Raw genomic sequence first — 144,179 nt, 5'->3', positions numbered from 1 at the left:
GTAAAAGAGGAATTAACCCTATACAAGGTAAAGAGGGATTTTATGCTACCCTTAGCTCTATATTTATGACAGGGCCCTAACTCAAATACGCATTTCTGAAATGTCCATCCCTGGACAGTATTACAGTCAATTGTCTGAGAAGGTATGTGTGAGAAGGGGTGGACTAAATAACTTGGTAGGTCTCTCAAATCTCTCATTTGTATGGATGCCCTTGGACATACACACACAACTTCAGATCCTGTTAAGGGCATCTAACATATTTATTTCCAACCGATAGCAAAGAACATTTCTTTGTACTTTTGAAGTCATGAAGTCACTCTGACATGTCACGTAATAGAGACATCATACAGTACTTAAGCAGAGGCAGAGGAAGTTAAGGCCATTACAGTTTTAGTGAGTATTGTATGAAATGACAAAACTGTACTGATTGAAAGACGGGTGAGTCTATTTTTTAGTTTGGAGAGCTCTGACCTTTCCTTTGGTCAAGGATATATCATTGCTTAAATGTATGCATCATCTTTTATGCCATAATTATCGTTTTTTACTTCCACATTTGCATGATTTTCTTTCAACAGATTTCATAATTAATTACTACCTAGCCACAGAAATTCAAACCCAGCCTATGTAAAAAAATCATGTTGATTGTGAGCTGTAAAATATTACTCTGTCCAGTGTAGTTTCCATTTCTTTTACCATTTGACTCAGAATTTACCTTTTTTTCTTTTTGCAGAGATTTGAACTTTACAGTCTGATGTTTTTTTGTCTTCTTACTCACCTATTTTATAGTTTTAACTTAAAATCTGTTTTTGAAAAACAAAAGGGTTATATGCACTTTAGGAAATAATAGCAAACAATGCAGTAGCTTTATCATATGCATGCAATGTAACTCCTAATAAGACCAAATTACATGACTTGGTGCTTCAAAGATTGTTTGCATTAATATTATACTCATGGGTTTATTATATGCACATAGTATTACTTATAGCACAGGATTTCTTAAAGGGTAAAAGAAATGTCTGTTTTATAATATCTGCACTGTCAACCATACAGATGAATTGTTCATTAATAAAAGAGCAGAACATTTTAATAGTTGAAATTTAAAACACACACACACATACTCTTATGTGCACTCACTCACTAACCCCCCTTCAATTTTCAAATGTTCAACACTGCTTCTTCCCCTATTATGAGTTTCTGCTTTCTATTAGACAAATTCTACTTAATTTAAGTCAATAGGTATTTTAGCTTCGACTTAATTAATGGCAGGATTTGGTCCTTTGATTTGGCATTTTACTGATTTTTTTCCCACAGGCTGTAATCTATTTTGTTTACAATCAATTTAGATCCAAATTATTGTAAATCATTCACTTGTGTACATTTCTAAAATAGTCTAATAAGCTTGGTTTAGTTTTTCAAAACTACACGGGTGTGCAAAAGTGCACACTTAATTTGCACATGCACTCACACCAAATGAGCATCTGAATGGCCATTAATTCATCAGTCTAGCTGGACCTTTGTGTGGTCATTTACAGAAATCGCAGGTGCAATCGTGGTAACAATTTGAGCCATTGCACTTACAGTTTTGTGTATGGATTTTTGAATATGTACATCTTAATTTTTAACTTTGAAATTACAGGGAGAAATCATCCCATTTGGCCTACCAGAGCACAGAAGGGGGAAGAGCTGTCAAATGATATTCAGAAAATTGGATGAGCTATTTATGCTTGACCATCCTAATGAGCAGTGTGAAAGTTGCCCTGGGCACAAGGAAGAATGGCTCTTAGCTGAAAGACCACACCTTGTGCATATAAAAGGATGCATCCGATCCATACATATAAACGCCTTAACTCAAGTGTGGTGGTGTTTTTAACTCAAGTTGGCTGGCCTGAGAGGGGGCATAGGCTAAAACTCAAGTGAGCACAACTCGGCAGGTGCTAACATGACCACTCTGACATGTGGACTCAGGCCGGTGTCACCTGAGTGTGTCACAATAAAAAGCTTCCCCTTTCCCACTTAGGGTCCCCGGGGTAAGCACCAGCTTTGTATATTGCTGACACCTTTATATGCATTGGAAAGTATCTGGGGAAGGGTTGAAGATGTGAGTGTGAAATGAAAGATTCCTTTGCAGGTTACAAGAGGCTGAAGAGGGAGGAAGGGAGAAAGGAACGGGTTAACTTGACAATCCAGCTAGGCCCAAAGATAAGGAACAAAACTGCAGCCCAAGGCCAGCACACACAAACAAGCTCTCTGCTGCCCAACAGCCAGAAGCCTATGTCTCAAGCCCGGCCAGCCGTGAAAAAGAAAAACTAAGCCAGACAGAACTGAAGGGGTGCAAAACTTGTAAGACTGCAAAGGCCAGTAAGTTAAAAAACAACAGTCTTGCGACCTTGAGACCGGTGTGTTTTGGGAAAACAAAGGGAGCCGCGAAAAGCCGGTTCAAACTGGTACTGAGAGCATGGGGGACAAGGGTACCTGGACAAAAACATCCCCGGAAAAACCCACAGCTTAAAACCCTCCCAAAAGCTAAAGCAAGTCAAAAATTTACAGCAAACCCTAAACAACCTGTGCACAAGGCAAAACTCTCGTCTACCCTTCCCCCTCTTCTTCTTATGTTACACCCAAGCTTGGCCAGCCTTGGGTTGTGCATGTGTAATTATTAAAGTGGGTTAGGGCTCGGGCACTAACGCTTTCTTCCTTCCTCTAAGTAATGTGGGGCGCACCCAGCACTCACCGCTGTTATTTGGTTAATAAAGCTTTAAACTTAGTCACTTGGTGTGCTCCTTCATCTCCGCCCCTAAAAATCCTGCAGCCTCAGCCTAATTACCTGAAACCCCAGGCAAATTGGTAACATAAATCTGTCACAAGTGCCTCTAGTCCTCCTACACCTTCCCACATTTCTCCCTGTGCGCCCAGGAAGGATGGACAAATTCTCCCACAATACAGTGCAAAAGAATTTGTAGAGCAGCTCAGCTTACTGCAGCGCCAAGAATCATGGTACGTGCCGCCAGAAGTCTTAGTGCCTCACATGAGTGAATACAGCCCCAGTGTGGACAAAGCAACTTGAGCTAGGCTAACTCGAGAGGAAAAGCTCAAGTTAACTCTGCAGAGAGACTAGTTTGGTATCTGCTTGTGAAAGCTCTGCTCCCATTGAGGTCTCCTCTTCTTCTTCCTCTAATAGGTAACACCCTTACCTCCTTTTGCACCTAGTACCACCGTGATACCCAGCTTCTTCCAGTAACTCTAAGGATATTAACCCTTCAACACAGGGCAAAATGCATATGTTTGAGCTCTTACGCACAGCAAAACAATGCCAGGCTATCTCATACGAGTTGGAGGGAAGGATGTGTCATAAGTTTTTTCTTTTGTCCATTGTCTGTTGTCATGTGGCAAACCCTTGTGTTAGTTATGGGCTTTACTTGTGAGCATCACTCTTGTTTTCTTTATCTGTATGCTCCTGTGCACCTCAAATTGCTCTTCTTTATCATTCACATTGCAACTTTGGCAACTGGAACTGGAGTGAAACCACTAAGCTTATTTCACATGACCCTCTGAAGAGTTGTCACATGCTAGCAGCTTTCAGTCATTACTGAACTAGCAACCTAGATGAAAGGATCCCTACCCCGTTACAACTCTCCTGAATCATCTAATCCCCACCCCATAAGAAACCAAATTGGATCTTTAAACCAGTCTTTCTTCCCTCAGCAGAACAGATGTAACCCACACACCTCCTGGTTTTGGTGCTCTGTTCCCTCTAGTGGCACCAAGACCCATAGGCACTGACTCTGTGGATGCTCCAGGGCTGGAGCACCCACGGGGAAAAAATGGTTGGTGCTGAGCACCCACCGGCAGCCCCCCATCAGCTCCCCCCCCCCCTGCCAGTGCCTCTTACCTGCTGGAGGGTCCCGCGGATCAGCACCTCCCTCTTCCTCCCTGCACCTCCCGACTGCCACGATCAGCTGTTTCATGGCATGCAGGCTTGGGGGATGGGTGGGAGAGAAGCGAGGATGTGGTGTGCTTGGGGCAGGGGGCAGAACTGGGTGGGAAGAGGCGGGGTGAGGTTGAAGCAGGGGCAGGAAGGGAAAGGGTGGAGTGGGGGCGGGGCCTGGAGCAGAGCTGGGGGTTGAGCACCCCCCAGCATATTGGAAAGTCAGTGCCAGTTTCAAGACCACTTAGAGATTGCTGAGTCTGCTACAGCCTTAGCTAGGAGCCATGTAGCTTTTAGCTATGCAACAGGGGCTCATACACTAAGCTCCAGAGGTCCCAGGTTCAATCCCACCCTCCGACGACTGAGGTCTGTTGGTGTTACAGACACAATTTTTTGTCTACAAATCAAAGAGATAATGCAGATTATTCTCCAATTGTCAAAAAAATGCCTATTTTTTGAGCATTTCTAAACGTTTGTTCCAGACAAACCCACACACATTTCCTTTTTCTCAGTTTCCTGCCACTCTGAGGGCTAATTAACATAAATTAAACCATGTGTTGTCTCAGTTTCTCTCATGGTCCCATAGCAAAGCTAGAAGAAAAAACTAAATTGTAAAAACCCTTTGCAGGAAGTTTAAAGACTAGAGTTTCACAGTTGTACTGTAATTTTTGTGTTCATTTGCCATGATTATATTGAAAGTGATGGTAGTTGGCCATTCAAATGACGAGTTAGATGTCAGACTGGTTACTTGTATATGTGATTATCATAATTTCATGCATGATCACTGGAATTGCATGCACAGCGTGTGTACACAAATGTGTACTTGTGCAATCACAATTGAGAAACTCTGGCTCATAGAATTTTGTGATTCAGCTATGTCAAATTGCCAACCTGAAAATACAAGAGCAGGGAGTAAATGTGGAAATACATTTCCTAAATTTAAGAGCATAGTTTGCATCCTCTTGCTGTGCTGAATGACACACTTTATCTGTTTAAATATTTGACCACATCACATTATAAAAATGTACTGTAATGATCTAATGCAGGGGTGGGTAAACTTTTTGGCCTGAGGGCCACATCTGGGTATGGAAATTGTATGGCAGGCCATGAATGCTCATGTAATTGGGGGTTCGTACCAACCGCCGAATTGCCGCCGAATCTGCGGGACTGGCGGACCTCCCACAGGCATGCTGCCGAAGGCAGCCTGACTGCCACCCTCTCAGGGACCGGCAGGGCGCCCCCGGCGGCTTGCCGCCCCAGGCACACGCTTGGAGCGCTGGTGCCTGGAGCTGCCGCTGCTAACGTAGGTACACAATAGGTTTTGAATTCCCAAGGCTTGCCTTTCAGTAGACATTATGCATAAAGAATTGTAGAAAAGTTGATCAGAAATATGCTTGTTTAGTGCCTCTATGCTGATGCATAGCCTTCAATTATAAACTATTTGTTTGAAGTGTTTTGCTAGGCACATGCTGCACAATGTGAAAACCAAGGCTTTACTAGCTAATAATTGGCAGCTAATGGTTGAATAACAGTTTACAGGGATTGTTCTGGTCCTCTGCCAGTACAATGATCATTACCAGTCTCTATCTGAAAGAAGAGCTATTTACATATCATTGCTCTTGTTCTCAGAAATGTGCAAGAAAATTACACTAGTAGTTGACAGGGATTGTGAAGAAATGGATACACTTATTTTAAACGGCTTCAGACTTACCCCGTGTCAATTGGATTCTGACTTTTTGTTGTCAGCATTCAAGAGTTTCATTTATTGTGGCTGGGTACCACATAGTATGCTCTCTGCACCTCATCCACCTTCCTGGCCAATTAAACATTCTTGAGTAGCTTTTATGAAAGGTTGTTTGAACTCTTTCTCTCTTCCGTTCAATAACATATCATGCCATACAATGTGTAACAGGGTTCACACCCCTCCCCTCTTCCTGGGGCCCTCTTGCTGCCTCCAATAAGGCTCAGAGAGGCTTTAGGGTTGTGAAACACCCGTTTCTTTATTTATATAAGGTTCTCTCACCACCAGTGTCTAGCTATATACAAAATTTGCAGGACTAGTCATCTCCTTTACAGGCAGAGTCAGCCTTCAGCTAGGAGGCCTCCCTGAGTGACTTCTCCCTGACTGCCCCCAGCCTTCTGGCTACCTCCCAGCCTTTATAGCCCTTGACTTGTCAGGCCAGCAGGTGTTGTCAATCCTCAGGCCAGCATCAGGCCTTTTCCATCAGCCCCAATCTGTTTCCCCTGATTGGAGCTGACTGGGCAGGGGCTAATTAGGTGCTTTTGCACCAGCACCCTGCTACAAATGACATTCACTTGACATGATACAACATGCCATATGATGTGCTACTACACTGACATGTAAAGAAATAATGTAAAAATGATAAAAACAATATAAAATAGGGGGAAAGCACAATAAAATATATTTCAAAACATAAATTTTATTTTGAAATGAAATTTTTCTGAAATGAAATTTTCCAAAATGAATTTTTGCACTTAAATATTTGTTTCCTCAGGAAATTTTATTGAAATCATTATTTAAAAAAAGAGTTTAATCCAAACAGTACTTTCTGACAGCGAACTGTTTCAACATTTTTTTCTTGACCAGCTCTAATATCTCCATTTTACAGATGTGGAGCAGAGGCACAGAGAAAGATTAAAGTAAAAAATATCCACTAATCATGGGTGCTGAATGTAAGACACCAAAGACCAGATTTTTTCAGAGTAGTTAGCACAATATAGTACAGGGGTCGGCAACGTTCGGCACGCGGCTCACCAGGGTAAGCACCCTGGCGGGCCAGGCCAGTTTTATTTACCTGCTGATGCGGCAGGTTCGGCCGATCGCGGCCCCCACTCGCCGCGGTTCGCCATCCCGGGCCAATGGGGGCGGCGGGAAGTGGCATGGGCGAACGATGTGCTGGCCGCGGCTTCTCGCCGACCCCATTGGCCCGGGATGGTGAACCGCGGCCAGTGGGGGCCGCGATTGGCCGAACCTGCCGCGTCAGCAGGTAAATAAAACTGGCCCGGCCCGCCAGGGTGCTTACCCTGGTGAGCCGCGTGCCGAACGTTGCCGACCCCTGATATAGTACTGTATATATTCAAGCAAGCTCCCATTGACTTTAGTTGCAGTGTCAGTGCTCAGCAAATCAGGCGTCAAAGTCGCAAACTGGGCCCCCGTAAAATGAGAACCACAGAAGTAGTGACCGCGTTTGAAAAGTTTGTTTTAAGTGACTTGATAAGCATCACAGCAGAACCCCATGGAAGAGGCAGGGATAGAATCCAATTCTCCAAGGCAGCATTCAACTGCCTTAACCATGCGAACCTCCTTTCTCTTCCTGCGATCACCTGTCTTTCACTATACACCTTCCAGCTTCTGCAACAACTCTGTGGATGCTTTCTTTTCAACAGTAAAAAACAGTTCGAGCTCTTGAGCACAGCAAAACATTGTCTTGCTATGTCACATGAGAGGAAGGGGAGGATGTGTTGTAGGTTCCTTTTCCTTTGGCTGTAATACCATTTTAATGTGTCAAACCGTGCTTCCTTTACAACTGCTTCCTAGACTAGACAACCCTAATTTATCCCAAAGCAGGTGCATTCTCTGCACTGAATGAGGCAGCGAGTCCTCTGGAAAAAGTAGCATGTGATCATGTAATTAAACATTCTCAATGCATATCCATAACAGGACCAAATTAAGGTTGCCTGGGCAACCTTGATGCTGGCCTTTCCTAACTTTTGAGTGCTGAAATTTTCAACCTTAATGTTCTTTTTAATGTTGTGTTTTGGATGTAATGTGACATTTATCAAGCTTGTACAACTCTAGTATTCATCATAGATACACTTTATTAGTTAGAACAGGACCAGATTTTTTTTTAGCAACTTTCCCATAGCCTTCAGTAAAAAGCCAGAAAATTCAGTTCTTCTCAGCATGACATATTTCATAGTCCACCTTCATTCTGGCATTTCCAATTTTTTTGCTGCTAAAATTTCAAACAGAAATATTTTTCATGTATTTTGTTGTGTACAATTTCCTATATTTTTTTTAAAAAGCAAACCGAAAAAACAGAAATTCCATCACATGGCATCATATTGACACCCACAGGGTTAATCAGGGTTGGAGCCTTTGGATCCACTGTATAGACAGCATCTGCCATTAGAGCTGATGGAGTAACTGACAGCAGGAGTTGTTTTTCCTCCTCTCTGTGGAAGTGGGGATGGGACATACACTTTGCCATTGGGTTTTGCAGATATTTGCTGACAACAGAGGAATGATGAGGAGACACAGGAATCTTGGGTTCCATTCCAGGTTCTGGAGGGGAGTGTGCCTACTTGCCACAGACTCTTCTGCTTGTTCCTCCCAAGCTTGATTCTTTCTGTCCCGTGCCTTCTAACCAGTCCCTGTCCCAGTCCTATCTCATCCTCACCTCTGGTTTCTTGTCCCAGGCCCATTCTCCTCAACTCGCCAGTCTAGATTCTACTCCTCAGGCTTCTCATCCCAGTCTCCCAATTCTTATCTGATCTGTCTCTCCTCTTCCCCTTAACTGGCTCTCAGTCCTAGTCTCTCTCTCCAGGCTCTTCATCCAATCTCATTCTTCCCCACCTCCTCCCTAGCTCCTTGTCCCAGTCTCTTCCCCAAGCCAGTCCTAGTTCTCCCCCTAGTACCCCAGCACTGTCAGATCTGTCTCTCCTTCTCCCTGTCCCTCCCACTCATTCATAGTTCCACTCTCCTTGTTCAGTCAGTACTAGTCCCCACCCAGCTCCTTGTCCAATTTCAGTGTTCCCTACTACCAGCCAAATGGCTCCCAATCCATCCTGCTTCCCTCACTGGCTCCTAATCCCAGTCTTTCCCCCACGTGGCTCTCAGTCTCTTTACACCACCAGTCCCAGAATCCCTGCCCAACTAGTCTCAGGCTTCCAATCCTAGTTTTCTTGCCAGCCCAGTCCCAGCTCATTAGCATTCATCTCATCTAGGCTGGTTAGGATTCTGCATGAGTATCAGCATGCCTGGAAAAAAGCTGCATACTGCATACCAAGAAAAGCATCTAATTCAGGATTCCCCCTGGCTCCCAGTCTCCTGGCCCTCTCAGTATAGGTTCTACACCCCAGGCTCAGTTTCACCAGACTCCTGGTCCCAATCTGTTTCTCCCCCTGCCCCCGTTCCTGCTTTTGTGCCCACTGTATTTGAATCAGACAGCTTTCTTCTCCATGATACCTGAGTGCCAGTGAGATCACAAGCAAGACAGGCTCTTTGCTCTCAGTTTGACTCATGCATCTGGCCTTACCCCAACCTGGAGCATCAGTTACAGAGAAAGTCCTCAGAGCCCACCACTGCAGCCCTGGGCGGGAGCATACTCAGTTGTTCTGTGGGGATTGCACATCTGCAGTCTGGGCACCTGCTAGAAGCTGTGAGGGGATGGAGCGTACTCCGTTGTGGGGATGGTTCATGTGCAGTCTAGTGAGCAATAGGAGCTATGAGAGGCCTGAACATGCTTAGTGAGGATGCTTGGGAGATTTTAGCTGTTAAGATCTAGTAAGGCTCTACTGAGCATGTGCACACTGCAGTATGTCGAAGGCTTATAACTTGATCAAATTTGGACAGATTTTCATGGGGACAGGTAAACTGCTAAAAGCAAATCCCTACGCAAAGCATGCCCCCTTCCCCAGCCAAATTTCAAGTTTCTGTTCAAAGCATGGAAGCACTAGAGCAATTCAAAGAAAAGATCTCAAGAATTTTCTTTGAACATGGCTAAACAATGTATTTTACCCTGTCTTGGTAATGGCGGAATCATTTTGACTTAAAAAAAGAAGAATAAAATAAAATTCAGCCTGAGGGAGACACCCAATACGGAAAATTTCAGCCCACATAGTTATAGCTTGGCAAAGTAATACAAAACTGGAAACAAGGTCTCATAACATGAAGTGTCAGGCAACCTTAATGATAGACCAGCCCTGCCTGTAATATTAAAGGTTTCAGAGTAGCAGCCGTGTTAGTCTGTATCCATAAAAAGAACCTTTGTTAGTCTCTAAGGTGCCACAAGTTCTCCTGTAACATTAAACTATTCAAGTTACAAATTACAGTCCCCCTACAAATACTTTTATGTGCTATTGTAGCAGATGACAGTGAAAATTGTGATCCAAGCATGCATGATCTCCTTTGTCACTTTTTATTAGTTATAAAATGTGTGTATGGTGATCACATACAGCAACATTGTTCTATGGAAATATGCTAGGGAACATGGCATTTTCCCATATAATTTTGTCTTATCTTAGTGAGTTTGCCCAGGGAAATGTGTAGTTGCAGATTGCCAACCGAAGTTGCTGTAAATGACTCATGAAATGGTATGCCATAAAGAATATTATTTATTTGTATTCAGGGCTTTGAATTTGAATTTGTATTCAGGGCTTTGACCAGGAGGTAGGGACCCACTGTGCTAGGCACTGTACAAACATAGGAAGCTGGAACAGAAGTAGACAGACGACAAATTAATAAAGATGTTTAGGAAGTAGGGTATAATGGTGAGAGCAAGGGATATGGAGCCAGGACTGTGGGGTTCCATTCCTGGTTTTGACCATTCAGTCAGTGGTTGGTCTTCAGCAAGTCATGTGACCTTACTGTGCCTCAGTTTATTTATCTATAAAACTGAGATGATAATTAATTTAAATAGTTTAATTAGGGTGACCAGATGTCCCGATTTTATAGGGACAGTCCCGATTTTGGGGTCTTTTTCTTATATAGGCTCCTATTACCCCCCACTCCCGTCCTGATTTTTCACACTTGTTGTCTGGTCACCCTAAGTTTAATTAATTATGTTGTAAAAGCATATTGAGCTCCTTGAATGAAAGTTGCTATGGAAGGGCAAAATGTTATTACATATACCTGCTATCCTTTTCAAAAGCCAAATGGAAGGTACTTGTTTCATCTGTTTTTCTCATATTATTATGGAGAAAACAGTGCTGTGCTTGAATCTGTATTGAGAAAGTGTTGAAAGTGTTAAGTATGTTTGCAGTTAGAACAGCCCTACAGGGTCGTCCACAGCTGTTTAATAGCTGAGGAAGCACTTTATTTCCTAATCAGCTAATTCTGAATCCTGATTGGATGCTTTTCTTGGTCTGCAGCTTTATTCCATACACGCTGACATTCATGCAGAATCCTAACCAGGCATAATATGGAGCCTGGATGAGATGCATGCTAATTAGCCATTTTTCCTTCTCATAACCACAATAACTTATGCAGAGTCAGCTGGACTGACTTCTTCCGAGGCGCCTTTTCACTGTCTCAGTTATCAGCTCATTTTTTGTGATGGCTTCTTTGGGTTCTGTTGCTCCAATATGGCAGCTTCTAAAGATGGACAAGCACTTAAATACCCAGGCTGTCTGATCCTAAGATGGATGTGTTCAGTAAGCAAACTCACACAAGAAATCATGTGATAGCAGGGGCAGGTGAGCAACAGAACAGCTGTCATTCTGCATAGCTCCAGGTAGGTGTTTCTTTACTTCTTTGTTACTGGGCACCCTAAAAAAAATTGGTCCTCGAGGAGGGCTCAAACTAGAGTAGCATAGTAGGAGTCCTTTTTTAGGCAGAGGATTACAGACACAAAGGATTTCTCTGGTTCCCTGCGCGTTATTGGAATTAAAAGCACATACTTGTAACACAGCCTGATAGATGGATCTTACGCAAAAAGCCTTGCTGGTCAGCAAAGCAGCAGAGGCCCTGTGGTGCTTATAAATCATGAATCAGCAAGATATTTAAGCACATGCTGAAGTGAATGTGTGACCAGTTGTCCTATTGGAGTCATTGGGGGTATTCCTGTCAATAAAGGTAGGCCACTTTGAACAGTGACAACTAGCACAGATCTAGAACACCCTTGAAATCAATGGGACTGGCCACATACTTACAGTTAGGCATATGCCAAAGTATCGTGTCAAAATAAGTCTGTTGCCACACATGTTAAAGCCAGACTGATGGACAAAGCCCCCAGACCCCACCTAAAACATATGAGTTTAGATTGTGGCACTTATGCCTCATCCTGGTATGGATCTGCAAAATTCCTAATCTGATCCAATACAGCAGTTCCTGCGTTCCTCGATTCCACAATCCTCACTGTCTGTGATTTCTAACCTACTTCCATTGGTACGGGGCGGCTTGTTAGCAGTATTCAATGCTCAGATACCAGTGGGAGGCCTTTTAAGTATCTGGGTAGACAAATAGATAAGGTTCAAATCTTGTTGTGATAGTTTCAGAGCTAGCTGCACTTCTCTCCCCTCTTGGTCTCTCTGGTGCATCCCTGCAGGTGCCAGCTTTGTACCTTTCCCTATTCTGAAGTGGAATTCCACAATTCTCCCACTCTTAGGGTATGTCTACACTAGAAAGGTAAGTCAACCTATATTGACATGCAGTAATTACTGAGGTGGTGTATGTCCACACTACCCTCCTTGGGTCAGTGGTGCATGTCCTCACCAGGAGCGCTGCCACTGACCTGAGAGGGTCAGTGTGGGGAGCTGAGAGCCCAGTCTCTAAGCTCCACTGGCAGCTCCCTGCTGGGAGCCCGACTACCCCACAGGCTCCTGGGCTTGCGGTGGGCTGCCCCTCCCCCTCCGGTCAACGGTCCCTGACTGGAGTGGGGAGGAAGCCACCTGGGGCTTTTCACCTTCCCGTTCCCTGCCAGGAGTGGGGTGTGGGGGGAAGTTGCCTAGGGCTTCTTTCCCCCCGACTCCCTTCCAGGAGCCAGGCAGCCTTGTCAAGGGGGGGGGGGGCGGCACCGCCTGGTCTTGTTGCCCCGGCTCCCAGTTGGGAGTGGGGTCCAGTCGTCCAGCTCTGCAAGGGAGCAGGGGGGCAGCTGGGCTCCTGCCATGAAATTGACAAGACAGCCAACAGCAGATGTAAGTCATACAGTGTCTACACAGACACTGCCTTGCCCTAACTCTACCAACATAAGCTTTATGCCTCTCGTGGAGGTGGATTTGTTATGTCGGTGTAGTAGGGCACTTAGGCTACGTCTTCACTACCCGCCTGAATCGGCGTGTAGAAATCGATCTCTCGGGGATCGAATTATCGCGTCTCGTCGGGACGCGACAATCGATCCCCGAATCGACGCTTGTACTCCACGATTTGCTGCCGTCCTCACAGCGGGGTAAGTTGGCTCGGATATGTCGAATTCAGCTACGCTATTCGCGTAGCTGAATTTGCGTATCTTAAATCGACCCCCCCCCCGTAGTGAGGACGTAGCCTCAGGCAGGAGGAAGGCTGTAGTGTAGACACCGATATAAATAGGTTGAAATAAGCTGCCTTATGTTGATCTAACTGTGTAATGTAGACCAGCCCTTAGGCCCTGGGCTACAATGCCCTGTGTATCAACCATACTAATCCAGCAGGTCCATGAGTTTGATCCCTGTGGTTCTTCCCTTCGGGAGTCTGTGACCAGTGGCATTCAGTGATCAGACAGCCTTCTGAAAGCCAACATACTGTTTGTTGTATAGAAAGCATTTATAGACAAAGGATTTGAAAACAACATACACACATTGTTCTTACCTAAAGTCTTACCACCTCTGATGGCAACACAGGCCCAACTTCTTCAGATCCCGCCAAGTGGTGGTATCTCAGTGGTATCTATGCATGAGCCTGGTTCCCTCAAACAACCAACCCCCTCTCTTGAGCGAGCGACCTTTTTTTATCTTGCCATAGTTCCTTTGTCCTTCTGTCTTCCTGGGTCTTTTTCCTGTCCTATCCAAAACTAGTTTTGTGAGTTAGTTGGAGAGGAGGCAAATTATCACACCTAATAGTTCTCCCATTGTCCCTTAACAACTCTTAAGTGTTTGCTGAGAGGAGGCTTATCTTGAGCTATTCTTTTCCTTCCTGTCTTTTCTTCCAGACAGACTCCTGTAAAATTAAACCAATGTAGTCCAATAATCAGGTCAATATGCATTATCCATAAATTATTACAAAATAGCTCCAAATCTGCCACATTTGTCTTCTGTCTCTGTAGTTCAATTATGATTTACTCCCAGTGCACATTCTTGCAGGTAAGATTATTACATTTGTAGTGTGTTGAAAGAGTGCCATGATGATTCCCATTATATCTGTTGTAATCACAGAGAAATGGCTGTGCCGCTCTTGGACTTCTGAGTGTTTGATTTCTCAACCAGAATAGTGCACTAATGGTAGGATATATAATACAGTAAAGAGGTACCAGCAATAATTATGCTCATATATGGATACTGAGAGTATACTTGACATTTGTGGGGGAATCTGAAGTTTCTTCATAGCATGCTACACTATGCCTAATACATTTGATGAATATTTTAAAGGTAGCAGGGAGCTTTGGGATTTTCTGGACTTGTGGGTGGTTGGGCTTATTCATTTTGACTCACTGCATTTCTTAAATAAAATTGTTTAAAAGAAACAATGCATAAATTCTGGCAGGAGACTTGGGGGTCCCTGATGTGATTCATGAGTATCTTTGGCTGTTTAATGCCGATGTACATTTTGAAAAAACACAGGCAGTAAGTTGGTCAGAAGCTGTTCTCTTTCATCAGCTATATAAACCTAACTTTCAATATTGCATACTTTCTATGTAATTACAAGAAAGACTGGAATAGATTCCTATACGACATGCACCCCTTTTTATAAAAGAAACAAAATAAAGTATATTCAATTTAAATTAAATTAAAATTGCAAAAGCCCAAACTTGAAAATTCAAAATTATCTGGAGCAGTGCCTGAGCTGGTGGAGCTATGACAGTTTATATCAACTGAGGATCTGCCTCTCTGCCATTAACTCATGGCTTAGATCAGTGGTTCTCAAACTTGTTCCGCCGCTTGTGTAGGGAAAGCCCCTGGCGGGCCGGGGCGGTTTGTTTACCTGCCACATCCACAGGTTCGGCCGATTGTGGCTCCCACTGGCCGTGGTTCGTTGCTCCAGGCCAATGAGAGCTGCTGGAAGCGGCGCGGGCCGAGGGATGTACTGGCTGCCGCTTCCCGCAGCTCCCATTGGCCTGGAGCAGTGAACCACGGCCACTGGGCGCCGCGATCGGCCAAACCTGTGGATGCGGCAGGTATACAGGGGCTTTCCCTGCACAAGCAGCGGAACAAGTTTGGGAACCACTGGCTTAGATGATCCATTACCATACCAGAACATGCCAATGAATCATCTAATCTACTCATTTTGCTCCAACTGGGGTTAATACCAGGGATTTCAGATGAAGATGGAAAATCCAAATGATGTATCTATTTGTGCAATGCCACTTATTATTTATTATTTTATTGCTGTAGCGCCTAGGAGGGCCCAGTCATGGCCTCACTGTGCTAGGTGCTGTACAAACACAGAGCAGAAAAATGGTCCCCGCCCCAAACATCTTACAATCCATGCATGAGACAAGAGACAGCAGGTGAATACAGACAGTCGAGCACAAGGAAACAATGAGACTATGCTGGTCAGCATGATGGGTTGTGGTCTCAGCTCTCTAACTGCCTATGCGTGGTCACGCTTTTTAAAATACTGTACATTTGTCACTGTTTTTCTGGGCACTGCATAGACACACAGTGAATTGTAGTCTCTGCCCCAGTGGAGATTAGGTTCTCACTGGGCCAGGTGCTGCAGAGACCCAGTAAGAGACAGTCCCTGCCCCAACAGAGATCAGATTCTCATTGTGCGAGGTGCAGCACAGACACATAGAGGGAAATGGGGGCAAATGTTTCTTCCTGACACAAGGTGGTGATCAGTTCATGCCCATTGAATTCTAGTTCTCAGCATGAATACATGTGTGGAGATAAAATAAATTATCAAATGCTTTTTCATTAATCCATTCAAAATGTTGTGACAGTTCTGATGGTCAAGGATGTATTTTTCTGGATTGTCTCTGCCTCCCTGAAAATCCTGCTTTCTGAACGCTTCTACATTTCTGGCCTTGCACTCACGGCCTCGACCGTCAGACATATCACATAGCTCACACAAATGTAACCCTTCTGCCCCTCTGAGTTGGCAGCAACAAGGGCCGGGTTCAGTATCTAGGGGTTCCGTTTCAATAACGCAATGCAAAACCGGCTCGAGCCCCCACCCAGTGACCTGGGACAATTACCCCATGCCCCTGTAGGAGGCAATACTTCCCCTCTCGCAAACACGGAGTCTGAGTGTAGCAAAAGCTTTTTAATAAAGGAGGGAAACAATGCGGCATTATGTTGGGGAAACACCACAAACAGGATTCATAACACAAACCATGAGCAAAAGACCCACCTCCAAGTAAGTTTGGCAGTGTCCTTTTCCCCTCAGGGTCTTAAGTCCAATTACCCCAAAGTCTCTGTCCCTTGTCAGTGCCATCCAGAGTTCAAAAGTTTATCTGCAAAGTTTTACCCCCCCAGCCTGGGTGGAAATGGGGTGGGGGGGCACACAGGATGTTAAGGGGCACCTTACGTGGTCCAAGGCCGACTGCCCCACCTCTCCGTGGAGTTCTGCTGCAGCATTTACCACGAATGGCTCCACTCTACCAGCCGCGCCGCTCCTCCAGCCATCCCCACAAACTGCTCCGCTCTGCTCCCTGTTCCGCTCCAACCATCCCACAAACTGCTCAGCTCTGCCAGCCACTCCACTCCACCAGCCGTCCCATGAACCGCTCGAGCTGCCCCCGCAAATGGCTCAGCTCCGCTCTGCGCTGCTCGCTGTTCCATGGGCTGCTCCAACCGTCCCACAAACTGCTCGGCTCTGCCAGCTGCTTAGCAATATATCTTCAGGCTCCCCCACTGGTTAACACAGCACTCAGTGATCTCAGCTCAGCAACTTTAGCTCTTTTAGTGATTTCAGCTTGTAGTAGGAGAGCCACAGTGCTGGTGCACCATTGGCCCAAAGTGAATTCTGTTCAGCAACTTCTAGCTAGACTCCTAATGGAAGCAAACTTAACTCTGCTATTTAACAGTGGAGAGAGGGGGTAGTGCAATTGGTGTTCCAGGCCCTCAAAAGGAGCCCATACCACCAGGTACACCTATCCCCAATCTCTCTCAATTCACTGGGTTTTGTAACCCATGACCCTTGTCTAGCGAGTGCTACTTAGTTACTGGTGAGTCCCTCTGTCATACAACAGTTCCACTGGCCTTGATTCACAGAATCAGGGTAACAACACTTCATTGTTCCTGCCCCAATAACAGAGAAACTGGGGATCCCACACCAGCAAAATGAACTACTTTCAGTTGTTGTTGTCCCAGGCTAGGCGGGTGGGTGTGCCTATGAAAACAAGATCAGCCCCTGAAGTTCTTTTCCACCCTCGCCATAATTCACCACCAGATGTCAGGGTAGAGCTTATCCTGACTCTGCTTACACAAACACCAAAAAAAGGGTATGTCTTCACTACCTGCCGTATCGGTGGGTAGCAATAGATTTATCCGGGATCGATATATTGCGTCTCGTTAAGACGTGATATATCGATCCCCGAACGCACTCACCGTCGACTCCAGAACTCCACCAGCGCGAGCGGCGGTAGCGCAGTCGACGGGGGAGCCACGGCCGTCGATCCCCCGCCGTCTGGACCCCAGGTAATTCAATCCAAGATACTTCAACTTCAGCTACGCTATTCGCGTAGCTGAAGTTGCGTATCTTGGCTCGATTCCCGCCCAGTGTAGACCAGCCCAAAGAATATTTTGTTTTACCAGATCTTGCTTTAAAACCAGACCTCTCCAGCTGCTTGTGACAGACAAAGCTGCCCACACAAATTGTGTTGAAGAGTCTTTATTCTGTAATACTGTTGCCATTCAGGTTACTGGAGTGCCTTGATCCACCAATCACTCCAGCCCAAAAAGAAAAGAGAAAACAGGAGTGATGATAAAGGGTTTACAACATAGAGAGATTGAGCATCAGTAAATTTCAGCATATGACTGATCTAATAATATTCTTCAGCTAAGAACACAAAGGAACTTTCATAACGTTATCATAACAAGCTGTACTAAACGTGTTTTTGTTCCCTTCAAGGTATGAATTATGTGACCCATACTCTTTTTAAAAATTGCTTTTCATTATATAAGTTTGATAGGTTTCTTCCAAGTTAAAATTAAATACATTAACTAACTCCTCTGCAGGTATTTATTCAGAAGATCCAAGACCATAGAGATCTGGTCTTTGGAGAGAATAAATTATCTATGTTCTTACCCTGTGCCTAATACTTCAGATTAGAAAAACTCTAGGACAGAAAGATTCTGTGCTGTGCCTCATAAGAAGTGTCACACAGAAAGGGTAGCCTAGGGGAAGATAGGCAAAGCCACCTTTATGCCTGGCTGGGGACTGATGTGGATACCAACATAAATTAGAGCAGCTTTGGGGGCTGCTCTATTTCATGTCAGCCTTACCAAAGTTACCTGTGGGCTGTATTGCAATCCAGAGTGGTATGGGCACACCCTTCATGCCCTGGGACACCTCTAGATATCCCCACATGGTTATCACCCTGTGACGGGGTGTACCTACTCTGCACCACATCAGCAGGGGTTAACCACACACTGTAGGCTGAGTAAATCACACACCCACCGCTGCTGGGCATGTTCCAACTGAGACCAGAGTATAAAAGCCTCAATCTGGGCTGGCCACTGCTGAGAACAGATGTGGGTTGCAGGCACCTGCTGGGAAACTGCCAGAGCGCCAGGACACAGAAGCCAACCGGGTTAAGACTCCAGCGGACCCCCAGCCAACACTGACGGAGGAAAGACAGTAGAGGCCGTGACACTACCATTGCTGAAAGGAAGGGTAGGAAGTGACCAGGGCTGGCTCCAGGCACCAGCTTACCAAGCAGGTGCTTGGAGCGGCCAGGCCGGAGAGGGGCGGCACGTCCAGCTGTTCGGTGGCAATTCGGCGGACAGTCCCTCACTCCTGCTCGGAGCGAAGGACCTCCCGCCGAATTGCCGCCGCAGATCGCGATCGCGGCTTTTTTTTTTTTTTTTGGCTGCTTGGGGCGGCCAAAACCCTGGAGCCGGCCATGGAAGTGACCCAGGGAATGGGACTGTAGTATCGGGTGTCCGAAGCTGATTATAGAAGCACCAGTTCCCTAGGGCCCTCGGCTGGGACCCCTACCCTGGCTGCCCCACCACCGGAGTAGCTGAAGCCCAGAGGAGCGAACTTAACTGCAGGACTACCTCACTGACTCTGGCCACGGGGCCATACTGCCCTGAACTGCAAAGCTCCTACATAGACTTGGGCTGCTCTGTCCAGAGGGCCAGCCCCACAGACTTTGGCCATTGGACCATACTATCCTGAGCCACATGACCCCTGAAGAGACTTGGGCCCTAGGCTGTGCTGCCCTGAGTGGAAGGAACGCCTTACTGACTCTGGCCATTGGGCCATACTGCCCTGAGCTGTAGGCCGCCATCTAGATCTAGGCTATTGAGCTACCATTTTGATAACCCCCACAATCCGACACCCCGTGATGGGGTGTACCTACTCTGTGACAGACCCACTATGTTTCACCAGAGTGGAGGACAGGACAGCAGTCCTTCACTTTAATTTAAATTATAAGTAAAATACCTACTGGATATTAAGGGCCAGTGATGCTAGTAATGCTTGGTTACTTATAGTGGATTTGGAACAAGCTTTGCTGCTGCTTGGTACTTTTGAGAAAGTAAATTTTAAATAAGGAAAAAGGATAAAATCCTCCTCCTCATGCAGGTTTAGGGTATTTGAGACTTTGTTTTATGCTGTGGCGCTAATGCAGTAAAGCTTATTTTCATCCTTCAGTGCAAACTCTGAACTTAATGGTAAACTCACCAATGCAGCCATGAATAACTACGCGAAAGGGACCAAGTAACCTTCTCCATTGGATCATATGAACTGGAACCATAAACTCCCTGAACATTAAATCTCACCAAATGAGGGTCAATCCATCCTCATCATCATATCCACTCATTATACTCCACACCCGAACATAGCCACTCTATGAACTTCATACCCTCATATCTCAATGCCTGTACTTTGACCCATCAACCTTTTACCCCCAATCGGGGATATTGCAGATTATGTATTCCTCATGCCACCTGATCTTAAATCAAACTTTGCACCCTCGATAATCTGTATGTTATTCCCTGATAACCAGAAACGTCTATGCTCAAACTCTGTTCACTATTTTTTTTAACATCATCTTAATAAAATTATTAAACGAGCAGTACCTGTAATACTGTACTATTATCTGATTAGTGATCTCTCCTTCTACATGTCAGTTAAAACTATGAACTTGGCACCAAGACACCTCTGTCATCTTCCTAGCTCCATGTATATACCGACTTGCTGTGTAATTTTGAAACACGGGTTAAAATTTGTGACCTTGAAAATGAGCAGACCAGTATGTTCCTCACAGGAATGTGTGCCGGTGGCTTTACTAACTAACATTTGTGAAATGCTTTGAGAACTTTGTATATCCCCTGTGCCTTTCATCTAAAGTCTTTCTGAACATGACATTTGTATTACACTCAAGATAATGGGGTATATTCTCTCCTGTGCTAGCACAGGAGGTGTGTCAGAGAGCCAGTTATGGCTTGCTGAGAGTAAGGGCCAACCCTGGTCCCAACACAACTTAGATTGGTTGATGAGGCACTAAAGCTTCATGGTCCAGGGGATTAGGCACTGGACTGGGGATCTGGGTTCTAGCCATGGTTCTAGGGCTGGCCAATAACCTTGGGTGAGTCACTTCAGTACTCTGTGCGTTAGTTTCCCCATTTGTAAAGTGAGGATACTGATACCTTCCTTTGTAAAATGTCTTGAGATCTATGAACGGAAAGTGGAATATAAAAGCTAAATACTATTATATGAGTGGCAGGTCCAGAGGTATGTTACATAATATGCTTTATTGAGTCATTTTGCTGGAATAACTTGTGATCCCAAGTATTTAAAGATCCATCTATTTGACTACATGAGTGTTTATACCTCTTTCAACTAAGAGATCCAAATGAAAGATGCAAGGCTCAGAGAAGGCTTGCACATTTGTGATTCTTCCTGCAGAACTCTGGATCAGTAAATCAATAAGTTAGAAACAGAGTTTTTATATGTAATGGATATAATCTTGCTCCGGTGTTTCTCATGCTATTGCTCAGTCCAGCATTCATCGACTTTACTAGGTAAACAGCATTTCTCCATATGAACACACCTTGCCGTCTGCTTAAGGACTAAGGCTCTGAGAGTGTTCACCTTCTACTGTGACTATAAAAGCACTTCTATAAACAAAGAGGGCAGATGCTCAGCTGGTATAAATTGTCCTACCTTCATTGACTTCAGTGGAGCTCTGATGATTTACACCAGCTGGGGATCTGCCCCGGAGTAGCTAAAAGTGATATTAGAATTTAGCAACAGATTTTCTTTTCTCCCCATCTCACAAATGTTGCTCCTTCATTTACTCTGATAACTTTTCACCATGATGAAAAATATTCTTGTGGGATTGGGTGGACAAGTAACAGTACTCGGTGCTTTAGAACAGTGGTTCTCAACCAGCAGTCTGGGGCCCCCTGGGAGGCTGCAAGCAACTTTCACTGGGTCCGCCAAGCAGGGCTGGCATTAGACTTGCTGGGGCACAGGGCAGAAAGCCCAAACCCCACTGTATGGGGTTGAAGCCCAGGGTCCAAGCCCCACCATCCAGTGCTGTAGCCGAAGCCTGAGCAACTTAGCTTCATGAGGCCCCCTGTGGCGTGGGGCCTTGGGCAATACCCTGCTTGCTACCCCCTAATGCTGTTTCTGGCTTTTATATGCACAAAAACAGTTGTTATGGCACAGGTGGGCCGTAGAGATTTTATAGCATGTTGGGGGGGGGGGGGGGGGGGAGGCTCAGAAAGAAAAAGGTTGAGACCCCCTGCTTTAGAATAAAATGGTGTGAAACGTTACCTCCTCACTGAAAAAGCTTCATACTAAGTATGTTGCATAAGGGCCTAGAATAGGGTTACCATTCGTCCGGATTCCCCCGGACATGTCCGGATTTTTGAACTAAAAATAGCGTCCGGGGGGAATTTGTTAATGTCCGGACTTCCCTCCCTCCCCTCCCCCCCATGCAGAGCACGCTTGGCTAACAGGGCAGCCGGATGGTGCTACTTACATGGGGCTCCGACAGCGAGAGAGAGACCCCTCCTCCACTTCCCCCTCCCCCCCCTGCAGCAGAGCTCCCTCCCTCCCTGCATTCGCCTCCGGCAGGCTGGAGCTCCTCCCCCGCTGCTGGCCAGCCTGCCGGGAGAACGGCTCAGACTCAGCAAGCTCCCAGAGAGACCTTAGGCGAACCGAAGGCCAACGACAAGGGGGGCAGGGAAGGGGCAGGGAGTTCGGGGGGGGCTTTCTGGGAGGTGTGGGTAAGGTTTTGGGCAATCAGGGTACAGGTAGGGGGTAGGGTCCTGGGGGGCAGTTTGGGGGGGGTCTTAGGAGGGGGCAGTTAGGGGACAATGCACAGGGAGGCTTAGGTAGGGGGTGGGGTTCTGGAGGGCAGTTAGGAGCAGGGGTCCCAGGAGGGGGCAGTCAGGGGACAAGGAGCGGGGGGTGGGTGTTTGGGAGTTTTGGGGGGGCTGTCAGGGGGCAGGGGTGGGGAGAGGGATCGGAGCAGTCAGGGGACAGGGAGCAGAGGGGTTTAGATGGGTCGGGAGTTCTGGGGGGGGGCTGTCAGGGGGTGGGGAGTGGTTGGATGGGGTGTGGGAGTCCCAGGGGTCTGTCTGGGGGTGTGGATAAGGGTTGGGGCAATCAGGGCACAGGTAGGGGGTAGGGTCCTAGGTGGCCAGTTAGGACTGGGGAGAGGGTCTCAGGAGGGGGCAGTCAGGGGACAAGGAGCAGGGAGGCTTAGGTAGGGGGTGAAGTCTTGGGGGGCCAGTTAGGGGCAGGGGTCCCAGGAGGGGGCAGTCAGGGGACAAAGAGCGGGGGGAGGAGGGTTGGGGGTTCTGAGGGGGCGGGAAGTGGGTGGGGCAGGGGCGGGGCTAGGGCAGGACAGGGGTGGGGCTAGGGCAGGGCTCCTCCCGTCCTCTTTTTTGCTTGCTGAAATATGGTAACCCTAGCCTAGAAGAATGGCACTTTAAAAAATATACGAAGGACCGTATTCAGCCCTGGGATGAGCAGGCCCAACTCAGTTCATTTAAACAGAGTTGCACCCATTTAGACAAGGCCAGAACTAGGGACAGAGGTGGCATAATGCTATTTTTGCCCTGGCCTTCTCTCCTGGGCTGTGACTTCTGTGCTGCATGATCTTTATTTTTTAAATTAAGCTAAAGGGCCACACCCTGCTCCATTCACTTATGGGAGCAGTTCTGTTGAGGGCAGTGGGCCTAGTTGTGTTACTGCTCGAGACAATGGGAAGGAAATGAGCAGGATTCACCCAACGTTTTATTTGTACCACATTCTATCGAAAGATCTAGATCATCTGAGCTCTTGCTTCAGCCACTTTTCACATCTGCTAGCCTGGAGCAGCCACTTAACGCTGGCTTAACTGCGGATTGCCCTCGGGCCAGTGACTTCTATGCCATTTCCCCTGCTTGACCCTGATATAGGGCACATTGCTGGAGAGCCTTTCATTCCTGATTCCTTGGCTGCTGTCATGGTCCCTTGGTGTTAGATGGTGTTAGTCCTAGGTGGGGCCTTGGGGAAGGGATGGAGTGGGGGCGGGGCCTGGGGCACAGCCAGGGGTTGAGCACTCCCCAGTACTTTGGAAAGTCGGCGCCTATGGTTCTATGAGTGAAATAGTCTACTTCCCTCAATGGATCTTTGAGCTATGGTTGTTAGCTCACATTCTATCCCTTACCCTACTCCTAGTCTATGTAACTGGCAGGATTTGGAGGAGCCAGAAGAGAAGGCAAGTGGAAGTGTGGTGGCCACCATTTCAGCTGGCACTCCGGGGATCGAACTCTGGACTTCCAGAACTAAAAGTATAAGCGGCTGCGGTTTGAACTAAAGATTCCTAGTTGTGACACAGCCCCATATCACCTGTGTGTTGGCATATGAGTGGCATGAAGACCTGTACCACACAGTCACCAGTGGTTTACAGAAGCAATGGGGGGTAAATCTGTCTCTTTTCCATTCTTTATGAGCCCTCTGTGGCTCTTCCCTTTATGTTTTTGCAACTTGGATGCACAAGCCTAATAGATTTTCTTTCTTATTTGCACACAGCTCAGTGGAGGCAGTATAGGAGCCAGAGTTGCTTGCCAAACAGTGAGCTTATCATCCAGTAACATATAAAGTGCAGAATTCTCAGCAGGGTTTTCTTCAGATTATTTTATTCAACAGGTAAGTTTTTTGGTCAGCAAATTCAAAAAGGCCTTTATTCAGACTGTCAGAGGCAAAGCATAGTACAAATTAAATGAGTGTCACCAACAATCAGTTTAAAACGAAAAGGTACATCAGGTACAATAAGAGCTTAACCCACACTAACCTGAGGCAGAATATCATAACGAATCAAGCTATAGAACATAAAGTTTCACAGAATAGGCTAGTGTTAGGAATATTAACAACAATGTTCCCATTTTCTGAGAAAGTTTAGTTTGAGTCGTGCCAGCTGGTCTCAGTATGACGCAGCAGCCATTGCAAAGATAAGACAAAGTTAAACTAAGAAAACACTTACAAAGATCGTAATATTTCAGAGGTCATTGGATGCTGAGTGCCTATAGTGATCAAATAAATAACCTAGACAAGAGCACTATAAATGACAGCAAAATGTTCCAGGAAACAACAAACAAACTAATGAAGTGTTTTGAGACTAAAGCAAATTGGTTCCTAAGAGGCAAATCAATAGATTTTGAAATGTCTGAAGAGAATATATAACAGAGTTTATTTGCATATGCCTTGTATACAGTTTCTATTTGCCTATAGTTCTTGATTTTTATAGTAAGAAAGTATTTGAAAGGAACCAAAAGGTAATATAAAATTTCAGCATGATTCAGTGTTTTCACATCTAGAATTGTCTGTCCATATTGCCTGTCCATCATAGTATATAGAAAACACTTACAATGTACGTTCAATGACATACACTATTTGAAGGTCACTTATACGTTTTGCTTCTATGAAAAACACAGGCCACTTTTAAATATTGTAGTTTAAAGCATGCTACACATTTTTAAAGGCTGCCAGCTTGCACATAGAGTGTTTGAAAAAGTTATGCAAACAGTGGATTTGATTTTTCCTTCCATATCAGCAGGAGTCATTCCACTGAAGTCAATGCATTTACACCAATGTACAGCCAGTCTAAGCACAAAGCAAAGCAGGCCCACTGTCCATATCCGTCACCCCAAGAAGATTGTATTTTACCTACACATTTTATTTCTGACAAATGTTTTTCCCAGTCAAATTGCTGTCTGTAAAAAGTCTGTTTCCATTTACTTCTCAGCATAAGACAAAAGCTAAGTCAAAGTGCAATGTATTTTAGCTGTTTTCTAGGTTTCATTCCAAGTTTTCTTTGAAACCCTCTAGTAATAGATCTAATTGGTACCTTCTCATCAAAAGGTGACTTTCTGTGATTTTCTTTATTGATCTAACAATACATTTCTCAACATATTATAATTACAAAGTTACTTCAGTGATATGATGTCCATACACCACAGATAAGAGTATAAATGCCTAATTAGATCACACCACTTTAACTTAGCAGTGAGCTGATTAGTTCACACTGTTGCTTAAACAATATGTAATTGCGTTGGTTTTCTTAAAGGAATATTTCAGCATCTCAGGTGAAATGTTTGCTTTCATTAGTTAAAGATTCTCTTAAGTTGCTTTACAAGCAGCAGCACAAGTGTCAATATAGTCCTTTCTTTGGATTTTTTAGATGTTTGTGAAGGTACCTACAACATGTTGTTACTTGTCAGTGTTCTGATCCCTCTTAGAAATGAACAGCTTTCAGTAGCTATCACTCAAGATAGCCCCTTTAGATTATACGGACTTGGTTGACAATGGCATAAAAATAAAACACTAGGGTAAAGAGAATATTACATTAGTCTGTCTAATATAGCATTTACTTAATAGATTCATTTTTTTAGAGTGATTGAACTCTGAGCTATTTTGCAGAACGCTCTGGCTTCACTTCTGTTATCACCGTGTAAGCAACAGCAAATGATAAATCGCCTCCCCTTTTTCCTTTTGAAAAACTTTCTAAAGACATCAAGTAAAATCTCTCTTTTTATTGTTTTTATTTTTTCTGTACCCTTCCTTCCTTCACAGACTGTAATGTGGAGCTGCTGATTCAGTTTAGATACATACACCCAGTGTGTGTATACCCTTTCCATACCAAATACAAAACTGGACATTTACAGAATGCACCGTCCCACACTCATGCCATAACAACAACATACTAACTCTTTGAACGTCTTTCTCATTTCCAGACTCCGGAAAGCATAAATTAGGGGGTCGATGACTGAATTGCACATAATCAGGACCAAATATGTGTTGAAGTGTGAGGTGTAGCAAACACAGTGTGGGTTTGTGGGGCAAGAAATGATGAGGATGAGATGAAGGAAGAAAGGTGCCCAACAAACAATGAAGACCCCAAGTAATATAGTGATTGTCACAGCACCCTTCATACAGGTCCGCTGATGAGGAACCCCATCCACTGGGAGGGCAGCAATCCGTTTAACATGCAGACGTGCAAACAAGAACATGTGAACATAAAGGGAGGCCATGAGAAGAAGCATGGTAAAGAACATGGTGATGAGACAGACAATGACAGTTTTGCTTTCCGAGTAGACAATGAACATGATGCCGCAGATTATGCAAGCAATCCAAATAACCACAATCAGAGCTAAGGCTTTCTTTACAGTCATGATGCTGTGATAACGAAGAGCGTAGAAAATAGTAATGTACCTGTCAATAGCTATAACCAAGAGGTTGCAAATTGAGGCTACCAAAGAGATACAGATCATTGAGTCAAAGACATTGTCCATATGCTGAATAAAGTGGTCATCAATGATCAAGTAGCCATTGCTCAGGATTGCAATCATGATAGTCTCCAGGGCATTTGACATGCTCACTAGCATGTCTGCCGCTGCCAAGCTGCACAGGAAAAAGTACATGGGGGAATGTAGGTTTCCATTCTTCAGCACCGCAAGGATTACGAGGATGTTTTCCAGCAGGCTGATGATCCCTAATGTCAAGAAGACCTCGGCTTTAATGAAGACTTGCTCACAAAATCCATTGCTGCTCCTGTTGCTGAGGAGGATTGAGTCATTGAAGTCCTCAGTGGTATTAACCTGCACAGGCTGAAATGTAAGCGCACAGGGTGTAGTATTCATTATCAACACGGGACTTGATTTCACACACGATTACGGAACTGGCATCAGTTCAGTTTGAAAAAAAAAAATCCTTCCAAACTGTCTCTGGGTTTATCAAATGGGATCAGATAGGGCTTTGTTTTTGTTGTTAAAAATATAAATGTATAAAGTCTTTTTGTTTTAAAGTGAGTTTTTTGTCAAACATTCAAAGACTATTTTTCTCCCTGAAATCAAAGTGAACAGCAAATTTCGCAGTCATCCGTCTGGGGAGAAAAAAAAAAATCAGCAGCACTTTTACTCTCTTTCTAGTTCTCCTGCTGATTAAAAGTGAATAGCTTTCTTATCTGTTACCATGAGCTGGGACCACTGCAGGGCATCCTGGTTGGAAATCATGTTGCAGCTCAGTGAAATACCTCTTGCTGTTCAAGTGCAAGAAGGGGAAAAAAAAAAAGAAAATCAAGGAATTTATACATTCATGAAAGGAAAAACAACTCCTACTTTGTCTCCTGTACAGCACAATGGCCATTAGAGAGCAAGCTCCTTCCTGATTGACAGCTACAAACACCAGGTACAGCATCCCCATTGAAAAGTCCTCTTTAGTCAGATGTGAAACTATTTGGTGCCCTCTGCAGATCAGAGATATAATCTGTTTTCATTTTAAAATATAGAACTGGCTGCAAAACAGAGGCTCAGTGGGCGTGAGAGGATGGGGCGGGGGAGCCATTTGCTGCTCCCAGAGGTGTTGCTCCAGGATAGGGGAGCAACTTGCAATAGTGGTAGGACAGCCAAATATGGCTACCTGCCCCTACTGTGAAGGAGACCCCCAACCAGTGCCTTCTGGTTCCATCTGAGAAAAAGGCACCCAGAGGTGCTGAGGGTGTATTAAGGAACCCATCCCAGAGACACCAATCCCATACCAGCTGCCTCTATCCAACCCAATATTGCGAGGCTCCTGAGCCCCCCAGGCCCTTATGTCCTCAGGTGTGGCCCCCAGACCTCGCCGGGGCCCAGTTCTGGAGGAGTGGGACTGGATGTTGCTGTGCCTGCAAGCCATGAGGGAGCAGGGTTCTAACTTAGCTGTTTTCTGATGGCGGGAGGGGGAAGGAGGAGCTGTAGGCTGTGCTGGGTGCTTTGGGTGTCATGTTCTTCTGTATCATCTGTAGACTGGTCACTGAACTTGCTTAGCCACATCAGATGTGTTCCTCATAAGATCTTTTAATGCTCTGCCAGGTATAGCAGAGGTTCATTTAAATAGGGTATTTTACACACCGTCCCAGCTAGTGGCTGAACAGTATAATACAGCATTCCACGAAGTGGGAGTGGGTGGTCCTGGCCTGGCAATGGGGGCCTAACAGTGCCCCCATACCCAGTATCGGTGTGATGATTTGGGGAATCTATGCACAGCTTAGGAATTCTGGTTGATCTTATGATATTGCTGTATCATTGATATCATTGAATATAATTGAATATCTCGGGGCTAGTCTACTCTTAAAACACTACAGTGGCATAGCTGCACCGGTGTAGCTGCACCACTGTAGTGCTAATCAGTGTAGCCCAGTGTTTCTCAAACTGGGGCCACCGCTTGTGTAGGGAAAGCCCCTGGCGGGCCGGGCTGGTTTGTTTACCTGCCCCGTCCACAGGTTCGGCCGATCGTGGCTCCCACTGGCTGCGGTTCGCTGCTCCAGGCCAATGGGAGCTGCTGGAAGTGGCATGGGCCGAGGGACGTACTGGCCGCTGCTTCCAGCAGCTCCCATTGGCCTGCAGCGGTGAACCGCGGCCAGTGGGAGCCACGATCGGCTGGACCTGCGGACAGGGCAGGTAAACAAACCGGCCCAGCCCGCCAGGGGCTTTCCCTGAACAAGTGGCGGCCCCAGTTTGAGAAACACTGGTGTAGCCACTCACGACAACGGCAGGAGGGATTCTCCAGTCAGTGTAGTTAATTCACCTCCCTAGCTGATTACAATGATCCCTTTTGGCCTTAGAATCTATGAATCTAGGAACCTGGATTTACACTGGGAGAAAACAGCATAAACCGGTCTGAAACTGGCCTGATGTATTCAGATTGACTGAACACAACATTTTTCAGATGCGTTCACCTAAAATCATTTCACTCCTCCTGAGCCAAAGAAGAGTCTGGGGCAGATACTTATGACTCAGGTTATACTTGAATAAAACTAATGAGAAAGAACTGAAGTCTATTTCTTTCATTTTCTTGTATGCTATAATACTATGTGGTGATATTTCATATTCTTTGCCACTGAAGTGCAACACAAACCATTTGTATTCATCTAGCTTTCCTGTCCAGCTGGCCCAAAGGGTTTTTAAGCCCTCGAAATTCTGATTTACCATTGAAACGCTAATGGCACATTCTAATGATCCTCCATGTTTTTAATTTCATATAATGGCTGCACTCAAATTATACATGCACATGTGCCTCTTGCTTTCACTAATTTTTTTGTATAAGATTTTTTCCCACTTGAGAAGTATCTCTCATGTATTGTTTACTGTTAGTATTGCCATGAAAAAATAACAGAAAGTATCTAAATAAATTGATTGATGAAAGTCTCTCAGTAACTGCACACACGCTTCCTGTTTCATTTCAGAAATGCTTTTGTCTAATTGTCACAGAAGCTAGCCATCATGTTTCTTGTTTTGTCTTCTTTTTATCAGAGTCGCTTGGTATTTGTTTACAGCATTTTGCTAGTTTCTTGTTTGTTCTGTTCTCAGTCATGCCAGTGCAATGCCAGTAACTTCTGCAGAATAACCAAGAGCAGAATTTGGCCCAATAGTTACTGATTTTAGAAAGGACAGATGGCCTTGTCATGAAAGCACCAGACTGGGATCCAACAGATTTGGCTCTAATTGCCTGTTCTTCCATAGACTTCCTGTGTGACCTTGGACTAGCTGCTCAGTCTTTCTAGGCTTCATTTTTCCTACTGGAATATGGGGGTAATAATACTTGTTTTCTACCATCCTTTGTCTCTGTTTAGGTTATTAAACTATTTGGGGAAGCAGCTGTCTCTTGTCTGTATGTTTTTACAATGCCTATCATAATGGGACCGCAGTCTGAGTCCGGGCCTTTAGGTGTTGTAAACCAAAAAATAAACATCCTCACCACAAATGCTGAGGTTTATACAATGTCAGAGGCTGAGACAATATTGCCTATTGGCTGGAGCACTGGACTGGGACTCAGGCGACCCGTGTTCAATTTCTGCCTCTGCTACTGGCTGTTGGGTGACCTTGGGCAAGAAACTTCTCTACCTCAGTTTCCTCATCTGTAAAATGGGCATAATGATACTGCTGTTGGTTGTGACACCCTTGGAGATTTGCTGATGAAAAGTTAGGCATTGTTATTAAAAATGTAACCATTTTCAGCCAGTATTGACATTCTGAACCAAATTTTCAGAGGAGCCTCAGAAACAGCCTACAAACTCGATGCATGTGTACGTTCTGAATTGATATGAGAGGCTCCTGTAATCCTTTCATACTGATACTGAGCCCTGCTTGCTCTGTCTATGTTGATTCTCTCTCTGTCCTGGCTTGCAAATCAACCTTGGCTCAGATTTTCAAAAACCGCTTGGCTGTGCAATTGAATGTGCACCATGGGTGTGTTAAGTGTGTGCTAGTTTGCTCATATATGCTATGGTAGCATGCACACATCAGGTATCAGCATGCACAAATGGCTAATTGGGCATCTTTGTCCGTTCATCCATTTGCATATCAAATGTAATTTTGTGTGCATTTTGTACAGGCAGGTACATATCTGAAGTTTTTAAAATAGCAGACCCCTTCTCTGTTTTAATTCTTCAGAACTCAAAATTGCTATTTTATAGTAAGTAAGGCAGCCTGTGAATTTTTGCCCTAGATTCTCCATTCAAACTTGTAGACAAATATATTGATATTGAGCCGCTTAGAGAGTTCAGATGCTACCCTAACGATACATTTTGAAGTGTTGAATCCTGCTGTTCTGTAGTGTGAAAATGCCCTACAATAACAAATGACCCAGTTAGGATGGATTTTCAAAAGCACCATAGTAACCAAGTCTGACCTGTGCCTCATCGTGATGGAGATGATTGCTCATTGGAACTACGCCATCAGTGATGAAGGCTTGTCCGAAATATCGCCTTGGGCATTATGCGAGGTGGACAGATCCAACGTGAAACCTGAAAATGATGGCTAAGGCAGGCAGCGAAGATGCAGGGCAGCAGCTGCACCTAGCTACCCAAGGCAAAAGGAAGTCACTGAGAAAGACTCAATGCCTTGGGTCACACAGCGTGAAGCCAGTACTGGTAGACCAGGAAAAGGGTCGCATTACTGCGCCTCCAGCTCATCCCAGTGGGATGAGGTATTTCCTGGGATAATCGTTTGCTCTTGGTTTTTTTGACCATGAATAACCTAGTACTCCGCACCAGGGTTAAAGCCCCTGCCTTACTTTCAGCTGTAGATGCCTTGTCAGTGCCGTCTCCCCTCGGTGCAAAAATGAAAGGTTTGTGTCAAAGCCTCCCTGGGACGCACATCCTCTGATGTCGGCAAGCACGTCTGCAGTACATTGTGACAATGCATCCAATTGTATCTGGGATCTCCGATAGTCCACCAAAATTGCAACTTGGAATGTTGCAACTCTTCACAAGAATAATCATCAGGTTGCATGGATCGCTCATGATGGCGTCACTCAGAAGGAGTTGGACTACATCATTACACATGATAGGCGTCTCTTCGCCTCCTGTAGAGTATATTGTTGGTTGGAATGCACGGCAAACACAGATCACCATCTAGTGGTCGTCCGTATGGTGTTGATGCTCCAACGAGCAGGTAAGCCCTCTGCGATGATGAAGAAGTTTGACATCAAGGCACTCCATGTGCCAGGTTTAGCCAACAGGTTTTGTATTGACGTCAGCAACAGATTTTTGGCTCTAGCCAATCTACCAGATGACGTAGAGGCTGCCCAGTCCCTGTTCACTTCTAACCAATCTGCTGAACAGACGATTGTCTATAGGCATCCAGCACGCCGACCATGGCTATCAGAGGAGGCCTTCCAGATAATTAAATTGAAGGCTGCACAGTGATAAGTGCACTTGTAATCAGCTGAAGTGAAAATTTAACACCTGGCACTCTGCAATTGCGAGGCATATTATAACCAAGTGGCGGATGATGTCGAATTTGGCTTAGCCAGGGGTGACTTGAAGCCAGCATTCCGCACCATTCGCAACCTCAGCAGTCAAGAGGTAGTCACTACAAATGGCATTCTGAACAACAGCCAAGGCCATCCATGTAAATTGGATGATGACGTTCTCTCACGTTGAGTGGAACATTATCACAGTGTCCTGAACCATCCTCCAGCTGCCGCTTGGTTCAGAGCTGGATGATCTGTCAGTCACTGCATTCTGGATCCAGACATTTGTACTGATGCACCAACACTGGATGAAGTGAAGTGTGCCATCGCTAAACTGAAAAACGGTCACGCAGTCAGTGCTGATGGCATCCCCTCAGAGCTACTAAAATGTGCTATTGCTGCTGTAGCAGAATCACTTCTGGCCATCTTTCGTCTGGTGTGGAGAACTGGAACCCTGCCAACCGCCTGGAAGGATGGTATTGTAATCTCACTCTGTAAGGGCAAGGGACCATGCAGTGAATGTAAGAGCTACAGGCCGATCACCTTGCTCTCCGTTCCAGGGAAGGTGTTTGTGCGTGTTTTGCTGGCACGCCTGGATCCTTTGCTACATTAGAATCGTTGTCCCCAACAGTCAGGCTTTATGAGGAACAGGTCCACATTAGATGCCATTTTGGCCCTTCACTTGTCAGAGATACATCGTGAGTTCAGGAAACCCCTGCACGTAGCATATGTTTATCTTAAGACTGCATTTGATTCAGTAGACCGTGTCGCATCCTGGAAGGCCTTAATGGGCGTAGGTGTTCCTACCACTCTTCTGGACTTGATTAGAGAGCTGCATAATGGAACTCCTGCCCGTGTTCGTCTGGGGATGCCAGCGCCTTTTTAAATTAGTATCTGGTGTTAGGCAGGGCTGCTTTCTGTCCCCTGCACTCTTTTTTGTTGGGCAATGGATTTCATAATTCACATTCTGTCAGATCCATAGGCATTGAGACTGGTGATCTCTCGCTCACAGACCTTGACTATGCTGATGTCATTGTTCTCTTAGTACAGAGCCCCGACAGGTTTCGTGAGGCATTCCAGTGTATGGCGGAGGAGTCAGCTAAGATTGGTCTCCATGTTTCATGGTCAAAGACAAAACTGCAAAATCTAGGACCAGGTCCATCCGTGACTCCAATCTCTTTGAACAACGAAACCGTCGAATCTGTTTCCAGGGTTCTATACTTACCAGCTCCTTCAGTTCTCACATGGAGGTTCTCCATCGGATTGGCATCACAGCATCTGCCATGGGCCATTTACAACGGATATGGACTCAACATCATCTTAGTATGACAACCAAGTTCAGGATTTATTCGAGCTGTATCCTTTCCATACTGTGAAACATGGACACTACGCCGTGCAGACTGGACAAAGCTGGAGGCTTTCCACACAAAATGTCACCGTTGTATTTTGGCCATAAAGTGGAATGACTTCATCTGTAATGCAGAGGTTTGTGGTCGTTCAGGTCCACAGACTACTGGGGTCATTGTTCGCAGGCGGCACTGTACGCTTTTCAGACATGTCGCAAGGATGCCACAAGATGTTCCAGCGAACATAGTTCTTTGGGTGGCTTGTATCATCCGGGATAAAATTCCACCAACTGAGGGGTGGAGGCAGCCCAGAGTCAGACCCCCTATTACATGGGTTTATCAAATCTGTTCCGATGTTGGATTCTCAGGCTGTCAAGCCTTTGCGGTTGTGCAGGAACAGATCAAATGGCAAACGATCGCTACAGCCAACTGTCTGGCTAAGGGCTGAAGAAGAAGAACTTAGGTGCACAAGTCCCACTGATTTCCAATAGGACTTATTCTCCTTAGCCACTTAGGCAGTTCTGAAAATCCTGCCTGTAATATTTTATAAACTGCTCATTGTGAGCAGATGTGGTGCTGCAATAAGAAAACATATATTAGTGTACCTTATTAATTGGGAGCATTTAGCTCAGTGAAGATGAGTAACGAGGCATGTCACTTCTTTTGACCCAAATGTACCTTCAGCTCAGACAAACCATTTATTTTCATCTTTATTGTTGTAAATTATTGAAATCAGAAATGCTGAATGGTGAAATCGAAGCAATCCAAATTGTTGAGTTGGAGCACAAAGTGATTCCAGGCTTCCTCTTTCTTTCATTGGTGCTGCATTCCTCTTTGCTATGCATTTCGAAGAGCCATGTCACAGATTTGTCTAGCTGTAAGCTCTGACTTCAGTTCTGGAACCAAAAGTCATTAAATAACTCTGCAACAAAGTGAACTTAACTTCCCAATGTGTCATACAGCCTACATGCCATTTGCACTGAGGGCAGCAAGTGCAAATTGAACTTGTTATGCTCCAAAGTGAATTAATAGTACTACCAACCAAGCAATTTATATGCTAAAAGTGGTGAGGGCTTGGAAACCCAACTCCTGTGATGTTTCTAATGCTTGCAAGCTCAGGCTCAGGTTAATAAAGGTCAACAGAAAAAATAAAATGGGAGAAAAGCTGTGTCTGCATAAGAGATAACAGCATTTTGGCTTCTCTACTCTCACAGCGCTGCAGCAGCACACTACCTATGTCAATGGGAGAGCTTCTTCCATCAGTGCAGGTACTCCACCACCTCCCCGAGAGGTGGTAACTATGTCGACAGGAGAAGCCTTCCCATTGACATAGTGCTGTCTACACTGGGTGTACCTGAGTGATGTAGTTATATCGACAGAAGTTCCTAGTGTGTCCCAAGCCATAGGCCTAGATTTTTAAAGGTGTTGTTCTGCTCAGTGTTACAAGGCCCAAGTGACTAAGACAGCTAAATCCTATTTTCTAAAGTGATGAGCCATGATGGCCAGCGTTTTAAAGGTGTTTAGTCTTCTAGTGGATTTTCAAAAGCACCTAGGCATCTAACACCCATTGAAAGGAGTTAGGTGCCTAGAAGTTTTTGAAATTTCCACTAGATGCCAAAATTTCTTTAAAATTCTGGCCCTTAGGAATTCTGGGACTTGGGCTTCGATTCACAAAGGTACTTGGGCATTGCTATACTCAGTCTTGCAACATCTAACCGCTAGGTGCCCTGCTGCCCAGTAGAATTCTGACTTAAGTTAGGAGTTAGGCACCTAAGAAAGGGATGCTCAGAAGCCAGCAATTTGAGTGAGAAGCTGCCTAAACTAGCTAGACATGAGAGGAAATGGGTTTAGTTGCCTAACTCCCATTGATTTCATCCCTCCTGTGGCTGCTGTAACCTTTGCTACTTGAAATGAGACAACAACCTGCAAGGGAGCACAGACTGCTTGTTCCAGCCCATTCCTTCTCCAAACACTAGGGGGTCACAGCACAAACACCATGGAGCTGGCACAGACCACTATGTGGAATCCCCAGTCTTGCCCTCGACACAACAGTTCCATGAAGTCCTCTGTGGCTGCAAAGGAGGCTGTCAGACTGGCCCCTGGATGAGATCATGAACCATATTGCTCATTTGGAGAGTTATTTCTCTCTTTTCCATTGGAACCTCCAGTTTAAATGGATGGAGATTTAAGAGGACTCGGTGGTTGATTTGTGACTCTCGCTCTTGTGTTTTGATGAGTCTCTGTGAGGTTATGAGTAGATTTGGGTAGAAAACAGTTTTCCTGTCTGTAATGGGTTACTGGCCCTTTAACACTAAAGGTGGTAACGTGAGACCAGTGTAGTTATCCCATTCCAAGTGTCCAGGATAACTAAAATGGACATTGGTTGAGGGGATGATGGTCCCTGGGAATAGTTAGTGTCTGGGAATGTGAAGATATAGGGAAAACTCTGGCTATTGCTCCTTTAAGGGTCTGGGACTAGTAGCCTCACATACTGGACAGGACAAGCTTCTCCTCTTTCCCTGCTGGCCCAGAAAGGTGTTTGGAGTTATTGGACACACCTGGGATGGATTAAGGGCCTGGTCAGATGACTGGGTGGGTGAATCTTAAAAGGAGGCTCCAAGCCTTCTGAATGAGGAACTACTGAGAGCCAGGAAAGGGGAGGAACTCAGCACACAGTTCCTAGAAGGAGGGCTGTGAAACCCTGATCTGAAGGGGTGAGTTTATGGGCTGGGGAAGCAGGACTCATAGGACACATTCCTAGGAGCAGGGCTGTGGAAACCCTAAACTAAAGGAGTGATCTTGCAAGCCAGGGAGGCCAGGATTTGAACCATATAGTATCGGAAGGAGGCTTATGAAAACATCGAACCTGGGGTTTGGTGAAAGGGGGTCACTTTAGAGAGGTGGATTATACTGATTATATTAGATCTCAAGAGAAGGGAAGTATGACTTTCAAAATTTGCTGTGAGTGGATAATTTTTGGGAACCCCAGATGGAAACTGGGGCACCCTAGGCCACAATGGGGCACTCCAGGACAGCACCTGGATACATTGGCCTATGACTGTTTTTGAGTTTGAACACTTTTCCCATCCAAAATTAAGATTTTGACTTTTTAGGGAAAAATCCTTAAAAAAAAAAATAAAATAAAAAAGTCAAAAACTTGAATGTGTTTGTGAATTAAAAATCTGGAAAATTATTCAATTTGGGTCAATTAAAACTTTTTGCTTGTTCTAACTTTGAAACATTTCATTTTGACTTCAACCCTTTCTACCCCCCCTCCCTTTTAAAAAATTTAAATTGTGATTAGCTTACTTTTCTCAATGGAAAAGTCATTTTGAACCAGAAATTGTATTTAGAAATATCATTGTGGTGGGATGGCTGTCCCACCTCCATGAGAGAGAGGGCTAGAGTAGGCCAGAGCAGCTGCACAGGCCACCAGCCAATTAGGGAAGGGCTTACTGAGAGCCAATCAGGGCTGAGATTAGAGCCAGACAATCAGGGCTGGGCTAGGCCCTATATAAGGGCTGCCTAGGAGAAACGCAAGCAGTCTGTCCCAGACCTTCATGGGGGAAGTTCTGTCTCCGGAGCAGGAGACTAGCATCTTGGGCAGAGCAGTGCTGGGAAAGGGCCGCAGGAGCTGGGGAGCTCTAGCCAAGGAAAGCCCCAGGCTGAAGGCCTTGCTACAAAGGGCTGAGCGGGTGCACAGGGCCAAAGGGAAAGTGGCCCAGGGACAAAAGTCTGACAAGGGGAGAGAAGGAGGGCAGGGAGGCTGTTGCTAGAGGGTCCCTGGGTTGGGACCCAGAGTAGTGGGTGGGCCTGGGTTCCCCCTTGTACTACACATGGCTGGGGAAGAGCGTGGCCTGATACATGCTGTGGCAGGCTCCTGTGACAAAGGGGCTACACTTTGAGGCTGCAGCCGGCTGCTAGAACAGGTGCAGATGGAGGACTGCTGATAACACCAGACCCCTGGAAGGGGGTGAGACCAGAACATTGGGCACTGCCGAAGGGCAGTGTCCTGAAGAGGACGCCGCTGAGCGGGGAGCAACAGGGGTCCGGACACCAACAGGGGAGCAGACAATGGATGGGACACCACCGGCAGAGGGAGCCCTGCAGAGGACAGAGCTAATTCCAGGTGTGCCAGTAGGGAGCACTGTGGTGGTGAGTCCCAACCCTGTCACAATCATGATGAAATATTTTGGCACCTCTGAAATACTTCTCAAATTTTTTTCAAGTTGGGAGGTTTATAACTGATCCTCTCTCTCAAACAGTTTTGGTTTTGCTGAACTGGTATGGTTGACAAAAAAAGTTTCATTGGAAAAATTCCTGACCAGCTCTAGTTATAAGCGTAGTGGGGCCTGTTTGAATCTCAAGCTCACTGCAGCTCTGTTAAAGTACAGAACCATTATTTTAAATAACCTTTTTACTTTTAAAATCAATCAGTGAAATAGCTCTCTCCTTGCCTCCAAGGTTCTGCAGTCCATGATGAATTTCCTGGTACTCTCCTCAAATGTTCTTAGAAACAGAGCTCTGTCTGACACACAATGAGAAATAACGTTCTCTTTTTCACTGTGTAGTGTCCAGCTGAGTTCAGACAGCAAATTCACTACCTAGTCTTTGTCAAAACTATTGTTGAACCCCCTGATGTGCTGAATGAATAATACTTTGCTAGCTGCACTCTTAGTTGCTATGCAGCTATTTCCCCTTCTCTGTTCAGTTTTGACTCCAAATTTAAATAATAATGACTAGGGCCCCAATTCTGCAATATGATCCACTAGGGCTGACCTGTGAGGAATGATATGGTTGCAAAGTAAACCGAACACTTCATGAACCTTACCTAACTTTGGGTTTGTATGGAAGGCATTAAAGTATGAACATTTATTGGCTCTGTGTACCTTTCATCCTAAGCATCACATTTCACTGATTTATCCTCAGTTTGTTTTAGGTTTGTTACAAAAGTTCCCATGGTCTAAAAGGTGCAGGGAAGACTTTCTGGGTCCCTGATTGGCTAAGCCAATTTCACATGATCAGAAGGGACAGCCATGTTGCTAGTTGTGATTGGATAGTGTTGGCCAAATAGGGCCCGTTTCCCCCCGGAGCTTACCTAATTACACCAAGGAGGCACGGAGAGACAAGAAGACGGGTACCAGGTCCTTTATTTGTCAGTCAGCTGAGAGGGTGCTCCTCGACTCATGCCAGAAGAGACACACCTTACAAGCACAACTGAGCTTCTTTTATACAGAGAGACAAACAACTTAGCATTCATTCTTTTGCGTCATTATGCTGACCGATAGATAATAGGTTACACAGGATACATATAATATTTTGGGGAGGGGGGATACAAGAGACATCTGTTGCGGATACACTTATCATTTTGAAGGAAGAACAAGGTACATCCCTTGACCCTTTACCCTAAATACCTTGGGGATATATGGGAAAGCAACTGCAAACTATTTCTCTGTTCCCTCCTCCTTATCTCTATTATTTCTGCTAGTGTGAGTGAAACTGCAGCCATCTGCCAGAAACGCTGACCAATACATTTCTGCTTCAGCCTGCTTCAGAGCATGTAAGCAGTTCTCATAGAAGTAGGTGAGAGTTCCCAAGATGGAGTCACTGTGGTTCACAGACCCAGAACAAAAGAGCTTCATCGGCACTTTTGGCCTTCCACTCTCCCGAGTTACCTGGTAGCTATGCCTAGTGGATCCCAACAATAGTCAGAAAATGCCCTGATTCCTGTTTGCAAAAGCACAATGCCAGCTCTCTCTCCTACTCTTCTCCTATAATATACTTAAGTCTTCAGACACACAATGTGTAGTGTGATCAGGGAATGAGACAGATGTTATGTATTTTTCCTTTGTGCAGTGTGGTGTGTTTTGGCCCTACAGATGAAATCTGAAGTCTAAATGAACAGTTGTGGGTGGCAGTTCTCCATAGAGCTTGCCTTTTTCTGGGCTTCAGGAGGCTGGTTGGCCCTTTTTCCTCCTGAAATCATTTGTGGTGCTTACCTTGAAGGCCTCCTCAAAGCCTTGGATAGCTAGAAACCAGAAATCCTGGCCCACTTGTAAAGATAACTTTTCAAAGAGTTTAGAGGCCAAAATTCTACTGCTGGAACTGTTCTTTGTATAAATGCCAGCATACTACTGAAATGTTTTTTTGATTAGGGGAAACAATTTTTGTAGCCCTATGATGCAATTTTTTCAAGTGCCTAATTGACTTAGGCATCTGAGTAATTTTCAAAATGGACTTTGGGCTAGAGTCTCAAAGGGGTTTAGGTGCTTAAAAGTGGCATGCCCCTAAGTCCCTTAGGTTCTTTAAAATTGTTACCCCTTGTCTAAGGACATCTGTAGTATGCCAGTAATCATATATGTAGTAATCATGCCACTAGTCATCTTGTCATGCCATGTTCAATTCAGCACTTTATGAAGTACTAGGCACATGACTTATATCCGTCTATACCAGGGGTCAGCAGCCTTTCAGACGTGGTGTGCCAAGTCTTCATTTATTCACTCTAATTTAAGGTTTTGTGTGCTGGTAATACATTTTAATGTTTTTAGAAGGTCTCTTTCTATAAGTCTATAATATATAACTAAACTATTGTATGTAAAGTAAATAAGGTTTTTAAAATGTTTAAGAAGCTTCATTTAAAATTAAATTAAAATGCAGAGCTCCCCGGACCGGTGGCCAGGACCTGGGCAGTGTGAGTGCCGCTGAAAATCAGCTCGCGTGCTGCCTTTGGCATGCGTGCCATAAGTTGCCTACCCCTGTTCTATACCATGGCATGCCTTACATTCTGAGGAAGCCACCAGCATTCAAAGTTAAGCAGTAACTCCCACAAACAGAAAATTAATCCCCAGTCCTTAAATCCCTCATCTTGGTAGTAAACATAGTACATCTCTCACTCCACACTTTAATGATGGCTCCAGGAACACTCATGGCTGTTATCAAAGTTCTTCTGAGGTCTGAGGGCAAAATATGTAAACAAAACAGCCCATGCTCAGAGGATTTCTCCTGTAATATGATCTAGTGTGTACTGTAAGAAGGCATTCAGGAATACTTTGTCCTCCTCACCAAGGGTGAAATCCTGGCTTCATGGAAGTCCATGTCAAAACTCCCATTGACTTCAGTGGGGCCACAATTTCATTCTATATTTCCTCCCCCCCCCCCCCCCCCCCCCCCGCCCCAGCTTCAGGTAGTCAGCAATCTATGGTGGGCTAAATGATAGAGTTCTGTTTAGCTGTCTGATCGACTTCAGCTACCAGTGAGGAGGAACTATATTTAATTACTATTGCATCTACATTATTGCCAATAAAGTACTGTACAGTGAATTTGTTTTCCTCTAATATCTTCAACCTGTTTTTTAAAAGTGGTGTTTTTACTATTTAAGAATTCTATTTTTATATCATGACAGGTCTTCCACTTCCCCTCACTACCTATATTGTTCAGTCCTCAGGGAGAGCAAGAGAAAACATGGCATTTACTGCTAAATACATGTTACGATATATTCTAAACATTTTCCTTGGTGAGGCTATTGAATGAAAAATCTTTCTAATTAACATTTTGCTGTGAGTTTCAATCCTTTTGTTACCAGTCAATACATGCTTATGCTTTCTCTTTATTCTTGCTAGTATTTCAGCAATGAGGCTATTTGTGGGAGACTGAATAGGAGAATTTAAAAGAACTTAAAGGATGATGAAGCAATTGGTTATGCAAGAGGTGCTGGGGGTGGAGGGAACAACAGGCAAGGGGAGGGAAAACCAACCAAACCCCACCTGCAAAAAATAGCTACAGAAATAAATTAAAAGTTCACTCAATTTTTCTTTCTATAGAAAAGGTCATATCTGATAAGACTACCTTTGCTCTGCTAACATACAAAATTGTTATACAAGCTATGGAGTCTTATGGCTACTACTACACACTTCTAAAGCAACTGTCGCCCTGTAGCCCCAATTCAGCAAGGAACTCCAAACACGTGTGTAACTTCCAGCACTATTGACGCCGTGACTGCCTTGGTGGCTTGCAGACACCAGGAGTGGCTCTCAACAGAGCATCCTGCAAATGGTAGATAATAGAGTGCTTGAAAAGTGTTGCAAATCCAAAACCCAGACCATGTTCTCTAAAAGACTCACTAGGATTCACAATCCGTTTGAGTAACCCAAGCCCAGTTTCAAGCAAACATATTTATCATTTTGGGATGAAATGGTGCAAATGTCACTGTTTGACATAAAACCATGGGATTGATTTGGATTGAATTTCCCTTTGGGGTTTAGGTATAGGCGAATACCAAGCTCAGTGAGCCTGGGAGCAGGAATCACATGAGGACCAAAACCAATGAAAAAGTCATGCAATGAGCTCCTCTGGAACTACTATGACAAAGCATACGCTAGTACTGCTAAGACTGATCATTCTCTGGTTCCAGGTTTGGACACTTTTTCTAATAGAGCAGTGCAAATCTGAGCATTGCTGGAGTATTTTTTTTAACTCCCTGACATTCATTAGCATTACCAGATCCACATACTACAGAATTTCATATGCAAGAAATATCATCAGTACTTTATTGTGCTTTTTCAGATAAACCTGGGTCATGCACTTTATAATCTCTATCTAATAAAGTTATTCCATATTTGAGGCTACATTCAGCTCCAGCCAAAAGTGTCTTCAGCTTCTGTTAAAGTCGATGTAAATTGTATCTGCTTGCACTAGGTTTTTTGGAAGAGATTTCTAAAATCTGGGGACTAGATTCTTATCTGCTGTAAATCACTGAGGTATAGTTATGTCAGTGAATGATCTGGCCCATCAGCTGTAAATTAAATTAATAAATAAATTAATGGAGATCCTATTTTTATCTCCTAGAACTGGAAGGGACCTTGAAAGGTCATTGAGTCTAGCCCCCTGCCTTCACTAGCAGGACCAAGTACTGATTTTGCCCCAGATCCCTAAGTGGCCCCCTCAAGGATTGAACTCACAACCCTGGGTTTAGCAGGCCAGTGCTCAAATCACTGAGCTATCGCTTCCCCCATTAAACTTTGGCTGGATAAAGAGACAGGATAGAAGTGGAAAAGACTAGCTTTGTGAAGAAAAGAAACCACCAGTATCTGAGTAATAAGGGTGAACAGATTTTGGCTGATTATCAATTGAGTCTTTTTTTTTTTTTTTCCCCCCATGTTAGCCTCAACACAATTTCCACTTCCAAAAGGAGACATTCATACTTGATTGAAAAACACTTGCTAGCACCTGCAGATTCTGTGTCCTAGTCAATAGACTTTAAGTGCTTTAGAGTAATAAATGTTGAGGATCAGTTATGACCTCTGACTTGTGGAGAAAGACATGCATATGTGATTGACACAGCTGCATTCTTCTGGTCAGTTTCACTGGTGACCTATCACTAGCAGTGGTTCTTATCACCTCAGCTGTCAATGGAAAATCTGGGCAGCAGTGTTCTCTAACCATTCCCGTTGACCTGCAACGCTGGTTATGGGTAGTAGGAGGTAGACAGATCATGTTGGCTGTGAGGAAACTTGAATATAGCTGATTTGAGTACAAGGTTAAACTGTAAATGAGGGTGTGACAGGCTGTGTGCTGGAGACAGTGTTTTCAGGCTAGTTGAGAAGTGGGAAAAGCTTGACAGATAGATAAGGTGAGTTACTCAGCTACCACATCCTGTTACCTGAAATTGGGCCAGCTAGTAAGCTTAGAGAGGACTAATGACCCACCAGGTAGGCAGAAAGCAGCACATTTATTATAATGATAGCTAACTCAAAAGAAGTGAGCGGAGGGAGGGTCACACTCACACTCTCACGCTCCCAGGACACTCACAGCACAGCACTGGAGATGTCAGGATCCTTCAAGGTAAGTGTCCTACAGCGCAACAATGGACGGTGCGATGAAGGTAAGTCTTCCCGAGGCACGATGGAATGCAATGCGATGAACCATTGGCCAAGCGGTCCGGGCAAAGGGCTTCACGGGAGGTACAAGCTTGTGAGTGCATTGCTGAGCACATGGGCCCCTTCCCCTTTTAAGGACCTGCTCCTTATGACCTGCAACTAGAGATGACTTGGCCGCGTCTGGTTGGTCACACTCCACCTCGGCCAGTGTCCATGCAGTGGGTGTGTGAGTGCTGCCTAATTAGAGTCCCAGACACCTTATCTACCTGGGAGCTCTTCTGATTTTCCAGCTGTTTAACCAGCCCATTTATGCCACAAGCATTCCAGGAGGGAGGGGGAGGGGGAGGGGGAAAGCCACTTCACAGGTATTTAGAGGGAGAGGAGCCAAAACAGGGGGGTGGGGGAAGTATAACAGGCCTTTTGAGCATACAGGTTAAACATAGCATAGTCAGAGGTGAAAGTAAGCCGTAGCCAGTACACTGTGCCGGACCGCACCGGCTTCCGCGGCGGGGATTTAAAGGGCTCTGGGATCCCCGCTGCTGTGGGGAGCCCAAAGCCTTTTAAATCCTGCCCACAGCTCCTGCAGCCGGGCTGGGGCCGGGATTTAAAGGGCTCGGAGCTCCGCACAGCGGCAGGAGCTCCAGACTCTTTAAATCCATGCCCGAGCCTGGCTGCCGGGTTGGGGCTGGGATTTAAAGGGCCCACAGCTCCACGGCGGCCAGAGCCCAGGGTCCTTTAATTTGCCCCTGAGTCCCGGGGGCTCCCAGCCACCTCTGCAGCTGGGAGCCCTGGTTTGATTTTAAAGGCCTTGGGGCTCCCAGCCACAGCCGGTGCCCCAGGGCCTTTAAATCTTGAGGCCACGCCTCATCCAGTTGAGGCCACGCCACCCTCAGGACTCTGGCAGTACCGGTAAGTCCTGTAAGTTACTTTCACCCCTGGGTGAGTACATAAGTGATTGGTCCTTACATATCTGGACATTGTAAAGATCCAATTATATTAAGTAAGTATAGATGTTAGTAGCTAGGGAAAATGCATATAAACTCTGATGTGATTTGGAATTGTGGAATCACCCTGTACCTAAAACCCCTGCATCTTGGCCTGGCTAGCATGGGCTCAGAGCTGTTACATGCCTAATAAAATGACCTGACTGATGAGCTGGAGTTGAACTGAGGTGTGTTTTTTCGAATAGCAGAGAACTGGATGAAGTGCTCTCCAGAACGGATGAGGTATTCTGGATAAACCAAGTGGAAAAGATCTCTGTGGGAATCCCAACATTGGGTATGCTCTGAATTGAAAAGCCAAAGGGTCTGATCCTAGATGGTGCTGAATGACCCTCACTCCCCCAGAAGTCAGTTGATATTATTTATTATATAGGCCAAATCCAGAAGTTCCTATTCAATCTTTATTCAGATTATTGTTTGTGAGACAGTAGCAGTGGGTGATCCCAACTGAGATAGAGGCCCCAGTGTGATAGGTGCGCTATAAACCCATAGTGAGCGATTGGTCCCCAGCCTGAGGAATGTAACATCTAAACAGATCAGGCACACAAAGGATGGTAGGGGAAATAGAGGCAAAGACAAGTGAAGTGATTTGCCCAGGGTCACAGAGCTGGTCAGTGCTGAGAATCAGTGTGATCAGATCCTACTGTGCTATTTCCACAGGCAATATTGCCACTGATTCCTGTCCAGCACTAGTATCAAGATGTAAGACATTCTTCCTTCACGGTTGGAGCCTTTCACTTTTCTGGATTCCAGATTCATGCATCATATTTCTAGCAATGTTTGGCTTATTGGGCTGGAAATTCTGGTATTTGCCTTAATTTTTATGTGGATCCAGAAGGAAGTATGATAGGAAAAAGAACAGGAGTACTTGTGGCACCTTAGAGACTAACAAATTTATTAGAGCATAAGCTTTCGTGGACTACAGCCCACTTCTTCGGATGCATATAGAGTGAAACATATATTGAGGAGATATATATACACACATACAGAGAGCATGAACAGGTGGGAGTTGTCTTACCAACTCTGAGAGGCCAATTAAGTAAGAGAAAAAAACTTTTGAAGTGATAATCAAGATAGCCCAGTACAGACAGTTTGATAAGAAGTGTGAGAATACTTACGAGGGGAGATAGATTCAATGTTTGTAATGGCTCAACCATTCCCAGTCCTTATTCAATCCTGAGTTGATTGTATCTAGTTTGCACAATTCACAGGAACCTCTTCAAATAAAAGTCATAATACACTTGTCAGTCTTGTTCATGCAATCTTTTACATATTACCTGTGGATAATAAACATGCATGAAAAGTGCTTAGCGACTGTACAGTGAAGCCATTTCTCAGTCATTTTTTCTCCTTACTGTTGTAAATAAAAACAAAATACATGTGGTCACTTGCACATTGCCATGGATCACAGTGGCAATATTGCCTGTGGAAATAGCACGGTAGGATCTGATCACACTGATTCTCAGCACTGACCAGCTCTGTGACCCTGGGCAAATCACTTCACTTGTCTTTGCCTCTATTTCCCCTACCATCCTTTGTGTGCCTGATCTGTTTAGATGTTACATTCCTCAGGCTGGGGACCAATCGCTCACTATGGGTTTATAGCGCACCTAATATATGAACATTCTTCATATATTACAATTGTTTATAATTAGCAGCTGCAGTGTGGTACTTTTCTGTTCAATATACTGAAAGTAATCTGGCACTCAACATGAGCAGACCCCTTGTTATGATAAAGTGGTGTCCTGCGAAGCTTAATCTGTCATTCATTTTACATAATTCCTGAGGGCAAGGAACATTATATTTAATTTGAATTCACCAAGGCCACTTCTGTTGATTAATTTCAGTTAAGAACTTAATGTTTTATAACCTTGGTATTCTTGATGGGTTCCTGAACTGGTGCAAGCTGGTTGATTTACACTATGCGAAGAATTAGCCTTTTATTTCTTTTCAACACTTTCAGTACAGTACTTAGTTGAATATTACTCTGATTTGAATAATCAATCTATGCTTTATAATGTGTGTTTAATTTTTTTGTTTGTTTTGTCCTTCCCAAGGCGCTGTGAGATGGCTGCATAAAATCAATAGACAGCTCTGAAGTTGATGGAAGTTTTGTTGTTGGGTTCACTGGGCACAGGATTGGTTCCATTGTTATCCTAAAGAGCCTTACTGTTAAAGCAGCATTGGCGGGGAGACAGGGTGGAAGATCTAACACGGCTTTCTCCTTGTCTCTGACTTCTGTGGTTCTGTCACCATATTGATGGATAAATCTGCTCTTATCATAACAAATGCACTGTGCTACTTACATATCTTGCTAAGCATTTTCTGCATGTGTGAGATCTGGGCCAAATTCTGCATTCAATCCACCATGCGAGCCCAGATTAATTGGATCTTGTGGAAGTTCAGGAGTGACCATGGTGCGGAGTACTAGCAGAATTGTTTGCCACCCTCTGCTGCAACCTATAGTGGGTACCTATAATCTGTAGTAGCTGCCATAATCATGAACAGAGTGAGAGTCCCTGCCCCAAAGAGTTTACTATCTAAATAAACAAGACAGTCCAATGGGGTGGGAGAAATGAAGTTTTATCACCATTTTACAGAAAAGGCACATTAAGATTGTCTTAGCTAAGAGCGCATAGAATAACTGTGGCATTAGTGAGAATAAGACCCAGATCTAACAAATCTCAGTCAAGTGTGTAAACCACAAGATCTTACCATGGCCCCCCAAAATACAGAAATCTGTGGTCAATCTTTGAGTCTGGGCTTCACATTTTCAGTAAGATTTTATGAATCCACATAAAGCGGGTGAGTTTTTTCTTTTATAATCTCTAAATGTTCTCAGACTAAATGAGACTGACTTAACCTTTCCCCCCCTGCTTTTTTAAAGTAATAACCCAATGATGGGTAATTCTGGTGAAATTGAGGCAGGAATTTTGAAAAGCTTTTAGTGAAAATTGGCCATTGGACAAACAGTTGGTGGCTGTAATTCGTAAAGGGAAAAAGGCTAAAAATACATGCAGAGAGTGCAGCAGAGTGCTTCCCACATCCTAAAATATAGGATAATGATAGGCACTTCCTGGAGGGCAAATCAGCTATACTGCAGCAGGTTGAGATCTTGGTTTAGTTCATTTAATCTTTCCTCTGTTGCTGCTGAAGAATGTCCCTTACACCTCAATGATGCAGAACTGTTCTCTGTGTGTTACCATCTCGGTGATCTACAGTTGCCACAAGGCTTGTCACCTAAACGTTCGAACATTAATCCATCAAAAGTTTACACTGACATAGCTGATTCAAAAAGTGCATTCAAGATGTGTAAAGTTGTACTTTGCATGCTGATTAGTCAGGTTGCATGTGAACGCTCAGTAAAATGGTACAACTGACCCATTAGATACAGAGATCCTGATTTTCAAAAAAGAGATGCAGCTGAGCTTGCAAATGTCTGCATAACTGTATGCTTAACCTATTCACGCAGTTACCATGGTTGTATTTAGAGAAAAGGTAAGGTGGACATTCAGCTTGCCAACTAGGTGGGTAAGTGGTCTTTTGCTTGCACAGCTATCTAACCAGAGCACATAATGGCAGTAATTACATGTACAAGTTAGATACCCAATTGTGTGCATAACACTTTGAAAACTGGGTCCTAAGTGCCTGACTGAAAATCAAACAAGATATGAAAATTATCAATGGAAACCTGACATTTCATTCTTAGCCCTAGTCACTGAGGGCTTGGATTATGTGGGGACAGCCGTAGCTATGCTGCCATAACACCATAGTGTAGATGCAGCCTACACTGACGGAAGGGGTTTTTCTACCGTGTAGGACCCGAGCTACCAAAATGGTGGGAGCTAGGTTGACAAACATCCTTCCATCAACATAGCTGTGTCTGTGTCAATTCAGCATAACTATGTTGCTCAGGAGTATGGATTTTTCACTCCCCTGAACAATGCAGTTATGTTGACTTAAATTTTAAGTGTAGACTGGGTCTCGGTTTTTAAACAAAGTGTGTGTGAATGAACCTTCTAGAAATGAAGCTAGACATAGACCAGTAAGGTCTCACTTCTGCCACACTTGCATTGAGCGTTAATTTGTTTCCCTAGGAGTAGAATTTTCTAGAGCTGGTCAGGACTTTTCTAACCAAATGCTTTCCTTGGAAAAATCTCAATTTGTCAAAACTGAAAATGTTCATGAGAGAGGGTCGGTTTTGACACCTCTCCTGATTTGGAAAAAAATTGGTTTTTGGTTTTTGAATCAAAACCACTTTTTGTTTTGAAATTTTAGTTAATTTCTACTTGGTTTAAAAAAAAAATCAAAACAAAACTTTTCAAAATTCTCAAAATGAAACCTGTCTATTGATCTGATCTCACTTTTTTTGGTCAGTCTGAACACTCAAAATTTCAACCTCTCATCCCCTTTCAGGACAGGGAAAAAAAGGTAAAAGCTCAGTCTCACAGGACAGGAAAACCATTTCTTGCCAAGTTCCACTATTTTCCTCTGTAAGGTTTACCCATGGAGTGAGAAGGAACTGGAATCTAGAATGGGTCAAAACACAGGAAAAGGAGTTTGTGACTCACTTAAAGTTGTTTAAAAGGTTTCTATTCTACAGGTGTTTCAGATTCTAGTGAGTGCCCCTTCCTGGGCACCCATGAGGACTGATGAATGGGAATCCAAGCCTCTCTGCTCTGGATCCTGTGGTGTTTTAAGTTTCTGGAGCCTGAACAAAGTCTAGCCACTGCCCCAATCTCGGGGTCCCTAGAGACACACTCAAGGAGCAGACCTATCTGGTACCCCCCTTCTGATTGTTGGAACCGGCTGTTCAGCTACCGAGCCCCTACAGGTGTAGTGCTGACTCTTGAGACTCACCAGTACTTGAACGTGGTCTACACAGAACTCCTCCCAAAGGTGAGAAGTTTCTGATTTACAGTTTCTCTCGCAGGAGCACACAGTAGTTCTGAAGCAGTCCACCCCCACCTCCACCCCAACCCAGCCCAGTCTAACATCTTTATGCTCTTTTATTTTAATTATGCAAAGCACAGGAGAGCATAGATCATACAAAACCATAAAATATCCCGAACGCAATGTCTAGCTCACATTTCCCTTGGAGGATCACTTGTGTTCTGTCAGGCAGGGTCCTCCACCCCACTGCCTACTCCATCCCTGACCAGTCTCCCTTCTCTTCATATGGTGCAAAATGGCTCTCCCTCAATGTACACCCCCCTCCCCTTCCCAGGAGGACACCCTTTATAGACTCCTGCTGGGGCCGCCTGCTTCATTTTGTTCTGCCTCTTCGTGATTTTCCATTACTCCTCCTCCCTTCAGACAAGAGGAGGAAGTGTCTTCTCCCAGGTAGAGCAAAGCAAGCATCTCAAGGTGTTTTACTTTGAATAGATGATTGGTCAGTGATCAGCAACACTCACCATTGTCTCTGGCCTGGCAGAGACATGCCACAACCCTGCTAACCAATAGCCGTGAACCTGCAGCAGCAGCAGTCTTTGGCATGGACTAGCTGCCTGAGTAATTAATTACCCAGGGTTCTGGTCAGGCTAGTACAGCCCCTGCTGCCACAGCTTCACTGCATCAATACCTGAGCTAGCCCAGGTAAGTCTAGGCGAGGTGCAGTCGCGCCCCGCAGTTGCAGTGTAGGTGCACTGTTAACCGGAGAGGAGGCAAAGCTGTAATTTTAGAGCCCTTAATTAAGTGCGATGTGACTAGTGAAGCTGGAATAGCGGCCTTATCCCTCAACAGTTATTTCATCATACAAGGGGACCACAGTTTAGCATGGTGCTTTGAGCAGCCTGCCCTCAATGCACCCCCTAAAACAGGTGCATGTGGGACCAATGTGGAGAACCTTTCTGGGGTAACTGGAAGCTCTGAAACTCTACTGGTTAACTTGCAGTGCTATGTAATGGGCTTTGCTCACAGGCTGATCTGCATCCCTAAGGTGTTAGTTACAACACTCATGTATGGCTTTTAGTTTTACTCCGCATTGCAAGCTGGATTTTTTTAAAACCTCTTTAGTGATGGTAAGGTGGGGTCTGGCACCACCGTGTGGCGTGCCTGGGTATTTCTAGAATTATCCCAGTCAATAGTTCTTTTCATCAGCTCGCCTTGCTTCAGATACCACTGGCTGAGGCCCTCTGCATTAAACTTGGTCAGACCAGTCATGACACACTTTCAACCCATAAAGGACCAAGAATCTGAATAAAACGTGCAGTATGCAGCAGAAAAACGACTTGGGGCCAGATCCTCAGCGGATGTAAATCAATGTAGCTTCACTGACTTCAGTAAAGCTACATTGATGTACACCAGCTAAGATGTGGTCAAACTTTGTTTACATGAGTGATGCTGGTGCTGGCTAGCTGGGCTTTAAATTACTGCAGGTGAACTCCAGAGAGGATTTGTGTAGTGTAAAATTCCATTTCCCCTCTTAGAATCTTCAGGGAGAATGTTTGTCATCTAGAACATTCCACATCTCCCCAAACTTCATTTTTATACTAAATGTCTTTCCACAGGGTATCAACACAAATTCATCTCTGGGAGCAAGTGGGCCCACTTCCACGCAAAAATATCCAGTTTTGCAAAACTACCTAAAATCTTTTAAAGAGCTTTATTTTGAAGTTAATTTAATACAGGAGACCTCAAACTTTGGACTTTTTTATTTCATGAATGTTCATGTATCTCTAAATAGTCTAAAAATAATTATAAAATTGTGTGTGGGGGGGGGAAGATAACTCTCAGCCCCATGTTTTAGGGGATCTGGATTCTATTCCTTGTTCTGCCACTGGGTTGCTAGATGGCCTGGGCAGGTCATTTAGGACTCTATCCTGAAAGATGCTTAGAACTTTTGACTCCTGTTAACTTCAATGGCAGTTGAACGTGCTCACCAACTTCATGAGTTGTTCTGAGCTTCACACTGGATTGATCCCTTGAGGTCCAATCCAACTGCCAGTGGCTTCAATCAGGACTTTAACATTTCTGTGCCTCAGTTTCTCCATATGGAAAAATGGGTTAATTGTACATACACCTGGTGATTGGGGGGGCGGGAGGGGATGGGGGAGGGGAGAGCGCCGAGAGGCAAGTCTGCATTGAATGGTGAACTCCATGTTGGTTGTCTTCCATTTTGTGTGCTAACTGTCAGAGTGCCTGTTTGTGCTGTGCTTGTAAGGCCAGCCTGGCCCTGACAATATACACTATAGTGGGAGTTTAAACTTATTACTATGTGTGGCAGACAGTGTTCCCAGCGCCCCTTTGTGGCAGGGGTAGGATGGGGTGCCGGCGCTTCACCACTCAAGTTCTAACATCCATCTCTCTGCGGGCGGTCAGTGACGGCCTCTTGGCCTTTCTCCCTACTATCACCCCTATTTGGTGTGGTAGCGCGACCTAGCGGTCAGAGTCCATATACACCCCCATATGAGTGGGGTCGCCTGGCCCAGCGGCCAGAGTCCATATACACCTCCTTACGAGCGGGATAGCCTGGCCCAATGGCCAGAGTCCATATAAACCCCCTTACGAGCAAGGTAGCATGGCCTAGCGGCCGGAGTCCATATAAGATCCCTCACAGTTCAGGGGTGAGGGGGTAGGGGGACTCGGGCCCGCCCTCTCCACCGAGCCCCGACCCAGGGCCCTATTAGTGGCAAGCTCTCCTTGCCCCTCGCTCGGCGGGGATCCACCCGCAACACGCCAAGCATCAATATAGCGCTAATGGTGTTTGTCTCTAGAGTTCCCCTGGGTCACTTCCTACCGTGAATACCAGTTCATCTGTGGCGGGGGGTCCTCTGGTCTGTTCCTCCCCTGGGATGTCCTCTGTCGGGGCCTCAGGTAGTGCCTCAGCTTGACTGACTCCCGGATCCTGGCTTGCAGGCCTTCCCTCCACAGAAGCTAGTGGCATGCGTCCTCCTCCTCCGGTGGTCAGCCCCGACTGATCTGATCTGCACGTTTTTATATCTGTTCTCCAGTTGGAGCATGCCCAGCAGAGCTTCCCGGGCATGGATTCCTCTGCTAGGAAGGAAGGGTTAACCCCTGCTGTACTAGTGCGGGGCCGCTCTGACCCGTCACGCTATGCTAGACACTAAAAACCGTGGACTAAACCGACAGTACATTTATGGCTTATTACAACCAACTGTAACTTACTGACCCCCTCTTTCAGTACTATGACTGCAGAGCTGTTAACGGGCCACTCTACCTTGAATGGTCCTTTACAATATGTGCTAATTTCTTATGCTAGACAACCTGTTCCACCTTTCATTTTGCTGTGACACTGAGAGTACCTTTTCCATACCTGAAGAAGAGCTCTGTGTCTTTCACCAACAGAAGTTGGTCCAATAAAAGATATTACTTCACCCACCTTGTCTATCTAATATACACTACACTGCTATTTTAGCCCAGCAGTGTGAGCCCCACGAATCTGTATCAGCCTCTAAGGCCTGGTCTAGACTACAGAGTTGGGTCGAAGGAAGACGCCTTAAGATGACCTGTTAATGTATGTGTCTACAATACCAGGTCCTAAGTCACCTCTGATGTCGACTTCTGTAATCCACCTCTGCAAGAGGCGTGGCGCTTAGTTCATTTTTCAAGGGCTGACTGCGAGGTAGTGCAGACGCAGTGTTGTGTAATTCGACTTAATTGGCCTCCAGGTGGTGTCCCACAATGCTCATCTGTGACCGCTCTGGAGATCATTCTCAATTCTGCTGCACTGCAGCCATGTACACAGGAAACAGCACCTCCCTTGCTAAAGCCCCCGGAAGTTTTGATTTCCCATTTCCTGTTTGATCAGCACTGGGAGCGTGCCAGCTTGAGCACAGCTGATCATGGAGACTCCAGCCTGGTCTGCACAGGAGGTGCTGGATCTCATTGCTGTGTGGGGTGAAGAGTCTGTGCAGGCAGAGCTCCAATCCAGCAGAAGAAACACTGACATCTATGCAAAGATTGCTTGTGGAATGGGGGAGATACAGCAGTGCTGTGTGAAAATAAAAGAACTTTGCCAAGCGTACCAGAAGGCAAGGGAGGTGAACAATCATTCTGATGCTGAACCCCACATGTGCCGGTTCTACAATGAGCTGCATACGATTCTTGGGGGTGATTCTACCAGCACCCCCACAAGCAATGTGGACACCTCATAGGACTGTGAGTCTAGGGACAACAAGGAGGATGATATGGTGATGAGGAGGAGAATGAGAGACAGGCGAATGGTGGATCCATTCTCCCTGAGAGCCAGGGAATATTTTTAACGCTGGAGCCCTGTGGGTTGCAGGCTATCACGGTGGCCAACCATGATGCTGGGGAAGGCACCTCTGGTGAGTATACAGATACAATGAAAGTCCAGTTAAACTTTAGTGGGCACACACATTTGGTGTTATTGCATGTGTACTGTGAAGAAAAAGTGAGGTGCTGTGGTTCTCTGCTTACAAGAGGCCGCTCCAGCTACGCAGAGTGTGGCCCCTAGAAAAGACTGTTTATGTGGACTGAGAGAGCCCAGGAATCCTCCATGGATATCTCTAGGAAACTTTCATGGAGATACTCTGCAATCCTTTGCAGAAGGCTTTTGAGCAGGGCAGTCTTATTTCTTCCACCATGGTAGGACACTTTCCCACACAACTCCTGAAGTAATTCTGCTGGCATCATTGCGGTACACAGCATAGCAGCATAAAGACCAGGTCTATAGCCAGACGCTTGCAACATCTCTTTCCTTTCCACTTCTGTTACCCTCAGGAGACTGATATCACATAAGGTCGCCTAGGGGAAACGGGGAAAGTTCTCATTAAACTTGCTCTTACACAGGAAACAAAAGGTCACGTAAATCCACCCCGCCCCCCACATTCCAGATGGCCAAACCATGCGACAGCTAATGTGCCTTTACTGTGCTCGGCATGGGTCAGTAAGTAGTTTAAAGTGGCTGATGGGGACTCGGGCCCCACAAGAGAGATTTCACAATTCGGGAGTGAAAACGTTTCTCTCTTCCCCCCCCCCCATTCATAAACAGCTTCCCATGGTGCTACAGGGAAGGGCCATTGTTCAACTAGCTACCTCTGTTCCTGATATGAGCCTGCCATAAACGTCATTAAAAGCGCGGTCACCCATGACCTGGGGGGAGGGGGCATACTCACTATGGCTGGAGCAGCAAAACAGCACAGTGAACAGTTACGGATTCTGATTATGTTATGGCTTGTGCCTAGTGTAATTTTTTTTTTAATGAAAATGGCCTTGCTATGGAAACATTTTATTCATGTAGAATGCCTTCTTTATTTTTTCCCCTGACTGACAGCTGGAAATGTGTCCTTCGGCCTGTCATCAACACCTGAAAGCAGACTTTCGGTGATGAGAAAGAGAATGCGCGAGGACATATTCCCTGAGATAATGAACGCCTCCAGGACAGCTGACACCGAGCTGAGATCATGGAGGATTTCACTGTCCGAGAAGTTAGACATGGACATGGAGAGCAAGAAAGCTTCCAATGAGTGAGAGCATGCGGTGCAGGATGAGATACTTCAGATTATGAGGAACCAAGCAGACATGTTGAGGTGTCTGGTTGAATTGCAGGAACAGAAGCAGGAGGATAGAGTCCCTCTGCAGACCCTGGTGGACAGCCAGCCAGTATCACCTGATGCAGAATCACCCTCCCCAAAGCGTTCCATGAGGTGTGGGGGAAAAGTCCATTATCCCTTTCACTTAACTTGGGAGTGGGGGGAGAGGAGGAAGGATACAAGGAACAGAAGGCGCCCATTCACAGACCTTTGATGGTCTGGAATGCACTGTTATGTTACACAGCTGAAAATATTTCTCCCCCTTTCCAACTTTACAACCCTTTTCCCCAAGATTACTGTTTTTTCTATTCTCCCTCTTTACTTATGTATGTTAAATATAGTAAATGGATTCAAGGAATAAATGTTCTTTATTGAGTAGAAACAGTGGGCTTGGGCGGGGGATGGGATGGGAGGGGAGGGGAGGGGAAGGTTTTGATATAAGCCAGGTGAAGGTTTGGAAAAGCACAGTGTAGACAAGCAACTCACATTACTGTGACTCATTACTGAAACTCTTTTCAAAGCCTCGCAGATACGCAGTGTCCCTTGCTGTGCTCTTCTTATTGCCCTGGTGTCTGGCTGCTCAAAAATGGCTGCCATGCGATCCATCTCAACTGCCCACCCCTGCGGAAAATTTTCCCCCCTTTTTTCACAGATATTATGGAGCAGGCAGCTATAACCATGTGGATGTTCTCCTCACTAAGGTCCAACCTTGTTAGTAGACTTCTCCAGCGCCCTTTCAAATGACCGAAGGCACATTCAACCACCATTCTGCACTTGCTGAGCCTATAGTTGAACCGTTCCTTACTACTGTCCTGATGGCCGGTGTATGGCTTCATGATCCATGGGAGCAAGGGATAGGCTGGGTCCCCCAGGATAACTACAGGTATCTCAACGTCATCAGTGTTAATTTTGTGGTCTGAAAAGAAAGTCCCGGATTGCAGCTTTTTGAACAGACCCAAGTTCCTAAAGATACGCGCCTCCTGAACATCCTACACTGATGACAGTGAAACGCCCCCTGTGATCCACCAGTGCTTGCAACACCATTGAAAAGTATCCCTTTCAGTTTATGTACTCCTTTAGCAAGGTGGTCTGGTGCCAAGATGGGGATATGCTGCCATCTATCGTCCCACCGCAATTAGGGAACCCCATCGCGGCAAAACCATACACATGCACATTTCCCAGACTCGCTACCCTTCATAGCAGAAGTCAATTAATGGCCCTGCAGGGGAAAGCTTTGCACAAAATTCTTGGAAGGTGGCCTTCCGCATTTGAAAATTCTGCAGCCACTGCTCGTCATCCCATACCTGCAAAACGATGCGGTCCCACCAGTCAGTGCTTGTTTCACGGGACCAGAAACGGCTCTCTACAGACTACGACTGCTCTGTGACTGCCAACAGTAACTGAATTTTTTTTTCAATGGCTTGTAGCAGGGCTGCTTGCAGGCAATTGGTATGCTCCACGCGGCAGGCTCTACTTCGGCTTTGGAAATACTGCAGGAGAAGGCGCGAGGTGTTTGAGATGCTCACAGCAAGAGCGCATAACTGAGCATTCTCCATGCTTCTGGGGTTATGGCATACGCGCAGCAGTTTTAAGGCGCGAAAACCACTGGGTTGTTTGCCATTGATATGAGGGAGGGAGCGCAGTGCATCATGGGATGCTGATGCAATGTTCCCATTCTCCCCTGCCACAATGTTTTGGTCCCATGAGGCATTGCACAAAATTCCCCAAACACACTGCGGCAAGTTGCACTTTGGGATAGCTACCCACAATGCACTGCTTTGTGCATTGATGCAGGCACTGCTAGTGAGGACATACTCCATCGAGACAATGAGCATAGTGTGTCCACGCACAATCAACTTCATTAATTTGGGGGCTCAAAGTCAAATTAGATAAAGTTGCCTTAATTTCGAAGCATAGTCAAGCCTTAAGGCTTGCTGGCGTGATGTGTGTGTTTTTTTTTTTTTTTTTTCCTGTGTAGATGTACCATTAGTGACCTAGTCCTGCCCAGCCCTGGTTGGCTTAGGAGCACTTGGGATCCAGCAGTTGGCTCCACTCACCACAGACTGGTGTCTGTCCAGTGTGGATCTGGGCTCAGTCGTGACACACCTGCACAGGCTTATTTTGAGGCTTAATTCATTAAAGCTTGTAAAATACACTGAGTTCCCCAATAGAATGGAAATTACACAAGCTGTACAAAGAGCTGTTAATTTTAGACACATGTAGGTGGATTCCTTCCCTACTTGACAGCAACAAAGAGCCACTATCAAAGGCAGGAAACTGGGTAATAGTTTTGTTTTGCAGAGTTTAATGACTAAATAGCATTATTATGCATTACCAATTCAAAAAAGGATAACGAATAGTCCCACTGCTAATCACTGATTTGCTTTATTTATACCAAATGCAACTACATTTAGCAGAATGTAGAAGAATGGCATAGAAGAGATGAACATTCGGTATTTACAAAATAAGCCATAAATAAAAAAATTTAGGCACTATATACCAGCTTTCAAATTTTAATGAATAGACATCACACGTGCTCGGGGTGAAAGTAACTCAGGACACTTACCGGTATGGGGCTGGGGTGGCTCCGCCCCCGCAAGGGGTGGGGCCTCAGGCGGAATTGGCGGGGCTGGGGGTTAGTATCCCCCAGCCAGCCCTTCCAGGCCACCTGGCTCACGCCACCCGGGGACCCCGTGGTGATTTCAAGGGCCCAGGGCTCTGGACGCCACTGCTGTGGTAATGGCAGCGGTGTCCAGAGCCCCAGGCCCTCTTAAATCAATGGCCTCGGGGCACCTGCTCCCTTTGTCCCCCCTGCCCGTCGGTGGCCGAGGGGGGGCAAAAGGGGCAGGGACCTTAAAACGCTGCAGGGTCCTTTGCCACGGCAGCGCTTTAACGTTGCTGCTCCCTTGCCCCATCGGCGGCCCACAGGGCAGCGCTTTAATGTGGGCTGGGTACCGGCTGGTGCGGGTTCTTACTGGTACATTGTACTGGCTCATTTTCACCCCTGCATGTGTTTGCTGCACCATCTCCCTATTTTCTCTTATAACTGTGGCCCATTGCGCTTATGATCCATCTTCTCTTAGCTTTTAATTTTTTGGGTTATTCTAGCTTTAAGAATCTGGCATGTATACATAAACACCGAGGCTTTGTCTTCACTGCACAATTAAATCCTTTTAAATTAACCTAGGTTGAGTGAGAGTGGCCACACTGAGCTGCACAGGTTGACTGGATTATCAGTTGAGGAGTTTTGCTAACTTGAGTCTCTCTACCCTCTGATGGGCCAGTGTCACTCTAGTTAACTCTGCACTGAAGACAAACCCATAGAGGTAATATCAATGTAGGAAAAATTGCAGAGCCATATAGTATAAAATCAATATATCCATAGCTTCCAATGCCAGAAGGGACCACTGATCATCTAGTCTGACCTCCTATATAAAACAGGCCAGAAAATTTCCCCAGAATAATTGCTAAAGCAGATCTTTTAGAAAACATACAATCTTGATTTTATGATGGAGAATGCCTCTTGGTAAATTATTCCAATGGTTAATTACTCTCACTGTTAAAAACTTTGTCTTATTTCTAGTCTGAATTTGTTTAGCTTCAACGTCCAGCCATTGGATAATGTTAGACCATTCATTCTCTGCTAGAGTGAAGAGTCCATTATTAAATATTTGTTCCCAATGTAGGTACTTGACTGTAATCAAGTCATCCCCTTAACCCTCTCTTTGTAAAGCTAAATAGATTGAGCTCTTTCAGTCTATCACTCTAAGGCAGGTTTTCCAATCCTTTTAATCAGTCTTGTGGCTCCTCTCTGAACCCTTTCCAATGTATCAATATCCTTCTTGAATTGTGGATCACAGAACTGGAAACAATATTCCAGGAGCTGATGCATCAGTGCTAAAAACAGAGGTAATATAGCCTCTCTATTCCTGTCTGAGGTTCCCCTGTTTATGCATCCAAGGATCATATTAGTCCTTTTGGTCCCAGAGCTCATGTTCAGTTGATAATCCACCACAATCCCCAAATCTTTTCCAGAGCCACTGCTTCCCAGGATAGAGTCCTGCATATTGTAAGGAGGGCAAACATTCTGTTCCTAGATGTGTTCATTTACATTTAGGCATACTAAAACACATATTGTTTGCTTGCACCCAGCTTGCCATGTGATCCAGACCACTCTGCATCAGTTGCCTGTCCTCTTCATTATTTATCATGCACCTTTGACCTTCACACCTGCCTTCTGCCAACTAGGGTTTTGCCCTAGAGCTTCCTGTAAAACCCCATCTGCCATTTAATAAAAATCCAGCTCTCACAATGTAAAAGTTTGCTATTCCATGACTGCAGATACACTGTGACAGGAAAGATTGAAAACTCCCATTGCCTTCACGCTCTTAAGGCTTTCTTATGTAGGATGCTACATGCTGTTTGTGAGAGAATTTTGTACTGAATTGTGATGTCCACTAGATGTCCCTGTTGCCCTGCTCTACTTGTGTGTACAAAACTGATGGATCAGTCAGAAGTTTGTATTTTGAATAAACTCAGACTTTTTTCTTTCTTTGTATGCGATGGACAAGGGACCCTCCAATATCTAATCTGTTCATAAATATTTTTCTTAATTAAAACCAGGATCAAAATCAGGTCAAATAGAAGCATCTGAGTCTTTCAGTCCTACGCCTGGGATGTTCACTGTTTTTGTTTTTTGTTTTTTGTTTGTTTTTTTTTAAAGGGGGGGGGGCGGTCCACATTTAATAAATCTGGATAGATTCTCATAACTTCCAAAACCAATTGAAGCTGTTATAACATATAGGCAGATAAGGGCAGAAATGTAACATGTTAAGGAAATAAAGCGACAAAATGCCCCTCTCAGTCCACAATGCCTTTAGCTTTACTGCCTAGTGAAAATTTTTTGCATAAGTTTAAGATTATAGTGGTTGTCCTATAATATATGATTTTTTTATTTCATTGCATTTTCTTTAAAATGCACAGTGTTTGTGTTTTGATGGTCCATGATTTTGTGGTGCACCAAACTTCTTGTTCTAGACCCAAAGGTCAGAAGACTTCTGTCTTGCTCTGAGATCCACTGTTTTCTTGTGACTAAAATTTCCTGAGTGGATGCAGAAGGTCTTGAAGATACAAAAAAACCCAAAACAAATAGCTGATGTTGACTATAGCAAGACTATAACAGGGTTAAAAAAAGGAGTAGATAAGTTCATGGAGGATAGGTCCATCAATGGCTATTAACCAGTATGGGCAGTGATGGTGTCTCTAGCCTCTGTTTGCCAGAAGCTGGGAATGGGCGAGAGAGGATGGATCACTTGATGATTACCTGTTCTGTTCATTCCCTCTGGGGCACTGGCATTGGCCACTGTCAGAAGACAGGATATTGGGCTAGATCGGGGTGGGCAAACATTTTGGCCCGAGGGCCACATCTGGGAATAGAAATTGTATGGTGAGCCATGAATGCTCACAAAATAGGGGTTGGGGTGCAGGAGGAGGTGAGGGCTCTGGTTGGTGGTGCAGGCTCCAGGGTGGGGTTAGAAATGAGGAGTTCAGGATGTGGGAGGGAGCTTTGGGCTGGAGCCCCGAAGCCCAGGGCTGACAAAGGAGAAGGATGTGGCTGAATTACTTTGTTTCCTGTTCATTTGTGAATGCCGGCCTTGAATGTTACCTCCACCAGTGAGCCAAGCAGTACCACCAACTCTACTGAAATATTTACTGGCTCTGAGACAATCCTATAAGCGGTGTGTACCTCCTAGCAAGTACTGAGCACCTTCTTCCCACTGGGCCCACCCCTGTCAGATGCTGAATAATCGTTGTTGTTGTTGTTTGTGTAGCAATAGTACTTGAGCCCCCTGTTAGGGACCAGGGAGTCACTGTAAAAGCACAGAACAAAAAGACAGTTCCTGCCTCAAAGAGTTTGCAATCTAAATATAAGACCAGAGACAATTTGTGGCTGTAGACAGCATTCTCGCTGCCTTTAGTGGGAGTTGAAAGCTGCTCATCATCTCACAGTCCCCGGCATTCTGTGTGGAGAAAGCACACAACTTCTGTGTGCTGCTTCTGTAGCCCTGAGAGGGGCCAGTGACTAAGTGGTGTCACCTGCTGCAATGAAGCCTCATCATGATGTGTGATAGTAGTAAGGGCAAGGGGATTTTATGAATTGTCTGATCATTGGGATATGTGGACTCCCTCCTTAGGCTAGCAGGAAGAGGAGTAAAAGTAACTCTCCCACCAGAGTAGAGAATGTATGGCTGCTGTCTGCCTTCAGTGAGGGGATTGTCAGGTGAACCTAGTCATGACAGGAATGTAATCAGTCCTGGTCGGAGGGAAGTACTCGCTGTGGAGGGACTGCAAGAAGAGGAAGCTCAGGTGAGTTGCTCTCCACCTCAGTTTGGACTGTGCTGGGAATCACCCCTTCCCTGAGGAAAGGGTGTGAGCTACCTATTTGTTTTCATATAAGGCCAGATTTTTGTTGCCTCACTTACATGAGTGGTGCCTTCAAAGTCAATGGAACCTCTTGTGGGGTTAAGGCCGTTAATGGATTCTAGGTTCTGCTGGGAGCTTCTGGCTGCTACCACAATACTAATCGTTATTCTTATAAAATAGTATTACAGGATAGGATGCATGATCAATGGTGTAATGTAGATAATATAATACCCAGTGAAGTCTGGGTGTGAAGAGCCTCTTTGGCTTTATTTACTTGAACTGCAAATCTGTGTAGGTGGCACCGCTCCCAAAATTGACCATGGGATCCTTTTGGCTACCCTGGGTTATAGGTCAGTGGGCTGGGAAAGAGGAGAAATGATCGGATACCCGAGGGTGTACAAAATGGAGCCCTCAAAAATGGGTGTTCTTGTCCCAACCTGTCACCACAAAACCATGCAGCAAGGACACATCATTGGGAACATGTGTATGGGACGAACTAGAAAAGGTGATGCAGTTTTTACAACAGACACAGAGGGATGTAGGGAAGTGTGTCATTCAAATATTGCATGCCAATGGAGACCTGCTAGAAATTGTTAAGTCTGAAAAAAAACTGACAGCCTATCATTGGTATGACATTTTTACAGGCTGGTTCCTGACCTCTAAGGGCATATTGTCTATTGTTTCACCCATTACTAGTTGTGTTAATATTGTCCTGTGTTCGCTTGCTAGAAATGTGCTGTATGTGTTGTTGGACAAAAAGAAAGTTTGTTAAATTACAACCACAACCTCAAATTGTCTCAGTATATGCTATGAAATAATTGTATAAAATATGACCCACTCAAGAATTGTTCTTGATGGGTCAAAAGGGGGATATGTAGTAGTAAGATTTTGTTTGTATTTTCTATGATTTAGAATGAAGGATAAAGAATAATGATTTAATACATGCTATATTATCTCTATTGGTGTATGATTTGATCATATCCTGCCAGCCATCCTTTTTGAATAGCAGAAAGGAATGGCCTAATGGGCCATTTGGTAAAGATGCATCAGCTGGAATCTGTGTTGGGACTGGTTTCAAGGCAGTAACAGATGTTTTAAGGTCACTATTTTGTTGTAGTTTAGCATTTTAAAATAAGTAAATGAATGCGATGATTGTTTTCTTGTGCATTGCAATTTGATGTTCCTGTTCAAAATGTTCTGTGTAAATTAATTCTGTTTTGTGTGTAAATGAGGAATGTATATGTAAAGAGAGAAGTGTGAAGGCCATCGCTGAGCCAGATGTACGAGGTAGGAGCCGGAGACAGACGCCCCTATTGGAATGTCAGAGGAGGGCAGATTGATGACTCTAAAGATGAGACAGGCATATATCACTGGGGACAAGATAGCTGTGATAAAGAATGAGAAGGACAAGTTAAGAAAACAAGCACTCGTCAAACAACAATTGATTACAGCACGATGGTGCAAAACTCATTGGTTCCAATGAAGAAAAATCACTATATAAACAGGGGGCCTTGCCATGAAACTTTGGGTTCATCCTGCCAAGACTTCCCCAGAGCATCGTGTCGTGACCGACGGAACCCGGCTCCTGCCTATCGGTGATCAACCTAGCTGGCCACTAGGTTGATCCAGACTCTGGACTGGTAATTATAATATTGACTGGCGGGACAGTGTGTGTGTGGTATGATTAAATGCATGCCCCTCCCGATCTTTGTATCCAAACGATTGTATCCAAACGAAAGTAAAGGAGTTACGTATAATTTGTCAGCATTCTCAGCAAAGGGGCTGGGACTGAATGGACCTGCAGGCTGTACGACTGTCACCCCTAGTGATAATTTCAGGCCTGACCCTTGACTGGTGTGTTACTCAGCAAAAAGCTCCACTGACCTCAAAGGAGCCATGCAGAATCTGACCCAGGGTGGCTCCAGGTTGGGGACTGAGGCCACACAGGCAGGGCAGTGTGTATATAGAAGCTTACAGGGCCCATAGTGCTCTAGGTCTGTATATAAAGGACATCGATCTCCCCCACTGCCAAGCTGGCAGCTTTAAAATAGCAACTAAAAATAAAACCAAAAAATGGTAAAAGCTTACAGATTTCAGTGAGTGGAAGTTTGAGTGGGAAGCGAGGGTTCTACAGTACTTAAGCAGCCAATTGAAATACAATACAGTCCCAGTGTTGTAGGCTTTATTATTATTATTTTTTTTTACTGGTCTCTTTTTATATAAATGTTTCTCACCTGGCCTTCTCATCTTGCCCCGAAGATCCATATCTGTGCTAAATGTATCATTTTCCTCTTTTGTATGTTGCAGTTCAATGCAAAATCTCTGCTTTGGTAGCTGAACTGTACATGTCACTCTTTCACTGTGACACTGTCCTTTCCAATCCTTCTTAGTTAGTTCCCTGATGCACCCATTAGCTAAGGCTGAAGAATGGTATTTTCAATTGCAATATATTTCCTTTGGAATACATATGCCACCTCTTCTGATCCTTTCAGGGGAGCTCAGTGAACCTTTCTTTTCTCTCTTTCCCTCAAAAAATTGACCTGCCTTCTTTTCCATTACACTCCATTTCTTCCCAGCTCTTTTTTTTCTTAGTTTACTATGATTTTGTCTCCCTACATCTTTCTTCCCATTGATAGACCTGGTACAGTTTCCATTGTACTCGGTTAAAAACAATAATAGTGCACATAGCATCATTAGGAATTTTGGTCTTTTCTTTTCAGAGGCTGCTCTAAAGAGGAATACACCCAAGGTGTAAGATATACTTATCGAAAAGTTGATGGGGGATTAAAACAAGCACGAAAGAATGCTACTGCAAGTGTATGACTCTTGTTCCTGGAATTTGTAGTAAGGCCATGCACGGTAGGGTTGATAGGTGCTATTGTAATGCAAAGAATAAATGAGAAAACACCAAGCAAGAACTCGATAAATACACTGCACACCTTGGCCCAGATTCACAAAAGGGACTTAAGTTACACCCAGCATTGCAATGTTTAAGTCCCACCTCTCAAAGGAAGTTAGGGCCATAATTGCAGGTCTAAACTGTTCTACTTTGATTGGCATAGGGACTAGTACCTAATGCCTCTACATCCCACAGGAGTGTCTCTACCACTGGGCCATACAGTTGTTCAGTCTTGAGCCCCCTTAATATTGAATTATTTTATACTAAGTGGAAGAGCTTCAACAGCAGAGGATGCTCACACTGTCCCAGGTTTCCAGCTAGTCCAGTGGTTAGGACACTTACAGGGGACCTAGAAGACCTGGGTTCAAGTCCTTGTGTCTCTCAGGCAGAGAGGGGAGATTTGAACTCAGGTCTCCCATTGTCATGAATTGAAGGCTTTAGGTGCCATTAGCCCCACTCATGCTCTATATGTATAGTTACTGCTACTTGTATTGTCTCAGGGCCTCAATCTGCATAATTGAAATCAAGGGGAGTTTTTTTTTGCCATTGACTTCAGGGGAGGAGGCTCGGATTGAGATCTTATAACTCTATGCTATGGTTTCCTGCTGTTAGTGCTCCTGTACTCAGGAAAATCGGACTCTATGCATTCTTTGTAAATAGCAAGTTTTCATCAAAGATACTTATCTCCAGCATCAACTTATCCTCTTACCGATATTAACTGGCAGGGTCAAAAAGAGGTAAGAATATTTTGTTAACGGTAGCAGCACTATGGGTGAGGTGCTTTCCAAACACATATGAAGATGCTTCTTAGTTTGAGGAGCTCAGAGGCTAAGCCTGGACAGAAATTAGGGAACAGCAATAAGCCATTTATATACAACTCAGCTAAGTTTACTGTAAGCAGAATGGCAGAAATGGGTTTTAAGATGAACTTAAAGGTGGATGGAGTAGGGGCCTTGTGGATAAGCCCGGTAGAAAGGCTGTTCTTTTGTTAAAGAACAATCTCAATGAAACTGTAGAATCTTTTGAGGGAGGGGGAAGTGATGCAGCATATGATTCTATGATATCAGGTAAAATTTCCCTTTCCTTTGCTTCCTCAAAGTCAGCACAAGTCCTAAGCATCAATTAAGTCCAAACTAAGCTGTGTTTAGTGATGCATTGTCCTTGAGGTGACTCTCTGGAGTCCCACTATGAAGAGTGAAGAAGTGTTAGGGCAGGGCTACACTAGCACTTAAGCCGATCTAACTTACGTCGCTCAGGGGTGTGAAAAAGTCATCCCCCGCCCTGAACAATGCAAGTTTTACATTGTCCACACTGGTGCTGTGTTGGCAGGAGATGTTCTCCCACCAACATAGTTTCTGCTGCTCGCTGAGGTGAGGAGTGCCCTCCTATTGGCATAGCGTGTCTTCACCAGATGCGCTACAGCGGCGCAGCTGTGCCCCTGTAGCACTGTAGTGTTGACTTCCTACAGAATCAATTTGCCCCATCGACCTGTCATTCCTCCAGTCAGCCACTGTACTCTGAACTCCAAACGTGGTGTTGTCTTTGCATGGAGGTTCAAGTCCCACCTCTTCAAGAAGCTCTTGCTCATATGCGCGATTGGAAGACGAGTTTATTTAAATAGAGAGTGTTCCCAAGTGTTTGCTGCAACCCACGATCCTGGCATATGTTTGAGTCAATTAACATAAGGCCTTGGGGAAAAAAATCACACGAGCAGTTATTAAAGGAAGGTGTAATTATCGACTTCAGATTAATTGAAAATGTTTGCTCTAAAAGTAGCAATTGAGCTCCATTCTGATTAATTGCTTTCTCACATATTATGAACGTTGCAAAAAGTGCTGTTCTGCAGACCGTAAAGGGAACATGTCTAATGATTCCACTGACTTTTTATAAAATAAACCCATAATTGTGCATTACTAAAATGTTCTGCAGTGCCATAAGCAGATTATCGACAAACTTCCACGGGATTCCTTCATTCAAAAAGAAAATCGAAGTTCTTCAGGAACTGGAAAGATTCTAAAGGGAAATCAGATGTCTAAATATTTAATTTTATGAATAATGTATGTTTTTAATTGAATGATTGTATCAGAATGATCCAACGAATTCCATAAAAATGGGTAAATATATTGTCCAAACTGTCACTTTTTAAAATAATAGACCGCTTCCACCCCATCACTTTGGATATCAGAGCAACATGGGTCAAAAGTATTTGTGAAGAAAGAAAATCTTTTATTAAACTTTCAACAGAGCAGTGCTTGCCAGAGCTACTGAGTCAACAGCCCGTGTCCAAGTTAACATCCTTACTAAAACAAGGCCCTATGCTTTGTCTATTCAAATTAGGAAATTTGTGTTTAGCAACATTTATTTGCACCTCTATTATGCCTTTCCTCCAAGGATCTCCAAGTGTTGTATAGCCATCAAGCCTCACTGCAACGAGGAAGGTTTTTATTATTAGAGCTGCTCAGAAAAAAATTGATGAAACACGTTTTTGTCAGAAATTGCCAATTTGTCAACATTGAAATGTTTACGGAGTATGATTTTGATGAACTTCCATCAGATTCAACACAGGTTCTGGAAGCATGTGGAGGATCTAGGATCTAGGAAGACAGCCTGCCCGGTGGGCTGCTGGGGAAATTAGGTTTTCAGGGTCTGTGGCTCTGGGGTTGGGGATGCCAGAGCTTCTAGGGTCCACAGCCACCCACCTCAGAGTGAGGGACTGTAGGGCTTCTATACTTGATCAAAGGTAGTGCATGTACATCTACCCGAGCTGGAAATCAGAACTTCAATGTTGGTGCATTTGTGCCCTTGCCTATTATGCACATGCTCAAGTTGCAGTTTGAACACATGCACTTAGGGTTGCTAGGTGTGCACTGAACCATACTTATGAAAGTCCAGTATCGGTGGCAATTTCTTTACAATTTCTTTGGAAGATTTTATTATATTTAGTTTTTAACATTGTTTTAGCAACATACGTGCTTTGAGTTCACATGGAATCAACGTCTAATAACAGAGTATAATTCACTGATTTCAGGAAGTAACTAAAAGATAAGTATCAATTCAAGAGAAAGCAAACAATCAACTTCTACTTTTTCTTTTCTCACAGAGCAGGCTTGCCATAAGGAAGCACTGCACCATTCTAGTTTCTGTGAAGTCTCAATGTACAAGGAAGTAACTGTTAATAATCAACACTCACTGCAAGATCGAGAGAGAGCTGTGCTGCTGAAAAGCAGGTGTGTTTCATATAGTGTGTAACCCTCTGGGTACTGATGAAACAAATAGAAGTTTCACAGCCATGGATAATACAAGGACTCAAGACACTATTCCACAGGTAAAGGCAGAAATTGTTATTGCTTATGCAAAAGTTGCATTAGTTGTGCATAATTGAAGAGACAGCTTTGCAAAAACTGAGAACAACTTTGCATTGTGTTGGCAGGGAATTTGCAGTAGGACTGTTTAGCTTCATTGATTAGTATGTGATACGAGCCTTCACTGCTTAATATGTAATACACCTCTACCCCGATATAACGCGGTCCTCTGGAGCCAAAAAATCTCACCGAGTTATAGGTGAAACTGTGTTATATCCAAAGGTTAAAGTAAATGGGTACGGTTAGGCTTCCCCGGCAGTGATTTAAAGCGCCCAGTGCGGCCACTGCGGGGAGTCCTTTAAATCACCACCGGAGCTCCAGCAGCGGGGCTCGGGCGGCGATTTAAAGGGCCCGGGGCTCCCCTCTGCTGTACCGCGTTATATCCGAATTCATGTTATATCGGGTCACATTATATCGGGGTAGAGACTGTATGCATTAGGGTTAGTAAGTATGTAACACCTGTCACAGGACTTCTGCTTCTTTAATCTTAAAAGAGCTAAATAAGCCACTTTCTATTGCTATAAAAATAGCTGTTAAATGTAATGAACATTGTGCAAACAGAGAGAGATTCTCTACCAAATCATTTCTTTGGAGGATTCCTTGTTAATATAGAACCTGTAGGATATTTTCACTAAAGACCATATACAGAGGAAGTGGAACATATGAATCAAAGTGGTTTCTGTTGAAAGCAGATAAGCTCCCTCAATACCAGATTCATACCTCATGTAAGCGGCTGCAACTCCACCAAAGGCAAAGAGATTTCACCACTGACACCAGGTTTGAATTATCCCATAGTGCCTGCCAGATCTATATCTTTGTAGCATAACATTGGGTTCAGAAAGTGATATTATAGTTGAAAGAACTTGCATGCTTAATTGGACTGGGCCCAGATTCAGATCCAGGCCATAAATGGCCAATGGAGAATTCCCCTTGTGGAGAGGGATAGGATGGTGTATTCTTAGGGGGGTTTCCTGGTTTAAAGAGCATGCTGGGGGAGGGGATGGGTGTATCAGTAGCAGCTGGCGTGGAGTGGAGCTATACCAGCCCTCCACTGGCATAAGTTAGAGGAAGTAGCCCCTAGGCCAGGGGTAGGCAAACTTTTTGGGCCGAGGACCACATCTGGGTGGGGAAATTGTATGCAGGGCCGGGGCAGGGGGTTGAGGTGTGGGAAGGAGGGTGGAGTGTATGAGGGGGTGCGGTGTGCAGGAAGGGGCTCAGGGCAAGGGATTGGGGCAGAGGAGGGGTGCGGGGTGTATGAAGGGGCTCAGGGAAGGGGGTTGAGGTGCAGGAGGGGTGTGGAATGCAGGAGGGGGCTCAGGGCAGGGGTACAGGAGAGGTGCGAACTGCGGGAGGGGGCTCAGGGCAGGGAGTTGGGGTGCAGGTGCAGGAGGGGTTTGGGCTCCGGCCCAGCGCTGCTTACCTAAAGCAGCTCCGGTGTGGCGGCGGCACGCACCGGGGCCAGGGCAGGCTCCCTGCATGCCTGCCCTGTTCCCAGCTGCGCGCCGCTCCAGGAAGCACTGTGGCCCCTGGGGGAGCGGGGGCGGAGGGCTCCGCGTGCTCTGCTCTTGCCGAGCCTCCAGGTACCTCCCCTGAAACTCCCATTGGCCACGGTTCCCCATTCCTGGCCAATGGGAGCTGCGGGGGGTGGTGCCTGGAGGCAAGGGCAATGCAAGGGCAACGCGGGGGCCGCAGAGTCGTGGTGCTGGTCGCTTCTGAGAGTGGCGCGGAGCCCACGGCGCCCTGGGACGCAATCCCGTGAGCCAGATCCAAAGCCCTGAGGGGCTGGATCCAGCCCGCGTGCCGTAGTTTGCTAGGTTGAGTCAGGGCCAGCACAGAATCAGAAATCTGTAAACAGCTCCCTGATGGCCCTGAATCCCTCCCCAGCCCCCTTGCACCAAGCAGAGCTTCGATGCTGGGGACAATTGAGTCCTACTTGTGAGGCTAGTTTATCTTTCACTAGGAAACTTGAGAAGTTCCTTGGATAGGCTTACTGAAAAACAAACCACATTACACAGAATGGAGTGAAGACTCCCTTTGTTGCTCATTTGGCCCATGGGAGAGAACGAGAGGCAGACGACTAAATTCTGCCCTCAGTTACACCCACACAATATCATAAGTGTCACTGAGGGCAGAGTCTGGTCCTCAAAGCTTTTGCAGAGGGACGTGTACTTCGTCAACCAAAGGCTGAGCTATTCAGCTTTGCAGATCTCAGTCGTTGCACACTGAGGCCTGATCTACAATAGAACATTAGGTCACTTTAACTATGTCGGTCAGGGGTGTAAAAAATCCACACTCTTGAGTGTAGCTAAGTCCCCGTGTGGACAGCACTAGGTTGATGGAAGAATTCTTAGATCAACCTAGCTACTGCCCCCCCAGGAGGTGGCTTACCTACACTGATCAACGTACCTCCTGTCGATGTAGGTAGCGGCTACACAGAAGCGCTACTGCAGCAGAGCTGTGCCACTGTAGTGTTTTAAGTGTAGACGAGCCCTAAGAAATAACACCTCATCTTTGGTTATATTGCATGTCCCATCTTGCACTGCTTAGTGTAACAACATGCTGAAGCTTCAGGCTTCATCTAGAAAAGCTTTGACAATGATGTCAAAAAGAAGGCGCAAATCGAATCTTAGCAACGTTCTCTGTCTTCACTGTTTGCTGTCTGTGTGGTGTTGCTTAGCACTGTATATCTATGCAGCATTATGGAGCAGTGGGAGCCAGCCTGCCAGCCCGGATCTATTGATCCGGGCTAGCAGGGCTCGTTACTAACACTCTAAAGATAGCTGTGTATAGAGCACTTTGAAGTTGCAGCTAGGGCTGGAGTTTGGGCTTCGAAGTCCAAGGAGAGGGGTGGGCTCCTGCCTGAGCGGCAACTTCAAAGAGCTGTCAGAATAGCTGTTTTTTAGAGCACTTGCCTGAGCCCTGTGAACCTGAGTACATAGGTGCTGGAACTAGGGATGCCGAGGGTGCTGCAACATTCCCTGGCTTGAAGTGGTTTTCATTATATACAGGGTTTGCAGTTTTGTTAAATGGCTCTCAGCACCGTCACTGACCCACTATAAAAATTGTTCCAGCGCCCCTGCCTGAATCTGGACCGAGAGGTTGCTCTGGTGCTGTGCAGGCATTCCCTCAGAGGCCAGAGTAGAATCTTGTGAATCATTAACAGCATTTCTTTCAGCATCTAATATGGGAAGAGTGGAGCGGGAGTGGGGGCAGAGAGTTGATCTGCAAATACCCTGATGCTTAATACAAGTCGGGGTTTGCATGCACACATATGTAAGCGGGGGAATGGTCCCGCTATTGTGGGGAACTTTCCTGGCTTCTGCACTACCCCGGTGAAGTGGACTAGCGAAAGGATCTGAGTCCCCGCTCCCACTTCCTTTACCCAGAGGCCTCCCTGCCCTTGAGGGCTCCCCTTCCACTTTCTTGTTTGGCTGAGTCCTCGTAACCCCAACAAGGCTGGGCCCAGGATTCCTGGGGGGCTCGACCCCCAACCCTGCTGTGGTCACCTAGGACAGGGGCTAGGGTGTCCCCACTCCGGGGTACTCTCTTTGCACTGGGCACCTCCCTGACCCACTGATTATTCCATACAATTTAAAGCAAATACAAGTTGTTTAATTAACAATTAATTTTAAAAAAGAATAAGGAAAAAATGGGAAAGGTTAAAGGAAAACACATCACCCTGCTCTGTGGCAGGGAACATTACAAACAGTGTCTCTGGAACGTCAGGGCAGTTCAGTCTGTTTCTTGTAGGTCCCAGGCCTGCTTCTCAGGCCCTGTCTGTGCTGCAGGGACGCTGCGGGTTGGACACTTGCTCTGGTGGTGGCCACACGCTCTCAGGCTCTAGGTGGCAGGACCCTTCTTCCCAGCGTCGCCCCCGCCCGGTCGGGGTTATGATCCCCCTGCAAGTTTGGCCTGCAAGGCCTCTTGGCTGAGGCGTCTCCCTGTGCTGGGCCCACTGCCCAGGGTTCCCCTCACTCTCCCCAGCTGCTCACCACACTCGGACTGCACACGGCTCCGGACTGCCCCAGCCCCAGCTCCGGACTGCTCCAGCCCCGGCTCCAGCTCCACTCTGCCTCAGCACGGCTGCTGCTGCTGCTCTGCCTTCAGCTCCCTGGGCTGCTTGTCTGGCCTCTCTGGCTCTGGTTGCTGCAACTTTGCCCCCAGCACAGCTCTGCTCTGCAGGCTGCTTCTGTGACTCTGCTCCCAGCTCTGACCTGCTTCCTGGCTGCTTGTCTGGCCCCTCTGGCTCTGGTTGCTACAGCTCTGCTCTCTCTGGGCTGTGCTCTGGCTTTGGGGCTGCAGCTCTGCTCCCAGCAGCTCGGCTCGGGCCCCTGCTCTCTCCTTAGCTCGGCCCCACTCTGTCTGTCTCAGGCCATTCCAGTTCACACGGAGGACGGGACCCCCCCGGCCTCCTGACTCTCTGATTAGCCTGCCCGCCCTGTCAATCAGGCTGATCTGGAGCATTGGCCTCTCCCCATTGTTCCCGGGGACAGTCAGTCTCAGGCTCCTGATTTGCCATCGACCCTTCCCCTTTTAGTGCTGGGAGCTAGCAACCCAAACACCCCCACTGAATGTTAGTAAGGGGGCAACAGTCCCCTTACATTCCCCCTTGCTAAAATACTGCCACATTCACAATATTTACATCGGTACATCCAGGCCCCATGGTAACAACATATACCCATATCATTGTATATTAACAACCCATTAGCAATTATTAAAAGAACATTTAGCATTTAACATTTCACATCTACTTCTTAATACCATACATAACAATATTCATTAAAACACTACATAGAACCAATAACATAATTATCTTTAAGTCTAACAGGAAGTACGCCCTTATTAGCCCTCTGGGACCTTCTTAAGACTGGCGGTTCGTTACCCATATTTTCTATTTTCCTATCCTCGGGTAATACTGGGTTAGTTTGAAGGATCTGGCCATTCTTGTTAGGGTTTGGGTTTGCCCCACTCTGTCCCCCTCTGTATTCGGTTTGTGGGACTAGAACCATTTCCCAATTGGTTTCAGCCTCCTTAGGGCGTACTGATCTACGCCTCCTATGGTCCCTGTCTGGACTAAGAGTGCAATGTTTCAACTGGTCCCTATGTACTACTATCCCAGGACCTCCTCGTTCAGGCTGGTTAGCGTACACTGGCAGTTCGGGATTGTTGTGGGTGATCACAGTGGGGGGATTTGGCTTCCATTTGTCCTGTATTTTATTACATCTCCGGCGTCTACGGCTACGAAGTGGTACACAGTCACCAGATCTGATGAGAGCCCCACTGGACTTGCTATCATAAGTCCCTTTTCTACTTTGGGCTCTGTCTTTAGTTGTTCTGAGAGCAACTTTCCAGGCTGTCTTCAGCCTGTCATGGTGACCTTTGACCTGGTCATCATAATTGGTCATCTCATTCTTAGAAAAGACTTCTTGATGCTTCTCTGGCAACGCCCTTATGTTAGCCACATATGCAGGAATCAGCCCTTGACGTGCCGCTTGAACTGGAACTTGCAGTCTCCCATTACATCTTTCTTGAAGAAAGGTAACTCGTCCTCCCTTCTCCTTCGTCACCTGCAGCTCATTTCCTGGTACACAGCTGTGTTCGTCAAGGATCTTCCCTCTCCAAGGAGGAATAATGGTCTTCCGTTCTCTGCCCACTTTACCATTTCCCATATGCCTTGTGGGGCCCAGGGAAAGACTCTGCCTCTCCTCTCGAGCCAGTACTTTACTCAGCACAGCATTCTTCATAGAGTGCTCGTGACAGTTCATCTTCCTGGTTCCTTCTCCTGGCAGCAGTAGCTCCTTCAGCTCACTAATGATGTTCATCCCTAGAATCCCTGGGACTCCTTCTCCTATATGGCTCCCTTTTGAGGCTTTGTCTTTCAGGATGAAGATGCATTTTCCTGGCAGTGTCTGGCCCATATACTCTATGTCTGTTTCGAGGCACCCCACCACTGGGATTGCCAGTCCATTAACAGCTGTTAGACGTACAAACCGTGTGCTGTGCATGGTCAGGTCCTTGTCCTTCAGATATTTTTGAAAATGCGACTCAGTAATGGTGGTGACTTCTGAGCCAGTATCTAACAAACATCTGGTCTTCACCCCTGCTATACATACTTCAGCAGTTAGACAATCTCCAAATGCTCGCTTACAGAAATCGCTAGATATGCTGGCACTGCCCATGTTCCTCTCAACACTGTATGCAGAGGGATTTTCCACAAAGGACAGGCCTAGGAATCCTTCTGCCACTGCTTGGCCTTCTACTGTAGAGGGACCACTTGCTCCTGGTGCCCCATTGGTTTCGAGTGCCTGGGACCCTGTTCTCCTTCTCAGTGGACATTCTCGGCTAGTATGTCCTGGCCTTTCACAAGTGTAACAAATGTATCTTCCCAGCTCATCCTTTAGTGGGGCTCTTCGGGATCCCGGTGCCCTTGGATACTTTGGCATACTAATGGGATTCTTTTCTTTCATCAACTCGGTCATCACTTTCAGCATCTCCCCCTGTTGGACCGCCAGTTTTTGGACAGCTTCACTTAAGCTTTCCAATGTTAGCTCTGTTTGGGGCAGGACCTTTTCCCCAGCAGCTGCATTCACTAGGCCCCCACTTCGTGTATGGGGATTAGGCTTGGCCGCCTCTGCCACAGGAACTTCCTCTTCTTCTGACCACATAATGGCAGCCTGCATGAGTTCATGGAACTTCTTACTGGGCTCTTCTTTAAACCTCCTTTTCATTTCACGTCGGAGGGAGTCATCACGGAGCCCCAGCACCAACTGCTCTTTCAGAACCGTATCTGGGTCTGGAACTCGCTGAGGGTCTCGCCGTTCCACTTTGCTTATTCTCTCCTGGAGGTCATATGCGTATGCCCGGACAGTTTCACCAGGCTCCTGCTTTCTCTCAAAAAACTCCTTTAGTCGGGTTCCAATAGGTACCTTGTCTCCATACACTTTTAGGAGGAGTTCAAATACCTTTTCCACATCTTTGTTGTCTGCCACTGCCATGAACTTTACTGTGGCCTTGGCCTGGCCCTTGAGGTGCTCCTCTATGAAGTCCACATGATCTTCTTCAGGTACCCTTAGCACACGCAGAGCCGCCTTCACAGACTTGACCCACTCCTCTACTGTAATGTCTCCTGGTCTAGTCGGGAAGCCACCAAACTCCGTGATCTTCCGCTCCCGTGGGACGTAAATAGTAGGGGGTTTCTTAGCTTCTGCTGTCTGTTGGTCTATTACTGCCTTGGCCAGCGATAAGGCTTCTCTCTGTTCAGTTCTAGCTTGCTGTAATGCCTCCGCTTGGTCTGATAATCTGCGCTGAAGTTCAGCAAACTGGGTTCGTAGTTCTTCAATTCCAGCCATGGTAGGGTGCTCAACTAGGCCCGGACCATGCTACTAGAACTTAACCAGAAAACCAATGGGATGGACCCTGTGGATAGGATCCTGTTCGTGACGCCAATTATGTAAGCGGGGGAATGGTCCCGCTATTGTGGGGAACTTTCCTGGCTTCTGCACTACCCCGGTGAAGTGGACTAGCGAAAGGATCTGAGTCCCCGCTCCCACTTCCTTTACCCAGAGGCCTCCCTGCCCTTGAGGGCTCCCCTTCCACTTTCTTGTTTGGCTGAGTCCTCGTAACCCCAACAAGGCTGGGCCCAGGATTCCTGGGGGGCTCGACCCCCAACCCTGCTGTGGTCACCTAGGACAGGGGCTAGGGTGTCCCCACTCCGGGGTACTCTCTTTGCACTGGGCACCTCCCTGACCCACTGATTATTCCATACAATTTAAAGCAAATACAAGTTGTTTAATTAACAATTAATTTTAAAAAAGAATAAGGAAAAAATGGGAAAGGTTAAAGGAAAACACATCACCCTGCTCTGTGGCAGGGAACATTACAAACAGTGTCTCTGGAACGTCAGGGCAGTTCAGTCTGTTTCTTGTAGGTCCCAGGCCTGCTTCTCAGGCCCTGTCTGTGCTGCAGGGACGCTGCGGGTTGGACACTTGCTCTGGTGGTGGCCACACGCTCTCAGGCTCTAGGTGGCAGGACCCTTCTTCCCAGCGTCGCCCCCGCCCGGTCGGGGTTATGATCCCCCTGCAAGTTTGGCCTGCAAGGCCTCTTGGCTGAGGCGTCTCCCTGTGCTGGGCCCACTGCCCAGGGTTCCCCTCACTCTCCCCAGCTGCTCACCACACTCGGACTGCACACGGCTCCGGACTGCCCCAGCCCCAGCTCCGGACTGCTCCAGCCCCGGCTCCAGCTCCACTCTGCCTCAGCACGGCTGCTGCTGCTGCTCTGCCTTCAGCTCCCTGGGCTGCTTGTCTGGCCTCTCTGGCTCTGGTTGCTGCAACTTTGCCCCCAGCACAGCTCTGCTCTGCAGGCTGCTTCTGTGACTCTGCTCCCAGCTCTGACCTGCTTCCTGGCTGCTTGTCTGGCCCCTCTGGCTCTGGTTGCTACAGCTCTGCTCTCTCTGGGCTGTGCTCTGGCTTTGGGGCTGCAGCTCTGCTCCCAGCAGCTCGGCTCGGGCCCCTGCTCTCTCCTTAGCTCGGCCCCACTCTGTCTGTCTCAGGCCATTCCAGTTCACACGGAGGACGGGACCCCCCCGGCCTCCTGACTCTCTGATTAGCCTGCCCGCCCTGTCAATCAGGCTGATCTGGAGCATTGGCCTCTCCCCATTGTTCCCGGGGACAGTCAGTCTCAGGCTCCTGATTTGCCATCGACCCTTCCCCTTTTAGTGCTGGGAGCTAGCAACCCAAACACCCCCACTGAATGTTAGTAAGGGGGCAACAGTCCCCTTACACATAGCTATGCAAGTGCATAAATCCCACTTGTGCACTGAGGTATGTCCATGCATAAAACAAGCCTGCAAAAATGCACAAGCCTTTTTTGTACACCTGCTTGAAAATTTGGCCCTAAACCTCCCTTAAGGCCTCTCATGTAAGTGTTAACTCTACCTGTCTTGTGAGAGCTGATAGGATCACATTGCTAGGTGGTATGGTTGTAGGTCAAATATTCCCCTACTGCCTTCACACCCTGTTTTGCTTTAATTTACCACTTTAAAGTACCATATGCCCAAGGCTTCCACACACAATTTTTGTTAGATCTTTAGTTAAAGGCCATTTCTCTTACGTGGTTTTTTGCTGGTCCTTTGCAAGATTGCTTAAGGTGGGTTTTTACTGTATACTTATCAAGGGATCAATTTCATTTAAATAAGGCCAAATGAATCCATATCTTAGGATATGCATATTCATGCACATGTACCTGGCCTCTGGAGTAATTCTGGTAGCTCGAAAGATGGACTATTTTCATTAGAATCCCATTCAGCATTCTGTTGTCATCCTGCTCAACTGGGACTTCTAATGACCTAGTACATGACCAGAGATGGTGATGCAGCACCGCCAACTCCTTACAGTTAACTGCTACCGAATGTCAAACAGAGCACAGGGTAGAACAATTTTTCTGCTCCCACTGGTGTTGTTCAGATTCATTAATGTTTGCAAGGCACTTTGAGATTGTTGGATGAAAGTTGCTGTTTCAGTGTGAAATGTTTTGGGTTTCCATCTGCATTTAAACACGAAACCACCTGCAGACATGATAACAAATCTACTTGCAAATGGTTTGTCATATGGTCCACCCTCAACCTCAAGATAGTGATGTTGGATTCCTTGAGCATGATTAAAAGAAAAATTATTGTGAGTGTTGCATTTCCATGCACCTGCTATCCAAATGAAGGATAAGGTAGTGAAGAAAGCCTCTGGGCAAGCTAGAGATGAAAGTACAGATTAATATTTGCTGGAATTCCTGAAGCCTCCTGTCACTGAGGCCTTTGGAGCCTTCTTGAGAGATTTGTTGTTAATGGACTGTGTTTTGTCCACAGCACTGTACAAGACCCTGAAATGTGGATCCCAATGAGCATAGCACAGGTGTCTTAGAAGGGAAATGCAGGTGGTCTAAAACTAGGAAAGGGCCAAATCAAATAGCAAGAAACTAGAAAACCCTAGTGAAATGACCCTGAGAAAGCTCATACTACTGCACTGTATGGCTATTTCTAGTTTACTTGCAGGGAAGCAGTAAAAGCATAACTAATATGCATAATTTGTGATAATGTGATTGAAATGCAAAAGCAAAATAGCAAAGAGAAAAATCTCTTCTCCTTTTCTGAAATAATAAATGAGAGAAACATTTTATTTAAGACAATTATCAATTAATAAACCAAATCCTGTCAATGTATCATTCAGAATGAACGGGTTGGCCAGAAATTCTTTCCCATCTTTCTTCTCACCCATAGTTTGGTGCATGGAAAGGGAATATTGGTAAAATAGTAGAAGATATTTGAAGAGAGACCACCCCATGATTGGAATTATATTGACTCTGAATAATCAGTGACATAACTTTGTCAAAACACTTGACTGAGAGTAAAGAGATAGCACTGTGCAGGCATGTTGTGGAGTTACAATCTAGTCTTATGCCAGTAAAATGAGGCATTTGAGAGGAGAAACTGACAAGGACAGAACTAAGAATTAGTCCCCAAATTTGTCAACAGCCACAGGTCAGTTGATAATCTTAACTTCTTGGGCCTTGTCTTAACTAGAATTTAAAGGTACCGTATATACTCGTTCATAAGCCGAATTTTTTTAGTAAAAAAGGGAAGCACCAGAGAAGGGGGTTGGCTTATGAACGGGTATACAGAGGGAGAGGTGGGACACAGACAGCCTCTCCCCCCAACAGAGGGGGCAAGGAGAGGCAGAACAGCCAGCAGAGCCAGAAGGGAAGAGGCGGAGCCAGAGTCTCTCCACTTCTGGCCACGCTGCTCTCCCCCCAGCCTCCGAAGCAGCTGCAGCTCCGGGGCTGGCAGGCTTTGGCCATGCCGCCCGGCCTGCTGGAGCAGCTCTGGCCGGGCCAGAGACATCCTCCCTGGCCCGCCGCAGGTAAGGTGGGAAGGGATGGGATGGGGAAGAGTGTGGGGGTCCCGGGCTAGGGGTGGGGCAGGGAGGGGTTATATGGGGAGGGGTCATGTGGGGAGGTCCCGGGTTAGGTGTGGGGTCATGTAGGGGGTGGTCACAGGGGTTACTCCCCTGATCCCTAGCTTCTTCCCCCCCCCCCCCCCCGAAATTTACCCACCGGTTGCTGTCCTGGCCCGTCAGGATAAGCCAGTGGCAGGCTGGGACATTTTGTTTACTTAGGTTTACCTCCGTGCCTGCGGACGCTCGAGGTTAACAAACCGTCTCGGCCCGCCAGGGGCTTATCCTGATGGGCTGGGAGACAAAGTTTGCCGACCCCTGAATTATAGGGTCGACTTACGAATGGGTCATAAAAATTTGCCATTTTTACTTATCCATCTTGGCGGGGGGGGCGGCTTATAAACGAATCGGCTTATGATCGAGTTATTAGAACAAATGGGTAGCATATTCTAACAGGCTCTAAAACTCATGAAGACAAGGGAGTATTGACTTTAAAATATGCTAAACGAGTTGAGTTAAAGCCTAGACTTCAATTGACCAGCTTAACACATATGAAAGTCTCCATTGCCTTTTATATGTTAGAGTATGGGATCATGTTAGTTAGAATGTGTTAACTAATATGCTCCAATAACACACCCTTAAATTCCAGTTAAGGAAAACCCCTGGTACGGTTTGACCAGCTTTTCAGAGATCTGGCACCTGGCAACCAGATTCTTCCCTGATGTATATCCTTGCTTTAACAAGATAAGATAGAATGAGATGTGATTGCGCACAAACTTACAAACAGAAATACTCATACATTTCTCCAGAATAATTAGATGTCACTGCATAACAGCCTGGTCATCATTGTTTCATCACAGAAATAAGTGGACTATCATGTTAATAAGCAAATATGATAATCTTTATAGTTCTTATCACTGTGGATTATTTTAATTACTGTAATTAAAAGACACAGGGCATTATTACTTTTGTAATGAACTGATGTAGTGAAATATCAACCACTTTCTATAATATTTTTTTCAGTCCATTAAGTAGTAAAAATTGAAAGTTGCACCTGGTCTATGCAACTATATAGAGAAAATTAAAAGTAAGTTTGTTCATACCTCCTATGCGCTGTTTTGAAATCATAGGGCTGGTCTACACTAACGAGGTAAGTTGATCTAAGTTATGCTAGTTAGGTTACGTAAAATATGTAACTTAAGTCAACGTAGCTTAGATCGACTTACAGTGGTGTCTACACCATGCTGTGTGGATGGGAGACACTCTCCTGTCAATATAGCTTCCACCTTTCGGGGAGGTGGAGTACTGAAATTGGGAGAGCACTCTTCCATTGACTTATAGCGTCTTCACCAGACCTGCTAAATCGATGCCCGCTGCATCGATTGCAGCAGCGCCGATTTAGCCCGTAGTGAAGACAAGCCCATACAATACCCTTTAAAATATGCAGGACACATACATCTTTTTCTTATTATTTCTATTGTGGTAGTGCTTAAGGACCCAACTTTGATTTAAGCCCCATTGTACTAGGTGCTATACAAACAAACAACAGACACAAACTGAGGACACTGTATGGTGGGACTTTCAAAAGTACTCAGCATTGGCTTAACTCCACTCCCACTGAAATCAATGGGAGTTTTACCTTTAAACTAGTTAAAAGCCCATGATGTCGTTTGGGTGTAATTTGTAAAGGGTAAAAAAAAAAAAAAAAAAAAAAGCCCGAAATGGCTGAGAACATAAATATTGGATGGTAACAGACCATGAATTCCAGTGATGATTGAACCTGTTGATATTCTGAACAAAAAGAGCCCTGAACCATACTTGTAACTGCTTTCATCGCTTGACACTGACTCAGACATTCCAGGCTTCAAGAGTGACACACACAAAGCCAGACTGACAATCCTGGAATCCTATAATATAGATCCAGTGGGAGCAGTTAGGCTATTGCCGAGTGTTTTTTGAAAATTCCACTTTATTGTCTAGTTTAAAGACAATCTATTACCATTTGGTTAAACCAGACGTCATGCATGCAGCACATCCCAACAGCCTGGAAACGTACAGCAAAGTAAGAAGCTCTTTTCACCTTGAACAAACTTTCAAATGTTTGGGTTTTGTTTGATTTAAGCTTTTACCGATAGTTTGTGATTCTGAAGAAAACCGAAGAGAATGTAAGCCCCTTTCCAACCTGTTTTAATAATGGTTTATAGGTGGAATGTCAAACAAAACTGAGTTAGCCCAGATTTCTTGGCTGAATGTTCCAACTTGTGTGTGTGTGATAGAAACTGCTATTAAAGCGGGCTGGGAATTGGTTCACACTGGGAACCATACTGCCATGATATCCATTGTTATCAAGATGGCTGCCTTTAGCGCTTGGCTTGGTAGTGTCAATTGCAATTAAAAACTTTAAACAAATGCTTTCACAACCCATTCACAGTGGCCTTCTGACCAGACATTTTGGTGGCTTGAGCCAAGGGGACACAGTTGTCTTTTAAGTCATGGCACTGGCTACAGAACAAAGAGATTGTAGCCGATCCCACAGCAGGCTGACACTGTGAGTACTGTGGTGCACCAGCATGAACATGCCATGAATGAATAGCTCAGCACTAAAAATTCTATGGAAGCTTACCACAAAGGGTTACAGCTACAGGCCATTTAGAAATAAACTCTGCCTCTAATGGCGGACACGTGAGAAACAACTGGAGCGTAATTAATCAAGGCAAAATCAAAGGCAATTGATATATCCTGTCTAATTTTAAGCTTGATGTAAGCTAGTGCTACTCCAGTCAAATCCATGGATTTTCAGTTGCTGATGCCAGTGTTTGAATTTGCGGACGGCTCATCTCTCTTTCTTTTTGGAAACAATTGAACTGATATGGGGGTTGGGGGGGAATGGCAACAGAGAGGAGTTACTCCATTCAGAGGCCACGGTAAGTTTCTATTTGAAGAAATAAGTGTAAAAGTTACTCCTCAGTGCTCCTGGAGAGCACATCATAAAACCTCTGTGTTGGCCTAATCGCTCAAGAGCTAATAGATGACTGACACTTAATGGACATGAGCAGAAAAGTAATTAATGTGGTGATATCTAATGAGCACTTGGGAGAGTGCACCTGAGCCTTCTCACTATCCTCTTTCTCACCCTCCAGGAAGTGGAAGAATTTTTGAGGGAAGCCAATTTAATCAGAGTGCAGAGCGGGGTTGTCTGGGGTTCTGCATATCAAAATGCAATTTTTTTCCAAGCGCTTTGGGGTCCCTCCCCCGATTCACCGTGCCCAGGCCATTTTTTATGCCATTTCAAACATGATCCAGATTGTGTGAAGTTAGGGTCTGTGAAGCTTCAGCATATTCCTCCTTTGCTGCAAAGGGCTTCTCTCTCTTGCACTTGATCATAACGGTAATGTCGGGGCTGCGTAATAATCAACCAAGCACTGTCAGTTCTGAGCGAGTAGCATATGCTCCCTTGCAACAAGGGATTTTTAAAGAACATCCTTCTTTCTGGGCCTTGAGAGCTTGCTGCAGTCAAAGACTGTGTTATCTTTGTTTATCTGATTATCTGCCAGGCAGTTTTCCTAGAAGCTCCTCATTGGAAAAAGTAATGAGACTGTCTGTCCCGCATGTTCAGTTTTTGGCCTTAATATGCAAAATAAATATGCAAAAGCTATAACAAGTAAATTGTGGTGTGTGTGTGTGTGTGTAACATGCACATGTGCAAATAGTATAGCAAGCAGAGGTAACAATAGGTGCAGGCACAGAGCAAAATCAGTAAGGGATCTGTCATCCTAAGGCTTCCACTGGGATTTCCCAGTGCAGATTTATAAGGGTCTGTTTATACCAAGAAAGTGACCCAGTGGTGACAAAAGGAATCCAGGATGTTACTTCCTGGCCCTTGTTGAATTGTTGTTTCAGCAGGAGTCCACCGTGTTTTTTGGGAGTTGAAAATGGTTTGATCCTGTCTATCAAAGCGGCCAATTGTAATCAACCTTAGATGATGTCGGGCAAAGGGGCCCTTTTCCTAGTATAAGGGCTACTTTAGGGTCTGATCCTGCAAACGCTTATGCAGTTACTTAATGTGACTAGTCACATGCATAAAGTTCACTTGAATGGGACTGATTGCAAAAGTAAAGCTGTTCACACGCTTAAGTATTTGCATGATTGGGGCTTTAGAATGTAAACTTCTCAGAGTAGGGACTGTGGGATGGATTTACAATGGAATCGATGTGCCTAAAGATGCATACGCATTTACTAAAGTGCCTAAGCAGGTTATGTGGCTATCTTCCATCGATCACACTAGGCACCTATTTTCATCTTAAGGTGCCTAAATTCCTTTGAAAATCTGGCCCTGTATATTGCTGTCTTTTAAGTACCATGCACCTTTATGCCACAAAAGGAAAAAATAATAATATATCCTTGGGCCTCTTCTTGCTCCTATTGAGGCCAATGGCAAAGCTTCCAGGGACTCCAGTGGGAGTGAAATATATTTTGATCATTATCTTCTAATATTGAATAAATGTTGACAGATATTATTCAGCCAGTTGCAGAGCTGGTCAAATAATGCAAAATATTATTAGACAATTTATTTGAGGAATAGAAGCATTGTTCCAAAAATAGCATTTGACCAGCTCCTCAAATGTTTACAGAAGACAGTGGTGCCAGTGAGGAATGTCACATCAATCATCTGTACTGATATTCATTGTCAATTAAGCTAGCTCAGAAATGGATGGGTTTCAAATATCCCCTACTCATAAACGCCAGAAATGAATGTGTAGGGGCAAAGGGATGGATGCTCTGCACCAGATGGAGACCTGGAGTAAGTGAGTGCTATTTAACTGATAACAATGGAATTGAACCCCTATGCACCTGCTCTGAATTTGGCCATATGTCCATAAATTCATTTAAATACCATCTCTGGAAATGTCTAGGCTTCTTTGCCACAAACTAAGCCAGCTCCTTTAAAAAACATACTGAAACAAGCTCTTCTTTTTTGTTAAAGGCATAGGCTGGAACATAGAAGCTGCTACGATAAATTTCATCACAAGTCAATAACTGCACTACATCTTGGCATTTATTTTTAAGTTCGCCCACTAAACTTGTTTTGCAGAAGGCCCTGTAGCTGGAAGGCACTGAGTCAACAGGAAATGCCCTAAAGGCTTTACCTCAAAGTCACTTTATCCTGCTTTGCCAGACGAGAGCAGACCCTTTTATTGTTTCTTTAAGATTCAGTTTTGAAGCACCAGACCTTAAAACGAATGAAAGTGCAACCAGATGCTCGATATAAAGAATCAGGCTGATGTGCTCAAATAATTTTCCTTCCTGTATTTATTTCTTTTTCCAAGATTGGGATTTTCTTTTCTCTTGTAATGGCAAATTTTGAGAATTCAAGAAATAATCCAGACGTAAGGCTCCACTTTAATTTCTTATTAGTAAAATTAGAAATGTTACCATCTTGCTATTCCCTCTCCTTTTACCAAGTGGTGGCAGCATCCCCGGTTGCTGTACAGATGCAATTGCAGGACATCCTCCTTAGGTATTAGTACCTCCTGCAGAAGTTGGTCCAATACAAGATATTCCCTCACCACCTTGTCTCAGGCAGCACTGACACTCAATCAAACTTGCACTCAGAAATTCATGGGATACAATTTGTATAGTGGGAGTGCCGAGAGCCATTGAACCAAACTGCAAACCCTGTATATGATGGAAACCACTTCAAGCCAGGGGCTGTGGCAGCACCCCCAGCAGACATAGTTCCAGTACCTGTGTGTGTAAGGGACAATATGGAAGGCAGTCATTCCTAAAGCATTGATTCTGTTGAGCACCAGAAAGAGAGGGAACAAGTTCTCAGCGTCAGTGCTGCCCTTTTCTGGAGGACCCTGCAGCCAGGGGTCACTTGTTTTGGTCCTCTTCCTTTGTGTAAATGAAGAGGAGAATTTTGCTCTCAGCCTATAATCAAGGCAGCAAAATCTCTCATTGATAACAATCCACACATTCCCTGCCTTAGAATTAAAGGTCTGTTTATATGGAGAATAGGATTTGGTTTCACATTGACAATGACGTTGCTCAGTGCATTGCTGGTTGGCTGTGATTTTCAGCTAACTAAACTTGAAAGGGTATTTTACTGTGGGTATCCCCATCGATTGTAGTAAATTAATTGAGATCACACACATTTGACTAAACTCATTAATTAGCTGGACAGGTTCATTGCTGCACAACCCACTGTGTTTTGCATTGGTGTTGGTATGGCAAATAATCTCCAGTTCTGGATATTTTCTGAGTCAGATTGCCCCACTTTTGTTATGATCCAAATACTGTTCTGGTGAGATGGGAAATAACCTGAACACCAGACCTTGCATGGAATGTCCCTAAGGGGAACTAGAGTCGGTTAGCCTTTGCATTTTGCCTGTGGGTACATAGCAAATGCCCATTGTTTATAACTAAATGAATGTTACAGATTAGAGATGAAAAAAGTTATAGGTCACTTAGTCCATTTTATTCCCAGATTGTTTCATAGCGGTGTATATTTTCTATTGCTTTGTTCAATCTAATTTTACATCACTCAAGTAAAAGGACTAAACTTCTCTTCAGCGTATCCATATAAGGTCTGGAAAGATTCAAGTAAAACTTATCCTGATGTGGAGAGCTGGCTCAAAGCTTTCCATAACACTTAAGGCCCTGTGTGGGGCTGCACTAGGGTGACGGGAGAATGACGGAAAATCCTGCAAGAGATCATCTAGGGCTATCCATGCCAGCTGCCCAGAGAAAGCAAGGGATCACACAACCCACCATTACAAAGATCCTTTATCACCATACCCAAGTAGTATGTAAGCACATTATCCACCATTCCAACCTGTAGGCAGAAGTACTGGATACATAATGAGTTCCTGCACTCTTTCCTCAATTGTGAGACTGGATTTTACTTTCAAATCACCCAAAGTCTTTAGTCACATTAATAATAAATATCTAGCTTTTATATAGCACTTTTCAGTAGTACATCTCAAAGCACGTCACAAACTTTTAATGTAGTTACCCTCACAAAACTCCTGTGAGGTACAGAAGAATGATCATCACCCCCATTTTTATAGATGAGGAACAGGGTGCTTAAGTGACTTGCCCAAAGTCATGCAGGAAGTCTGTTGCAGAGCAAGGGAATTGAATGCAGGTGTCCCAAGTCCTATGCTATGGCTCTAACCACCGGATCATCCTTCAGTAGACGATGTAGTGAACAATCAACCTTAACCTGGCAGTAGCAGGCATATGTTATTAATGGAATTATTATTTATTTCCATAATGTGTATTTTCTATCATAAATACAGTTTAATTTTTCTTTTCAAGCTGCTTTGTTGCCCAATGTTGTATTAGAATGTTACATCTGGTTGCACCAGTCACATTCTGTTAGATAATATAAAATAATCTGACTTGGTGACATTTAGTGGTTAATTTGAGGAAAGCTGTTTTCTTTTTAAGAAAACAACCCCCTTCCCAAACAAATAAAAGCATGAGCATTACAGAAGTTGCGACATGATGAGAGAAAAGTCTCTTTCAATACTAAACCATAAAGGTCAGGATCTGCTACTCAGGTCTTGTTTGCAAGTAAAATAGCATGCTACCATGTGGCTGTCAAAACCTCAACAACCCAGACAGATTTCTGACAAATAATTTTGAGAGATCTCACCAACTGAAAAGCTACCTTGTTTCCTCTTTTGTCTTTAAAACATTTCCCCCTATTGACAGTTACAATGGGAGAAAAGTAATGGCATTAGAAACTATCATGCTATTAAAAAGAACTATAACAAGCATTATATTTTGGGCTTTCTGGGGAATTTGTGAAATGGCAGCAGCCTAACTTAGCAATTAATAATTTGAAACTTCTGACTCGCTAAACTGCTTGCTTCTCTATTGCAACCATTAGTCTTTATGCATTATTAAGAAAAGAAGTACTATGTTGTTCTCATGTCTAAGGGGCTCAGTTTCCCTAATTTAAAGAAGAGTTTCGTCAACGAAATGTAACTGGTGAGACAAAATGCAGAGCTGGATTTTTGTATGCACAAATGTTACTCTTTTCTGTATACCCTGTTTAAGTGAGAAAATACCCCAATGCATGCACACAGATTAGGATTTACACACATGCATTGTACAGGCATACAACATGGTTATATGCACAAATCCAGACCATTGCAAATACATTATTTTGTCCACTTAAACTGGGATTCGAACAAGTGAGGTGAAATCCTGGCCCTGTTGAAGTCAATGAGAGTTGTGCCATTGACTAGAATAAGGCCAAGCTATTACCTTTGGACTATACATTTCATTCCTGTGCAAAATTTTTGCACCTTTTTCACATAATAATTTTGGTTACACTAAGCAACTCCTTATGGGGAGATGGTTTGCTTTGCAAATGGAATATGGTAGTTAAAAGTTGGCAGAATTTAGCCTTAAGGAAACCATTTTTAAAAATTCAAATATATTCAAATTCCTGACAGGTTTCAGAGTAGAAGCCGTGTTAGTCTGTATCTGCAAAAAGAACAGGAGTACTTGTGGCACCTTAGAGACTAACAAATTTATTAGAGCATAAGCTTTCGTGGACTACAGCCCACTTCTTCGGATGCATCCGCGAAAGTGTATGCTCTAATAAATTTATTAGTCTCTAAGGTGCCACAAGTACTCCTATTCAAATTCCTGTTTGTTTACATTGAAACTGTTCAGTGGGAGGATCATAGTGTTAAGAGATAATTGTATATGTGTGTGGTAAGTACATGTGCCATTTAAAATTCAAATATAGAATGGGAAGGTTATTGTAAGAACTGTATGTGCCTCAGCAGATATGAAAGCATTATCATGCTTTTATTCACTCCTCACAGTTTGTATTACTATTTGGAACTGTGCCATAAATTACCTTTGCATTTATCATGAAAAATGCCAAGGTCGTAGAAGAAAAAAAATATGTATTAGTTTTATTTATTTTCTCTATACAATACCTGTTGATGCAAAAGCTGATTTACCTGCTGAGGATGATTAACATAAGGCGTGTCTACATTTTTTCAGTGGCATGTAGCATACCTATGCATGTAGCTTCCCAGCATGGATATAAATAGCATTGTAGCTTGTGAGGTGCAGCTTAGGCAGGTAAAGACACGCCTGAAGAGAGTGGGTATATATGCAAATACATACCTGACATGACTCTCTACTCATCCAAGATATGCCTCCCTGTCTACATGGCTCTTTTTAACAGTGTCGTGTCCGGCTGTCTCCCCACTGCTGGAGTCTTTCTCCACTGTAAGAAAAGGCTCTGGTCAGGAAAGCCTCAGGCAGCTGGAGCCTTTTCCAACAACAGAGAGAGACTCTATCAATGGGAGAAAGCTCTTGAAGGGGGTTTCTCTGACACATGTTGTTACACACCACAGTGTGGACAAGGCCTGCTTTTCACTGCAGCATGAAGCTACACATACACTGCACGTCACCATCACTATGAAATAGAGTGTGGCAGCCTATGCATAACAGGAGCAGAGATGGACATCTGTCACGTGCCAGGGTATTGACCTATTTTAACTTAGGCCCGTGTCAGGTGATTAGGGCTGGGAAATAAAAACAAAACCTCAACATCTAACACCAGTGGTGGGCAACCTGCGGCCCACGGGCTGCGCACAGCCCATCAGGATGATCTGCTGTCGGGCTGCGAGACAGGTTGTTTACATTGACCATCTGCAGGCATGGCCGCCTGCAGCTCCCAGTGGCCGCAGTTCACCGTTCCCAGACAATGGGAGCTGCGGGAAGCAGCGTGGGCTGCAGGGATGTGCTGGCTGCTGCTTCCCGCAGCTCCCATTGGCCGGGAACGATGAACCGCGGCCACTGGGAGCTGCGGGTGGCCGTGCCTGTGGACAATCAATGTAAACAAACTGTCTCGCAGCCCGACAGCGAATTACTTTGATGGGCTGCATGCAGCCTGTGGGCCGCAGGTTGCCCACCACTGCCTTACACAGTGTCAGAAGAAAACTGAGGGGGGGATTCTTACTGCCCACGCTGCCCCTATACTTAGCTATAAGGGCCTAGGGGAGAACTTCGCCACTGCAGATGTTGTGTTGGACTGTATATACTGGACCCTCACAAGACTCAGGGTTGGTGCTTTAGTTTGTAGCACTATGGCCTTTTGGCTTATGCTGCTTTGGCCCCAAGAGCAGCCTGAATTGGAAGTGCCCCTGCCTTGGGCTGTGCCTTCTGGACAGCACCTGGAGGCCTCACACAGAATCCCAAAAACTGGAACAAAGGACTCCTTGGGAGGGATCCTGGCAGGGAAGAGGAAGAAGTGATTGCTGTGTTCCCAACTCTTCCTGAAAGCAAGCGATATTTGGGAGAGAAATTGGAGAGTGAAACCCTCCATACTGCTGCGTGTGGCAGATTCAGACCTCCTGGAGACGTACAGTATGCTCCAATGGGAGTATGAAGGAGACAGCAAACTGCAGTTGGAATTATCAACTTTACTCCCCTGTTTCTTTCTCTCTCTCTAGCAACTCTAATGAGACTGTGACGGTATACCCCATAAGACTTCATGGTAATATGCTTATCAATGTATATATAATATAACTGGAATATGTTTTATGCCACATATGCCAGGTAACATATCTATGTAAAGGTTATGATCTACTGAATACATTCCTCCTATTTGTATGCATGTATCATTTTTGTACTTGAAGTTAGGAATATTGGCTGTATACTTGCTTGATAGCCTTAGTAAAGCATTTGGTCAGCTTCTTGAGGAAGGAATGTGCAAATTAAGTGCCAAATCAAGAACCACTTAAGCCAACAATGAACTTGAAGATGCCAATCCACATCGGAGCTTTCCCAGGAATGTGGCTTGACTGATAAGAAACTCAGTCATGTATGGACATGTGACTTGCCCATGTGACTCCAAAACTCCATCTTGGAGCTGGACTTTGCATAGGAGAAAGGAGGGGGTCTCCACCCTCATGAGAAAGTCTACTTAAACCCCTGGAAGGCCCCTCCATTTTTGTCTTCAGCTGGCTAAAGAGACAGTCTCTCCAACCCCAAGGATACCTGAAAGAGACTGGAACAAAGGACAGTAACTACAGGGGGGGTGAGTGATTGCTGGACCCAGACTAGCATGAGACTAGTCTGTAAAAGGAAGCTTACTGGAACTGGTGAGGTTTTATTTGTATTCAGTTTTCTTAGGCATAGACTTGTGTGTTTTATTTTATTTTACTTGGTAATTCACTTTGTTCTGTCTGTTACTACTTGGGACCACTTAAATCCTATTTTCTGTATTTAATAAAATCACTTTTTACTCTATCAGTGTTATAGAGGGCGAACAATTTATAAGTTTGCCCAGAATAAGCTTTATACAGGGTAAAATGGATTTATTTGGGGTTTAGACCCCATTGGGAGTTGCACATCTGAGTGTTAAAGACAGGAACACTTCTGTAAGTTGCTTTCAGTTAAGTCTGCAGCTTTGGGGCACATGGTTCAGACCCTGGGTCTGTGTTGGAGCAAACTGGCATGTCTGGCTCAACAAGATAGGGTGCTGGATTCCCAGGCTGGCAGGGAAAGCAGGGGCAGAAGTAGTCCTGGCACATCAGTTGGCAGTTCCCAAGGGGGTTTCTGTGATCCAACCTGTCACAGAGACTTCTAGTATTTGTTGCCCTTTAAAGGAACACTGTCAAGATAAAAGTTGCATTCAGAAACAAAATCCTTACCCGAGCTATTAATAATCCCCTAGAATTTTAAATAGCAAATTCACTTAAGTTGTTTGTTTGCCTTTTGCATTTCATTCAGTTTGGATAATGACCCAATCAGTTTTAACTCCTGGGGTACTTGCTGTAGCACCATGTCATTATGCCTGAGTTTCCAGCATGTCAGGAAAATGCTTTAATTGAAGAGGAAAAAACAGGTTTTTTTTTTAAATGTTTCTGTTCATATTAAGTGTGTGTGTGTGAGGGAGGGAGGGAGGTGGGGGTGAACTACTCGATAGTGCAGCTCAAATCTAAATGGATCTCTCCTGGGACTTCCTTGTACTTGTTAGTTTGACCATTAGACTAATCACTGAAGCCCAGATTTTTAAAGGTAATTAGGCATTACTCAGTGTTGCAAGGCCTAATTTAGGAGCCTAATCGGTTTTGAAAATGAGACTGCGGCTAGTCAGTTAGGCCTTGTAATGCTGAGGAGAGCAATGCCTAAATATCTTTACAAATCCGGGCCTAATTGTCTGGAATTAGAAAGCAATTTCTCCCCATGTATGTGCTGTTGCATATATTTTCTCCTGGGGAGAGGATACTGGACTAGGTCAAGCACTGGTCTGATCTGACATGGCAATTGTACATGCTGCTACAAAGAGAAACCAAGTCCGTGAAAGTGCTTTGCTAACAACATAAGCTATTGTAGTTTAAGGTGTCTGTTTACTCCAATTTCCTTTTTTGCCTTGCTTGAGTTTTATCTGATAGTAAAGCCTCCACTAGCTTCATTTAAAAACAATTTTATTTATGTTTAGACTTATGAACAATGTTACCTTTTGTTTATGTACCACTGAAATAAGCACAGTTCTTTTCTGTTAACATATTTTGACAAGTTTTGATGACAGTTAGACCTGGTGATACACACCTCAAACTCTTTTTTTCCATCCTCCCCCCGCAAATTTCTGATGATACTGATTTGCTTTCACACTGTTAGAATGCAATACTCTGAACCATGGCTAAGACACAGACATGCACATAAAACTGATATTCTCACCTCTTGCTAAATTTTCTAAGTTTAAAAAAAAATTCTTCCCAGCAATTTCAGCTCCAAATATGACCAACCCTGTATTCTGAAATTGTACAAGCGCTTGTATATTTGATATCTTACTGGCTCACACTTTGTTTCAATGGGAGCTTATATTCACCAGCCAGGTTGTCAATAAAATAAAATATGAATGAAATGGAAATTTTATGGCAGATATTGTAGCTGTAACTGTCACAAGTTCTGCTGTAGCCTCACTAGTTTAGTGACACACTTCTTAAAAGCACTTGTGATTGGTTTGTGCTCTAGCTAAGCCAGGAAAAAATCCTGAAAATTATGAACATGGTGAAAAATAAAGAACTGAGCATCGAAGGAGCTTTGGATTTGGCACAGAAAGAGACGCATGCAGAAAAGGAAGCAATGAATATGGCATTCCCGATGGTAAGATTGCTCACTTTTAAAAGATATTCTACAATAATTTCAAACTGTGTCTAACAGTCATATATGCTGGGACAGATCTGGGTCCCACTCCAGCTGCTTTGTGTCATTCTGGCAGAGCACAGCAACTGCAAATGCAATGGATCTAGTTTCTGGGGATTCCTTCAGTATAAGAGTACTCAAGAGAGGTCTGGCAACCATAGGCACTCATGTGATGCCAGTCTGTATGACACCTAGTGGAGGAGACATGGCTGGGAGTAAAGGGACAGGTCCCCAGCCTCCGAGGGTAGTCTGGTGTAAGTTAGAGCAACTTTTACTTATGCCTGGGATTGGCTTGGTCCCTGGCCCACCAAGGATAAGGGGAGCATAACAGTGGCTTAAAGGTGCCTTTTCCCCTACCTGGATTTTGTACTGAACACAGCTCAGCTGAGCCAAGGGAATCTAGCCCCAGACCAAGGTATTTAGGTTCCTAACTTCAATTGACTTTAGTAGAGTTCTTAGGGAGGTGTCTGGAGCCATTTCTACACTATATGGGTGCTAGAGAGGCATCGCAAGGGCACTGTAGCTATGTCGCTATAACCCTGTAGTGTAGATACAGACTACACTGGCAGAAGGGGTTTTTCGATTGCTATAGGAACGTCCCTTCCCTGAACAACAGTACTAAGTTGAGGGAAGCATTCTTTCATTGACCCAGCTGCGTCCATGCCGGGGGTTAGATTGTCTAGCTCTGGCACTCAGGTGTGTGGCTTTTCCACACCCCTGAGCACAGTAGCTATGGCAACATAAGTTTTTAGTATAGACCAGGCCTGAGCACATGACGTGGCACGCTCCATTTGACTTGGCACAAAGACTGGATTTATTTGCCACTAAAACCTCCACTAGGTTCATTGAAAAGCAATAAATAACTGATTAACAACTTCCCCTTTTGTTTATGACACATGGAATAAGCTGACACCACGCAGCTCAGGTAGGAGTAGAAGTGAGTTGAAATGGAGCAAAAGCACAAGCTCTACGTTGGTTTCATGTAAAGTGTGGGTTTGAGTCCAGACACTCCTCCCTCATCCCCCAGTTCTCATCCTCTTCCTCCAATGGGCATTTCCTTGCTCCTACTTCTCAATCTGGTCCTTTCCCTTCTTACCTGGAAGAACTGAAGGAGAGTATCTCCAGCTCCTCCTTCTGCTCTCCAATCTTTATCCCATGATCTCCCTCCAGTCACCATCAGAATGCATCAGCTTTCATTCATATTTCAACCTCTGCAAGCCCCTTAGGGCTGGATTTTGAAAAGTGGCCTCCCTATGGGAATGTCTGTGAGAAATCTTCACACAATGATAATAGCTCAATTTGAAAATGTTTCACGCCAGAGAAGCTGTTAGTGATTTTTGAGAGATGGGAGTCATCAGGCCTCTTCTAAATTCCTTTTGGGTTTGCTTTTTAATAAGTTCCTACACTGCTTAATAAGTGCTCTGCTTGCATAAGGTTCATCTAGAAGGAGGAAAAAAAGTAAGCTGCAGTTTGGTGTCCTCTTGCAACACAGAACTGAACCGTCTATCAGCTGGGGATTAGCCAGGAACATAGAGGGCTGCATGGACATCATTTTCTTCAAGTGATGAAACAAAGTGAAGTTAGAACTAGCAATTATGGATCCAGATCTTGATGGTTCTTACTCACCTTTTTATTAAGTTTTTTACTTGGGCAAAAGCAATGAGTGACTGAGAACTGGTTTGTGGTGCTTGTAGTTATGTGATATTATCATTCTGTTTTCTGCATACTGCAGCTTAACATTTTTGGACAGTTGTCAGCAGAGGCAGCTGCCATTTTGTGAGTCTTTCTGCATTCCCTAAATCTAAAGTAAAAGCAGTTCATACTGTAAGTAGATGGTTGCTCTCTGTGTAAGTAATTCAGAATTTGGCTCCTGGTGGTTTAGACTTTATAGCTCTGTGATATGAGATAGGAGAGCTGTAAGGATGATTGTATCAAAAATTTCAGGTTGCATGAATGTCTCTCTTTAATTTTACAACACTAAAGAGGCTGTGTTGATGTGAGTTAATACACAGAATAAGTCTTCATTGCAGTGGAAATCCCCTCTCCTATAGTATATTATCACCAACAGGACATTTATATGGATGATGTGTTCTAGAAATAACACATTATAAGTGGTTTCTTCGCTACTGCCCACAGTACTATAGTCTGTGATAATTAAACTGAGAGCTAAATCAAACTTGAACACAGTTATATCCTCACCTTTGGTGCACAAATACAGAGCACATTATCCTATAGCTTGTAAAATCAGTACATGTAAGTGCAATAGCCAATTTTAGAAGCCAGGTGGTAAATTGTGCACCCCAGCATTTATGAGCACGGGCAAATCCTATATCTCTAGTTCTACTTCATCCTGTTCAGTAATCTGATGATGAAAGTGCCTTTCTACAAAGGTTGATGCCCTTTTAGTTTGCTAGTTTGATTAATAGACTGGCTATTGCATTGTACTAAATGCATTCATGTTGTTTTAAATGCATTTAGTAGAATTCTGAGGTCTCCCTTTCCACCTTACTACCCGTTCTCAATTCTGTTTCTTCCTTTCTCTCCCTTGCTCATTCCTTCTCCCTCTCATGATATCGCCTTTCACTTCAGTTACTTCAGTAGGCTTTGTGGATGCTTGGCACGTGTGAAAATCAAGCCATTATGGTGGTACAATTCTTCCCAGTGCAGAGATCCTGACAAAGCCTCTGACATATTGCACAGAGGGGGACTTCACTGAAGAGTCTTAATGAATTTCATATTAACATGTATTGAAAGAACATAAGATTTTAGTTGATATCAATAATGTTTTCCAGGATTTGCAGGATTTGCTGACTGGTTCACAGTTCAACTTCAGTGTCTACAAATACAAACGATATAGGTGGCAGAAACGAATTTTGCAGGTAACTTCATGAATACAAACCCCTGCCTTTGCAGAAATATGGCACATACTATATTTTTGTATTAACGTGAATGTGGTTTTAATATACTCCGTAGTCCAATATATTGCCTGAATTAAAATCCAGTGGAAATGTTTGAAATATTAAACTAATTCTCTGCCTTTTAGACTAAAAGTTCTGTGCAATTAATATTTGATACCTCCTCTGTTGGGGAATTATAACCTGTAGGCTGTAGGATGGACTTGAAGATCTAAGACATCTTTCATCTCTAGCTATTGTGCTCCGTGACAAAGATATTTGATTGTGATGGTTTCCCTTTGCACACTGTTCTTCATTACAAGTTGGCACTTATAAAAGTGATTATTTTCTTTTAAAATTTCTTTTGACAGCATGTCTCTCTAGTCATGATCTATAAATCCTACCTGTGCACTTTAGAACTAAGGAAGAGATTTTCAAATATGCCTGGGGGACTTAGGTACACAAGTCCTATTGAAAGTCAGTGGGACTAGTTGCTCCTAAATCCTTTGTGCATTATTGAAAATCTCTGCCCAAAGTTCTAATCTACAAACCATTAGGTTAAGATGTAGCTACTTAGTTTCTAAAATATTCAGATATTTTTCAAATCATAAACCTGATTTCCTGATTATCTTAGAAAGTTTACAACAGCTTCACAAACCCAGTAACACAGCAAACTATACCGCTCTTCCCTCCTGCCCCTGCCCTTGACTGGGCCAAGCCCTCATCTGGTGTAAATTGACATAGCTCTAATTCAGACCTCATTTAAGCAGCAAAGCCCTGTGTGCTCAGAAGGGATTACACCAGGGGTAGGCAACCTATGGCACGCGTGCCAAAGGCGGCACAAGAGCTGATTTTCAGTGGCACTCAACACTGCCCGGGTCCTGGCCACCGGTCCGGGGGGCTCTGCATTTTAATTTAATTTTAAATGAAGCTTCTTAAACATTTTAAAAACCTTATTTACTTTACATACAACAATAGTTTAGTTCTATATTATACACTTATAGAAAGAGACCTTCTAAAATATTAAAATGTATTACTGGCACGCGAAACCTGAAATTAGAGTGAATAAATGAAGACTCGGCACACCACTTCTGAAAGATTGCTGACCCCTGGATTACACAATATGTTCTGGGATGAAGTGAACCCAGTCAGAGTAAGGGCTTGTCTGCACACAAAATATTCTACTTTAACTAGTCTCTATTCCTGTGCAGGAAGGATAATAACCTAGGCTATGTTTACGTTAAAACACTACAGCAGCGGGAGAATTCTTCTGTCAACCTAGCTACTGTCTCTGGGGGAGGTGGATTAACTACAGTGAAGGGCGAAACACACCCGTTGCTAGTGTGAGGCCTGGTCTATACTAGTTGTATATGTGATCAGTTGTAATGACATCGCTCAGGGGTATGAAAAATCCACACCACTGAGCGACACAGTTAAATTGGCCTAGCCCCAGAGAATTCTCACATCGAGCTAGCTGCCACCTAGAAGTCCTCCCATTGGCGTAAGTAGCGTCTTCACTGAAGTGCTGGTGTTTTAAGTGTAGACATAGTATCGCATTCCAGGGTGCAATCCAAACAAGTGAAGGGTTGTCACCACCTGCCCTGCAACCTTGAGTGCCTCACAATGCTTTGCTGTTGTAGCTCCCACACTGGGCTGTTCACAAACAGCTAGACAGCATGCTGGTCACCCCCTGAAAGTCTGTGTATAGCTGCAGTTCTGGTCCAGCGACACTGAATCCAGCAGCCTGTCAGCAACACACCAGCAACACTCTGGCTTCCAGCAGCCTTGGTTACTGCTTGCCAGGCAACCCCAACATATGTCCAGTCCTGAGTTTTCCCCAAAAGGTGTGTTCTGTACTGTGCAGCCCTCTTCTGGGCGGTTCCGATATTAGAAGTCCGTTATCCCTGTAAGGGGTCAATGTACAACACTTTGCTACTGTAATTGGAGTTTCCAAACAATGCACTTTAAACACAACACTGGATTAGTTCTGATTAAAGAATAAAACAATTGTATTTAACTACAAAGAGGTGGGTTTTAAATGAGTACACATATAAGGTATTAAAGTAAGAAATGGTTACAAGAGAAATAAGATGAAAATGCTTTCTAGTAACTAAAGCTTAATAAACAAGACTTGGATCAAGGTAAAATTATTGCCACATATTCTCAGCAATATAGCTGACCAAATTCTCAAGTTAGGATCTGCCCTCAAAGGCCAAAGGGCCGGTTCCTTTGTCTTCTTAGGTGAAAGAGAGAGAGAGAGAGCATATCTGGGGTGTTTTTTGCCCCTCACTTTTATAGACCAGTCACCCTTTGAAATATATTTTCCTGAGGGTTACCCCTAAATAAAGTTCGTTCCCACACGGAGGAAAGAGACATGGAGCCTCATGGTGAAAGAAGTTCCATCTTGTTTGTTAAAATGCAGATCAATCTGTTTTTGCTCCCCTCCATTGCTAAAGAATGGCCACTTGACTGGTGATTGCCAATCAACTTTGACACCTGGCTAGAAGCATCAGTCTGTCCTTTGCCCAGTAATTAATGCTCCAGTGAGAAGATTATTCCACTAGCCTGTGCTGCTGCTGTAGAACAAGCTCTTGCACTGGCTTATACAAGATATGCGGAAAATTTCAAAGAAAACAATGCTTCAGAATGATGAATTGATGTATATTTATCAAAGAGATAAGGAAAACACAGATGCAATAAATATATATTTCTTTGGTAACTACAGTAAATACAGGACAGTGGTTGGATAATAAAAAGTTTGTTCTTGATTCTAATTGTCAACAGAACAGATGCATTTTCTCAGTTGGCCCTTTAGCCAGGAACCAAAATATTTCACGTTCATATTGGTGATGGGCCCTTCCTTGTTAATGAGGGAAGAGGTGAAATCAAATGAGAAAGATCTTTCTCTTCCAGATTGATTTTAACACACAGACCATTTTTAACATTGAGAAAGGGATCATCAAGAAACAGTTCCCATTTTCACAAGTTAAATCCTATGAAGACAGTGAAGGGAGGCGCTTCAGCATCGCATTTCATGGGCGTGCAGATTATGAGCTGGAAGCAATGTCTCTTGAAGATAAAAGAAAAGTAGGTTAATCTGCTGTAATAACTTATTTATTATCATCACTTTAATATTAGGATGTGCTATGTGTTGTGCAAATGGAGAGGTTGATATATCCTTAATATATTTTTTTAACAGACTTTCACCTGATTTACACCTTAGTGATTGCACTAGGTTTACATGGGACATAGGAATATAAGTGTAGGGCAGAATTCAGCATCAAATGGTTTTATTTTCAGACAGACCTGTAAGGTGGCCCATTGGAAAGGGGAACCCTTTAGCTCTGAAGAGAGAGTCCCTCATGGTGAGACCTAATTAGTAGGTACAATTTTCTGTCCAGGTTCATTTGACACTAGGCGTGGGTTCAACTGAAACGGGTCACAAAGCTGTCAATGAAGCCGCTCCGAGTCTAGAGTTTGGGATGAGACCTCAAACCAGACAAATGTTACCTGTGTTTTAACTGAGTGCTTGGAGATTTGCAGAAACTCTAATTGTACATTAAGTAAGGAAACAATATGAGAACAATAACAGAGAGATCTGTGTTTAACAATAAGCCTTTTTAGGAGGAGGCTCACACATCTACGTGTTTAGGCATACCAGCAAATTTGCATTGAGCAACATCACTTACTTAGTTTATGTAAGATGAGATTAATCTCCCTCTTTAGATGTCCATTTTATTCATGGATACATTTTAAAAAAACAACCCATTAACATAGGCTGCAAGGGTGCTGGTATGTAAAACATACACTAGCTACTGTCACTTATTATACAGATATCACACCTGGTGAACAAAGTTACCCAGAGTAATTCATACAGGAGACCTGCAGAGTCCTGCTCTGGAAGACCTGCCAAATGTGATGTGATACATGAAGGACTACTGGATTTGCAGCAAGACAGTTTTGTATCTATTAAATGGGTGAAGTATGAAATATCTTTTTCTTTTCGTAGCAGTAATTTCTATCTCCTAGTTGCAGTAAGGGGGTAGATCTTTCACAGGCTCTGATAATTATCTAATACTAGGATTTTAACTTGTGGATCAAGAAATGTTGTTTTGGTTCACTTTTTGGATTCAAATTTAGTGAATCAGTCTATCTGAAATGAAGACCATATAAGGTAAGTATTGTTAGTAGGCTTGCAATAGCACCTAGCACAGTGGAGTCTGGGTGCATGACAGAGGCTTCTAGATGCTACTGCAATACAAATAAATAATAAAGTGATTTTAATGGGTGAGCCTGGAGAATTTCCTTCTCCTTCATCTTCACCTTTTTTTCTTTTTACCTTCCTAACCATCCCATTTTCAACCACTAATGAAAAGAAGTAAAACTTGTGTTAAAGCAGCTAAAGAAGGTAAGTATACACCATAGGTTCTCTGCTAGAGGACAATTTTCTCTCACTGGACAAATGGCTGTTCTGCAGCCAATAAGTCATTCTCTGTTCTCCTCTTGGCCTTCCTGTAGAGATGACCAGCCACTGCCCTAAAGGGAGGTAACTTTAGAGCTACGAATAATGATGTGCTAGGATTTAGACTGAACCTCCAACTATTTTACCCAGGCCACTAAATAGCCATCTGCTGGTAACAATGATTTTTTGTTACCCCTTGAGCCATTATGGAACTAGGAACCTCTCAGTGAAGGCTTTAAAATGCCTCTTCAGTTTGTTGTTGTTATGCCAGGTCATCCTGTCAAAAGATTTTTTTTTTGGGGTGGCGGGAAGAGGCCTATGGGGACCCCTCATAATGCAAGAAAGAAAGAAAGAAAGAAAACATTTAACATGGTAATTATCTGCACATAGCAATTACCTCAAAAGAATTCAGAGTTCCCAGGAAATTATTTTAATTATTTTTAAAAGGCTACCACTGTATGTCTTGTAAACAGTTTCCTCAAGAGCATCTTAGGATTTGCTACCCTGCTACATTTAACAGGTTTGCTAACAAACAAAAATTGATTTTTATTTATCTTGCAAAGCAAAGCCCTGGTTGCTTCCGACATAATATTAATCTTCTTTCTTTTTTTGGAAAAGTAAATAATGGCGGAGACATCCGGAGATCCTATTAAGCCATAAGTCCCCGTTCTAAAGGAAGGAGCGATCAATATAATTGCCAGCTCCATTAAACAATTCTTATCACTTTGACTCAGCATGTAGGCATAGCTGTAACTTACATTTTATGTTTTATGTTTTCTTCTTCCATAGTAACTAAACTTGTTTAAATTATACTCGATGGCCAGTGATGGGACGGTAGCTGGGGAGGGCTCTGAGTTACTACAGAGAATTCTTTCCCAGGTGTCTGGCTGGTGGGTCTTGCCCACATGCTCAAGGTCTAACTGATCACCATATTTGGGGTTTGGAAAGGATTTTCCCCTGGGTCAGATTGACAGAGACCCTGGGTTTTTTTCGCCTTACTCTACAGCATGGGGCCCGGGTCACTAGCAGATTTAAATGGTGGATTCTCTATAAATTGAAGTCTTTAAATCATGGTTTGAGGACTTCAGTAACTCAGCCAGAGGTTGTGGGTCTATTACAGGAGTGGGTGGGTGAAGTTCTGTGGCCTGTGATGTGCAGGAGATCAGACTAGATGATCATGACGGTCCCTTCTGACCTTAAAGTCTATGAGTGTAAATCGTCCCTGGAGACCTGCTGCTGGAGCCCTGGGGTAGCGGCGGCGGCGGAGCTCCGGCGGTAAGTTAAAGGGCCCGGGGCTGTAGCGGTGGCTGAGCCCCGGGCCCTTTAAATCGCCACCGGAGCCCCACCGCTGCTACCCCAGGGCTCCGGCAGCAGGGCTTTGGTGGCAATTTAAAGGGCCCGGGGCTCCAGTCGCTGCTGGGAGCCCCAGGCCCTTTAAACTGCCACCAGGGGAAGCCTATCCGCTCTTGCCAGTATGCCCTACCGGGGTGTACCGGCTTACTTTCACCTCTGGGAGCAGCGATGAAACTAGCGTCAGAGTGATAAAGAAGCAAAATAACCCCCAAGAGAAGGACCTTTATTAAAGTAGGGGCTAGAAGACCCAACCAAGATTGTGGCCTTTTTGTGGTAGAGGCTGTATGTAGTGTGACAGTCCTTGGGAGCTTACAATCTAAATAGACAAGAGAAAGGGGAAACAGCCACAGAGGTGAAGAAATGTGCCCAAGGTCACATAACAGGTCAGTAGTAGAGCTAGGTTTACAACCCAGGTCTCCTGACTCCCAGTTCAATGCCCTAACTACAAGACTACACTGCCTTCTCTACCTTTAATTTCAGTGAAGTGTTGTCCCTCTTCTATATAGTTTAACTTGCATTCACTCATGTATTCTCTCTTCTTCCACATAGCAGAGGAGATAGTTCTTAAGTCAGCGAAAGGGGAGGTGGATCAGAAACGTGGCTAGTATTTAGAGTAGAGGAATTTGAGCCTTATGTTATTATTTAACACTTACGTTACAGTAGAACCTAGAGGCCAAGCATCTCAAAACCCCATTGTGCTAGGTGCTGTACTAATGTATAGTAAATGACAGTCCTTGACACACAGAGTTTACAATCTAAAAGATTAGAGACAGTAGGCAGATGAGAGAAATCAGCAGTTGGGGCTGGGTGGAGGGAAGATGGGGTAACACAAATAGTAGGATGTGTACAGTTCTTAGCCCTTTAGTCAAGCCTCCTGGGTTTTGCTCCTGGATCTGTCATTGGTTCACTGTAATATCATGCAAGGCATTCACCTCCCTTGTCTCAGTTTGCCCATGTATTAGATGCGGGTAATAAAGCCTACCTTATGGGTGTGATGTTAGGCTTAATTCTTTAACATTGGTGAGATGCTTTGTGATCCTTGGATGAAAGGTGAAATGGAAGTATGAAGACTTCTTGATAAAAGAACGTATCTTCTGCTGTTTAAAGCAGAAGGCAAGGCTAATGGTGATAGCGGTTAAGCGAGGAATGTGCTGATATCTCTATTCCTTTGTCCTTGAGATATTTGGTGCAGCTAAGTGAAGGAGAACTGAGTTTATCTTGCATCGACAACAATGGAGAGAACAAGAATGCAGACCCTGTAGCAAAGACAATTAATTTGTCAAATGGAAATGTGAGTGTCATTAAAGAGAATGGATATGATACTTTCTCCGTCCAGACCAAGGAACACAATTACTTGTAAGTATAGCTAGTAATTAATAATTTGATAATCAGGGCAATTAAAAATAAGGTTGAATAACCATGTCTTTAGATGCCCAAAAGTAGAATACAGCAACAGGAAAAATCAGGCTGTCAAAATCATGTGGATAAATGATTGGGTAACTGAGCTGTATAAGTGGATCTCAAAGTACCACAGAATGAAGTCAAATGCCTACATTTAAACCTGGGTAACAAAGACTGTCTAGTCATCACTTAAGGGCCATGGAGGGATTTATCCTTCAATGGCTATCTTAGGGTATGTCTATACTTACCCGCTGGTTCAGCGGCAAGCAATCGATCTTCTGGGATCGATTTATTGCGTCTTGTCTAGATGCGATAAATCAATCTCGGAAGTGCTCGCCGTCGACGACGGTAATCCTGCTCCGCGAGAGGAGTAGGCGGAGTCGACGGGGGAGCCTGCCTGCCGCGTGTGGACCCGCCGTAAGTTCAAACTAAGTTACTTCGACTTCAGCTACATTATTCACGTAGCTGCAGTTGCGTATCTTAGTTCGAACTTGGGGCTTAGTGTGGACCAGCCCTTAGTTGTTGTAAATAGTTTCTGACTAGTTTGTACACTAAACACAAAGGCAAAACTGAGGGGATTGTTCATCTTCCCCCATGAGGAGAAGAGAAATTGAGGAAACTGTACCATAGAGTCAATATGGCAAAGCTTCAGCTCTCTAACTTTAGAAACCTAAGCAATTAACTCTGACTGAAAAGGTCAGAGTCAGCAGCGCTAGTCTCCTTTGACAAGTAAAGCTGTCTAGCACCATTCTGCTTAAATCAGAAATACTTGTGGTTATTTAGTCAGCATGTTATTTACACTATCTTGGGTTTATATAATGACATTCTTAAATTTTAGGTTTCGAATACCCTTTACTGTCCAGAATAACAGGGCAGAGGACATTAGCAAGCTCCAGAATGAATGGGTATCGCTTATAGACAGGTATTGCCTGCTGTGGAAGAATCGCTCAGAACCTCAGGAAGGCTTTGGAGAAGGCACCTCAGAGGCTGTATATGAAAAACTCCTCATCGCTCCAAATAAGCAGGCAGAAGGAGCCCATTGCCTTGCTGTGGGTTACGAAGCACCACCCCGATCAACCCCCCTCACAGAGGAGGCAACCCCAGCATCATCATTTCCGCTTTCCAGAGTTCAGGCAGTGGTGCCACCACCACCTGCTTTCCCTCCGCCCGCCCGCCTCTCGCCAGCATGGAAAAGAACAAAAGCTTTTCACTGGGATGTTGTTCCTCAAGAGAAGGTCAGGATAAAAGTAACTGCTCTTCATCATGATCAAGTAGCTGGAGCGGGGAGGGGAAACATTTTTTAAAAAAATGACAGGACGTGCAACTATGTTGCATGTACTACTGCAGTAATTATCCATGCAAGTGGAGTAATTGTTCCATGAAAGAACCTGGTCACCTAACTGCATGTGCAATTACCCAGTTTGCAAGTGGGATTGCAGTAAATATTCATTCACATAGGTTGTGAAGTTGGACACGCACATTTTGCACAGGCAGTTGTACACTTGGTTGAAAATCTATATGTTAATGTATTTAACAGTTACCAAGGAATGAACCTGACAGTGTTCTCATGCCAGTTTTTGTTCTTAAATGTTGAGAATAGGCAAAATCCACAGGCACATTAGCTGAAGATGTTGTCACAGTTCAGGGCAACTGCACCTGTATTACTCCTTCACGGTCCCTCAAGAGCACCCACTCTAGGCTCCCAGCTCCTCAGCCATCACCCTTTTTGGGTCGAGACCTGCATCTCTTCCCCTCTTGACTGGCTTTTTATAAAGGCTGCCCAGTTCCCTGCCTATATTGTGATATTCTCAGCCAGCCTCTGTGATTTGGTTTCTCTTCAGAGTTAAGAACAGCGTAATTGCCTGCATTACAGAGAGAACATATTAAAAACAACAAAATAACCAACATGCATGCTAAAAAGCATACCAGAGGTCACCCCAACTCCAACCTTGGGCTGTGGTAAGTGTCAGTCCTTTAAAACCCACAACTGGGTTTTCCCTGTGGTTTCAAGTTCATAGCTATCTCAGGTTCAGAAGCAGAACAATTATGCTTTTCTGTTATACAGCTTGGGTTTTTGATCTTGGCCTCACATAACAGGAGATCAGCAGACAATGACTATGCACTCCTCAGGGCATAGTTTCAAAAGGCTGGGTTTTTGCATAACTATAGAGGGGGAATTTGCATTCACCTCCCTCCAGATATTCCCCTGCAAAATCTCTTAACACTTTCTGTTCCAAAAGTCCATTCTTGTCTGGCACATTGGTTAATATAGTCCCTTGAACCCCCAGGTCTCACATCTGTCATGCCTCCCCTCTCTCGAGGTTACACACAGTCCTGTCCCACAATAATACATAAACCATTCATTTAATATAATGGACCCTAAATATACTTAAAGTGAATTCAAGAAGGTCTCCCAAGGATATGGCAGGTGATTGCCATATCTGTCAAAGATGGGATTTGCCCATCCCATGCACATCCTTAATGGCATCTTTCAGCCCGCCTGCTCTGCTGTCTCTGTCACTTCCTCCAACCAGAGCCAGTGTTTACTCAGTCACAACTGGTGGTTGCCTTGAATTCCTCAGTATGCTCCAGAATCCTTTGCCTGAGTGACACAGGTGCTTCAGAGAAAGCAGTGCTGCACTCCATGTTCAGAGCACCAGCTGCACCTAGAAATAACAGATGGGAAGAGACCTATCAAGCCACCTATTCCAGAAATGAAAGGAGGGAGTTATTGGTGGGAATTAAACTTCATATCTGGAGAAAAGCAGTTTAGGACTAGTCTGCTGTATTAGTACTCGTCAGACACTTCCTTAGATGTGACGCCCTACGCTTCCATATAGCCTATGCCTAAGGCTGCACCTGATAATACATGAAGGCTTTCCTTCCACTTGCTAGTCCTATTTCCTCCTTGAGGAAAACTATGTACGCAGCATTGGGCAGATCAAGCCCGGTTACTCTGTCCATTTTCTTTATCTGACTCTGCCTGTTTGGCTTGGAGCCAATGTCCTGAAGCTCACAAGATGAGAACCGGCTTTCCTGTGAGATGCCCAGAATTTCCTGCTTCCAGGAAGCCAGCAGATACACAGAGAATGCTCCTGCACTATTGTTGGCACTGTACTTCCACTTCAAGCTGAAAAGCCGGGCCTTGCCCTTATCTGTGACAACTCATCCATTCTGAGCTAGCTCCTTTGGTTTTAGTGGCCCCCCCAAACCCTGGAAACATGTATGACTTTTGACCTACAGCCTCCCAACTTGGAGTCTCGTGCTGTGCTTTCCAGCAACATAGTCAGAGGTGAGCTAAAACAGATCTGTGTGTGTGTGTGTGGGGGGGATAAGTGAGAGAGTACAGTACTTACCATGCAGTTGGGGGTAACATACCTTGGGTGAAAGGTGGAATTTGGGAACAGCTGTTCTCTGTAGAACACTGCTCTGGGAACCTTGTGGTTGTCTAGGTAGCATCTAACTTCAGCTGCATACCTGCATCACCTTCGGGGAGGTTTGGAGCCTGTCTCCTGCGAAAGGGAGGATGTGTCAGAAACTCTGCAAGGTTCAATGCATACCTTCCCATAGGAGGGTACATTATGGGCACTTGCCACACGTGCAGATTGTTTGCAGCTATACCCTGGCGCCCACAGAGTGATTTCATATTTCCATGTAGCTGGTACTCCTGTTGTTTTCTGGTTTTGTCTTTTCAAATGATGGGTCTGCCACTGTAAGAACAACAGTAAGTTAAAGAAGCTGTTTGCATGGAAACTTTGTGGTAATGTTACTGTGACTTAAATTTATCTTGTTGCTCCTGTATTTTTAGATTCAGAAATCAATCTGGGCATCATGTAGCCAACATAAGAAAAAAATAGATGAATCTAGAATCTACAACCAGTTTCATATCCAGGACATGGCGGTATTTTCAGGCAACGAACCTTCAGTGAATCGGCATATTATGTTAAATCAAAAAATTGCACATACCTTCAGTAAGTGTAATAATATGAACTGTGTGCACATATTCTGAATGCATAAGGCAAAGCCTGCCTGCAGCTTGTATTTATGGTTACCACAATATCATGTGTAAATCAGGTAGGTTCATATGTAAATGTCTAAATAGCGATTTTAGGACTGCATGGCCCAATTTCTCTAAATTTGACTCTTAAAGATTGTGTGTGTGCACGCACCCCTCCGCCTACCCCCTCCCCCAAAAGATGCTTTGGGAAAAAGGACAAGGGCACAGTTTACAAATATTTGAAGGGCAGAAGCACCAAAATGAGAGGAGAATGATTTAGGGTGCAGAGGTATAATTAGCAGCAGTGGGATGAAACTGAAAAAAGGGGAAATGTAGGCTGAATATCAGGAAAAGCGTCCTGACAGTGAGATCTGTTAGGCTGTAGATTATTTTCCCAAGGGAAGCAGCTTTAAGGCTCATGCTTTGGACACTGAAATCTAGACTAGACAAAACATGTGAGCAGGTCCTGCGGAGCACGGTCCTACTTTGACAGGGAGATGGACTGGATGATCCAAGGCTTTTCCTGCTCTCTTTTCTATGCTCCTATGCCAGGAGTCTCCCTGCTTGCTGAGGGTTTGGCCTTATTTCAGGAGGGTCCTTCATGGCCACAAAAACTAGCTTTAAAAGTGACAAAGCAAGCTCAGTTGCTGTTTACTGACCTTTTACTTTTAGAACCTGGCTCTCTCTAAGAGGTGAATATATATTTCTGTATGGTAGAGCTGTACTCCTCTTTTGTGCTTGGTGGATATATTGCACCTAGTCCCATGATGTCACAGAAGATGGGCATATGGGCCTGATGCAAAGCCCAGTGGAGTCAGTGGCGGGACTTCCATTGACTTTGAAGAGCTTTGCATGAGGCTAATGGCACCTGTCAGTGGTACGGGGCGGTGGGGATACACTGTACCTCACTCTATCAGGAAAACAGTGGTACAGTTAATATTCTGAGTGCTTTGGAAATGTGAGAATGCAACTCATAGTCAAGGTTGCACAGGTGCCAATTTGTGGAGCTGCCTCCATACCTAGCCTCAAAGAAGCAGAAATTGTTCATAACTTCCTCTACGTTTCTAATAAAATACACTCATGCTGTTCAGATGTGCCAAGTGCACTAAATGTACAATGTCTTTCTTTTGTTGAATTTAAAACACTGACACACGAAGAGCTGGAGTAATGTAGTTCATCCACCCTTTGGGTCAGTAGTGGGCAACCTGAAGCGGCCCATCAGGGAAATCCACTGGTGGGCTGCCAGACCGTTTGTTTACATTTGCACAGCTGCCCACAGCTCCCAGTGGCCATGGTTCATCGTTCCTGACCAGTGGGAACTGCAGGAAGTGGCATGGGCCTGGCTACCACTTCCTGCAGCTCCCGTTGGCCAGGAACGGTGAACTGCGGCCAGTGGGAACTGCAGGCAGACATGTTAATGTAAACAAATGGTCTGGCGGCCCGCCAGCGGATTACCCTGATGGGCTGCAAGTTGCCTACCACTGCTTTGGATTATTTACAGACCCCTGCAGGGAGAGCACTGGCTTTTTTTCTAGGCAGGAACAGGTAGTTCAAACTACTAATGTAAGTTACCGGTCTGAATGACAGATCATCAATTGGAGCCTTCCTCCTTGTATCTGGGGTACAACTCATTGTCTCTGCAGAAGACCTAAACTGGAATGAACTCTCACAGCTAATGAAACAGATCAATGGGTTAACTTGACCTTACTAGTAAAATGATGGGAAACTTTCAATTACTCTAATGAGGAGTGATAGTTGTAAAAAGATCAAGAATAATTGTTTTTCAGAGACTATTTTGATTTCTCTTACAAGCTGATCAAACTTTGATCACAAGTTAAATGAATTTTAAAAAGGAAGCTAGATTAATCCCACAGTAAGTGCTGGCAACCACGGTTCTTAAATTAATGAATAACAAGATGAGTCTCAAAAAGACGTTAGGTTATAATTTCTTAAAAATGTGTGTGTTTTTCAAAGCAAAGAGAGTTGGAAAGGAATTGGAAGAGAAAACAGAATAAGAAAGCACACAATATAGCTTAAAATTTAGCTAGAATTATAGCCCAATATAGTTTACATTATTATTTAATTTATTTTTAGCTATTTCGTGGTTTCTGTACAAGAAATAAACTGCTCTAGAACCTTGTGTGTCAGTGTGACAGAGACAAGAGCAGTACTGTCAGTCAGCCAGGGAAGTGGACATCTAGGGCAGTGGTTCTCCACAAAGGGTATATGTATCCCTGGGGGTACGCGGAGGTCTTCCAGGGGGTACAGCAATTTGCCTGGTTTTACATCAGGCTACAAAGAAAGCACTAGTGAACTCAGTCCAACCAAAAATTCATATAGACAATGATTTGCTTATATCAGGGGTTCTCAAACTGGGGGTCAGGACCCCTCAGGGGGTCACGAGGTTATTACATGGGGGTCGCGAGCTGTCAACCTCCACCCCAAACCCTGCTTTGCCTCTAGCATGTATAATGGGTTAAATATATGAAAAAGTGTTTTTAATTTATAAGGGGGGGTCACTCTCAGAGGCTTGCTATGTGAAAGGGGTCACCAGTAAAAAAGTTTGAGAGCCATTGGCTTATACTGTTTGATGTACTATATCAGCAGTTCTCAAACCGAGGGCAAGTTCATTTTAATGGGGTCACCAGGGCCAGTGTTAGACTCTCTGGAGCCTAGAGCAGAAAGCTGAAGCCTGAGCCCTGCTGCAAGGGGCTGAAGCCAAAGCCCAAGTTTTTAAGTGAGGTGAAACTTGGGTTACGCAAGACAAATCAGACTACTGAAAGGGGTACGGTAGTCTGGAAAGGATGAGAACCACTGATGTAGGGTCACAATGAAAAGTTTATGCTAATGGGAAAATGTGTGGTCTAATCTAATGGATAAATTACTGGTGTTTGAGTTGGAAAACCAGACTCTGCTGTGTGACCTTGGGCTTGCCACTTCACCTTCCCGAGCCTCAATTTTCCCTTGTGCAAATGAAGGATGATCCTTTAACTGACTTTGGAAATGCTTTGAGATCTGTAAATGGAAAGCTCTGTAAGGAGAGCAAAATGTTATTCCAAGGAGGTAATAAATTTAATTTTGAAGGAACTGTAAAAGTTACTGATGGTGACTTAGAGTTAGGGAAGGAGAAGTAGAGTGGAGATTTGGGCTCAAATACTATGAAAGTTAGGGGGACACCTAAAAAAAAATAGTGGACATTCCCTTGAATAAACAACTCAATTCAGTTCACCTTTGTGTACATCCTTTTTGTGTCAGATTTTTCTGATTATTCTAGAAAATCAGTTCAGTGGCACCAATGTTTATGGACACAATGACTTTTAAGCACCTATTAGAGAATATTAGTGGAAAGCCAAATCTGAACTCAGACCACAAATATTTGCACCAGCAATCTGATTCTAAGAGTTCTAGAAACTGAAGCAAGCCCATGTGACCTATGTGACTAACCAACATACAGCAGCTTGAATTTTAGCTGTTAAATACTTACATTGGACTGCTCTTGTCTAGAGTTAGGCAAATAATGGATTTTTTTTTGGTTTGTTGGCAACTGAAAAAAATCATTGTTTCAATTTTGAGATTTTTTTTGTTTTAAAAATTTTAAAGTTAAAAGAAATTTCTAAACAAAGTCATTTTGAACTGAAATGTTTTATTGTGAAAATGTCAAAACAAAAATGTTTAACCTTTAGGGGTGGCCCTTCCAGGGGAGGGTTGAAGTGCAGTGTAGGGGAAGATTGCATTGCTGCTCCTTTTATTTTGTGGATAAACAGATGACTAGTCTGCAGGGCTGTCAATTGGTATCTTTCACGAGCTTTAACAAAACCAACAATAAATGGAAGGTTTAATATCTTTGATGTTCAAAGCACCCGAAGAAATAAAATAAAGATTGGTGTGTAATTGTATGCTGTTTTTTATTCCAAACAAATGAAAGTGTACTCTGACTACTAGGCTGAGTTCAACAGGAATATTTAATAGTAAGCACCTGTGTGCCTTCAGCTGACAGTATCTTGATAGTTCTGTCTAGTGCAATGACTGCATTCTAACAAAAAATAATATGGATTTTTGATGCTCTACCGCTATTTGTACTTGCAGAGAATATAAAGGCAGGGGTTTTCACCTGAACTTAGTGGCTGCTAAGTGAAAACTAATTTTATCGGGGAAGTGAATGTGAAATGTTCCCATGGTTTCCCTCCCTTGTACATTTATCTCCAAGTAATCAAAGAATCATTTTCCCTCTAGACATTTTTCTGAAAAGTTTTCATATAAAACCAAACCAGCTGAAAGAAAAATTGTACATTCTACATGAAGACGGTGGCGGACTTACCGATGAGCAGATTACAGCCCTAAGAAGGTAACCTTTTGGATTCAATTCTTTATGATATCTATTACCAGATTCATTTTCTGCAAATAAAGGGAAATTCAGTGAAAGTGTTTACCCAGGCATCTGATGTACCCTGACTGCTGCATTGACAATTAGAGGAGCATGTATAAATGTCATTGTCTGCTATCCATTGTTCCCCAAAGAAACCATCAGCCACCGTGCTATTGCTAGTGCAAGCTTCAGGAAGGCAGGAGTTTGGGAAGTGACAGCAAATCAGACATAATTTTGGGTGTAGTGGTTATGTGTAGTGGAAAGTTAGTGAAATGGTAATGCATTGGGTCAGTGGGATTTTCCATGTCCATGACAGCATTATCTTTATGGGGAAAATCCACTACACCTCGGTTACAGTGTTAGCTTGGTATGCCATCAGTTATTTGTTTGAGAAAAAGACAAAGAGAATTCTGTTTCTCTTTTGAATACTGGTTTGGAGAGGGGCAAGGTGTGCGGGTCTTATAAAAGCTTTTTTTTGGACAGACAGGATGTTATGGACATCCCACACAGTATTTATTAGGGGTAGAGATTTTTGATCCAACACCGAATATGAAGTTTCTGTAATTTTTAAATTTGTGCTTATTTATATCCATAGGGACAGATTTTCAAAGGCACAAGTAGAACATAACCACTTACAGTGTATAGGAACTGGGTAGTATCCCTTTAAATAGTTTGTGAGCCTGGATGCCTAACTGCCCTTTTTTGCCTTTGAAAATCTTCCCCATAATACATACAGATGTGTATGTGCCTATTCCAGGGGTTTGGTACCTTTGCCAAAATTTAAAATTCTTGTGTAAAAATTGACAGGCAGCTGCTTCCCCAATCAAGAACATCTTCAACTTATTTGATCAAGACATTTTTGGGGAGGCAAAGGAAGCAGGTGTTAAAAAAGTTATTAAAATACTGCTCCTTCTGCCTTAGAGGGTAGGTTTAAATCTGCCCTTTGAAAAGTGATTTTGGAACCCTGACCCCTACTCGGCACCGGGCGTTTGTCCACATCACACACCACTTATAAAATTATGGAATTATATCTATGCTTAGAAGATGACCAGAACTGGAAGATCAGTGGTATTGCATATCTGGAATGAGATGTTTGTACAAAAACCTGCCTGCAATAGAAGAAGATTTAGAAAATTCAGTAAGTCCCCTATATCATAGGCACAAACAAAGTCATATTAATATTTTTAAAGGCATTGATCTTCTGGTGAAAGATTTCCTGGTACCTGGGTGCAACTCAGTTACTAGTTTATGCAGTCTGTGGGCCAGATTCTCAGTTGGTGAAAACTAGCCTAGTTCTGTGCAAGTTAATGGAGCTATGCTGATTTACACCAGCAGAGGATCTGACTCCGAAGCCTTGGTTACAAAAAGTGACCGTATTCTCTAGTTCCTAACTATCCTGTCCTAAGTACATGCTGACCAAGAATTAACTCTCTTGAAATACTTTGTTAATACAAGCAAACAAGTGGGTGGAGCTAATAGGAGTGAACAAATGCTACTGGTCACATAATTTGGCAGAGTGCACAGAACAAGTTCAACCGTACTTGAAGGTGGCAACTAATGTAAACTCTCTCTTAGGAGTGAAAGCACTAGTTATGGGAACTCTTGTTGAAATTAAAGGAGGGTTTTCAGCAGTGTTTCTCAAACTGGGGCCGCCGCTTGTGTAGGGAAAGCCCCTGGTTTGTTTACCTGCCCTCAGGGCCGCCTAGAGTGGGTTCGGGCCCCGGTGAAAATTTTTTTTCGGGCCCCCCAGCAAGGGCGGACAGACTAAACAGGGCCGACAAGGGGGGGAAGTACGTCCCTCAGCCCGCGCCGCTTCCAGCAGCTCCCATTGGCCTGGAGCCGCGAACTGTGACCAGTGGGAGCCACGATTGGCCGGACCTGCGGATGGGGCAGGTAAACAAACCGGCCCAGCCCGCCAGGGACTTTCCCTACACAAGCAGCAGCCCCAGTTTGAGAAACACTAGTTTTCAGGGAGCATTTTTATCAGGAATAACTCAGATATTAAACAATCCCCATGACCCCTGATATTAAACAATGCCCTTGCTGTAGACCTACCCTGTATGTGCAACACATATGGTCCCTGGATATATACCCAGTGTTCAGACCTCAAGACACCACTCTGTATTTACACCAGTGTCTTCAGCTGATTTAAATCAGTTCAGCTCCATTGAAGTTAGAGGTGCTACACTGATTTACACTAGCTGGGGTTCTAGCCCATTAAGCAATGATATAAAATGGAAAAGGATTTTTTTCAAGATTTCAAAGTGTTCTTTTATATAGTGATGATGTTGAGGGAAGCATTAACAGATGCAGCTGCATGTAATGTTAGATTCTATAAGAGGGCAGGTATTCTGTTCTGTGCTAATGTATTGTCAGAGTCTAATAGAGTTACAAATTTCAGCAAGTTTCAGAGTAGCAGCCGTGTTAGTCTGTATAACAGGAGTACTTGTGGCACCTTAGAGACTAACAAATTTATTAGAGCATAAGCTTTTGTAGACTACAGCCCACTTCTTCGGATGCATACCGAAGAAGTGGGCTGTAGTCCATGAAAGCTTATGCTCTAATAAATTTGTTAGTCTCTAAGGTGCCACAAGTACTCCTGTTCTTTTTATAAATTTCAGCAAGAGTTTGAGAGCCTTTTTCTCCATATATGAAACAGATTTCAAAATGTTACTGAATAGACAATACATATATATTTCAGAATCAAGGGCCGATTTTCAAAAGAGCTCAGTGTCCTTCAGTTCTTGTTTAGATACCTAAATGAAGGGGGCAGATTTTCAAAAGTGTTCAGTACCTAGCAGTTTCTCTTCAGAACACTGGACTCAGAACAACAGAAACTGCAGGAAAATGATCATTTCTGAGAATCTGCCCACTACAGCTGGGTGCTGAAATGGGAACTTTTGAAAATTTGGCCCCAATTATTTAGGAAAACAGGAGCCTAAATACTGTACATGTTTACAATGAGTCAGGAAACTTTTTCTGAAGCATTCCTCTTCTGTGTAAAATGAACCTGATTCAGTATACAAACATCAATGGGAAATCCAAATCCTACTATCCAAAGGAAAATGAACAAAATTTTACAGCTAAATGCAACATTAAAATGTTAAGGTCATGGCCAGTGGGCAAAATTCTGTTTTTATTCTGCTGTAAATGTGAAATAAGTTAATTGCAACCAATTGCATTAGGGGAACAGGCTGAATATTATTGGACAAACATAGGCCTTATTTTGATTCAGAAACCATTCCTTATTTCTGTGAGTGAATTCTCTATTCATATTTTGAAATCCGTAGCAAAACACAAGGATTTGCCCCCATCTCTATTGCGAGTTTGATTGTTCCAAGCAGTATTATGAAGGAGACCTTTGGGAAGTCCCATGGACCAGAATTTTCAGAAGTATACGCTATTTTTTTAGTGTCCAGCTTGAGACATCCGAGGCATGATTTTTCATAACTGCTGTGCACCCACAACTTCACTAGTTTCTGCAGATGCTCAGCACCTCTGAAAATCAGACCCTAGGTATCTCAAACTGGGTGCCCCCAAAAGGAGATGCCAAAAATTAGTGGTCACTTTTTAAAAAATGTTGATATTAATGTCTTTGTGCCTCAATTTCCCCATTTGTAAAACAGGGATAATTCTACGTACCCACCTTTGTAAAGTGCTTTCAGATCTACAAATGAAAAGCCACTGCTTAAGCACTGCATATTATTATTATTTCCCAGGCCACATGTATGTGTTTAACTGATTACTATGATCACCAGATACTGATTACTGTAATCATTACTGTGGCCACTTATTGTTAGCTTCCCCTGCAGTTAGATTGAACTCCTGGGAAGTATCCTTACTAAATAATCCGAAACAAGTAGAATATAATACACAATACCAAAGGTGCAATATATGGAATGGTCAAACTGTCTCATAATACAATATTTTGCTGGGAAAGAGAACGTCTTATTTTCATTCATTATTTTTCAGATATCTGCCAACTCCAAAAGATTTAGAAATGTATCAGTCCGTCAAGGGATCTCCTTCAGAGCTGCATGTGGTTGATCAGTTTATGCTAGAGGTAAGCAAATGTAGCAGTCATTAAAAACGTGTCACGTGAGATTTCTGGGATTCCCTTTTCCAGCATGGGATAAAACACTTCAAGGAACTGCCCTTCCTATGATATTGGCATTTATATTTCTAATCCCAGTCAGAGTCAGGATATGGAGAGGCACTCAGGAGGGAGAGCATATGGAGAAAAGTTAAGCAAATCTTATGATCCTCCCTGCTCCCACTAAAAATAAGGAGGGATTGTATTGTTTTGGGCCAGATTTCCAGAAACTTTAGACACAGAATTGTGTGTAGAAAGAGCCCATTCTTATTCCCAAGAGGTCGGTGTTATTGCTTTTAATGCCATCTGGCCCCAAATGTATGTGTATCTCTGTGCTTAATTTGCACATGCTCCTTATGTGTGCAATTGCATGACTAAATTTTTAAGGGGTAGTGTAAAATTAATACACGAGAATAGCACTATAAAAGTCTGCGCCTATGTCTGAATTGGCAAACCCATTATTAAAAGTACATGTTTGATGAACACAATATTTGCTGGATGATCATTTCACAACTGATTCAGATTCCATCTTGTTCTATACAGATGTGTAAAATTCCTCATTTAGGCCAAAGATTGGATCTCTTGCTTACGATACGAGAACTTCCCGTGTGCATGGGTGATCTGGAGCCTGTAAGTGACATGACTTGCTTATGGTTTGCGTTTAATTCAAATCCACCAGTTACATATTAAAGCACCAGATGTCTTTGATGCAAATTTTAAAAGTCAGTGTATGTGAGGTGAGCTTTTCAATGGGAAAACAGTTCACCAGCCATAATGTTGACAGCTCATATTGTAATAATGCAGGCAGCCTGATGTATAAGATGTCATTTCACTGCATTATTCAAAAGCAATGTGCAAAAAGGTTTTGATCTATATGGCTCATGGCTTTTATAGCCAAGGGAGTCGAAACTAGTATGAAACTAAATTAGAGATGGGCTAGATTTGAAATACAATATGTACTACCTGCTGGTGTGTTTAAAATACCCTTGGATAAGCCAAAACTTGAGGTCATTTATTAACACAATGCCACCTGCAGAATGCAGGACCTCAGGAATGACATGAGACACAGTTCAAACCAATCAGCTCATCTGACATTTTGTGGATGTTGCCTGGAATACATTTTTAAGGCACTAGATGGGTGAATCCTCTATTTATTTATTTATTTATTTATTTATTTTTAAAAAGCCACAGCAGTCTACAAGAATAGTCTCCCCCCCCCCCCGCACCCTCCAAAGAAGCCCAAACTAGAACAGCATCTATTAGTGACATTGCAGTGTTTGTGGAACTGCTATGGTAAAATACTGAAGTATATATATTTTTAAATGCTACCTCCTCTGTCTCACCCTGGTGTTGATTGGACTGGCAGTGGGAAGGACAGCCCAGAGTAGAGTGGCAAGGGGAGAGTACATGCCTGTGATGGTTGGGTTGGGCCCCTCCTCGCATGCCTCTTCGGGTTCTCCATCTCCCATTTGTCAGCAAACAGGAGAAGTGCTCCCTTGTTAATTTAAATCCATCCTGAGTTCCAGGGCCCCTTGCCCCTATAACTGCAGGAATGACAGCTATTGAAACAATTTTGGTGAAGTCAAAATGTTTCACAGAGATGTATTGGTTTTGATGAGAGAGAGACACACACACTCAGAGCTAGGTACTCGCTGACTCTATAGCCTAATTCAGTGATTCTCAAACTGTGGGTCAGGAACCCAAAGTGGGTCACGACCCTGTTTCAATGGGGTCACCGGGGCTGGTGTTAGACTTGCTGGGGTCCAGGTTGAAGCTGAAAGTTGAGCCCTACCGCCCGGGGCTGAAGCCAAAGCTTGAGCCCTACCACCGAGGGCTAAAGCCCAAGTCAAAGCCTCCCCCCACAATGGCAGCAGGGCTCGGGTGGGCTCGGGCTTTGGTCCCCCTCCTGGGGTTGTGTAGTAATTTTTGTTGTCAGAAGGGGGTTGCGGTGCAATGAAATTTGAGAACCCCTGGCCTAGTTAGAGTACTGGCCAAAGAGGCGGGATACGCAAGTTCAAGTCCTTGCTCTTTCTGATTCAGAGTAAGCTGAGGAAAAAAACCTCCATGCTACAGCAAATGCTGGAACCTGCATCTTCCCTGTCCCGGGCCTGAGCCCTAACCACCAGGCTGGCAACACATTTTGAGCTGAAAATGGACATTTTGATAAACTTGTTTTTTGCAAAAATGTTTAAAAGATTTTGTTTTCATTCTGCATTGCAGTGAAAACAAATGGAAGTTGCCACAAAATGGAATTGTTGTCCCCTGTCAACTCTAATTAGGGTTGCCAAGTTTGGTTGCACGTATTACTGGAGGTTCCAGCAACATGACATAATCTTTAATTCCTGGGGACTCTAGGACAATCCTGGAGGGTTGGCAACCCTAGCTCTAATTAAAACCATAGTCACACTGAGCACAATTCAGAACAAGAATAGAGAGAGAACACTGGTGATACACAAATATCTGACCCTGTCTAGCTCAGTGTTACACTCCTGCCATCCCACACTGAAACCAAATTACTGTGAATAATTGGGGAATGTGGTATAATGATTGCTTTGAAGTTATAATACAATCAAGGGCGATTTATTACTCACTGCACAGTATATTAGTTCCCTAGGTATCTTATTACTTGGGCTGAATAACATAGGTATGTAATGTGTAGAATTTCTACATAAAGTAGTAGTGTATTATCAATATAATTTACTACAGTGCCTGACTCTGATGTACAGCCAATATTTTAACAAGGGTTTTCCTCCCTTCCCACAAACTTGGTATGCTTTGTATCTTGCACACACAAAGTGTGAGGCACTGGAGAATTTATTCACTTGTTTTTCCTATTTTTAAAAAGGATCTCTTATCCCTAACCACAGAAAGAAGGCAGCCTCACTGGGCAAACAGTGATATTAAGTTTGATTGCTGGAAATGATTAAGTTTGTTCCTGGAAAAAAAATGTCTGGAGTATTTTGATAAGATAGCACGGTGCTCAGCTGGTATACTTAGAAATAGGCAGGAGTGGGGTGAAGGATAGAGACATTCTGCTGGGCTCTTGGCTATCCATTTCCCCTGATAGTTGGTGCAATCTGGTATATTCCAATAGCAAAATATTTGCTCTTCATGGCATTTTTATGAGACGAGGGATAAATCCTTTCTGGCATGGATAATTTGGCAGAATTCAGGAAGGGCATGTCCTCATCAGAAACAGGGAAATCATGCCAACACTCCTTTTATCTTGATGGCAGAATTTTAACAATGGGGTTCATGAGAACCTCTGGCATGTTCTCCAAGAGAAATTAATGTAAAGACAGGCCTACAACAGCTAAAATATAGCTTGTGTACTTCAGCTAGGAACAGATAGACCTAACAAAGAGAGAGAGGTGAAGACCTCATTTTACTCACATCTTCCAGTTGAACTGAAGTCAGGCTTTTGTGTTTCAGCTAATAAACCAGAAGATCCGAGCGTGCAAAGAGCTGCAAGCCAGCCAGAAATTTGTTGCTGTGTTGGAGTACATCTTAGCCATTGGGAACTACTTAAATGAAAAAGCTGGAAGAGAGATGGCTAAAGGATTTCGATTGTCTTCTTTGACCAAAGTGAATTAACACTTTTTCCTAGCATTGAAAACACTGTGTTACAGTGCATATTAACTAACATAATGTTAAACATGATTTTCCTTTAGTGTCGGCAAGCAGGGTTGGGTTTAAAAATGGGGTAACTAATTGTCATTAACCTCTGAGAGCTTATTAACAAGGCTGTAGCCTGCCTTCCCTTGATCCATAACCCCTTCAGGATCCCTTGACAAGGGAGCAGGGCCAACTCAGGGAGAACAGTGGTTTAACTAGCCAGGGAGATTAGAACGCTAGTGCAAGAGGCATTCCTTCCAGGTCCCGTTCTTGAGCAGCGGGAGCCCCATGACATAGTGAGAGTGCATAAGACAGAGTGAGCTAACAAGGTAAGGAAAGTTCGGCTGCTGAGTGCTCAGCCACAGGGGAGGAGGCTAAGGGACTATAACCTAAGTACTAGACGGGTGTCAGAAAAGCCTCCCAGAAAAGAATCACAGGAAGGAGGAAAGGGGGGGAAAGAGGGAGAGAGAACTCTCCCCTCCCCATACATCTAACAAACATACTCTAAACTTAGGCCAATAACCCTCCCCAACAAAAAAACCTGCAAGAGTAAAAATAATGCAGACAGAAGCCCAGCAGCAGAGTGGGGGCTATCCTGTTTATTGCCCTGAATTCAGCATGTACAATTACCTTCCTCAGGGGCGGGTGGCATAGGTGAGTACACGGTACAAGCTGCTCATGGCCCTCAGAGAGGCAGTAAGGGCTCTTGAGGCCAGAGTGGCTGCACTGGAGGAGCTAAGGGAGACAGACGGGTATGTGGAGGAGACTTTCAGGAACACAATGAAGTGTCACCACCTGCAGTCAGACAGCCTGTCAAAGTTCCACAGGATCAGTGCTATGCCCATAGCTTTGTGATAGTCTCTAGGAGGAACCCCTTCAGTGTGCCAGATCTCCAAGGGTCTGACTCTTCCTGCACAGGGAAGGCCATGCAGCCTTACCGTCCCTTTAGTCTGAACCTCTTTCGCAGCCTCCATGGTTGCATTCTCTGAAATGGCCCACATGCGGAGGCAGGAAGAGAGAGAGAACTGCAGGGTTTCAGTGCGTGGATGAGACAATGGTGCAGGGAGGAGGGTTTTAGGTTCATCAAGAACTGGGGAACCTTGAACCTTTTGGGAAAGAAGGAACCTATGCAGGAAGGATGGGCTCCACCTAAACCAAAATGCACCAGACTGCTGGCATGTAACATTATAAAGGTTCTAGAGGATTTTTTAAACTAAGGGCTGTGGGAAAGCTGCCAGGTGCGGCAGAGCTGTGTGGGGGCTGGGGGTGAGGGGGAAGAGCACTGGTGACTGGAAACATTACGCCTGCAGAGTCCAGAAGTAGGCAGAAAAGCCTCAGAGCTGCTTGAGGAAGCACCATGCTCACTAGTGGTACCTGCTATGCCTTTTCAAAGGCAAAGGATTCAGTCCCCCAGCACAGCTCACCAGGCTCAAGTTGGTATCTCTCCATTCTGATATATCCATTCTGGGCTGCTCAAAGCTGCTGGCCAATTTAGTGCCCAACTGGCTCCACTAGGCACATTGACCATATACAGCCATATCAATCCTATGCACTAGCCACACTTGCTCTGGGACAACCATCATTTGGCCCTTAGTTCTCAAACAATCTCTTAACTAACTTTTCTATCACATCTTTCCCTGCCTCATCAAGATTTGCCAGCAGAAAACGTTGCCACTGAGCACAGTTCCCGTCCATGCACCTGCTTCTTCACGCCACTCAGCAATAACGGAATCTGATCTGATCCCAGAACTAAGAATTGAATGCATATTCTGTAGGATGCTTTGAACCTTTTAAGAATATTATCAGATTATGCCTGGTCTGTAAATAGAAGAGGTTTTTTTTTAATTATTCAGATTTCTTTTCCCACAGGAGACTTTAATATGGGTGTGTGTAATTTATAATGCAAGTGACAGTTCTGAGACAGTACTGTAATGCCACATCTATTATAATGAAAAATATGTTCAAAATCATTTTCTGCCACAAAGCATCTCCCCAGATTCTATTAAGGAACCTTACTGTCTACATGAACACCACATAGTGCTTTTAAATGGGACCCGGGGCAAGAGCATATTTGGAGATGCAGAATCAATTGCAGTCAATTAAGATATCTTAAGTTTTAAAAAAGAAAAATGAGACATTACAAAGGAACAAGAAAGGACCTGAGAAAATGCAAAGTTAATTTTAAGCAGAAATTTATGTGGGATGGCAGATTGAAAAAAGAGAGGTTTAATTCCATTGTGTTTTCTATTCCTGTCAAATTTACCTAGGAGCTATCAACATCCCTGCTGTTCCAATTTTTAAAAAATGTCTAATAACCTAGACTGTCAATTTATTGCTGTATTCTATTTGTAGTTATCGCTGCTGCGGGGTAAGGAGAGGATCACCTTGCTTCATGCCCTTGTGGAACAGATCTTCTTACATGAGCCTGATTTGGCTAAATTTTCTCAGGAGTTGACAGAATTTGAAGCTGTTCCTGGTGGTAAGAGGATAAAAAAAACCTTTTGCAAAAGTCCCCATCTTCACATTATGTGCATAATTTTTATTAACATTTTTTTTCCTTCCTCCAATCTCCCACTCTGTTCCTTTCCAGCTTCCATCAAAGGTCTCCGTGCTGAAGTTGATGGTATGTAAATACGTTTTCTAAATTCACAGAAAGACTTTCATACATTGTGCAGTCACTCGAAACAGGTTTTCATTGCACTTATTTTGTAGTTTGTAAAGAGGTTCAAAATATTGAGGTAAGAGGTTGCCATGGCTATATATAAACGTCATGTTATCATGTGGAATTTTAAAAAGAAATATTTGTGTGTCCATATGATTTAGAAACGATCTATCAAAATATACTGTCTGATAATAGCAAAATCCATTAAGTTTGCCTTACACTCAGATGTTAAGCGATACAGGTGCTCTATCAAAATTACTTCTAGGAGAGTCACAGAAGGCATGCAGAAAAGCAAGGGAAAACTCAATATAGTTAAGTAATGAAGTTCAAGAAGCCATTTGAACTAAACCAGTATCTTCAGTAAGTGGAAATGCACCACTAGTGAAGCCAGTAGAAAGGAGCAAAATTGGGAGATCAAGTATAAGCTAGCAATTGGGATGGTTTTGAAGGAATTTGGGGCTAGATGTAAAGGGTGACTGAATTCATCGGTGTGAGGACCATTGAAGTGAATGGGCTTTGGATTTGGCCCTTGCAGAGCAACAGAGGCACAAAAAACAAATACAAATGTATTTCAATTTTATCAGAAGCAGGAGGCTTACAAATGTTTAATCTACTTTTAAAAAAGTGTGCTATGGATGATAATTGGAACTGTTGACCAAGAAGTCCACCTTCTATGCTAGGCAAAATGACAGAAGCACTAACTATAGGAGGAGCTGGTAGTGACCCCTATATTTAGATTGCCATTTTTATGAAGGACAGAGAAACTCTATGCTTCTGTTTGCAGCAAGCGTTTGATTGGGTGTACACCCCCTGGGCTATTGAAGTGCCTTTTTAGCTCATCCCATGAAATTTCACTCAGATTTTGCTGAGCTATAAACTATTAAAAATCACTATTTCCCTTCTGTCACTTGTGTTTCTTGGGAGCATTTTGGCAGCCTGCTCAAATCACTGGCCATTGTAAGGCCAGGCTCATGTTGCCATGGCCAAATCTGCAACAACAAACACTGTGTACTTGGAACTACTAGGAGCTGCCAGATTATCTGTAGTGTTGGGGGATGGGTGAAAGAGAATTGGACTGGGCTCACCCATCAACCTGGACCGATCACATGATGCATTCCCCTTTCCTCTGGGGGCACCAGATGTAGCTCCCCCAATTCCCAAGGTGGAGGGAGGAGAAAGAGAGATGGGTCAAACTCCACGCTCAACCTATCCCATACCCAGCATGCAGCCCCAGGGGCCAGTCCTACCTCCTGGGGGCACCACATAAGGCAGAAGCTCCCCCAACTCCTGGAGTAGAGGAGAAAGAGGGCTGGACTGCACTCTCAATCAGCCCTCTGGAACTCAGCATCAGAATCTAGTAGTCCACCCCACCTCTGGGATAATAGCCTTCTCTTGCTGCCATCTACTGCAGTTAGTCCTATAGCTCAAATGGTAGCAGCCAGTGCTATGGAGCTGGAGGTTCAAGGTTGTATGATTTTCTGTGAGGCATAGCAGGCCTTTACACAACTTAATGAGTGTTTGTTACTGAAGTTCTTGAAATATTTCACTTCCTCTCTGTTTTGTGATTAGTGTTAAAGAAAGAATTGGAAAATGTTATTCAGTACAGAAAGTTGGTCAAGTCCAAGACTATCAAGGCAACAACCCAAGAGTCTCAGTTCTACAAGGAACTAAAGGTAACATTTACCAGAACTTTATTTTAGACTGGAGATAGCTGATGCGTAATGTATTCTACTTGGTTAGAGCTCAATATAACCTGGCTTTCCAGCTGACGCAGGGTGTAATAGGATACAAACTGACGGTTATGTCTCTGTGATGGCTACTTACTAGGGCTGGCTGGAAACCAACATTTCTGTTCCACAAAAATTCTTGAGATTTCAGAATCTAGTTTTGTTCTGATGCAGAACAAAAATGAGACCTTGTGAAAACTTTTTGCAAAAAAACCATAGAATCATAGGATTGGAAGGGACCTCGAGAAGTCATCTAGTCCAGTCCCCTGCACTCATGGCAGGATTAAGTATTAGCTAGACCATCCCTGACAGGTGTTTGTCTAACCTGCTCTTAAAAATCTCCAATGATGGAGATTCCACAACCTCCTTAGACAATTTATTCCAGTGCTTAACCACCCTGACAGTTAGGAAGTTTTTCCTAATGTCCAACCTAAACCTCCCTTGCTGCAATTTAAACCCATTGCTTCTTGTCCTATCATGAGAGAAGGAAGGGGAATGGAGGCTGCCCCAGAATAGCTGATAGGTTGGTGCCCAGGACACTCACCTGGGATGTGTGAAACCCAGATTCAAGACTCTACTTCTAATCCAGCAGGGCAGGAGTTTGACCCGGGGTCTCCCAAATTGCTGGTGAGTGTGGTAACCCCCTGACTATTGATTATGCTCACAGAGGGCTCTCTTTTCTGACTAGAAATTCCATCCTGGGCCTGAGAAACCTTCCCAAGACATTTTGGTTTTGATGAAAAGGCTCCACAGAGCTGCTACTTCCCTTCCCCATGCAGTTGGGTAGGGTATGGTGGCAGAGCCCTCCTCCTCCCGCACAATGCACATGGTGTAAAAACAGGAATAGACCTGGTAGAGTTTACTCCATCCCCAAATAGCAGGGAGACTGGCAGAGGGACTGATTTCCCATGTCACTGGCTTCTCCAGAAGCAATGCAACCACATGCTATCCCTTAGACTGGGCAGATTGAAGTGTCATCTTTTAGCCATTGATGAATACTAAGCTATTGTAATAATATACATTGTTTTAATAAGACTAATTAGAAGAGGACAGCTGTTATGAAACATCCTCAGTTTCAAAATTTAGATTTCTGTAGCCTTATTTCCAGCAGGTAACTTGGATATAAGTACATGCAACTTAAGCCATGCGTTTTTGATGCACTAAATCCTGTATGCACAAGTGTTAGAATGCAGCAACAGTGCATGCAGGTGCACATGCACAGTGGCTAATAAAACTCAAGCACAAATCCCCTAAAAATCAGGACCCTACAATTTTTAACTTGCATTTTTTACTTTAATTTTTTAATAGATTTAAGTCATCTCAGTGGACAAACTCCTGAGAGCTCTCAAATTCTGAAACTCTCTCATTGGCTTCATTAATCTGATATTTGTATGGAAATGCAGAAGATTGTGAGTAGGCTTATATTTTGCACATCTCACAGTCTTGGTGGCACATGGAAAATTTGACCTGCATTCTCTTTTTTGCTATCAATGAATCATCTGACTGCTGTCGAGTATTGCTTTCATACTGCATCCTTGTAGCTACTCAACATTGTGGGTTTTTTAAAATTTATTACAGGATCTAATTCAGAAGTATGAAGGACACCTTTCCCAATTGTCAAAAAGATGCGATGAAATGAAGAAGCTCTACAGTGACACACTGGTACATATTATATTAAAACATAATTGAAAGAAATCTACATTTTTAAAAAGCTGTTTTCTAAAAATGCACAAATTTCCATAAATGGAGCTCACACATGTTTTAGATACACTTCCCTCAGTACATATAGATTTAGGTGTAACTCTGGTAAGAAATAGCATATCCCATATTGTGTATAGATCAGTGGCAGAATGATTTGAATAAGCATTTGCCATTTCTTTTTTCTGAGGGTTTATAGCCTGAGTTTCACTGGTGCTGTGTACCTCCAGCTACTGTTGATGACAAGGTTCTCACCTTCAAAATTCAAACCATTATTATATAACAAACAGGGCTCATGGTAAACAAAATGAATAAATATTTAACACTTGCATAGACTTTTCATCTTAGACTTTAAGGTCAGAAGGGACCATTATGATCATCTAGTCTGACCTCCTGCACAATGCAGGCCTCAGAATCTCACTCACCCACTCCTGTAACAAACCCCTAACCTACGCCTGAGTTACTGAAGTCCTCAAATCGTGGTTTAAAGACCTCAAGGTGCAGAGAATCCTTCAGCAAGTGACCTGTGCCCCACGCTGCAGAGGAAGGCGAAAAACCTCCAGGGCCTCTGCCAATCTGCCCTGGAGGAAAATTCCTTCCCGACCCCAAATATGGCGATCAGCTAAACCCTGAGCATGTGGGCAAGACTCACCAGCCAGCACCCAGGAAAGAATTCTCTGTAGTAACTCAGATCCCACCCCATCTAACATCCCATCACAGACCATTGGGCATATTTACCTGCTAATGATCAAAGATCAATTAATCCCATCATACCATCCCCTCCATAAACTTATCAAGCTTAGTCTTGAAGCCAGATATGTCTTTTGCCCCCATTACTCCCCTTGGAAGGCTGTTCCAGAGCTTAACTCCTTAGAAACCTTTGTCTAATTTCAAGTCTAAACTTCCTAATGTCTTCAAGGAAGGTCTTTCCAAAACTTAGGTCATAACATCCACATGAAGTACATCAGGCTGTTATCCCAATTGTCCAGGAGAGGAAACTGAGGCAGAAACTCTAAAGCTTTGTCCACAATGACATTAAAAAATAATCTCCTGGCATCGTAGTATCACTGGCTCAGCTCCGCTGGCTGTAGCAATAGTGGTGTTATGCTGGAGGTTATTTCAGTGGCTGCCTGCCATCTTTGATCTGTAGGCTATCACAGACCTCACAAGCTGAGCATACCAGCTGCCTTTCATTTAGGTGAAAAGAGGAAGCAATTAAATGCCCTTTTCTTAGTGATAGCTGAAACAATAGAAGCCACAGTCCAAGGCACTAGACTGCATGCAAGCCCAGGACAGAGGCAGGACTGTGTGGGCTCAGAGGGTTCCCTGGGACTGATAATTTCAGGTGTGTGTGTGTGTGTGTGTGTGTGTGTGTGTGTGTGTGTGTGTGTGTGTGTGTGTGTGAGAGAGAGAGAGAGAGAGAAAAGCCAGGAGACCATGAGAGAAGCAGACAATGTGTCCTGAGCGGGAATAGAGATGGAGCTTCTTGGGCACAGGACTGGCTGGAAATCAAGCTTGGATTTCTGAACAAGGAAACTGCCTCCTGATTGTTCCTACTCTGTCAGGGAACCAACACTTTGTGTGCATTCATTTGTAAATAAACAGGCTTGCCCCAAAGAAATATCCGACTCTTACCAATTTCGCCTCCTAATGGAAACAGCCAGGTGAGTCCCTGAATATTGGCTAACAACTCAGGCCAAAGAAGCAGCAGTAGGAACACTGGTGACTACATGCTAACATTTTTACCACCATGACTGCTAGACTTGCTCCAAGCATGGTTAGAGGACAATGGTAGAAACACCTGCAGCCAGCCTACAGTAGCACTCCCACCATTTGCTAACACTGATTGAGTGATAACATTAGAAGATGTGTTTTTTTTTTTTTAAAGTGCCAGCCTCAATGAATTGCACATGACCACAGACAGGTCAGTATTAACAGTGGGAACAATAAGATCTTGTTCCCAGTCCTGTGCTCAGAAAACCAGGCCAACACCTCTAAATCTTTTTTGTTTTTAAAAAAATGGTTGTATAAAAATAGTTAACACTAAAAGTATGTTTCTTCCTGCTGTTCAACGTGGTGGTAGGCAAAATACTACAAAATATGACGACGTCTGGGTGACCTTGGGGAACCCTGTCTGAGCATCAGCAGAAGATTAAAGAGATGTTTGACCAGGAAAATGTAATTAGTAATGTTTTACTAGCAGTAACATTATAACAGAGTACAAAGGTTCCTCGGTGTCTCTTGTTACTTTTTAAAAACAGAACAGCCTCAACATAGTGTAACAAGTCAAATGTGAACTACAAGATATACACTAAGGATCCTATCCTGAGCCTGCAGCCAAAGACTGTGTAAAAAGAAAACAGTAGAGAAGTGGGGAAAGTAGGCAAGGATCCTTATCCTCAACTCAGAACTAGGGCTTGGATCACTCATGAATAGAGCTGGTCAGAGCATTTTCAGTGAAATTGCAGCAACAACAACTCTGAGGCTATAGCCTGGTGGTTAGGGCCACTGGCCTGGGATGTGAAAAAGCCAGATTCAAGTCCTTGCTCTGCTTGCTTCAAAGTGATCTGGGATGGAATACTGCTCTGAATCAGGAAGAGCAAGGACTTGCACCTAGGTCTTCCACCTAGGTTTTCCAGGTCCATGCCTTACCCAGCCTAGCATGCACCTCCCTGAATTGAAAAACCCAAGTTTTGATTGGAAAACAGACATTTTGACACAATTCCATTTTCGCAGAAACATTCAAAAGAATTTGGTTTTGTTCCAGTGCCGAAGGAAAACAAATTTTGAAACCTTGCAAGTTGCCGCAAAACAGAATTGTTGTCCTGCAGCCAGTCTACTCATGAAGCTGCACCATGTCACCCGGTCCAGCTGCTGCTGGGTGTGGACTGCTGCTCTGTGGCCCCACCATCTGGATTTACACTATACACATGCACCAACAAGCCATGCTAAGGTGGAGTGTGGAATCATCCCCTATAGGACCTCTTTGTCCCCCTTTCGCAGGAGACCCACAGGTTTCAAGCTGTCTTGTGGACAGAAGGTGCCTCAGGATTTGGTTTTATAATTATATTTCAATATTGTGAGTTTGGCTTAACTCCCTCAAACAGAAGGAAAGGAGTGCTCTTTTCTAGAGGGTCCTATTCCGGAACATGGGTTTACAGGACAGTGTCTGAAGAAAGCAGACAACTGTGTGTGTTTCCATGAATCCTATCCTATCAACTGAACAGCAATAGTACAGGGGATACATGTTCTGGAAATATCTTGAAGGTGCCAATAGAAACTACACTGCCTATAAAATAGACCCCCATAGGTCTATCTTTATTATTTCATTTCTACTTATGAAAGCAGTAATGACCTTAAGCACATGGCATTTCTGTAGTATTATGATAAACTGGGGATAATTGCCCATGGTGTAGCTGTGGGCTGTCAACTCCTCCCAGGTGGCTCTTCGCCCTAGGAAATGCCTCATTCATTATTGCTTAAATAACGGTACACGCCTGGTGTGTTGAGAAAGGCCTGCCAAAGACCAAAGGCTTCCAGCACCCAAGAGGTGCAGTTAGGAGCACAGTGTCAAAACTACTGAGCTGATACCAACCGATAATGTTTTGGGTGGTCCATGGTAGATGCTAGACCCATGGTTGCAAATAGGAATTTGATTATTGGAATGATAAAGTAGAGAGAGAGAGACAGGAAATTGTTAATTGGACAAGTAATATCTCCTTATTCAGATCATTCATTCTGTTTCTGTTGCAGCTTGTAATACTACTAGAATGCTATTCAGTCTTGGGAGGACTGTAGCTCTCAGTTATAGACAAGATAAAGCCTTGAAGAATCACACAATGCCTTTTTAAACTTCTCTTATTATGAATCTTTTGAGCCAGTTCTCTGGATTTCTCCTGATCTGTTAGAAAAGCCATTTCTAACATTATAGAGTCTTAACTTATTTGATGACATCGAGGAACTGCCCTTGAAAATGATGACAAACCTCCTTAATTAAACCCCAGTAAATGATTTGAAGTTAAGAACTGTCATAAGCCCTAAAGCCGGAGAACTGATACGAGGGCTGTAGTTGATCTGAGCCTTGAATCCCATACCTAGCTCTAGATTTTATAGTCTGGCTTCTTTAGCTTGTTGTTTTCTAATAGATTGCACATTGTGTGGATTATTTTTAGAGATGGTCAAAATTCTTCCCCCCGAAAACTGTTTTTTTTTTGGGGTGGAATTTGTGTTTTTAATTAAATGAAATTCTTCTAAGGGTATGTCTACACTACCCGCCGGATCGGTGGGTAGCAATCGATCCAGTGGGGGTCGATTTATTGCGTCTAGTCTAGATGCGATAAATCGATCCCCGAGTGCTCTCCCGTCGACTCGTGTACTCTACCTCCGTGAGAGGCGCAGGCAGAGTCGACGGGGGAGTGGCAGCAGTCGACTCATCGCAGTGAAGACACTGCGGCGAGTAGGTCTAAGTACGTCGACTTCAGCTACGTTATTCACATAGTTGAAGTTGCGTAACTTAGATTGATCCCCCTCTAGCCTAGACCAGGCCTCAGAGTGTCTGCTTTCCACAGAATTTTTTTTTATTTTTTTTTCATTAGAAAACCAAATGCCTGAAAACAGAAATATTTGGGTCAAAGCAGAAATGTCCCCATTTTCTTCTATGCACCAGGACTACGCCTCCTGTGATGAACCAGGTCCAGCAGCTCCCAGGATGTGCTGCTAGAGGGGAGAAAATGATGAATTGCAGGAGATGCAGTTTGACCAGGGTGCTGGGGCTATAGAAGATAATGGGAGCATGAGAAGAGCTATGTGAAGATGTGTTTTTTTTTTTTAAAGTTTGCTAGCAGCTAAAAAAAATGAAGAAAAATTTTGGTTCTGGTCTAACTGAAACTGAATTTTTTCAGAATTTCTGGTGACTCAAAATAAAAGAAATTCAGGTTGAACTAGCTGTGTCAAACTAGGTCAAACTAGTGTTTTTGTTTAACAAAAGGAAAGGAAATTAAGGGCTAGAGAAAGAAAACAAAGGACGAGGTAATGACACCCCTGCTTCTACTCAGTACCCTAGTGGTTAGGGAACTGATGTGGGAGACCCAGGGTTGAATTTGCATCTGGAGCAGGGAGTTGAACCCTTTCTCCCAGGAGAGTACCCTCACCACCAGACTGTAGGGTTTGTGTCCATCAACCTCTCTTGCTGAAGCTGTTCCATTTATTGCAAATAGTTACATATTAATTGGAGCAGGGACTGAAATCCAGTTCTGCCACCCACCCAGGTGAGTGCCCTAACCGCATGGCTTTAGAGCAGTGGTGGGCAACCTGTAGCCTGCAGGCCCATGAGGGTAAGCTGATTGTGGGCTGTGAGAAATTTTGCTGACGTTGACGATCCGCAGGCATGGCCCCCAGCAGCTCCCAATGGCCGTGGTTCGCTGTTCCTGGCCAATGGGAGTTGAGGCGGGCTGGGCCTGTGGACGGTCAATATCAGCAACATGTCTCGTGGCCCACAATCCGCTTACCCTCATGGGCCGCCTGTGGGCCACAGGTTGCCCACCACTGCTATAGAGTCATTCTCTGCCTCATTGTTCCTCACAGTGATTATTCAAGCATTTTACACAAAGTAGAACAGTTTCAGCAAGAGTCACTGAGAACTTTGCTGTTTTTATTTGAGCTGGAAGTGATTTGAATTTTGAAATTTATGATGAAATTCCATAATTTGAAAAAATAATCAAGAAAACTGTAGATAAGACTTTCAGTTATTCTTCTGTTTATTTTTACCAAATCTAGAGCTAGTCAATTTTAAAAAAATGATTTTTTCAAAATTTCAAATAAAAAGCAAAATAAGATTTCCTTTTTTTCCTGATTTCTCCCCTCTTTTTATGAACAGCTCTATTTTTTGTGGGTTGGCTGATTGATTTAATTAAAACATAGAATTAAAAATAGTCTTAACATTTAATGTGGTTACTGTGTAATCTGTTAAATTGCTATCCCTGGAACACAAAGTTCTACATTTAGCCAAATCATAGGTAACAGCTATATAATTTTAGCTACACTGCCCCCTCTGTATGTCTCAGTTGGGACATGAAAAAATCAGCGGGAGTGATAACTCAGTTTCCGCAGTTATTTAATCTCTTTTTTCTCAGTTGTCACTATGGTCCAGTGATCAGTTCTGATGATTTGTGGATGGACTTGGAATTTTGGTGATGTATGAATTGAAACCACAGAATAATACTAAATTGAGGGGAAGGATAATCTTGAGCTAACTGCAATGTACTGAGATGTGGGAGATCTGGATTCAGTTACCAGCTCTGCCAACGATTCTTGTATCACCTTGGGCAAGTCATTTAATCTTTCTGGGCTTGATCCTACACCATTAATGTCAATGGAAGTTTTTAGGATGAAGCCCTTTGTTCTGTATTACCCATCTGTAAAACTGGGGTAATTATACTTCCATTCTTTGACTTGTCATGTTAGATTTTAAGCTCTTTGTGGCAGGGACCACCTGTTATTGTATGTTTGCATGATGTCTGGTGGAGACCCGGTCTCAACTGTGGCCTTTAGATGTTCCTGTAATCGTAATACCAATAATAATGAATGCATTTAATCTTGGGCACTGATCATGAAAATCTTGGATGCTGTTCAAGCTAAACTTGGATAATGTTAAATATTTAGTATTTTTTCTCTTTCAAATTCACAGGTAAAATTTGGGGAATCACCAGATCAAGACTCTCAAGAGCTATTTGGCTGGATTTCTGCATTTATTAAGGAATTCAGGAAGGTCTCTGCAGACATTGTCATAAAGTCACCAATATAATGTTAAAGGAAAAGAACTTTTTCTTAAATTTTGTGTCATGGAACTTTGTTGCCTGGGGGCTTTTGGGGGTACTTAGATGGCATATAGAAATTGTACTTGCTCTCTGAGCAGGGGTGAATTTTGCCCTGTGTGGTATAGTTAAAGTAGATACTATACACTTACAAGGTTTTAAAATTTGCCCTTCAAAATCCCAGATTATCTATGTGCATCTTCCTGGTTTTGTTTCTAACTTTCTTACCAATGCATCTATTTTGGGGGCCAAAAATATTTTATCCACTGAAATGTCTATACACTGTGAGGGGAGAAAATCTCAGCATATTATAAATTCTCTTTTTAATACTTTTCTTTGATACCCAGTCTTTTGAGTGAATTTTATGGAGCCCTCCTGAGGAAAGAATAACTGTGTGGTGTTCTAATTTTTTATTCTTCTTACTGTAATTTTACTAAATAATGTATCATCTGCTTTGTAATGAAATGTGGACTCTTTACCCACAGAGGAAAACGTTTAGCAAAAATTCATGTTCATCTGCATCTATTACAGCCTGGCAACTAAGAATGAATAATGAGAAGAATGTAAGGCTGCATAATTTTTTCTTTTTTTTTAACAAAGCAGTACAATAAAATTGTGCTTTCTTTCATGACTAATGTTGTAGATTGAGGTGACATGCTATTGGAGTGACAGAAGAGCTTAGATTTTAGTTGGGTTGGCAGGCAGGGTACAACATCAGAAAAGCAGAATGAAAACTTGTCATGAGGCATCTAAGTAATGGATCCTGGGAAAGATCATCCATGATTTTCAACATGAAAAGCACTTTGGGTGCATTAGTTGGGAAAACTATGGTTTTGAATTTGAATAATTAGCAGAAGCCCAACAATTTACAGAAGGGGAAAAAAGCCTACAACTGTAAAAACAAACAAAAAAAAAAAAACAAAAAAAACCAACCCTTTGTCTTGCATATTGTAACCTTGAAAGGAGAAAAGTGGTACAAGCCCTTTATTGATTAGCCATTCTGTCTACCGGTGCTGAAAGCAATGTTGATTGAGAGAACTATGTTTCTCAACTTATTTTAGATCTAAAGGCCCAGTCCTGGAAGATGTTACTCACCTCTAGTGAAGTGCTGAATTTGACTTCAGCATCTAAGGCCTGGTGTACACTATGAGTTTAGGTCGAATTTAGCAGCGTTAAATTGAATTAAGCCTGGACACGTTCACACGGCTAAGTCCCTTTTTTCGGCTTAAAGGGCCCTTTAAACCGTTTTTTTTACTCCACCTCTGGCGAGGGGATTAACGATAAAATCTGCCTTAGCGGGTCGGAATTGGGGTAGTGTGAATGGAATTCGACGTTATTGGCCTCCGGGAGCTATCTCACAGTGCTTCATTGTGACCGCTCTGGACAGCACTCTCAACTCAGATGCACTGACTAGGTAGACAGGAAAAGCCCCGCGAACGTTTGAATTTCATTTCCTGTTTGCCCAGCATGGAGAGTACAGGTGACCACGCAGAGCTCATCAGCACAGGAAACCGTGATGGAGTCCCAGGATTGCAAAAGAGCTCCATCATGGACCGCACGGGAGGTACGGGATCTGCTCACCATATGGGGAGATGAATCAGTGCTAGCTGAACTCCGTAGCAGTAAACGAAATGGCAAAATATTAGAAAAGGTCTCCAAGGCCATGAAGGACAGAGGCCATAACAGGGATGCACAGCAGTGCCGCGTGAAAATTAAGGAGCTAAGGCAAGCCTACCACAAAGCCAGAGAGGCAAACGGAAGGTCCGGGACAGAGCCGCAAACACGCCGCTTCTATGCGGAGCTGCATGCCATGCTAGGGGGTGCAGCCACCACTACCCCAACTGTGTGCTTTGACTCCTTCAATGGAGAAACACACAGGGAAGTGGGTTCGGGGTACGAGGAAGATGAGGATGAAGATAATGTAGATAGCTCACAGCAGCAAGGAAGCGGAGAAACCGGTTTCCCCAACAGCCAGGATATGTTTATCACCCTGGACCTGGAACCAGTAACCCCCGAACTCACCCAAGGCGTGCTCCCAGACCCTGAGGGCACACAGGGAACCTCTGGTGAGTGTACCTTTGTAAATATTACACATGGTTTAAAAGCAAGCATGTTTAATGATTAATGATTAATTTGCCCTGGCAATCGCAGCAAGTACAGCTACCGGAAAAGTCTGTTAACGTGTATGGGGATGGAGTGGAAATCCTCCAGGGACATCTCCAGAAAGCTCTCCTTCATGTACTCCCAAAGCCTTTGCAAAAGGTTTCTGGGGAGGGCTGCCTTATCCCGTCCGCCATGATAGGACATTTTACCACGCCAGGCCAGTAGCACGTAGTCTGGAATCATTGCATAACAAAGTATGGCAGCATATGGTCCCGGTGTTTGCTGGCATGCAGACAACATCCATTCCTTATCGCTCTTTGTTATCCTCAGGAGAGTGATATCATTCACGGTCACCTGGTTGAAATGGGGTGATTTTATTAAGGGGACATTCAGAGGTGCCCGTTCCTGCTCTGCTGAACAGAAATGTTTCCCGCTGTTAGCCACGCGGTGGGGGGGAGGGGTGAAGATCATCCCCGAGAATTGGGTGTGGGGGGGAGGGGGGTTAGTTGGGTTTGTGCTGCATGTTAACCCGGAAACTGCAGCCCCTCCTTTTACATTGCAAACCCATTTTAAATGGCCAACCTAACGGGTGCTTGGTATGGGAAATGAGGGCGCTACTGTTTGAAACCATTCCCACATGTTAAGAAGGTTAAAAAAGCCAAAAGACTGTGGCTTACCATGGCTGCCTGCAAGCCGAAATCTGTTGCCTGGCACTGTGTGAGCGATCTCTCACACCAAACCGGCAGGCCCTCCATATAAGAGGAAAAATGCGACCTTGTAACGAAAGCACATGTGCTGTGTAATGTGAACAGCAAAATTTAACATGAAAGAGTGTACCCATTGTTCTCTAAAATGTGTCTTTTTTAACCACCTCTCCCTTCTCCTCCACCAGCTGCAAATGTTTCGCCTTCACAGAGGCTAGCGAAGATTAGAAGGAGAAAATGGCAGACTCGGGATGATATGTTCTCGGAGCTCCAGATGTCCTCCCAGGCTGACAGAGCACAGCAGAATGCGTGGAGGCAGTCAATGTCAGAGTGCAAAAAAGCACAATATGAACGAGAGGAGAGGTGGCGGGCTGAATCGAGGGATGAACAGAGCAAGTGGCGGGCTGAAGATGATAGGTGGCGTCAGCTTGCAGACAGAAGGCAAGAGTCAATGCTCCGGCTGCTGGAGCATCAAACTGATATGCTCCAGCGTATGGTTGAGCTGCAGGAAAGGCAGCAAGAGCAGAGACCGCCGTTACAGCCCCTGTGTAACCAACAGCCCTCCTCCCCAAGTTCCATAGCCTCCTCACCCAGACGCCCAAGAACACGGTGGGGTGGCCTCTGGCCACCCAGTCACTCCACCCCAGATGATTGCCCGAGCATCAGAAGCCTGGCCTTCAATAAAAGTTAAAGTTTTAAACTGCAGTGTGTCCTTTTCCTTCCCTCCTCCCCCACCCATCCTGGGCTACCTTGGCAATTATCCCCCTAGTTGTGTGATGAATTAATAAAGAATGCATGAATGTGAAGTAACAATGACTTTATTGCCTCTGCAAGTGGTGCTCGAGGGGGGGAGGGGACAGTGGGGTGGTTTGTTTATAGGGAAGTAGAGTGAACCGGGTGGGGGGGGGCGGAGGGTTCATCAAGGAGAAACAAACAGAAGTTTCACATTGTAGCCTGGCCAGTCACAAAACTCGTTTTCAAAGCTTCTCTGATGCGCACCGTGCCCTGCTGTGCTCTTCTAACTGCCTCGGTGTCTCGCTGCGCGTAATCAGCGGCCAGGCGATTTGCCTCAACCTCCAACCCCGCCATAAATGTCTCCCCCTTACTCTCACAGATATTGTGGAGCGCACAGCAAGCAGCAATAACAATGGGGATATTCTTTTCGCTGAGGTCTGAGCGAGTCAGTAAGCTGTGCCAGCGCGCTTTTAAACGTCCAAATGCACATTCCACCACCATTTGGCACTTGCTCAGCCTGTAGTTGAACAGGTCCTGAGTACTGTCCAGGCTGCCTGTGTACGGCTTCCTGAGCCATGGCATTAAGGAGTAGTCTGGGTCCCCAAGGATCACAATAGGCATTTCAACATCCCCAACGGTTATTTTCTGGTCCGGGAAGAAAGTCCCTTCCTCCAGCTTTCGAAACAGAGCAGAGTGCCTGAAGACGCGAGCATCATGTACCTTTCCCGGCCATCCCACGTTGATGTTGGTGAAACATCCCTTGTGATCCACCAGGGCTAGCAGCAGCATTGAAAAATACCCCTTGCGGTTTATGTACTTGGTGGCTTGGTGCTCCAGTGACAAGATAGGGATATGGGTTCCGTCTATCGCCCCACCACAGTTTGGGAATCCCATTGCAGCAAAGCCATCCACTATGGCCTGTACATTTCCCAGAGTCACTACCCTTGATATCAGCAGGTCTTTGATTGCCCTGGCAACTTGGATCACAGCAGCCCCCACAGTAGATTTTCCCACTCCAAATTGATTCCCGACTGACCGGTAGCTGTCTGGCGTTGCAAGCTTCCACAGGGCTATCGCCACTCGCTTCTCAACTGTGAGGGCTGCTCTCATCCTGGTATTCTGGCGCTTCAGGGCAGGGGAAAGCAAGTCACAAAGTTCCATGAAAGTGCCCTTACACATGCGAAAGTTTCGCAGCCACTGGGAATCGTCCCACACCTGCAACATGATGCGGTCCCACCAGTCTGTGCTTGTTTCCCGGGCCCGGAATCGGCGTTCCATGGCATGAACCTGCCCCAGTAACACCATGATTTGCACATTGCTGGGGCCTGTGCCTTGTGAGAGGTCTATGTCCATGTCAATTTCCTCATCACTCTTGTCGCCGTGCTGCAATCGCCTCCTCGGCTGGTCCTGGTTTTGCTTTGGCATGTCCTGGCTCTGCATATACTCCAGGACAATGCGAGTGGTGTTCATAGTGCTCATAATTGCCGCGGTGATCTGAGCGGGCTCCATGATCCCAGTGCTATGGCGTCTGGTCTGAAAAAAGGCACAAAACTAGTATCTGACGGACGGAGGGAGGGAAGGAGGGGTGAGTGATGACATGGCGTACAGGTACAGAGAATTAAAATCAACAAAGGTGGCTGTGCATCAGGGAGAAACACAAACAACTGTCACACAGAATGGCCCCCCCAAAGATTGAACTCAAAACCCTCGGTTTAGCAGGCCGTTGATTTCACAGAAGGAGGGGGAAGCAAATGAATACAGAACAAAGCTATTTTTTACATCTTAAGCTGGCAGTCGACGGTGCAGCATGACTGATAGCCCTCGGCATCTTCTGGGTGCTTGGCAGAAAATACTGGGCGCTTGGCAGAAAATAGCATACTATGACTGATAGCCATCATCGTCATTGGGAAGGCAGCGACTGGGGGACATATGGAGTTTCAGCCACTGCAGTACAACGACGACGGATACCAGTCGTAATACACCATCTTCTACCAAAAGGCAAGGGGCTGCTGCTGTGTAGCAATGCAGCCCCACGTCTGCCAGCACCCAGATAGCCGATGAAGGCTACCAGTCATACTGCACCGTCTACTGCCAAAAGGCAATTAGCTGCTGCTGTGTAGCAATGCAGTACCACGCCTGCCGGCACCCAGATGACATATGGTGACGGTGAGCTGAGCTGAGCGGGCTCCATGCTTGGCGTGGTATGTTGTCTGAACAGGTGACCCAGGTAAAAAGGCGCGAATCGATTGTCTGCTGTTGCTCTGACGGAGGGGGAGGTGCCTGACGACATGTACCTAGAACCCGCCGCGACACTGTTTTGCATCATTCAGGCATTGGGATCTCAACCCACAATTCCAATGGGCGGTGGAGACTGCGGGAACTGTGGGATAGCTACCCGTAGTGCAACGCTCCGGAAGTCGACGCTAGCCTCGGTACTGTGGATGCGGTCCGCCAACTTAATGCACTTAGAGCATTTTATGTGGGGACACACACAATCGGCTGTATACAACCGATTTCTATAAAACCGGCTTCTATAAATTCAACCTAATTTCGTAGTGTAGACATACCTTAAGGCACTTACAGCCTGCAAACACACACTTGCTTAGCTTTTGGCATGTCATTTGTCCTTTTGAAGACCTATTGTCTGGGACTACTCATGCTTAAAGTTAAGAACAGGTAAAAGGATTTTCAGGAGATGGGGATTAACAGCGAAGGTTTGAAACACTCCATCCCCCGCAAGGAATAGGAACATGATCCTAGGGGAAAAAATCTACAAACATATGTGCTACATTTTACTCAGATCAGCATTAGGGCACTGCAGTTAGGTTGATGTTGGAGTCAGTGGGACTTAAGCATGTTGCTTAAATGCGTTGCTGAATTGGGGCTAGATCTGTTTCCTCTACATAAGGCAACCCCTTGTCATTTTTATGCATCTCCACTATTATTGTTCACATATTCTATAATCAACAATATGCTGTTATTACAGCCACATGGTTTGCTGTGGAGCATTAAATTCCCAAATCTGAATTGTCTTCATTTATATGTGAATCAGGTAAAATAACCCTGAATACAATTGCCATTTCCATGGTATCCAGATCCCCGCGTACCTGAACAGCATCCGTGATGGTCATGATAATTTTCATGTTTTTCTTCCATTAAGTTAGCAAATAGTTTTCTTTTTGAGAGATGCTCCACCCCCCCACCCCCGCAATAGCCGTTTTTGTTAGAAATAATAACAGCTTTCACTTGTTTTGTGTCTCAGTTGGCATGGTCTCTTCCAATTAAAAAAAATCATACTCTGTAGTCAATATCTACGTCTTTGTGTGAATATCCTAGAGCATTAATTAAAAAAAATAATATCCAAGTACTTCATTGGCAAGGTGTTCTAGCCCCCATAGAGGGAATGAAGCTTTTTTTCCTGAGTGGAATTTGATATGAAGACATGTTTCAATTTTCTCTAACAGGCTACTACATCAGTGGCCAGGTGTTTCAGAGCTCTCCCTGATTTAACTTCAGAAATCCCTTCCTCCTCCACTGCCTTCTTTATTGACTTTGCATCTGCAGTTTTTTAATGTCTGCTGAAGTATTGCAATAATTTAAGACTTACTTGTAAAGGTAAAGAACTGCCACATCCTTGCCCTCATTTGCTTTTCTGATGACATACTGATCGTGGTTAGGCATTCCTGGCTATTTTGAGCATTTCTAAGTCTTAAGGACTCCTAATCTTTGAGATCATAGAAGATGACTTCCATATGATTCTGAGAGTCCATTCCTGCCAATCCTTATTCGTGAAAGTAGTCCTCCTTCATGTGACCCCTTTTATACAAACATGTCACCAATGGCAGGAAATGCAGACTGCTTCTTGCTAACAAAACTAGAAATGTTGCCCTGCAAATATATAGTGTAAACACAAATACGATATGGGTTATGAACGTTCTTAGATTGTTCTGAGCGTAACACCTTACTAGTCAGAAATGTATGCTAGCCTTTTAGTTTGACTTACTACAATTCAAATATAAATGCAAATTGTGGCAGAAGGGAAATTATATCAAAAAGAATCAAACCCTGGGACCTCTAAAAGAGAGCATACTGTGCCCTTGCTGTAGAGCATAAAGAGGCTGGTGAGTATTCCTAGAAAATGCTTACTTCCTTATGCAAAAAGGCACGGCTGCTGATGCCTCAGCAGAACCACAAACCAACTTCAAGCTGCTCACTTAAAAAAAGAATACGTCAGCAAAAAATCCAATCCAAGCGCTGATTCTGCATAGTGCTGAGTGGCATAAATTCAAATGGTGAAATTCTGGGTGAAATCCTACCCCACTGCAGTCAATGGAAGTTTTGCCATTGACTTCAATGGGACCAAGATTGACCGTAAGTTAATTTCCTAACTGCCAGAATGCTTACCGGTAATAAGAAGCTCTATTGCCAAAAGTTCTGCTGATCAAATAAATTCAAACGTCCATTCTTTCAATATTACTGGTTGTTGTCTGTAATTAGAACCAGCCATGATGCTATGAAGCTGAATAGTCTATTTCGTTCAAGGAACTTCTAACAAACAAGGAGCCTCTTCTTGGAAATCCCTTCCTCCTACTCCTGCACCTTAGTTCTTACTCACATATGTGCGGCCCATGTATGTGAAACAGTTTGCAGCACTGAGCCCGGGCAGTGGACTTTGAAAACAGTTACATTAATGTAGCTGACACTACATAAATATGCTCTAGGAACATTACTGCACCTCTTTTTGAAGCAAAATAAAATGAAATGACTGGAGTTGTACTCTGAATAACTATACTGTAATTGAAAATGCCTCTGCTGCTGTTTTTCATTTATACCTTACACTTACAGGGGGAAATGCCTGCCTCTGCAGGGGTGTAAGCAGGCCTTGTGCTGGCTGCATGCCCAGGGGTGAATTTCACCCATGAATTTGATTTCTGTCAAGGACAGTCAGCAACAATTAAGTTATGAAAAACTCCCACAAGATAGTAAACCTGGTTTTACAAGCTTTTTTACAACTGGGGCAAATGAGACACATACAGACTAATGTCCAGATTTCCAAATTTGTGCATGCAATATGGGCTCTCTGTATGCGTATAGGTATATGAAAGTCTGAGACTAAGTGACTTGCTTAGGGATATACAGCTAGCAAGTAGCGGAGCCGGGAAAAGAATCTAGGAATTCTGATTTCCAATTCCAAGCATTGACTCCTCTGTGATCATCCCCTATAGATGTTTGGGTTTATCAGTTATTTCAGTTGTTTTCCATCTTTATATCACACAGTGCCTTAACACACTGCTTAAAAAATGCACTTAAAATAAAATAAAAAACACATAGGATAAAATATAAGGCCTGGCTTGACAAAGCCCTGGCTAAGATAATTTAGTTGGGTTGGTCCTGCTTTGAGCAGGGGGTTGGACTAGATAACCTCGTGAGGTTTCTTCCAACCCTAATCTTCTATGATTCTATGATTAAATATTGCAGTGTTTACTCAGGCAAAACTCTCTGTGTAGCTAATTTAAATTTTGCCTGAGAAATGACTTCAGAAAACACAAAAGTGATTTAAAATAGAAATTTGTTTGACTCTTCAATGGTTCTTCAAAGCATTAACTCCAGTCATCTAGTAACAGTCTGTCATTAATGCTGAAATTGAACTTTGTTATTTGGAGCCTTGCTATTTAAAACAACCCGACGTCTTACTTTGTTGTCAGGAATTAAGCTGATTAAGAATATTAAAAACAAACAACCCCTTTTTTACTATGGATGTCATGATCTTGCCCTACCAAAGGACAAGAATAAACTCTGTATTAAAGTACAATTGTTATTGCATTTGATGGCGTAACCACGTAGAATCTTCAATGTGTTGAGCTAACTGCCTCTTTTCTGCCATCTTTGGACATATAACGGTTGTAGAGGGCCTAATTGTGGCCACTTCAGTGCATTTGCAAAAAGGGCGAGAGAGAATACCCCCGGCATACTCACACAGAAGGTAGCTGTGACTTGTCTGAAGGCCTGCAGAGAGCAAAAAGGGGGGAGGGATCTAGTGCTGTCTACCTCTGGATGCTTGTATATGCTTTAGCCCTTCCTGATTTAGAGTAGAACCAAGCATAGAAATATTATATTATCACCAGAAAGTCTGTTTCTGAATGATTTACAAGACGCGTTGAAATCATTCAAGAAACTCTGTTCTCTGAAGTTTTTAAATCTTATTTAGGCCACTGGGGTTCAGATAATTCCTTAGCAGCATCAGACATGCTGGGCATGTCCTATACAAACCTTCTAAGCACCATCGGAGTTAAATAGTTAAATAGCCAAGCTGAAGTCAATGGGACGTTTTTGATTGCCTTTAACAGAGCCAGGATTTCCTCCTGTAAATCCAATGCAGGTATCCTCAAAAACACTCACAATTTGGATTTGGTCCTCTACTCCTTTCTTTCTTGAGTAGTTTGTCTTTACTATTTGGGTATCCCCATAAAATACACCAGTAACTATTGTATCATCTGTATTTCAATAAATCTTAAGACAGACGTTTTAAGAGAAGAAAAATGACAAGGGTATATCAGTAGACAAAGATGTCTATTCTCTGAATGATAGAAATTAGTGATTTTGATGGACAGTATTTGAATGAATGGAAACATTACACTACTTAACTGCTAGATGAATTTATTGTTTTCCTCCTTTCCCCTTTTAAAAGCATTTATTTTCACAGTTTAAATAACAGATATTTGTTGTACTTGACAGCTTTTTCTTTGAACTAGAAAGGATTGCATGAAAATTACAGAATGGATGATTTGGTAAAATTATCCAAAGGTTATGGAAAATTGCTGTTAAATTGCTATTCTTTTTTTCATCTCAGCAGGGGCTGTAGTTAAGTAACAGGGGAAGCATCCTACGCTATATATAGTTAATTTGGTAGTGTTTGGGGGACCTCTGAGATGAATCTGTCCTCCTTGAAATTCCTCCTCCAAACTCACTTCTTCAAAGCCTTTCACTGCTGTTCTCTCCAGTACAGTATGTCTCCATTAGAGTGGCTGATCGTTGTTTGTATTGTGGTGGTCTGAATTTGATTGTAAATTCTTTGCTCCAAGGACATTTACCGCTGGTCTGTTTGTAAAGTGCTACAAATACTTACAGTAGTCTATAAATAATAATGAAAAAGAGTAATAATGAAAAATGATTGGAATTTATTTGAGTTTATAGACTGGAATAGCAAGACATGTTAGGAACACGGTTTATCTAATGTATTGCCGATGCACTATTTAAATGCTAAAATGATTTAGGAACAAAGATAGAAAAATACCTTTTATAATCTTTTACCAAGAAAATGATATATGCACAGTACAGGGGAAAAGCAGCACACATGGCACCGTGCCTTATTCAGTGTGGTAAAATAGTGCGCAGCTGCTAAATAATATGGACGTTCCTAGCATGATCTTCTTAATATTTAATTCAATCCTCAGAATCTGTGTACCCTTTTTTTCATCCATGACGCATCATATACTTTAACAGGGATAAATCAAAATGCTGTCTTATATTCTAATTTTTAACTGCTGCTTTCTGTGAAAAAAGCAAAAATTGTAAGTGATCCACACTGCTCTTCTTGCCAAAGTCCTTATATCAGTAGAGGAGTTTTGAAAGTTTGTAGGGGGAGCCTATGGATGGAAAGCTCAAATATGCATAATATTTGCCTTGGCACTAAATGAAAGGTATTCTTTTCTATTAGTATTCTGTCCTAGTGATATGCAGGGCTGCCAGTGTTGAGGCCTACCAGAGGCTAAAAAAACATGAAAAAAAAAAATCTCACAGTGTTTTGCTTTCATAAAAAGTCATTACAATATTTGACCAGATGACTCTCACTTTCTATTTGCTACAAAGTTTCGGCTACTTCTTATTATTTATTATTTTAGTCCAAAAATGTTGCTAACATATTGGCTGAAAATGATTACTGTAAATAAGAAGATGTAAAAAAGGAGAGTGATCAGTTGTGAATACGAAAGACACCTGCTCCATAACTTACCAATTGCTAAAGCAAGTTAATATTTGCTAGAAAAAATCACTCTAACACACTACTTAGGTTGTGAGCACTTTGGGGTGGAGGCCATCTTCTTGCTCTGTATTGTACAGCACCTAGCACAACAGAATCCTAGTCCATGATGGAGCGCCTATAAATACAAATGACACATTATCATATAGTGCATTACTAGCCTCAATGCTTTAAAAAATAGATTGAGTCACAAAGCTTAAGGCCAGAAGGGACCACCAGATTATGGGCTAGTCTACACTAGAAGCACATACTTAATATGAACAACCATTTCAGAGTCTATAGTTATTGACCTTACAAATAGTGAACTATGTAAATTAGAGAGAAATTTAGCTGAAATATTTTGAATATCTCAAATTTAAATTTAAAAATATCTCAAATTATTTATGAACTTTCCGCAAACAGGAAAAAATGATGAAAGTCTTCTTTCAATGATGAATGACTTCATTTATTTGTTGCATTTGTTATTTGTTGTTCACTAAGGTCTTAAAGCCAGGAGGAAATAAGTCACAAACTGCTCTCAGTTACATGAATGTAAATCCAAAATAATTCTATTGGTGTCACTATAACCAGTATAAATCTGGAGTACTTCCAGTGACACCAGTGGAGTAACTCCAGATTGACAGTGGCATACGTGATAGCAGAATTTGGCCCAAAGTATTAAGATATGTTTAGCACTCCTTGGTGTGTTTGAGGTGGTTACTGGATCTGTGAAGATAGCTGTGGTGATCTGTGGATTTCTTGTATATAGTTTTCTGTAGGGTTCCATTGCTGAAGCTGATTGTGGTGTCCTGGAAGTTGATGCTGGTGTGGGAGTGTTCGAGAGAGAGAGTTTAATGGATGGGTGGTGGTTGTTGAAATTGTGGTGGAAATCTGTGAGGGAGTTTAGGTCATTTGTCCAGAGGATGAAAATATCATCGGTGTATCTCAGGTATATCATTAATTTTTCTGGTGCATTTGTCCAGAAACCCTTCTTCAACGTGGCCAATGAAGATGTTGGCATACTGAGAAGCCATCCTAGTACCCAGGGCTGTTCCTATGGTTTGGACAAAGTGTTTGTTGTTGAATGTAAAATTGTTATGGGTGAGGATGAAATGGATGAGTTTGGAGATGTGTTTGGGGCAGATATCTGAGTGTTGTTATCCATTGTCTTGTAGATATTTGAGGCAGTGATGCCATCATCATGAGTGATGTTGGCTTATAGGGAAGTAACCTGTATGGTGGCAAGGATGGTATTCTGAGGGAGGTTGTTAATATTGCAGAATTTCTGGAGGAAGTTGCTTGTGTATTTATGGACTTTTTAAAAGAACCATTAAGCTCATAATTAGTCAGTTGAATTAGTTTTGGATTCCGCCAACAAAATGTTTATCTAGCTAAGAACCACAGGGCCAGCTGTCTAAAAGACAAGTTAGTTTGTACAAGAGCCAACAGACAGATAGGGAAAGAGCCAAATCTGTCAGTAGTCTAGTTAGCTTGAGAGTCTGTCAGCCAGTAAAGCAATGAGCCATTTAGAAAAGGAGCCATCACATTGTATTTTAGAGCCACCATCTACATTCTTACATCTCCACCTTCCATTCTTATATCTATAGCCCTCTGTTCACCACCAAAAAATCTAATTTTATATGGCTGCCCATTATCTTAAAATCAACAAATTCTGATGGATAGCTAGAACAAAAGAGAGACCATTAAGCCTATAAGGTGACTAAGTAGACAAGCAACCAGCTATGTAAAAAATGAAGTTAAAAATTCAGCAACTCCAGAAAGCTA

The 144,179-nt window shown here is 44.0% G+C and overlaps 3 protein-coding genes and 1 long non-coding RNA gene across 8 annotated transcripts; 3 read left to right on the top strand and 1 right to left on the bottom strand.

Moving 5' to 3' along the window:
* Nucleotides 1–24,092: 24,092 nt before the first annotated feature.
* On the bottom strand, nt 24,093–27,606 carry MC3R (melanocortin 3 receptor). Its single transcript, XM_005284194.5, has one exon. It carries the CDS (start codon nt 27,107–27,109, stop codon nt 26,129–26,131), a length of 981 nt encoding a protein of 326 aa, XP_005284251.2. The 5' UTR covers nt 27,110–27,606; the 3' UTR covers nt 24,093–26,128.
* An 8,436-nt stretch (nt 27,607–36,042) lies between these two features.
* On the top strand, nt 36,043–55,248 carry LOC135975358 (uncharacterized). 2 transcript variants are annotated; one of them, XR_010592309.1, is made up of 3 exons: nt 36,043–37,676; nt 49,027–49,322; nt 50,933–51,432. It is a non-coding gene; the product is annotated as an uncharacterized LOC135975358 (long non-coding RNA). The 2 variants fall into 2 exon arrangements; XR_010592308.1 differs by lacking the exon at nt 50,933–51,432 and adding an exon at nt 54,682–55,248 and having other exon boundaries at nt 36,045–37,676.
* Nucleotides 55,249–67,404: 12,156 nt separating this feature from the next.
* LOC101944148 (formin-I-like) lies at nt 67,405–131,466 on the top strand. Of its 4 annotated transcripts, none has more exons than XM_065566024.1 (17): nt 67,405–67,587; nt 91,585–91,716; nt 94,548–94,634; nt 97,563–97,736; nt 98,483–98,631; nt 101,644–101,820; nt 102,704–103,100; nt 105,674–105,836; nt 110,096–110,207; nt 114,201–114,291; nt 114,865–114,951; nt 117,754–117,906; nt 120,289–120,415; nt 120,527–120,559; nt 122,168–122,271; nt 123,904–123,987; nt 130,709–131,466. In XM_065566024.1, the coding sequence occupies exons 1-17, from the start codon at nt 67,552–67,554 to the stop codon at nt 130,823–130,825; spliced, it is 2,223 nt and encodes a 740-aa protein (XP_065422096.1). In that variant the 5' UTR covers nt 67,405–67,551; the 3' UTR covers nt 130,826–131,466. The 4 variants fall into 4 exon arrangements, with proteins under 4 accessions (XP_065422096.1, XP_065422098.1, XP_065422099.1 ...); XM_065566025.1 differs by lacking the exon at nt 67,405–67,587 and adding an exon at nt 89,476–89,705; XM_065566026.1 differs by lacking the exon at nt 97,563–97,736 and having other exon boundaries at nt 67,427–67,587.
* A 57-nt stretch (nt 131,467–131,523) lies between these two features.
* Nucleotides 131,524–134,342, top strand: LOC135975354 (mediator of RNA polymerase II transcription subunit 15-like). Its single transcript, XM_065566029.1, has 2 exons — nt 131,524–132,901; nt 133,831–134,342. Exons 1-2 carry the CDS (start codon nt 132,352–132,354, stop codon nt 134,331–134,333), a joined length of 1,053 nt encoding a protein of 350 aa, XP_065422101.1. The 5' UTR covers nt 131,524–132,351; the 3' UTR covers nt 134,334–134,342.
* The last annotated feature ends 9,837 nt before the right edge of the window (nt 134,343–144,179 follow it).

This window comes from Chrysemys picta, chromosome 13 (genome assembly GCF_011386835.1).
Source record: "Chrysemys picta bellii isolate R12L10 chromosome 13, ASM1138683v2, whole genome shotgun sequence".
Taxonomy (NCBI): Eukaryota; Metazoa; Chordata; order Testudines; family Emydidae; genus Chrysemys; species Chrysemys picta.
This window is presented reverse-complemented; position numbering and strand designations above follow the sequence as displayed.

Excerpts from the sequence above, each read along its gene's own strand:
- MC3R (XM_005284194.5), bottom strand. The coding sequence starts at position 27,109 with ATGAATACTACACCCTGTGCGCTTACATTTCAGCCTGTGCAGGTTAAT.
- LOC101944148 (XM_065566024.1), top strand. The coding sequence starts at position 67,552 with ATGGATAATACAAGGACTCAAGACACTATTCCACAG. Across the intron at positions 97,737-98,482 it reads CTCTTGAAGATAAAAGAAAA|ATATCACACCTGGTGAACAA; the intron begins GTAGGTTAATCT and ends CTTATTATACAG. Across the intron at positions 123,988-130,708 it reads AGCTCTACAGTGACACACTG|GTAAAATTTGGGGAATCACC; the intron begins GTACATATTATA and ends TCAAATTCACAG.
- LOC135975354 (XM_065566029.1), top strand. The coding sequence starts at position 132,352 with ATGGAGTCCCAGGATTGCAAAAGAGCTCCATCATGGACCGCACGGGAG. Across the intron at positions 132,902-133,830 it reads GGGCACACAGGGAACCTCTG|CTGCAAATGTTTCGCCTTCA; the intron begins GTGAGTGTACCT and ends CTCCTCCACCAG.